Source organism: Schistosoma haematobium, chromosome 2 (assembly GCF_000699445.3).
Source record: "Schistosoma haematobium chromosome 2, whole genome shotgun sequence".
Lineage (NCBI taxonomy): Eukaryota > Metazoa > Platyhelminthes > Trematoda > Strigeidida > Schistosomatidae > Schistosoma > Schistosoma haematobium.
This window is the reverse complement of record NC_067197.1, coordinates 25,633,029-25,750,098: the sequence shown is the minus strand read 5'-3', so window position 1 is coordinate 25,750,098 and position 117,070 is coordinate 25,633,029. Positions and strand designations below refer to the sequence as shown.

The following is a 117,070-nucleotide window of genomic DNA, read 5'->3' as shown; positions in this document are numbered from 1 at the left end:
CAACACTGTTATTCAAACTATTAGTTCAAGTTTCTATATGCACCTTTCAAAGATGCATCATTCACAAGCAGTTTTTTATACTTCACGTCGACTATAACCTGTGGAGGAACGGTGGAGGAACTAGTCCAATGTTGCACGCGCTATATTCATGAATCGGTGGTCAATTCGTCGAATATGGTTAAACTCAGTGCACCGCTCGAAGATTATATTAAAACGGGAAGCTTATTTTCGACGAACTTCAGCAAAGTGAAATTCAAGGATTCCCGTGATCACATAATTGAAATGAACTGTAAAGTTACAAAGTCGGATCACTCAGTCACTTTCTAGGTACTAAAGATCATTAGTTTTAGGGGGCCTAATTAACTGAAGAACTCTGATCAAGAAATGTCAAGTTCTTCCGTAGCTGGATTCTTGAAGTATTAAAAGTGATAGTATGGAACTCCTGAAAAATGAAGTCTGACCAAATCCCTTACAAGGGTTGTAGCCAATGAAATTATGCTAACACAATTCACCTGTAGCGGTAACTAAATTCACTAAATAAATGGTCAAATAAGTCTTCGACAGTGAAGCTGGATACGTTAGTTTGAGTAGGTACACCCAAACTGAAGGCGCTCGGTTACGCATCAGCACACCGTGATGAACATTTCCCGCAACTACTATCCAGACTAGGTTAAACTACTCCCAACATATTGACAACCTTCCACAAACATCTTCAAACTCATTCATTCCTGACTTCTGATTTTACCGGATTGGTATTCTTCAATCATATGGGCGCTACGAACGAGAGCTTCGTGAAAAACTGAAAATCTGTGACGGCTTTACAATCACAGATAGATTATTTTCAGTCTAGTTGTGAACTACACCAAGCAAAACCATTTGAGTTGTTTAGAGCATATATCGTTCGAAATCTGTATCAGAGATTCATACATTTTAATAAAATAACCGGTAATGACTCTAGGAATTGTAAACTGCAAGGTAATGGATAATAACGCTTCCTTCAGATTTGCAGTTTTCTGACAAGAACTTTTGTGTGAGTTTTTCTCAGTATAGGATTCAAGGACGGGAGAACTTATCGCGAAGGGATTCGCATATCGCAATATTTCATTGCATCTAATCTGAGCAAAAGCACACTTTTATCTCGAAGGAAACACCTTATTCTTTGATTTCGACTGTAGCTGTTCCAGGGGTAATGCCAGTTACAAACACAGCTAGAAGAAAAGAATTTGATCATGAAGTCAGAAACCTCATCAAGTAGGGAACGACATTGACAAAAATGCGCCAGATTTAGAATGGAAAAAACCTCGTTTGAAGATATCATGGAACAATATGGACAGACTAGGAGAAAGAAACGAGAATGATGACAAATTTGCAAATTTATGTCCATTCTATAAAATGATTATAGTTAGTGCTATATTCCCCCGCAAGCACACACACAGCTACGTGAGTCTCACAGGATCACATTTCAGACAATCAAATCGATCATGCTTGTATCACTGAAAAATTCAGAAGCTCAATAGAAGACGTGAGAACCATGAAAAGAGCTGTCGTGACTTTGGATCACAACCTGGTGATTGCCAAGATGAAAGTGATGTTAAAAAGGGACTGAACAACTAGAGAAACAGCATTACTAAGCTACAATACAACCTTCTATCTACATACTGACAAACTCGATGAATTCAAGATAGCGTTCAACAACAAGTCCCAAGCCGTACAAAATCTACTGAGAGAAGAGGAAACGTCTATGGAGGACATTCTGAAAGGGATCGGTAGAGATGCACCATCCTCTATTCAAGGCAGTTTGGAAGCTGCAGAAGTGGGACTCAACATACACAAAGGAAAAAGCAAGGTCCTAAAGTACAGAACAGATCACGAACATAATCAAACGTGACGAGCGAGCTCCGGAAGTAGTGAAAAGTTCAATGTACCTAAACAGCATAATAGATAAACAGAGAAGATCTGTGTAGATATGAAGGCCGTGATCGGCAATGCAAGATCAACAGTCCTACGGTTGCAGAACATATAGAAATCAAAACAACTGACAACCAGCACCAAACTCAGAATTTTTAATACGAATGTCAAGACAGTTATATGGAATTGGGCTGAAACTTGTAGAACTACTACAATCATCATCAAAAATGTATTAGTATTTATAAACAATTGTCCACTCAAGATACCCAATGTTCTTTAACTGGATACCATCAGCAACAGTCTATTACGGGGGAGGTCAAACCAACTCCTGAGTATCGTTCACTTACCTTCTCATACACCAATAATACAGACAAGATACGAGTAGAAGATGTTCAAAGACACTTCACACGTCGACTGCAAGAGTGAGACTTGTGGAATTGTGGCCTAGTTCGCTATTAGTACTGCTATAATGGTAGACCCAATCCCATAATTTTAGATTTGTCATGATGTGGATACCTGATCTATAAAATCTTACATGGAAGTTCTATGATTGTCTACACTGGCTCATTCTATTGTGATAAGGGCTTCTGAAGAACACATCTAGGCTGGAGATAGAATAATACATTTAATGTAAGTAAAGTTCAGTTATACAGAATGACCATATCTTCGAGGCTAAGTTATGCAATCCAACTCAATGAGTGAATTATTCCGGCGTTCACCATTGTTGGCCTTGTCTCTGTGTTAAATTTTGAATGTCTATTTTCCAAATTGTCTCATGTTCGGCTTTGAAGATGATGTGGTTAGGCTCAATACTACTACACATCCCAAATGCCATATGCAACCCATTACGACGAAGTTGGACCAAAGGGTACAACTTGTGCGCCAGAAACCGCGAAATCGAAATGGTCATGTATCTCCCTGTCCGAACATGGTTCACTCTGGTCCGGTGGGTCATAGCACTTGAACAATTAAACCACCTCTTGCTCCAATGTTCTCACCTTCACCAAGCCGGGTAGTGGTTACGGATAGTTGGAGGCTGGAACACATGAACCTAATCTTTAAAGGTGTCCGTCTCACTGATCGTTTAACCTACTAGCCAACAACGCTTGTTTATTTCTCTTACAAAGTCATGGAATGTCTAATTTGTGACAGTCTACACAAGTTTAACTCGCCCTGCTGGTACGGTTTCGGTGAGGGTCACTTTTGCATAACGCGTCTATTGACTGCTGTAGATAAACAAGCAATGGTCTTTGACCAGAAGAGCAAAGTAGATACGATGCGAATTGATATCGTAAACGTTCCAAATAGGTTTGACCATACGTGCTCTATCAATAAGTTCAAGCGAGTTGACACAACATCCACTAATAGACTGGTTTCGTTACATTTGAACGATCTGGTTTTTGGAGTTAAAATGTGCTGTATACCTTTACAGGCTACACGGTCCTATCAAGATCTCCTAAGGCTAAATGCTAAAACCACTTTCCTTATTGATTAGTATAAGTGATTTTCAAGAACATTTACTCTATGAAATATTCCTCGTTGAGAAATTCAGGCTTTGTTGAAAGCTTTCCAAATGGACTGACAGACTGGAAGATCCTAGTCGGTTTTACAGTTTAGAAAACAATAGAGCGCAAGCAGTATGTCCGTGATATGTCACAAACCATTCACAACACTTATACGGTTCTCTATAGAAGTGTCTTAGTTTCGAAAAGATCCGAATATCTTGGTAACTAGTGATCCTAATCCCTACTCTTAGCCTGACAAAAGGGCTTTTAGAACGGTTGTAAGATTCAAGTCAATGTTTGGTTATTTCAAGTGCCAAAATTTTCGCTTGCATCTTAAAAGTTTTATTTCGACATAATCAACTCTCATGAATCACATCAAAGCAACAAAAAGTGAGCGCAAAGAAGTCATCATGTTTGTACAATCTGTTGACAAAGATATCGGATATTGAATGTTGCATTTGATCCCACTTACATAACGGAAACAACACTTCCTCTTTCGTACCAAAAAGACAAATGTATCCTGATATACGTACCAAAATTCAAATATAACGTCTAAATACATAATACGAACCAACAAAGTCAAGATTTTTTCAATTAACTCAAACTGCCGAGTGATTTTTTCACAGGACATGAAGTTTCTACGCTCCATCGACAATCAGTGGTTGTATATAAATACTGACTTTGTGTGTGATTCACATGGCATAGCATTATTTTAGCAAATTTTATCGAAAATTACAAAACACCTCGACAATGGCGCTCGCTGTACGGCCGAATTAAAGTACTGTACAACAAAAGGTGATTGCTATTGAGTGTCTGAGAATAGACCGTCTGGGAAGCTGCCTGAAGGACGCAAATCAAGTTAAAATGTAGCACTACTGAATATCTCCTTTCCATGACCTTAAGTCCATGTTTGTGTTTGTGCAATCACAAGATGAAACACAAGGGACGAATCTTAACCACGGTTGATCGTAACAATGGTATATCCGATGAAGATAGAGTGTTAAAAAATATGGACACATGAGCCCCAGATAAAAGCCTGAAAAATACAAAACGGGGAAAAAAATTCGGAAAACAATGATAAAAAAACCCCTAGGAGAATCCTTAGAAATTCGAGACATGACGCCTATTCAATTAGTGATGCACTGGAAGCCCGTTCGTCGTGTAACTATACAAAAGGACCTTTAATCCGAGTACATATAACTGATGCAACATATAATAGGTACCTAAGTTATGTTATCCGCTTTTTATGAAAAACAACATCAAAATGGAAAAAAAGACGATGTGAATGTTTTTGCGATTTTAAACTGTTCATATTTTCTCACGTAGAAGAGTTTTCTCTTTTACTGGACCCGCAACATGTAATGTGAATTCGTAATCTTTTAATACTCTGTTTAACCTTCAAAATCCCGGACTTTTGAAATGCTTATACGTTTTCGTCTGTTGTCATCATGAATTAAGGATAGTTATTATAGAAAGAGGTTGGTTCAACTCGTGAAGGTTGGCTAGTTGACTTATTGTGTATAACCGGGTTTAAATTCACTTATTTTTTACTCTTCACATATCTTTGTTACTAGTGTTTTAGTTGACAATAATTTATATTACATATAATATTTTCCAGTCGTAGGGTATTCAACTGATAAATTTGGTCGAATTTAAAGGTCACTAGTAAGTGTTAGAATTTAGCGTTTAAATAGTGTTAACTGCCCAGGATCTTCAGAAATAATTGCCAAGGGGATAGTGAAATATTTTGTAGATAAACGTACGTACTCTCATAAAAAATATATTATGAGTAAGTGTATCTGTTAAAGTGAATGACTCCCAATAATAAGGTCGGATTTGGAGTTAAATGACGATGCGTTTGGGCTGGAATAATTTGTTAGGATTGCTTGCTTAATTTTCCAAACACCTCACTGAAAATTAGGTAATCAGATTTTATTTTTCTTCACAAAGCTAGCATATATTCACCAAAAGGTCTCATTTTTAAATTTATTTTGTTCGGGGTTTATTAAAGAAAGATTCTTAGGGGTTCATCTGGCGAACTCTAAGTAACTGTTGATAACCAACATTGATTTTCAACAAGGCTTTCTGACAACACCGTGGTCCAATTGCATAAACATAGATCTGAACACCAGCCTTACTTTGATTGCTCTAGTTGATAGAACATATTCAGCGTTTAGTAGTTTTAAGCTCACGTCAAATATAATTTTGCGAAGTAAAGAACGACATTAGAATATTCTACTACTTAAATGAGCATAGATACTAAAGAGATTTTCCATAAATCGCATAGTTTACCGTTCTTTACTTTAAAAACTCAATTTATATCAGATGCAAACATACAGAACAGTTATTTTTGGCCAAGTTAGTACGTCATATCTTTAATTATAGATGAGAATCCTGAGTATAATACATTCTAATTGATGGGACAGCTGAAGATTTATGTTACGTAGTTAAATGGATAACGGGTTTACACATTTCAAGTTGCCTAGAGTTACAGGAATTTTTATTTTGATGGTATGCAGGTGGTGTACATCATTTACATCGTTGTGAATATTTTTAAAAGTGGATGTAAGACACTACTATTTGAATCTGACTGATCATTTGTTTGCCTCCATATTTAAAAATAATATAAGCTAGGCTCCTCAAAGTAAAGTGGGTAAGTCAACTTGCCTTGGGTTCAGTCCTTAACACTACTAAAAGTCACCGTAATAGCGTCCGTTACTGCCCTGGTGTATCGATGAGTGATACCTTCATAATCTGGATTACAATTTTTTGTTTTATTTCATTCATGTGGTTCGTGTTATTTGTAACTTTTGTTAGCTACAACTAGCTTACAATGAAAAACAAAACACACGGAGACTCGTTTTCCGACTAATAAAAACGTATTGTCTTTATATATTCTCACCACAAGATTTTTGTTTGAAATAATATGTAGTAGAGGATTTTTATTTTACTTCCTTAACTATTATTCTTATTCCAAAAACGTTTGGCATTCTAAGTAAATTGCTTTCATGTGTCGGATCGGGTATTCAAATCATTTTTAGTCAATAAATTCATATCCATATTCTTTTAAAAACGTTCAGGCCAAAATGTCAGTCAAAAAACGTCATTTTAATCCCTTAATGGTCAGAATTTTCTTAATTTGTTGTTTCACCATAGTTTCATTCGTTAAGTAGCTTTTGTATAGAGTGCTCAGTTTATGCATTTCCTTATCAAACATGTCACACATTTTCACGAAGCTGGTGTCTAAAGTGGTAGTTAATAAGGTTAGTTTAGTAGTGTGACCACAATTTTCAATTCTTGGAACGTTAAAACAGTTGTTTGACTGTGAAACACCCTTTTTGTATATTTTTTAAACTGGTATCGGATGTTTATATTATTCAGCAGTTTATTTGTCTACAATTTTATTCTCTTACCAAGAAGATCAAGGCTTGTAGACAAAAGCTTCACGTATGACTTTTCTTATCTTTCTTGAGGTAACTACATCTTTCTAAACTTTGTAGCAAGGTCTTCTTAAGTTATGCTAAAAATCGTGCGCAGTATTTCATAGGAAGCTCAAAAACTTGTTGACCAACTTTAGTTCTTCATTAAAGTCAGTCATTTACTTGGTTGGCTGTCAATATAAATTTGTGGCAATGATGAACAAACGAGATTTTATCCAGTCGCAAAGACGATATAGTATTCAAAGTAAAGTTGATCAAGCTAATATTGTATTTTGCGATATCCTTACAAAGTTTCGTTGCAGAAAAATGGCGTTTCAATTTTGCAGAATATCCTTGGAGTTTATTCGTGTAACGTAACCGGTTAGAGCGCCTGAAGTTATCATGCATGTATATTTGACAGCGGAATCTGCTTGAACAAGGTTCTTGGAATAATTTAAAAGGGGAATATCTCTGACTCTCGAATATAAATAATTAGTTCACAAACCTTTAGACCATAGAGCGATCACGTTTAGTTTGTTGTAGTTTTATTGAAGAAACAATAAATAGTTTAAAACTAACAGATTCCTTGAATGATTTGTTTTCAGGTTTAATTTTAAATTCTTATGACACTGGTATTATCGTGGGCTATTTAGGTGTTCATGCCTAATTTTTTAGTTTTCTAATTAAGATTCTTGAGGATAACCAAGATTTTATAAAATTAGAACACATTATTTGTAAATGATTTACTAAAGGTTTAGCAAACTGTTGCTGACATTTATTCTCCGCGCATATTCTAAAGTTATGTTTGATTTAAAAACTACTCTAGTCAGCAACTGATATGATGGAAAGAAAAATCAATTTTCGATTGATTTACTCATTATGAGTTTTGTTTAACATTACATCCGTTTTGATTCAACGTGAGGATCATTCAGTGCAGTATTTGATTTGTTTTTCCAGTATGATATTTTCTTCTGTATAATACACGATATTCTTGCATTCACTTAACATAAACGATGCGCAGTAAGTGACTTGTTATAACTGAGTATGTGATCTTATCCTAATTATTAATCAAGATACAGTGGTCTTGAATGCTGTTAGAGGTACGAGGGCGGTTATCACTTCCCGGTTGCCCACACCGTAGAAGGGTTCTTCTGGAGGTACCTGAAAAAAATTGGATTAGAGGTGGTCTTAGTGACCTGAGAGCGTGACCGCAGTGCCCAAGGGACAAGTGCTTGAGGTCGGTCACACACGACCTTTTTATGGGTGATTTTTGTGTTAGCTCCGTACTTGTTGAGACCTTACCGACGGAGACGGATATCCGTGGGATAAGACGAGGTGTGCATTTTTAGGGCCGACCTTTTCTAACCCCACCCCTCCTTGTGGGAAGGTAGCATCGCTGTCATGCTGGTTGTCTGAAGGAAACACCTTACTGCTGTCACACCTCTGTACAGTCAGCAGTACGACTTCGCCTTCGGACCTTGGGTTTGTTGCTTTTAGTCTTACTGCTCTTCAACCGACCTGTCTGATATGGTAGGACCTTGAGGAACGGTTGTTCTAGCCAGTATAGCTCGGTTGCTTCATCACGATAGGCAAGCTTAACCATCACGTCAAGGTAGCAACAACGGTCGGGAGGTAGCAACGACGGTCGGTGACATGGCTCAAAATCTATCACAATGGTGTCGGTGTATACACTCTCTGTCTTCCCTTAAACTAAGAGATTAAAATCGCTTCATATCTTTCTTTCTGCGAACTTATTCTTTCTTCCTGTACTACATCCTTATTGCAATCTTTATTTTATATATTACCACCTCTGAATTAACTACTTTTATGAATCCGGTGTCCATCTTGTTGTGTTAATGAGGTATGGCAACTTGGACCGATGCATACATGTGCCTGGTCCTACGTTGTAGCTGACTGACTGATTAACCAAAATGGGTGTAAAATCAGTATATAAACCAGTGTATTTTAGATTACATTCGATTCGTCGTCGTCACAGTGTTTGGGCTAATAAATCTTCACTTATACCAGTCTTGTGTTTCTATTTTCTCATCGTGGGAATTGCCGAGGTCCCTCGTTCCGAGTATAAGTGATCAGTTTTGTTTTTCCGGTACAGCAGTAACGTAACGGGTGATATGATATAAATGTCCGCGATATAGTGGGCCAATATTGCACAGTCAAAACTAGGCGTATAAAGAATAATAAAGTAAATTGTAATGTTAAATTTGGTGGTCTCAGGTTTGCTCTGAACCTCCTATCGTATATTTGAAAATATCGTCCATGAAGCTTGAAGAGTCCAATAAAATTTAAATAGGTAATTAACTGGGATGTCCCAGAAAATATACATTCGTCAGCATAACTAAGACCTATGAGCTTCATATATGTATGCATATATTTATTCTAAACCGGAACGTTTCATCTCTTAATTACTAGGTAGAAGTGTGCTACTACCAGTTTTGTAATACTGCTGTCATTTTAATTGACCTTCTGTCCATTCGGCTTTTAAATCTAAGTTAACCTTGTATATATTATTACCGTTGAAGAATTTGGTATTTATCTTGTTGTGCTAATGACGTATGCCAACTTGGACTGATCCTACATTGAAAATGATTGACTGGTATTATCAGGTATCTATTAAATTAGCTACCTTTGTGTTTAGATAATGGACCTATACATGAAGTATGATTGCAATAAGTATCACTTTAATTAATATCAACCATCGGTGAATTCTGGCTTTGGTGTTTCACCTGTTGATTTACACTTGTTATAATATTCTAGAATGTGCTTTGACAGCAGAAATGTATAAACATAGGGAAAAAAGTTAAAACCTTTGGCCCAACCTATCTGATAAAAGTTTGAACTTATTTAAGCCGCTCAAATGAACCTCAGCTGAGATAGCTTTATTAGCTTTCTTCCGGTGTTTAAAAAATGAGCGATAACTTTGTTATAAACTAAGGTATAATGTTGATGAATTAAAAATTGAACTATGCAGAAGAAATAGCTTTTTGGCTGGAAAACCTTGTGAATAATGAACGAAACGTTACCAAAATATTTGCACAAATCAAAATAACGCTTTTGATTAAACGTGAATACTTCGAAACTAGTAGCAAATAACAGTTACAGAATTGTTTTACACTCATCCAAAGAAATACCAGTTATTAGAATGTGTATTTGCTGAAATACTTTATTTTAGCGGAATAACCATGACATAATCAACAACTTGTAGATTGGACTGCTAGAAACTACACATTTTTGTTGTTAGTATGTATGTTCGATAAATATTCCGTGAGTTTGAATGAAGGGCTATGACCTTCGAAGTTTGGAATCGTCGATCATGAGATGGCTGTCATCAGTGTCATTATGTGATGATCACGGCATCTGACGAAGTAATTGACATTGGAAAATTAAATTGCTGGATGACATATCAATCGCCTAAAAGTAATGGGCTCACATTAAGGCCTTGATATCCTATATTAGATAACTGGCCCTTTTTTAGGTGAGCACTGCTGAAAATTTTAATACTATAACAGAAAAGTTGTTCGGTGGTCCTTAGTGCCCAGTGTTTCCCCAGCCTCAAGCTATTTGCGGTGCGAAATTAAAATTGATCAATCCTTACCATCATTAGTACCACTAATAATCAGTGGTCCATTTTCATGATTTATCTTTCACTGTAGGAAATTTAGGAATAAAAGGGACGCGTTAATAAAACTCTTTTGTTCAGAGATGAAACAGTCAATGTCTAAATTGATTGACAGATAAATATACCAGAACCGTGAATTCTTATAAATGGATGATATTTACATTTCATGAGGCATATTTTTAACAAATGTAAGAATAGTTGTTGTGCTGGGTCACTTCTGATTGCTATCGACTGACCTTTTGCTAGTTCTGATTGGCTCTCCATATCAATAGTATAACTGAGACGGAATTCCTGGAAAAAAATCTTGATCTAAAGTGGCTGAAGACCAATATATTACTCTCATTTTCAAAGAGTTATCTTGTCACACTTCCTGTATTATGGAGTTAGTGTTGTGCTTCCACTGAAATATCAATGATATCTTGCGTACATGAGAAGGTTATTAGACCGATATAAAAAACCATATGTTAAAACGAAGAGTATTAATATGCATCAATTATAAGGACTTGATCAAGAAATATAACAGAAAAACGTAAGTTTGTATCTAGCGGTTAACATAAAAGATGGTCCGGGTGAGTATTTAAATGCGTGTGCCCCTGTAGAACAAATTAATAAGACGCATCTGATAGTACTTAGCATCACATTTAAATATTTTGGTTCACAGATTAAAAAATAACTACCGGAGTCAATTAAATAATTGTTTAAGATTTCGTTTACTTCACACAAATAACTAACACTAATTATAGATCAGACAAACCAAGACGGGGTATTTGGGGTTATTTTACCATTTAGTAAGGCGGATGATTCCGAACCCTTAATTTAGAATGCCCTATAACTAAACTATAAGGTGACCATAATGTCTATCATGACTCCTCCTGTCTTAATGTCCTAATGATTCACAGTCCGAAATTAGTCAATATAATCTATTCGTAAGATATTGATTTACTTAGTTTTTGATACGGAATCACTAGACCTAGTGTTCAGATCATTCATTTTAAAACATTGTCATATACGTCGACATTGAATAACTAGTTGCTTGATATTTGTTCGACACCCTACTAAACTATTTATCTATTTATTAACATTTCAGACCGCTCTCTTATTATCGATCATCTACGCAGTTACATCATAAATTGAATAATATACGTCAACTAAACTCGCCCAATAATTATATATATTCTTAAATGTTTCGCTTTCCTCAATTAGTACTGTTATTGCATTGTACATTACAAATCTGTAAACCATACCGAGTATGGGAACAAGAACTTAAAATGCCTTTTGTTAATGTTGAACAACAGGATACATATATGTGCGCGTATTTTCAACCATCTTTGTTAAACGGAACTACTTTCATCAGAGAAATTCTTCCCAGTGCTAATCGCTCTACTGTACATCATATAATTCTCAAAGGTTGTTCACATCCAGTTACTAAAATTGGTAAACCTACACAATGTGGAATGTGTCAAAAAATTATGTATGCATGGGGTTTAGATGCACCGCCTTTACGCTTTCCATTGGGCGTAGGATATCCTACAGGATTAAATGCTCAAATTAAAGGATTTGAACTAGAAGTTCATTATTTAAATCCAGTTAAATCCGATCACTCTGGATTAAGACTAATTGTTACTGATCAGATTCAGCCAAGAATAGCTGGTGTATTTCTGTTATTACGAGGTGATGCGATAATACCACCTGGTGTAAAAAGTTTCCCCATTGATGTGTCATGTCGGTAAGTCATTTTAATATTACTACATTTTTCCGAAGTTTTATGTAATAATATTTTTGCAAACTAACCAATATTAGAATATGCAATACAAAATGTAGAGCAACAAGTAGTTGTTATCTAAACAACAGCATGAGACAATTAAAGTGTTGGAAAAAATAATTCAGGTGGGGAAAAAATCCGTTGTGATATTTTTTTTATTACATAAACTTCACAAAAAGTAGCAAATGAGGTTTCTTGAATAGAATCATGAGGAATCAATCTTGAATTGATTTGTGTATAAAATGACAGATTTATGCTTGTACCTTTTTAAAACACGACAAAAGGTGCACATTTAAATGTTTCAGCTTATCACTGTCTCATTCAAACACAAGAAATGTCTTGATGCCTACAAATATCGCAGACTAATTATCTTTTTCTATTTAATAGATATAATTTTTAATAATCTTAACACATTTTGATAAATACTAAACTACTTAACATGAAACTGAACTCTTTTTAGAATAGTCATTTGCAGTTCGTTTAGTGTTTATAAATGTTTCGTTAAGAATAGACTACATTTAATCTCCATAAAAGTTTTATTACAATACTAAAGTGCCGAATATTACTATTTTCTGCTTGCCATAAAAATGAAATTTTCTAAATAAATAACGACAGAAACCACTGGTATCTAAATCCTCATATTCAGGGTATTTATTAAGAATAACAGTTCGTTTTACCAAGTTATGGAACTTTTTTTAACCGTTCTGGTCCTAATACTAAAACTAGCTCATTTTATTTTATAAGTTTTGACTAGAAAACACTGATATAAAAATTAGTTTGAGTTATAACATTCTGTAAATAAACACATGGAAAAATCTTGGTTTTATACAATAATTAAGCATATCATTGTCAAGTTATGATGTCGATTTGTGATGATAACTACTGTTTTCAGACCGAATTAATCTCTTTAAATCTCGTTACCTGGATTAACTATGTACAGTTATGTCTATTAGATGAACAAGGTTATAATATGCTACCATGTGGATACATAGAAAGACAATAGAACAATGCAACAAATACTACACAAAGTATGTTATAAGGTTGATCTCCGTTTACTGTTAAATAAGTGATGCACTAATAAAAATGTTTTCTGGAGGATGATTCACTAACCAAATATCCCATACAAAAATTGTAATCCACCATTTATGTTTTTGGTGGAGTTTTGTTCTCTGAGCTGGATGGTTTGGTCGTGGAGCTTTCATCGTTCTTCTGGACGACATCATCAGCACAAACTTCAGATAGAAGTCAGATAGAAGTCTGTTACAATCTGCTTTTCATGCACGGCATATTTTAAATACCAAGTGTCCTTTCTGAATTTAGTTATGAAATAATAAGTTTAGTATATAGATTTTTGGACAAATAAAGTATCGAAAGAAAAGCTGCTTTCCAATTTAGATGGGCAGGAGGGCTAATCACATGTTGAAATAATGTCAATAAAAATTGTCGTCGATTTTTACAAGAATATATCAGCAAATGTCCGAATCGAAGAAAACGTCGAACCAACAAACTTTTCACAAATTTTCTAGGTATTTTATTTACTAATGGTCAAGTCTTTATTTACACTAAAAAAAGTCGGATAGAAAAAGCGAAACCAGTCCCAGTCGTTAGAAGTAGTTCTGTTTCAAAAACTGAAGAAAACCTGCCTAGTTGTTTCGGTAAAGAAAAGAAGTTCTAAACAATGGTTTTACGGTGATGATGATGATTCTTAGAACACTGTTTTTGTGCCTAACAGGAATTTATTACTTCAATAATTTTGCTTTAATCTAGTTATTGGGAATTGTAACATCTGCTGATACAAAAACATTGAATTCAAAACGTAGAAACAAAAACATATGTTTAAGTTGCCAAACTTTTGAACAGGACAAAAAGTTTGTATATAAAATTACAGAAAACATAGGTGAGCAGACAATAAATAGGTATTTAGTTATAAAATATTCAGAATTTATAAAAGATTGGTGTGCATGATAAATCCACGCTAACGTGATCCCTTTTGAGCTGTGCTACCTAGGTCATTCAAATCCTGTCAGAATGCCTACATTTACGTCGACCGACCGGTATTACAAAATTTCATTTGGAAATAATATATTCATCCCCAGAAATGCAACAAATTAAGTATATTGTAGAGAATCTTATGACTGAAATATTGCTATCAGAATGCTTTAAGACATCAATTAGTGACAACTTGAGTTCATGAAAAAGTTAAACAAAAATGAATTGTTTGTTAATTTGAAAACAAGTTGACGTCTAGATTGAAACCAGGAATTTTTTCTCAAAGAAGTTTAAACTCAAAAGCAGAAGGGCCTCAGAAATAATCACATCCCTAACTAAAGATATTTATTATTATGTCATAATTGAGTTAAAGAAAGATTGCATATACACATCTTTACCATTCATATTCTAACAGACTTTTTCCTGTTAGTGAGTTTTAGTTTCAGAAGTTCTGAGGGTAATGTTGATAAAATTCTAGAATCCATTATTCATGTGCCAGTACTCGAAAGTTATTCATGAGTGCTTTCACTAAGATATTGGGGGCTATTGTCTGCAAACAGTAGTAGTGTTATCATTACAAACTGGTTTGACAGCGTCAAAAGTTATGATGAGCTGGCAGATGAGGCCTTAATGACTAATGTTCGTGTATGGTATTCTGGTTTCTGTTAATATTTGGTCATGATATGAACGTCCTTCTAGAGGCTGATGTTAACGGTTTCAAACTTTCTGGGGTTTATTTTACTAGACACCTGTGATCTATCTTGGTAAAACAGAAACTATGATATAAAAAGAGGAATTATAGGTAAAGTAGTGACTGCTTTAAGTATAACAGGTGTCTCATGGTTCTAATTAACTGATCTTTAAGGAAATCCTTAAACATCTACATAAAAGCTAATTAATATCTGTTCAGACAGTCAGAATAATTCAGCTAAATAGGTTTGATTCTTGTTTCAAATTATAAATGTTGGGGGCTTGCATAATATTGATCCGATTAATGAAACAAATTAATTATTTGTATTCATGTACCCATGATTTGCAGAGTCTCTGATTAGATTTATTGACGCTATAAGTGTTAAGTAGATTGATATTTTTGTTGTAGACTAGGGATCTTTCTGCGAAATGTCCGGTTACCTCAGATAAGTCTAGTGACAGTCATAGGGATTTTACAAACTATAGCATGAAATTCTAATTTTATTTTGAAACTATACATTTCATTCCTCATCTTCTGTCTTAATGCACAAGTGGAAAACATTCAAAAATTGATATTATCCACAATGTAGCCATGAAAGGAGTTTTTCTGTGAAATATAAACAAGCTAATTATGAATATGTTTAAGAGTGACATGATAATTTTACCGGGTAAACAATACAATTTGTAAATGTATGGATGATTCACTATTTATAGTTTATCCAGATTGACAAATAATTATGAAGAAGTTGCAATTGAGTTTGTGTGTGCTTGTTCAGGTTGATATATATATATATAAAAACTACAGCTACCATAATTGGGTTTAGCGGCTTGCTTAAATATCTAAGCTATCTGTTCCTGACGTCAACATATCTCAATAAGTTACCTGTCTTTTGCTTGTTTTAACACATTATTATGTCTGTTAATTGCATAACCTATTTAAGCGCGTTTATGAGAAGTACGCGATCTTTCGCCGTGCAACTTACAAAAAGTACAATCAGAGACATGGTGGTGGATGTCAATATGCATTGTAAAGAATGATCATTGTTCAGATATCGATCCCTGAACTGCTCTTGATCAGTTATGCAGAGATAAGCAACCGGTTGTTTCCGAAGTCATAACAAATACACATACCTGCAACATACGAACATTTTAACAAGTTACGATAGTAACTCAACTGAACGAGAAAAGCTCTATGTTTGCTTATTAGCCTTGCATTTACTCGACCTTACTACTTTTTTAGTTAGTCTATAATTCATTTATTTAAATGTATACAACTGGCAAGTTTGTTGTATCTTAGTATAATAAGTATTAATTGACTGCGCTTATTCATTCTTACCTTAAGTTTGATGCCCGATATCAAAAATGATTATCTGAAGGTCTGTGAAGATGAAACTAGTGCTTGAATAGAAGTTACGGTCGAGTTTTGATTATGTTAAATCCCACTGGCTGTGATCTACTGCTACAGAGAGGAGATAAATCTTCATTTGTTATGGTTATGAAAATTTCAGTTTATGGGTAATTATCTCGCTGATATTAAAAGTGAGATATCTCAGTGAGAATTTATTCTTAATTTGTAATCTAATCTGCTTGGAAAAGAAAATTACATAACTATTAATCTCGGTACATCAAGTGACTTTACTCGACTTTGCCAAGTCCTAAGAACCTATCGGTTTTGCAATATCATCATAAGTACAAGATATTTCAAGAGTTTTATCTATACAGAATCACGTTTTCCAGACATTGTTAATTATTTTGATGATTATTTAAAATGTAGTCTCGATCCCGTGAAATTATGTATGATGTGAGGTCCACAAACAAAATTGATATCCTTTCTATTATAAGCTACTTTTCAGATGTGAATAGTATTTTTGTATACAATCACTTAGTATAAAAGAGAATAGTGTTTAGAGATAGACATCCACTAAAAATATACGTGTTATATTTCAACATCATTTCATGGCAATCGAAACCAACTATAAATTTTAAAAGCAACAAAGTAATTACTAGTAAATAAAAATTTCATATTCCAGATGCCCGTCATGAGTAAAGATATGATTCATAAACTCTCGGCTGGACTAGATTATAAAATCTAACTTTAATCTTATTCCTTTAAAGAAACAGTACATCAAAGGGTTTCAGGATGTTTCGTATAAAAAATTTTTCATACAATTTGTTGCCACATGAAGCTTACACCTTCAGACTAATCAATGAAATCAGAAGTTGCTGAAAATAATCTGGTACGATCACGATAGACTCAAATTCGTTACTTATAACCGTAATCCGGCTTTGTCTAACTATCGATCTACTGTCCATGATAAAACTGTGATCAACCAACAAGTGTTTTAATTTTACAATGGCACTTGCAGCCTTTAAGATGTAGTATATTGAAATCAGTATCAACGAATTAACTGATAAGCAGCAAAATCATATCTTGTGATATATCTGCTTTTCTAATGGGCTCTAAAATGGTATCATAAATAAAGTCCCGTTTCCTGAATGAACAAACATGAATTCATAAATAAATTATTATGTTTGTAATATCCCAATCAGTAGGAAAAGTAGATTTTCTGACGTTTCGTGACTCAGTGTAAGACACTTTCTCATAAAATCTCATTTTTCCACTCACTGGCCCATTAAAATATATTAATTTACCTAAAACAATCTACCCAATGCTCAATTTATTCGAAATTATCAAGTCAAACCTTGGTAATGATACCTGCAAACATGAATTCATTTTATTTCGTTAAGTTCTCGTTAACTACTTACAACCTCGAATATTTCAAAATCAAATTAGGAAGCCTCTTGAAAGTAATTTAATAAATTAACTTAAATGAAGGTTGTTGTGAATACGTTATCAAAATAGAACAAAGATGTAAATAAAGTTAAGGGACTAAACAAAAATATAGGAAACATATATTGTTCAGCATGGAGTTGTGGGGATTGTTGATTTTTACTGAGAAAATATACCAATCTAAGTTAGACCACCACTGAAACCCCGGAAGCGCTGGACGGCCGTTTCGTCCTAGTGTGTGACTCCTCAGCAGTGCTAGTCCACGGTCCTTCATGCGAGAACCGAACACGTGACCTGCGACCTCGTCAGTGAACGCTTAACCATGTCTGGTTCGAAAAAGTTACTCACTGAAGACGATTGAAAATGGTCACGCACTATCGTCGATGATTGATGTTAAACATCAATACGACAGTATCGCGGCTCAGTGGTCAACATTTTAGGCGTCTGCGCTCTTACCCAAAGGTCTTTGACTTAAACCCCACGTGTGGGATCGTGAATATGTACAGCCGAGGAGTCTCATACTAGGACGAAACGGCTGCCTAGTGCTTTCGGGTTTTCTGTAGTGGTCTAACTTCAGTTAGTTCATGATTTCGTTGAAATATACATACATCAACGAAGGTAGAAGAACTAGATTTGCAGAATAATTCGAATTCATTGTATTTCAAGGTTTCTTATAAGCTCAAAACTGTTTAAATTTAAATTAGTAATGTTATTACAACAGGTTTTTGTATATGATAAACAGTGAGGTTTAGTTTGAAATTAAGTAAGAATCAAGAAGAGGAACCAACATATCTAACCTAATCGTCGAAATCGATTACTATTTATATTTTGAAGATGAAACCATAAAAATTGGGAGTGATTTTATAAGTGATAATAAGGAAATAATAAATGTAAACAAACTGCTAACAAATTAGTGATAATCAAAGCACAGCTGCTATAAATCCAAGTTGATATCATGAATGTATGTCAGTGGATATTTTTTTGTTATAAAGTACAGTAAGACGATAATTTTGGTGACAGGCCGATAATATAACAACATTAACATGATAGTGTGAGATTTACTACATTTCTGTATACAACGGTCAGGTCAAAAGCGTTTGGTGGTATAGCGGAGTGGTGTTGGCTGTTTGTTAATTCTTTTAAACGCTTACATGATGTCCACTATCTACTAAATATTTAATAATTACAATTGTGAATTCTTAATTTACAATTTTGGCATATATATATATATAAGTTACAGAACATTCATAATAGCAAAAAACTAAATGAACTATAAATATATGGGTAAAACTTGAAAGTAGATGATTTTGAATAAGTTGGGATCGTTCACTGCATTATCAGCTATTCAATAGAAAGATAAACTTTTGCTTTCATGTTAAAATAAATACTTCATAGTTTATTACGATCTCTACCAATCTTTCATTAGTAAAAATGTTTTTCCAAAAGAGAACTAACTGATATACATCTGAATAAAAAATCATACGATACGGTTGTTATTCTTCAAAATAATCTTAAATAACTGAAAGTCTTTCAGCTGTACAAAAGTAGTATAGACATTTTTTAACATGACTTTCATAAACAAAGGCGACAGGCAGAAGCATTTTTGGTGTATCTTCATAAAGTAATTGGGAATTTTGGGGATAAACTTAAAGTGATGTGTGAAAAATAGCTACTTAATGACAGAAATCGATAGGTCCCCGACATGTAATGCAAAAGTAATGCGGTGGTTCTTAATTAGAGAAACAATAAAACGTTTGAAATGTGGTGGTTCACCTTCAAAGTTGTCTTATTCTTAATCCGTTTCTGAAAACGGTGTATTTATTTTTCATACTTCTTTTTACGGCTAATACTTTTGCATATAATTCAGATGTTGACTAAGTTATAAAGGGGTTATTAAGTTCAAGGCAATCCAGTTAGACATTCAGTATTTAAGGTCTCTTAATGAGCAATTGATCACAACAATGATCTAAAAGGTTTAGGTTTAGTAATAAATCACTGTAACGATCTTGTTGTTCTTGAGAGTTTCATCAGTTTAGATCCAACATTGGGACTGATACAAAAAGTTGACTTTGCTTTGTAAAATTACACCACATGTTATTTGGGGGAGACTTTGATTATCAAGTATCTTTTAACTAATGATATGGTTAGGATAAGTGCTACTTATATTTGTACATTATCTCTAACGTGGACGCTGGCTAACATAAAAGTTAAGAAAATGTTAGGAGTTACTGATTCATGAATTTACTGATTGTTGGTGATACTGGGAGATACAGAATTCTTGGTTAAAACTTAAGAAACAATCGTGATTTATGGTTCAGCCATTTAAGTGAAATAGTTTAGAATTTATAGTAGTGACACAAATAATTCCATCTTTTATCCTCAGTAAAAATGCAGATTCTAATCGTCCCATGATTCCATTCGTTCCTTTTGATCGATTTCCATTGTCTATACTTCAATTGTGAATGATACTATATCTGCTCTTGTAATTTTCACTATTCACTCTTCTGTGATGTTGATTGAAGCTGACGACTGACGGTTTTATTGTGCAGTCAGGCAGCTTTTTTTGGGAAACATAAGACCACATTTGTGTTTGTTAATATCAGCAGAATTAACATTTGTCATTTCATGGTCTCTTTATCACAAAACAGGTTACTATTACTTTGAAAATAATAGTTGCTTGAAAAATTTTCGATCTTAATGTTAGGTGTGTTGACCTTCTGATAATATCCTTGTATACATCCTACATTTCTAAAATTTCACTCTATTACTACATCAATGAGTGACACTAAAAATAGTTGTTCTTCATTTTCCTGTAGTATTTCATCCACTATCCCAATCACCATAATGGCCATTCGAGGACATGCGCATTCAATGGGGCGATCCATAATTGGTTATCGTTTACCTCATGGACATGGACCGGCACAGCTCTTAGGACGAGTCAACCCTCAATTACCTCAAGCATTTTATCCATTAAAACAGTTACATTCAGAATTTGATGGTGTGGAAGTAGGAGATGATGATATTATAATGGCTCGTTGTGTATACGACAGCACGTCTAAAACGCAAGATGTGGGGATGGGACCAACACACCATGATGAAATGTGTAACCTGTATATCATGTATCATAGTAGGTAAGTATATGTATGAGTATATCACAGAGTGTTACGTAATATATGAATCATAATGCTATTTGTCAGTATAATGTTGTGTTTTATTGTAATGGTTAGGTCAGAACAGATTTCACTAAAACGAACATAAGTTACAAAAATAAAGCGAAGTTTTATTTCCTGAACTACTACCTATAATACTAATAAATATGTTTTACTAACAAAGACGTTACCATTTAATCTAATGATTGTAACGAGGGTGAAGCGAAGGTAAGTGAATGCTAGAAGAACCCAGATTAGCACATGATATTGGTCTACCAAATCAGTGGGTGTTAATTTGACTTTATACTTTCTGGTTTACTTGACTTGTAAATAATAGTCGGGACAAGTTAGTTGATATGATTTTAAACTGTAAACAATGACGACAATCATTTCATATGCATTTCAGTTATTTGACATTTTTAATTATAATGTAGGCAACAGTTCTCCAGTACTCATATCTTTCATGCATATATATATAACCATCTCCTTGTATACGATATTAAGATTGTGTTGACTAAATTCTGTTCACTTCGTGTAATGTCCAACTACATTCGATGTCTGTTTTATTAGTTTAAATAAGGCAAACTACTCATCCGTCTTTAAGCAACAGTTTTTTCTGAGTGCAGTTAGTTAGTTAATTCCATAGTATAAAAATGATGAGCGATGGTAACGATTACTGACCAACTAAAAGGATTTATAACATGTATATATTAATAAGCAGAAATGTCAGAAACTAAGTGAAACACCTCAAAAATGCATTAGAATGAAAGGTCTATTTCATTATTTATGAATCTGTATGATGAAAACCATAGTCAACTTGTTGATTAAACCGTCCATACTATTCCTCTTCTTTTTGTCTTATTTATTCATTTGCCCTTGATCAGAATGTTTTCAGCTCTCTATTTCGATCAGCTTTCTGTAAAATTTGCGAGATATTTTGCAAGAAAATCAAGTTAATAATTTTTATCTATATCGTTTGTTGTTTCTGTCTAGCAAACTAAAGCATAGGAGACAATGGTGTACGGTGGTGCAACTTCGTGGATTGGTTGAAGTTAGACATTAACACCGTTGGATGCCGGCTCAGTGGTCTAATGGTTAAGTGCTAGCGCGCGAAACTAGCAGGTCCTGGGTTCGAATCCCATGGGATGCGGGATCGTGGATGTGCACTGCTGAGGAGTCCCATACTAGGACGAAACGGCCGTCCAGTGCTTCCAGGTTCTCCATGGTGGTCTAGCTTCAATTGACTCATGATCTCAAACTGTAAGATTTCCAAAAAATCTCCACAAAACCCATTCTGATAAAAAGTATGGGTCCGACAAACCTCTGGTCGGGTACTTATGCAAATTGATGTAATTATTTACATGCTTCATGATATTCTACTATTGAAAGACTTCTTTATTTGAAGTCTGTTGAAGAGAAAATTTCCTTTATTGTTGACTACATAACATCACTTTAATTTCTGTACTTTTGTTCATTACAAGTTGAATATGGTGTCATTTACAGGATTTATAACTAATTTATCATATCGATAATAATATCCTGTTTATGGCTGTTTAGGTCTATCTAGTTAATTTGTGAACTCTTCTATTAAATAGAATTTCAAGTTAAAAAAATTCCATGTTAATATTTTGATGCTGATCGATTCTGACGACCTGCTTTGTATCGATTTCCTATAGTATTCATAAGTGTATGTTAGTTTCTAAATTTCTTTCGTATATTCTCGTGTTATACATGAATACAACGATCACGTAGATGCATCGATGACTCGATAAAATTAATACGTACAACAGATAGACATACGTTTATAAATGATGAAGCTTGCTCAAGCTGTCTCAAGGTCACGGGAACAACCAATCAGTAAAATGATATGTTAAAATTTCTTCCCCATTTTGTTCTAATCCTCCCAATATTTTCAAACCCAACATTTACGATTGTAGTAATAATAAATAAAAATATTGTTGTGTAGTTTCTGCCTCAGATGGAGTTATGAGAATAAATTGATTCAAGACTGTAGTGAATTTTTAAAATAGCTAATAATACAGCAAAAGAAACAGTTAAGATTGAGCGTAAAATCGAAATCCATATGGTTAGAAAGATGATAGTTATGTGTTAACCAACCTAACATATCTGACATCAAAATCTCTCCGAGATAAATCACTTTTTCTGTGCTCACATCAGAACATCAGTCACATGCTACATGAGACCAAGATGGAAAATGATTGCAGAAGTTAATGTCATTGTCGTAACTAGGAACCATTTATCCTGAAACATCTTTGAAAATAGGACTACAGTACATTATAGACTAGCTGAACATAATTGTTTGATTATTAAACACTGCATTAACTTCCATAGTAGTAGTTTTGGAGGGTTTTGCTCTCAGTGTTAACATTCATTCATGTCATCATGACTTACACTGTTAATCCCTTTAAACCATTTATCCTAGCAGGAATGTGTCCGGAAATACTTTGAATACCCTTCACTATCTACTTTATTTAAAGACTATGGATTAATTTATTGAGACATAATTTTTTGAAGCTATTTTTAAAAAAATGAATATGTCAGGTTGCTATGTAAATTTCTAAGACACTGAAAATTTTCCAGTGTTTAATCTTGGTAGCTGTGCATTATGTACTGACAATAGTATTTCAAACAGTAATAGATAACCTCACGGATTATATATTGTCAAGTTACCATTGAAAACTACTCTTTAATGGTTACAATTGACCATTCATAAATAAATAGGTTTGGGCAATTACCCTTGATTCACTTGTTAGAAGGGTTCACTTTTCAAAATTTTTTTGTTTATTTATTCATTTTACATTTTAAATTTAATGTGTTTATTTATTGTTTGATTTTCGTGTATAACATGTTTTCTACATATTAAATATGTATTCTATTTTTAAAAAAAAGAAATACACGTTCCTATAATGGTGTAAACTACTCTATGATTGACAATATAAATGTGTAAAGAAAAATTATAATTTATAAAGAAATGTCATAAATCTAAATTCACTACAAATCACTCATTAAACTACTTCATAATGGAATACCATAAAAATAAATTTCCATTGACGTAACTAACTGAGACTAGAACGTGAGTAATAAATCAATAATAAGATTAAAAGCAAATGTAAAATCAACTTATTTCTCTGATAATCCTTCTCATAGTTAAAAGCTTACTTTTTGATATAAACGTGTATATATGATTTTTAGTAAAGATAAAGTTGTTTGTGAAGTACTTGTGAAAATGTCTTTTTTCATTAAATTACTTCCCGATATTGTTTTTTTTTCTACCTTTTTTTGTGTCAGTGATATATAGGTTAGTAATTCATTTCCTATTCTGTTTTCGATGTTAATATCCAGTCAATAAGTCTATTGTTCTCTGTTTGAATAAATGTTGAAGAAACGTTTCAGGGAGTTAGTTGCGTAAAAATAATTTCATCATACTTTTCTCTATAAGCATAATAAAGAAATTCACATACTTACTTACTTACTCTTACTTACGCCTGTTACTCCTCGTGAAGGAGCATAGGCCGCTCACCAGCATTCTCCATCCAACCCTGTCCTGGGCAATCCTTTCTAGCTCCGTCCAGTTGTAATTCATCCTTTTCATATCTGCTTCTATTATCCGACGCAATGTGTACTTTGGCCTTCCTCTTTTTCGCTTCCCTTCAGGATTCCAAGTTAGGGCTTGCCTCGTGATGCAGTTTGACGATTTTTATAATGTATGTCCTATCCATTTCTATCGTCTTTTCCTAATTTCTTCTTCAGCTGGAAGTTGGTTTGTTCTCTCCCACAGAAGGCTATTGCTGATGGTATCCGGCCAATGGATGTTGAGTATCTTGCGTAGACAGTTATTTATAAATACTTGTACCTTCTTGATTGTGGTTGTTGTAGTTCTCCAAGTTTCAGCTCCATGCAGTAGAACTGCCTTGACGTTCGTATTGAAGATTCTTACTTTGATATTGGTTGAAAGTTGTTTTGAGTTCCATATGTACTTCAATTGTAGGAAAGCGACCCTTGCTTTGCCGATCCTCGCCTTTACGTCTGCATCGGATCCTCCTTGTTCATCGATGATGCTTCCCAGGTATGTGAAGGACTCTACATCTTCCAGAGTTTCGCCATCAAGTGTGATTGGATTGCTGTTCTCCGCTTTGAATTTGAGGACCTTAGTTTTCCCTTTGTGTATGCTGAGGCCTACTGATGCAGAGACTGCTGCTACACTGGCTGTCTTCATCTGCATCTGTTCGTGTGTACGTGATAGGAGGGCTAGGTCATCTGCGAAGTCCAAATCGTCTAATTGATTCTGAGCTGTCCATTGTATTCCGTGTTTTCCTTCAGATGTTGAGGTCTTCATAATCCAGTCGACCACCAGAAGAAAGAGGAAGGGAGAGAGTAAACAGCCTTGTCTGACTCCGGTCCTTACTTGGAATGCATCTGTCAGCTGTCCTCCATGCACTACTTTGCACTGTAGTCCGTCGTATGAGTTCCGGATAATATTGACAATCTTCTCAGGAACTCCGTAGTGTCGAAGAAGTTTCCGTAATGTCTTCCTATCTACACTGTCGAATGCATTTTCATAATCAATGAAGTTGATGTATAGTGACGAGTTCCACTCAACTGATTGTTCGACGATGATCCGTAGTATTGCAATTTGGTCTGTGCACGACCGATCCTTACGGAATCCAGCTTGTTGATCTCGAAGTTGGGCGTCTACTGCATCCTTCATCCGGTTCAGCAACACCCTGTTGAAGACTTTCCCTGGTATTGACAGTAGTGTAATGCCTCTATAGTTTTCACATTTGCTCAGATCTCCTTTCTTTGGAATCTTGACGAGGTGTCCTTCTTTCCAGTCCATCGGCACTTGTTTCTCCTCCCAAACCTTTTTGAATAGAAGATAAAGCATGCTTGTGGTTGCTTCGATGTCTGATTTCAGTGCTTCAGCTGGTATGTTGTCGGGTCCCGCTGCTTTCTCGGTCTTGATTTGTCTGACGGCCATTCTAATTTCTTCCGTCGTTGGTGGATTGACATCTATAAGAAGATCTGTGTGTGCTGTTTCGATGTTCGGTGGATTCATTAGAGCTGGCCTATTCAGGAGTTCCTCGAAGTACTCTACCCATCTGTTCGGCTGTTGTTGAATTTCAGTGATTGGCCTGCCTTCTTTATCCTTGACCGGTCTCTCTGGTTTACTGTATTTCTCTGCTAGTTTCTTCGTTGTATCGTAAAGTTGTTTCATATTTCCTTCCCTTGCAGCTTTTTCCGCCGTCGTTGCTAATTCTTTCACGTATTTCTTCTTGTCGACTCTAATGCTTTTCTTCACTTGCTTGTTTGCTTTTATGTATTCAGCTTGTGCTTGGACTTTCTCTGTTCGTGTTCGGCTGTTGTTTATTGTTGCCTTCTTGTTCTTCCTTTCTTTGATCTTGTCCAGTGTTTCCATAGAGATCCATTCCTTATGATGGTATTTCTTTAGACCGAGAACCTCTTGACACGTTGAAGTTAATGCTTCCTTGATGCCTTTCCAGCTGTCCTCCATAGTAGTTTCTTCTTCTTTCAGTAGATTGTGTAAGGCTTGCAACCTGTTGTTGAGAGCTATCTTGAATTCATTGAGTTTGTCAGTATCTCGAAGGAAGGCTGTATTGAACCTTTGTAGTGCTGTTTGTCCACTTGTCCAGTTCTTTTTTAGCTTCAGTTTTAAATTGGCTACAACTAGGTGGTGATCTGAACCTATGTCAGCACCTCTCCTGGTTCTCACACCTTCCATTGTCCTTAGGAATTTTTTATTGATGCAAATATGATCTATCTGGTTCTCTTTGGTGTGGTTCGGTGAGATCCATTTAGCTTTGTGTATACGCTTGTGTGGAAATATTGTGCCGCCTATGACCAATTTGTTGAATGCACATAGATTTGCAAATCTTTCTCCCAGTCCATGTCGTCCCATGATATCTTCATATCCAGAGTTGTCTATTCCGACTTTGGCATTTAGATCTCCCATCAGAATAGTTAGGTCCTTTCTTGGGCATTTCTCTATGATTGACTGCAGCCGCTCGTAGAACTGATCTTTAATTTCGTCGTTGCTATCATTGATGGGTGCATAACATTGGATAATATTCATTGTGATCCCCTCCTTCTTTGTTTTGAATGATGCTTTGATGATTCTGGATCCGTGAGATTCCCATCCCACAAGTGCATTTCGTGCTACTTTGGACAGCATTAGAGCAACTCCCTGAGTGTGTGGAGCATTGTCCTCTTCGTGACCGGAGTATAGCAGCATCTCTCCCGTAGCTAGCCTTTTCTGTCCAGCTTGGGTCCAGTGGGTTTCGCTGATTCCCAGTACTGCCAAGTTGTATCTCCTCATTTCCGTTGCTATTTGGCTGGTCTTCCCGGTTTCCCACATTGTTCTAACGTTCCATGTACCTATAAAAATTTTTGCTCTGGTTGTTAGAAGGGGCATCGGCCTCGTGACTTCCGAAGGAACTCGGCTTTCACCATGAAGCGTCATAATTCTTCTAAATGAAGACCTTCTAACTCCCAGGGCAGAGTTAAAATGGTTTCGATTATTTTTTCTGGTAAGCGTTTTTTTAGCGAGTTAGTTTTCTACGGGATGGGGACGCTAACCCCATGCCCAACCCTCCTTCTTTACCCGGGCTTGGGACCGGCAGCAACCCTATAAGAGCTACAGGCGGAGTTATAATAAAGAAATTCACATAGTTTTAGTTGAATTTATCTCATTTTACATTAAACTCAAATGTGAATGATGCCAAAATATTCTACTGGATTACTGTATACATTCAAATGGTTGACAAAATACTGTTTTTTGTTAATTTTCCAATGAATAGTTGTGTCACTAAAGAATTATGGTAGAACATCTATGTATAGTACGTTGAATAAATAACTATATTCTGTCAAATGATGAATTATGTATCAAAAAAGATATTTAAATCTGTGATACTGCATAATTGAAGAGTTACTTAAGTTATCAAGATACTGTATTTCGATTGTTTAACAGACGTTTCATCTTAATTTTTATGTCATACATAAAATTTGCCGAAAATTGTGGAAGGCATCCATCAGGTTTCTATTCATACAGTTATAGATGACATGTCGTTGTTCGTAACAGTTATATAACTGAGGTATGATCTTAAAAAAGTTTTTCACAACTAGCACAGTACATGAAATACTGTTTTAATATTAAACTATCAGTAATACCACAATACTCGCGATAAAATCAAAGAAAATATTTTAGTTGAAATATTTTAGAGGTTTAATTTATAATTGAACCTGTAACCGATCTATCAATCTCAATGAGTATATTGACACTTTGAAGCAACCAGTTGTCGCGAAGTTGAATTCATTTAAGTAAAAATAATAATAAATATATTTGGGGTTATTTTATTTGCCTACCTAATGAGATCACTTGAAGAACCACTGAAAAAACCCTTGTATATAAGGTTATTAGTTCGCATTTGTATTGGACTTCTTGGGAGTACTAGGTAAAAGTGAATTTATAAATTATTAAACCGGAGATCTTTAGAGTTTTATGGTGAATATCAAAGTTTAACCACTCCATTCGGATCCACTAATCAGTATTTTCAAATTTCGGTCATTTTTGACATTCTTTATTACTCGTTTTAATTTATTATTCATAAATCCACTGAGAAATCTTGGAAATTTGATTTCAAAACTAATTTCTTTCGTAATGCAACACTTTACTCATTGCAGTTACTCATAAACGTTTAGTACTGAATATGATTTCTGTCCGTGGTTTTACTAGTTATTTTTAAGAACTTGGCATACAGAATACGATTCTAAATAAGAAAATATTTCGTCGGAACTTTACGATTAAGCACGTTGAAGCTAATCCAATTTCAGTTGATTGTTTGTTCAGGCGTATTCATTTATTTCTGTAAAGAAAAACGAAAAAAAAGTCATTTGTATTTTCAGTCAGTTTCGAATAACTGAGTATAGTATGTTTCTCTTTTTTCTTTTCCGTGGATAATATAGAAACATCCACTTTCACTCATATTATAGTATTGTTATTACTAACTAAGTTAACTGAATATTTCATAGAAATTCAGGAAAAAATGTAATTTTGACTGTTTGATTTTTGTATCGTACAATCTTTTAATAGTAAAGAACTTAATACTTGCCAAAACCTTATGTATTTCTAACCGTTAGTGTGCGCAGTCCGATTATTTCTTCTGCATATCATCCATATGTCGTGACATTCATTTAGAAAGTTTCACAAGATAATAATAGGGAGATAATTTTTTAATAATTTAAAGTTCAATGCTTAATATGGCCAAACCGAAACTGAATGTGCTTCCTGTGAGTAAAGGGTGTGATCAGTACTTTTCACATATCATAGAAATGTAGCTTGGGAATTATTTTACAGATTATTGTGATAAAAACAAGTATTTTTTCAAAGTAACTTTAGTCCATTTCTTTTTTTCAGTTTTAAGTCAGTCAACATGAGAATTTGTGTTTTAGTTTTATGCTTTACGTACCAATGTTTTTACCTATGTATGTGATGTAAAATATGCATAGATAATAGTATCTTTGAGGGCGAATTTCCATCGAACAGAAACTATTTCAGTTTTCGAGGTAGATTTTGTAATACCTTATACATGAGATGACTATGATAATGTTTGCCTCGCAACATCTATACAGTCACCAAGTGACCTGATACGGTCGAGGTTGGGGGAGTCCGCTCTCCTTCTCGAAGTGCTTTCATATAGCCACGTGTATACACATACTGATAACGAAGTTCTACCCACTACCTTCTCGTGGAGAGGGGTGTTGTTTACGAAAAACAAGTGTGCGATGCTTAAGTCGGGTTGGCGGCATAGAGAATCCATGTTGAGAGCTTGGGAAAGCCTGATCCTAAACAAATGGTTTACAGGGACTCCAGGATCTTGACAGAACAAATGGCGTATGAACCTACGCTTGATCACCAGCCATCATGGGACTGTATTTCCTAACGTTACTCCACTGCGTTATAGACTAAACCTCTAGGTCAAAGGCTTGGAAAGTGGCCTCCTCTTGTTTTGTCTTGGGCATCTGAGCAGTATGTAAGTTCAAACATGAATCCAATGATAACTACTTTATGTGACTCATATATATAATTCAGTGCTTTTTCGTACTAGTGTCTATGTGTTCAAATGAATAAATAAATAAAATAAACGTCTATACATAAAGATAAACATAATTGAGTGTAATTAGTTTCAATTGTTCATACAATTTATTAATTAAAAATTCAAATCGATAACGTGTATTATATCAGTGATAACCATCTCTTCGGTAGATATCTCAATAATTAGAATAAGCTATCCAATTTTACGATCTTAATTGTTTACTTTTTTTCCAATAAAACCTCAATGAAAAACTGCGCAAATGAATTCATACTTTTAAAAACAATCTCTAATTGTTTCCATATATTACACAGTCAATTTTAAAAGCACTAACATTATTGATTTGGTATTAACTATTGATTACTTGCTCATTCTTTCTATAGTCACTAATATAACATTATGATGTTAATATAGTTTCTGTATAATGTTTCATTGATTTCATTTTTCTCTCATCTTTTAATAGACGTGTGAATAAATTATATTAGTGAATATCATGTTTTAGTCACGTTAGTAACCTGTATATTCATGTTAATACTTGTTGAAGCTTGTGAAGTTTCAAGCTAATCTAAATTTTGTCAGTCGAAATTCAGATATTTTATGCGCATTTTAAACAATACATTTATTGTGTGAAGATTCCTTAACAAGTAAATACATTTCTATATTATGTTTGTAAGATTTTTAGTGATATCGTTTGGAAAAAGCTGATAAAATAAAAATCACTTTGAATTAACATACTTTTGAGACGTAAAAATTAATCGAGTAGTCTAAAATGTCAATATAGTTGTAAGAAGAAACCTTTTCATTTAGGAACCTGTAAGCTGTATGTGATATTAGAAATTGACAGTCTTCAGTTGATCTATATTCGTCATAACTATTTCTAATGCCAGGAAGTTTATATTTAGTGTTACATAAATTGTTTCTATTAATAACACAATATTTCAGATGACAACATACAGGTTTATTTTAATCGATATTTAGGAAAGCAGCCTTATTAAGCATAATCATGAAGTGATGTCACTAGTACTTTTAAGATGATTGCCTTCTATGAGAATAATTAAAGTTTATTTGGGTTTAAAAATAAGATTTCATCAATATTCTTATTTCACTTTAACTACATGTAACAGTTTTCAGATGACTTGCTACTCGTGACTTTTCAGTATGCATTTCATTTCAGACATGAAGTCAACACCCATACCTTTAAAAGTTAAGCTATAAAAGCTATAAAATTCAAATACTGTATGACAGGTATTGGTTGTCAAAGGATGTTGATTGTCTCTATCAAACTATTGGATAGTATAAGAAGATATTGGAAGTGTAATAATTTTCACCTGATACTAGTTACAACTGCCAAATCTGTTTCAGTATTTAGTCCTCTGGATTAGAAATATACTATTCGATATTAATCAACAATTTTATCCAGTACTTAACATTTACCGATAAACCAGCATTCTAGGTTGCAGGCTAGTCAGTAACCAGTGGTCAAGCATATTTGTTTCTCGTATGGAATATGTTTTTTGCTTAAAACTAAAACGAATACCCTGTTAGTGATGTAGTTGAATATTTAGGTTTCTAATATAAGTCAGACTCAATATTATTCAATTATTTAAATTCAGTGATTATGAGCAGTTGACATATATCAGTCAGCCCTAAAAAAAATCATATGCGTTTTAATCATCATCCTATCAAGTTTTTCACTCTGTGTATTATATAGATCTTTCATGCACTTGTTCTTCACTTTGAATTTTGTTCGGTAAGTAGTTGTAGAAAAACTAAGTATTCACCTCAGTCATGGTTAAATTTGACTGGAGCCTAACTGTGAATATTTAAGGACAATGAATATGGGTGGGTACTTTAGTCAGAACAACTGTGACGCCTTTGGATTAAATTCTTGTATCTTAGAATAGATGGATTATAGTTAGTAGTGGGTTCAGGATGAAGGTTTCGTCCCATATGGGACTAGTCATATGACTACCTGAATCTCAATGTTGATGTTCGCATTAGCATTCAGTAAGGGCATGCTCCAGACATCTACTAAAAGTGATATCAGATTTTATATCTTTCAGAAACACACAAAAGTTTATTGCAATAATCGACAATAAACTTAGTCATTCCGAGAAATTAGTCTCATATATCAAACATCATTAACATGATACTTCGAATAAGTGGATCATGAATAAAATACAAGCGATACGTGACTGAGTCTTACTAGTAAATAACTCACTATTAAAAAGGTTAGGTGAAAAATTTCTCTCAAGCTTACCGAAATTGTTAGAAAAATAAAACGATATTTAATTAGCCTAATTCTTTGATCACGAACTAAATTTATGCAATTATAATTATAGTGAGAAAACCAACTGTTGGTTTGAAATTTTCTCTAGTTTTTTTGAGTTTGTGAATAAAAACAAGTGGTTTGTCAGAAAATACAATTAATCCTTGAAAGTTAATAAGAAACGGTAATCTAACAAATAGATAAGTTTAAGAAAGAATGATCACTTGGATAATTATCTTGATTTGAAGTAGTTTAGATAGATGAGTCACAAAAATCAGTAGCTGGTTTACGAGTGCCAAATGATTGCTTAGTATCAAACTTATAGGTATTTGTAACTGTGAAAGAATAATAAGGTTTGTGCTATGCTGAAAATGATCTGAAGTTACTTTGAATTATCACCTAGTACTGAATAAAATCCTTTAATTACTTCCTTTATGCATAAAGAATTTGTTTATATTCTGAAACTTAAAAATTTATCTAATCATATGATAACGATCAAATTTTTTCCTCTAATTGTTTATTGTTGCATAATACCATCATCCAAAAAAGTGCGTAAATATCAAGTGGAAATCTTTTTTAAATACTAGACTTCTTCAAAAAACTATCGCCTTTTATCAGACGATAGAAGTCATTTGATGGATAAAGTAATGATTCTAGTTAACACACAGTTAAATGAAAATTTTACTTACACCTGTTCAAGAATACAGGATTGGTCTGGTGTTTCATGACTTGTTAAACTGGCAAAACAAAAGATATTTCGAAAGTAGAAAGCAAATTAATTTATTGAGATCTTGAATCAATCGATGTTAGGGCACCATTGAAAACCTGGAAGTATTGGACAGCCGTTTCGTCCTAGTATGAGACTCCTCAAAAGTGTGCATCCATTAATTTTACAGTATCACTATTTTATATCTTGCCTAAAATATAGAAGTGTTAACAACCGAAAAGTTTACGAAATATCTACTTCATTTTTAAGGAAATCAAAGAGGTAGATTGAGAAAAAAAGTACAAGTTTCTGTCTTGCTAGTATTTGCATTTTGCTGCATATATTATGCACTGCTTTGTAATTTACTTCACAATACCAATCTCATATGTGTCATCATACACGGTTATCTATTATTTAAGTTACAAAAAATATAGATACATTCTTATAAATCAACGGTAGATCTGTTTACTGTCAGTAGGCAGGAATCATGGAAGCATCGCAGTAGAATAGGCTTTTTATCTAACAAAATAACACTCCAATATACAAAATATTAACCAAAAAATATCACAGAAAGTTAGAAGGAACCAGTCTCACAGGTCAATCTCCAACCAGTCAAAAACGTCCTTATCCTTCGAGTCACAAGATTATATGGAATCCTTCTGTGGTATCTTTGATAATAAGATGATACTGTTAGCTTGTCTTATATATTCAACCTGATTGAAAATCATGTTCTTGTTCTTTATGTCAATTTAAGCAAGCGACCTCATAAGGCACACAAGCTCGATGGAATCACTGGAAATAACATTAAATTATGGCGATGATATATCGTAAATCGTTTGATGTTGAAAAATGTTGACCGCAAGATAAAAATTAAGTAGTTTTGTGGAATAAAGCTTACTACGAAATCTGAAGGCGATTGGTTTGGTCACTTATTTATGATTGTAAGGACTTTTGTGGAGTTTAAAACTAGGACAAAATTGAAGATGTCCGTTTGTGGATGAGAAAAGTTTCAAAAGAAACAACTATTCACAAACTACTTAGGTAGAACAGATCATTTACTCAGACAAAAAATATTAAGAGGGTTAAAGCTTCGTCGAAATTGTGTTACATTTAGAACCAAAACATCAAAGTTTCATCACAAACTTAAATGAATAACATATCACAATAAGATCTTGGCAGTGTGTGCATCTTTACAAACATCGATAAATATATTTAGATATGTAATCAACGGAACATTCCGAGAAATACAAATTTTATTCACTGATACTCAACGTATTTGCGTTGGGGAAGAATATGTAATTGAAAAATACGAGCTAGTTCTGAATAATATAAACAATTAGAATATATATTTCAGTAAATTATTTCTCTAAATAATCTTTCTTGACTTTAATTTTTGTTCATACAGTTTTATGTTCCTCAAATCATGATACGTGTAATCTAAATAGATTTTGTAATAAGCTTTACAATCTGACCTTAGTTATACAGTTAGGGAAAACCACGGAACATTGGACAACTATTTGATCCTTGCTGGTTAATCTAAATATGATTATTTTAGGACAAAGATGACACAATTCAGAAATTTCCACTAAAACGGATACCAAAACATTTATTTTGTTTCATGAACATCAAATAAATTATGAACACGCATGTTTTATTAGTTGTGCACCTGAAAGCTGATGTTTATTTTATGAACAGAAAATCCCTTTACTATTGATATGTCTTTCGATTTGTTTTTGGCTTCTGTTATGAGATAATTGTGTTGTCAGCGAATATATGATTGAATTCGAACTGTATTATACTTCGATGTTTACACTGAGTTATGTCTCTACAATTTAAAATAATTTTCTGTACTGTGCAACATATTTCATATTATTTTTTCTGTAGTCCAATGAACTCTTTTGGAGAACAAGAAAATATGTGTGCTTCAGATATCTATGGGTCAAAATGGAAATTAATACATGAGTCTCCCAACGAATCAGTTAGAAAAACTCTTTTAGAAACTAAATCTTTAAATGATAGTTTACAAAGATCCTCATCAAGATTATTACTAGCCGTGGATAATTTCATTGCCTCTGTTCAAACCACATTATCATCAGAGAATGTAATTTTACGCGATATATCTTTACTAGGACAGGTAGGTAGATACTTTATCTAAAATAATGTTCTACCCTATTATTCATTATGATCAGCACAATTACGAATCTGTCCTCTTAAAATTCTAATTTAATTCCTGATGGGGCGTGTAACAGTGCGCATGGCAGTTCAATTTAAACTATCGTATTATTTACAAAATATTTTTTGAACATAAATATTATAAATGTGTCCTTATCTTTCGTAACTTATTACAATGTGAATAATATAAATCAGTTTATCTTAATGATTTGATAAGATATATATATAAAACCGGAATTCTAGGAAAGGAATAAATAATGTCATATATTATGTAATATCTGAAGAAGACTTACTGTTTGAGTAAAGCTTAGAAAAAAGTAAGAAATAAGGAATTTTGACAAAGGTTGAAAATAAATACGTAACCAACTCTTGGAAATGGAGTAACCGAAGCAGAACAAGATTCACAAATAACATTTTGAATGGATAATTTAGTGCAAATAATTTTAGAGCGATGGGTTCAGTACTAATCGTAATAAATTTAAACGTTATGCGCTTATTAATTATATTGAAAGACATCAAAGCATCAGCATCATTTTCGTTGTCCGACATTTGTGCAGAATGCTATATATATATATATATATATATATATATATATATATATATATATATATATATATATATATATATATACAAATGAAGCAAAATATCTTGTACGATGAACAAAATCCGACTACAAAATTAAAAGCATATTTTAGGAATAACGTTTTTACTGTAAAGATCAGTAAGTAATGAGTTAAACACACATTTAGTGACTACATATTATCTGTGATTAAGTTACTTTTCTTGCACTGTTATTAGGTAAGTGGTGTGGAAACAAGAGTAACTGATAATGGTCTACATGAATTAATTGTTTTACACCGCGGGCCAAACACTTGGACTTATAATTCATTCAATGAAAAATTTATTTATCGAAATGGAGCGGAGTATATAAACACCGAAACAGTTCTTCATGTAAATCCAGTCACGGGCAATGTCAGTATGAAATGGGGACGTAATATGTTTATTTTACCACATAGCGTAACATTAAGTTATTTCATGGATAGCAATGCAACCAACGATAACAATTTACCTAAAGAGCAACAACGTAGACGAAATGAAGGAGCACCTACTTCGGTATGGATAACTGATGTGGCACTGCATCAAGTGTTTAAGTTTGATTGGATGAAGTGGGATAAACCCAGTCTAACTTTGGGCGTACCTGGTAAACCAGGTAATAATAGATATCAGTTCTGTCAACCATCAGATGTTGCAATATCCAGTACGGTAAGTAATTTAATAAGTAAAGTTTTACTAGTAACTTTAAAAAATATACAATTTCAGTTTCTAGAGACTTCATTAATAAAGATCATCGATTATCCGTAATCGTTCAATAGTCATATAACGACAGTACATTACACAGTTCGAAATTGGCGAAAAAGTTCTCTTCTACATCATCAGAAGTGATAGTAATATAAACGAGATTTAATACCAGATATTATAAATCTGAGTCTATTGAAATTATGGATATCTTTTTTTAAAATTTAACAGTTATACCTTGACGTTTTTTCGTAAACAAATTCATTAATAATCTTATCCGAGGTGCTTAGAAACCTAATTAATATATGATCATCACAGCTAACAGGATTTATTGCGATTTGCGAATTATGGTAAAGTATATGATGAAACATGATAAAAAGTACATATATGTATGCACAAGTAAAATATCTAAGTGTAATTTTCGTATGTTAATTAAAAAGGTAACTTCTCTTTTATATCAAGTCGTTAAATGACATTGATTAGATCAAAATCAATTCTGATCTGAGTGTGTTCTTGCTCACTGTGGCTATGGAAATTATATAAATTTTAAAATAAAGATACTATAAAGTTTAATTTAAAATCATTGTACTATTCATAAAGGAGGTGGGTAAAGTTTCTAAACTTTACAGTATATGGTCAAGAATTAACATTTTAGCACTTATTAGGACAATTTCCTTTATCTGGTTAGCAAAAATTACAAAAACCAGGTTTTTTAAAAAAAAATTAACGGAACTCTAAAGAACATAGGTATTTAACTATACAGTGAGATTTCTTCAATGTTATGAACTAGTTATTCATGTGAGAACTACTTGGATATATCATCTCCATTACTTTAGAGAAATGATATTATGTACTTTTCAAATTATCATCAACTTGTTCTATACTATTTGTAGGTTTTTATAGGAACTGATATTATTGAAATCAGTTCACTTTTATAATTTAAGAGAATAGAGAGATATTTAACATCAAAAGCTTTTGTTTTTGTTAAAGAATGAGTATTATTTCAAAGCCTTGTTTTATCGAACTATGAATCCCTTGAAAATTATGACACTATACTTTTTATTTGAATATAGGGGGATATATTTATTTCGGATGGTTACTGCAATTCACGGATTGTTAAATTTTCATCAGATGGGACTTATATAACAGAATGGTCCGCTTTAGGTTTATCTAATCGAGAATATCATTATGATACAGTACATATGCCTGTATCATTGTCACAAGAAGATTGGGCAAGCGAACTTCCGTACCCTGATCCAAGTTACTCATCGAGCGTGGATATCAGAAGTTTAGACTTTAAAGTAGTTCACAGTCTAACTATAATTCCAAGTGAGGATGGTACTCTTGAACAAGTGTGTGCGGCAGACAGGGAAAACGCAGCTGTATTATGCTACACATTAAATGGTAAACTGATAAGACGTTATGGGGATTCCTCTCTACAACCTTCAGTCTATGCGATTCATTATGATCCAGTTCACAAGTAAGTTTATATCTATTTTTCTTGATAAAGAAACTAATTGGTTTTGTACTGTTATAATAAAACTATCCGGAATATAGATTAATCTAACTATAATGAAGTTAGACTGTTGTGGCATTTTTGAGGTTATAAGTATAATGGGCAAGGTTATAGTTGGTTAAACTGCGATTGATGTATAAACTCAGTTTTGTCCCCTTTCTATAACATTTGGATATATTGAAGATGGAGTGATTATACATCTTAGTAAGTCAGTTACATCTGTTGATTATAGCAGTTTAATGTTATAATATTATAAATTATGTTCATTTACTAAGTTGATTGTTTAGGTGCTATGAAAGGCTAGTCATGCTAATTAATTCAACCCAGACTATTGAGCAAGGTAAATAAAGCATAAGAAAATCAATATATTGATTTATAATAAATCCTGATCTATCGTCTTCATACTTACTTTTAAATCGTTCAAATCACAATCTCCTGAAGTGAGTACCAGTTTTCCAAGATTCTACCAATTAAAGTCATCAGCAATACGTTCTATGCTGGTATATTCTTATTTTTAATCTGAACGGCATGATATGAGACAAAGGAGTGAATTAAAAACGTCTCATCATTTGTGATAAAATATACACAATTTTTTTTATTTTCGTATTTTTTGAGGCTGCATATATTGTTGGGTGAAAAGAAGGGAGCTGGAATATCATTATTAAGTTACAGGCCTTAGCATCACATTTTCCTTAACTACCATGCTGAATGACATGGATCCAAATCTATAGAATGAAATTACTTCTCGCGAAAACTTTATACTACATGCTTATTAGTGTATCGAAACAAATCCAATTCACTAGCGTTCTGTCAGTCACTCCTGACTATGTGCAAATATAAAATTGTTACGAAATTTCAAGTTACTTTAGCTTATGACCCGACTGCAACTTGATCGACATAGTTCTATCACCTTTATGGACCAGTAAAAAGACACTGGTTACTGATCAGTAGCTTATTATTTCCCGTAGCAGAGTTAAATGTTCAGTTATCTAAACTTTCAGTCTTAATTTTTTGGTACATCCTGTATCATTATTTTAGTTATTTTGTTTCTCTCCTTATTTCCTCGTACCTGTTGTAATACTATGACATATTATTTTTTAAAAAAATTGTCTGATCATGTTTTTTGCTGTAAACAAGGAAATAGAATAACAATCTTGATAATTACATTCACTTTGTATTGTTTACTTGAATCTTCCCATTGATGTTTAAGACTGCGATTGATCAGTCTGTTATTGGCATATGTGCATCTTGTGCGTATTGCCTCGAAATTGCCTTAATTCACAAGCATTATAAGTAAAGACGAAACGCGCGCCTTGCATTACACTGCTAGTCACTATTTCCACTGAGAACAATTATGTCTAACTACAAGTACTCAAATAAATTAATGGAAAAAACAAGCTTTTGTATACAATTACCAATAAAATCCAAGTGCTCTCTCAAAGGAATACTGTGAACATGGGAGTGTTTTGAAATGGAGCTTATTTTTTATGAATAAAAAATAATGATCAAATATTGTTAAATAATAGTCTCAAAATAGATAGAAGTAATGCGGGTGCAATCATTTATATTTCTTCTGTAATTAATAAATAACAGATGTATAGTCGACTGTTTCAAGTTTTCATTCTTATTTGTTTGATTACCTGCTTGAGTAGCATCAACCAAATATATATTACAGTTTTAATGAATAAAACATAACACTTCACACAACCAGTTCCGTAGATAAACTTAAACATAACAAGAATAAAAAAATTTGTGGAACAAAATATATTCATTCTATTTCATAGCTTCATATCATCTGCAAACAGCCTAAAATTATAAGGAATAATATAATTATAAACAAAGGTTTAATATACATTAGTTTGTGAAGTTTAAATGGATATTCGAAACAGGACCGAAAATCATAATAAAATGAACAGGATACAAAAGATGTGATTAAACAAACTTAAGATTGATGCATATTCATATGCTGACACCTTGATGTTCTTGTTTTGTTTAAAACCATCTCTTACCAGAATATTTATTACTAAATATTATTGTGAATTATCAATTAATTACTAATATATTACTTTCACTGATTAGGTGTCAAGAAATGTTAAGACACATTATTTTGACAGAAACTACTTTTACTGTTGGTTAAACATTTTTTATAAACGGATGCATTAACTGTTGTCAGTACTTATAATTTTACTATTGTAGATTAATCGTTGGACTAACTGGTAGCACTTATACATCTGTAGTCGATCCAACATCGAGTAATGATAATGTACTATTACCACCAAATTTGTTCTTTTTAAATCCATATAAACCAAAAAGTTTGAACGAATTGAAAAATAGATCGTACAATCCATATTGGGCAGATATATATCAAGGTTCTGCATTAAATGGATTTTTTTCTGTTCAGAATGTACGATCACCTCATGATTTGACTTTGTCTCCTAAAAATGATATTATTTATGTATCCGAAATCTATCCATATAAAGTTCATCGATTTGAAATCCAAAATGATTCTGGTAAGTGAATGAATTATTTAAATGAAATAATTTTACCTGCGAAATTCATCTACTTTATCAATTTATCATAAAAATTACTGTGTTTCCGTCTAATGATCAGAAGTTAAAGATTGATATTTGAATGCTTTGACATATTTTAAAACTTTTGAATTATCCATACTTAGTTCAGGTAGGATTCATGACTTTTGTTGCTTCTTAAATTTTCACGTTGTCTAGAGTTTCCCAAGGTTTTGAAAAAAATCATTGGCTTAAAATGATCAATAAATCTTCCAACAGCAGTAACTCCTTTAATACTGAATAGCAAGCAGAACCATATACTTAGTTTATTAAGAAACTGGAAATGCTATCTACTTGAATCAAATCACCGAAAGGCTATGATAAATATATGTGTGAATACGAGTAGTCACAATATATAAAAATGATCGTTAACATTATTTTAGCAGTTACTCAACCAAGTATAATAATCATCATAATGAGTGGTACATCTGAATTGCTTACAATCTCAAAGTTTGTACTTTCCTAAAGTAGTTTGGTCACAGATTCTGAAATAAATCTGAACAGATTAATTCGCACATCTTTTTGTCTGATAGCCAGCTTGATTAAGATATTATGATCGTTTGTACATATGAAAAAAAGTCTTTGAAAGTTCAAAGACATTCATATCTTTTTCGAAAATTGAAGCTTACAGTGGTCAATAAAGTATTCATATCCTTCTGCTAAATATTTTCAACTTTGTTTAACTTAACTCCTGAATAAGTTTTATACATAATTAACTTAGATGCACAAGTAATTTAGAAAACAATTAACTTCATCAGTTAATACTATGATGAAGAAAGAAACAATTACCACCTGAAAATGTAAAATTAATGAAAACAAATGTGAATCATAAGACTAACTCTCTATATAACCTACTTTATGGAGATCATTTTGTGAAAGTCGGTCTGTTTTTGAGCAAATTTTATTGTGTTCATTTCTTACGACAATATCATTTGGTAAAGAAAGAAAACTAGAGAATAAATTAACAACAAAAAGTATTTTAAAGGAAACAATTAGATATAAATAATTGATTTTTATTAGGTAATAGAGGGTTAACTATGAATGAACTGGTAGTGTACACTAGTCCTGTTATAGGTTTCACTTAGATGATTGGAGGCAATCAGTAGGAAGAAATGTGGTTATACCATGTCTGTATTTAGAGGCAACATATGCTTTGAGTTTGCTTCAAAACGTAAATCATCTATTCTTACATCTACAGAGATAATTAGTGAGCTATTAGAGCTGCTGCATTGTAAAATATTTATTACTGGTGAGCCCCTTCTATTAGATTCCAGTGTTTTCTATAAGTTTTGATGATGAGTATTAGGTAAAACAAAACTTAGATATTATGTTTAGTAACTATTTAGCAGTTTTATTAGCGGAACTCAACCAATAATAATGATTAGACAACATGATTTTGGTTAGAATTCCGTAATCACATAATGTATGCATTCTAGTTACGTCGGTAAAAGCAAAAGATTCGACCTCTTACATCGGATTCAAAGGGTCTAGGTAAAGTTGTTTAGTTCGCTGTGAAAAAACATTGAATATTAGACTTAGAAATTAAACAATGAATATTTAAATTCTACTTAGACTTCCTAGCAAATTCGCTATAAGTAAAAAAATTTTCAATTATTCAATAGATTACAGAAATTTACTTCTGATATTGATTCGATCATTTACTTAATCATGGTTTTTGTAAACAATTGGCAGATGAATAATTAATTGTTTTACTATGAGAGGTGGAATAAAAATTTAGAGCAAATCATTGGCCAATGAATATAATATATTTAACATAATGAATGAATTCAGGAACAAGTTTGGACCAATTATTTAATGTTAATTATTTCACTCTAATTCAGTAATTTTTTTGTTTAGCATACAGGCTAAATGATTATTAAATGGGTACTGTAAATTAGTAAAGTACTAATAGTATACGAATGAAGGGCGATATATAACTAATCTAGAAAATCATTTAATCAACAAGAATAAACTACGATAATACTTGGTCATGTATCACATATTTACCGTATCGTATAGTTAAATGAGATACGGAGTAAGACGAAAGTAATCAGTTGTCTAATTTGTTGGTGTCAAAATTATGAAATAGTTAAGTATCATTATAAGATATATTAAGCACTGAACATTTTTGTACTTTTTATTCGAGACTTCTCTTACTAAGGTATTTGATATCAGTAATTAGATATAGAAGCAAAACAATCAGATAAGCGTCTTCTGTTACCACCATTGTAAAACCTTGGTATTTTCCACCAGATCTAGGCTAGACTGATAGTCTACACGTAATTGTGTATAGACGTTTAATTGTAAATGATTCAGAGCTTAGAATTAAACAGTGTGGGCTATTCTTTTTTGTATAGAATCCTTGGAAGTTCAGGGATACGTTTTATTGTGTATATTTTAAACGAAATAATACTTGGTTGTAATTCCACAAAACATAAGGTGATTCACCTTTGAAATGAACAATGTTCTTGACGATCTGCTTAATCTTTTAAAATTTTCCTGACTGTTAACTGGTTTGCTATCATAATTATTGATCATTATGTGCTTGACAACAATAGATGCTGGTTATATTAGTCTTTTTGAGAATACAAGAAAACCAGCATATTTTAGTTATGAATTCGTTTTGTAGTATATGATTCGATAAATATCACAATTCTAGAAATTACTTGTTCAATGCATTAAGAAAATGTTTATTATTATTATTATGTAGTAATAGTAGTAGTAATTTTAACTATACTAATAACAATCATTTTGTGTAACAATAATAATAATGATAGTCTTAATAACACTAATAATAGTATAATTAATTTCTGTTGACTTTTTTAAACCAAGAAAACAATTTTCAATCTATATCTTAAGTTAAGCATATTAAAATTGTGTTGACATAGTAGAAACAATATCTTAAATGGAAGCTTTAAAAAAATGTTAAAATTGTTTATAAAAAGTACACTTGATAATGTCTTCAAAGAAATGATCGAATTTTTATTAAATATTTGGTGATTGAAAGTAGATAACATGAAACCTTTGAGCTAGGTTTCATACTAGTTTACACTTTAACAAAACATATTCCCAACTTTAAAGAAAATGATACGTCTTATGGAAATCAATCTAGCGTCACCAGACTTCACAATCTAAGACATTACTACTAAGCTATTCGGATGAAGAATGATCTTCTGTAGAACTGGGATATTGACCGTCGATTAATGATTAAGTAGTGAACAATGTGATGTTTCTCAAGTCCATTGATGCTCCTCGGATTTTATCGAATACGTTTGATCGACTTAATCTAGTAACTGCTCAAATAAATCTGATAGTTCATATCTAACAGAAAATGTGTAAATAAAGCGTACTTATATTTGTTTCTGTCTTCAGAATTAATGCGTTGAAAAAAAGTAGTATCAGTCTGAAAATAGCTAATTATTACCGTTGATATTTCTAAGAATACAGTCTTGTATCTATTATATATATATATATGATCATAGTTATTCCATCATTCCCGATCACTTATACAACTAACTTATAGATATTCAGATATGTGTATGTACATCTAGATGTTTCAACAGTGGCTAGATGTCATCCGTTTTCATCCACATATGTCTCTGGGTAGTGAGCTCCTATCACATCCTATTTTCACTGCGGTATATATTTAATTTGTAGAATCTTATCACCTCTCTTTCTTTAAAAATATAAGATTAAGATGAAAAGATACCAATAAGTCGTCGTACAGACACCTAAATTGTCTTCCTAACCGGTTCTGATAACCCCAACAACTACATATCAGTTGGAACACTAGAGGGAAGGCTCAAATATTAAAACCAAGATTTTGTAATAAGAATTTGTTTGATTCTCAAAATAAATCAAAGTGATTTGAGAATACTTCACATTTTCCATGATTTATTTACAGTTAGATTATCAGTCAGATTTGTCTAAATTTAATTGAATCACATTTAACAATAATAATTCAATAATTTACTGTGTGACTATATATTTATAATATTTTACAATTAAGTACCTATAATCCTTTTTAAGCTGTGAATACATATCACGTACGGCTGAAAAATGAACTTCTCACTATAATCGATTGTTATTATTCACTATATCAGATACCGAGAATTGTGATGGTTCGACTTGGATTTTGCAGTAATCAGTTTTGAGCCTGCTTGTAAACCTCATGAATACATCAAGTAGTTTTTATAATTTATCATTTAAAGCATTTTATTGAATGGTTAAAACAATTGAAAAATATGTGGCTTACAGATGTTGGCATGTTGATTCATTTGCTCATAACTATGATAGGATTATTGTAATAAACTGAAATTTCTTTGATGTTCAATAAAACTATTAATTAACTAAACCGACTTTGAACATCTTGTACTTATGGAAATTCAGAAAGAGACCAAGCTGGGTTCGAGTGCCGGATAAAGATACATCAGGTAGACGTATCCAAAAGTCGGACGAAACGCTCATTCTGGATTTTACTGCTATCCACGATCCACCACTAATGATCATAGTTACTTGATTGAGCGTTTGCACTATATGTTTCCTAAAGTAGTTGAAAAACTTTTGATACAGTGGAGCAAAAGAAATTTAAGCTCTCCCATCCATAAACTTTAATTTGTTAATTGACTATAATAGTGTCCAAAATGACAACTGTCAACAGTAATGTCACAATCAGATATTAAATAATCTGACAAAGTAATGATGATATCATCTCCAAACAAAGATTCTTGATCGCTGTTATATGACAATAATGCAGATAGATTTATTATCAAAAAACAAATCGGAAAATGGTATTTTTAAAAATAACCACAAAGTCATATGATTAGATTATTGTTAACTGTTATATCCGATTCTATGATAACGGCGATAAGTTTTTATGTAAATTGAATCAACTTTAGATATAGGAAATTCGTTAACGAGGTTATTTATCTGCGAAAAATTCAACAAAACGTTAGGGAAATGAACAAGAAATAAGACAAAACTGCAGACTATTTGCTTAGTATTCACAATACTATTGTAGTGAACGAAAACACAAGTGGAGACAATCGAATGTAATTAATTAAACACAAAATATCTTAGTAAAATCTGAAAACCATACAGTAAATACTTCATTTGCAAAATGCCAATCAATCGTCTTAGACTTGATTGTTTTTTTCGTTACGACATAGATCATTCTTAGTTCTCTATTCAGTGAAATAATAGAATTGAGTATTTTTGTTCCCTTTCACTTCTTATAAGTGCCTAATCATATATGATCCGTCAAATAGTTTAATGTAAATATAGTCATCTATTGTATACTGAATAAGTTCTGTTGAGAAATGGATTAACGATACAGTGAGTAGTTACGGACATAATGACACTAAATGACTAGTTGACAAGTATCCATATGCCAATACTTTATTCAAATTATTACAGTAATCAACTTCATGAGAAATAATGTGAAAGTATGTAGAGATGATTACCAAGGTTTGACTCAAAAATTTCAAATAAATTGAGCATTGAATAGACTGATATTCATAAAAATAATAAATATTCTCTAAAGAGTTGGTTTGCAGAGAGCTACAAAACATAGGAAAATTGAATTGTTCTACTGATTGGGGTATTATAAATATATTGATTTTATCAGGAATGTGAAAGTAATTTCAAAAATGACAGAAAACATTTCGAACTTGAACATAATATGGCTTATTCACGAAGTGCGGATCTATAAACTAGACTCTCAGATCTACCATTCATGTAACGGTTGATGATACTGTTGTGAACGAGAATGCAATCAAGGACAACCAAATGTATTTCAACATAAAATATCTTAATAAAATTTGAGAAATATACAGCGAATTCTTTATTTTCGAAATGTCAAACAATTGTCTTAAACTTGACTGTTTCTTCTGCAAAATGTTAATCAATTGTCTCAGACTTCATTGTTTCTTCATTTCCACATGAATCATTCTCTGTTCCCGTTCTCTTTTCTTTGGTCTTCTTCACCTTCTATCTCCAAGTATTTTACTTTCGATTGGTACATACTACTTATATTTGTCAACATCAGTAGCACATACAACAATATGACAACAGCATTGGAAATTTCGATAATGATATTAGAAGACGAAGATTATCAGAACTATGTGATATATTAGCGCAATACATTTCGAACAATCTGGTCACACATATACTTGCTAAGAGCATTTATATATAAAAATAAAAGGTCAACTAGACAGGAAACGGGTAAGAGGAGATAAGGATAATGATAAGAGTAATAATAATGTGAACACAAAGTGAATCCTAATCACTCTGGATAATAAGTCAATATTACCAGGGTAGGTTTAAGGTAAGAACAAACTGTTTTTGAACACATAAAGGGGTTTGAATTTACGCATTGGAAATAATTTCAGAATTCATTTGTGGGGTTCTTTTCATAATTACTTTAGGTAACAGTTTTTGAATATTAAGATAACTATATTGTGTATCGTAACAAAATTTCAGAAGTTTAAATAAAAAGAAGATTTGTGATGTGAATTGATCAAATTATAATTACAATTCATTGAGAGGAAAATAGATATTAAAATGTTATTTAGGCTGTTGATAGTTAACTACAGACTTTTTTTTGAATACAAAGGTTAATTTTAAGCCTTCTGGTTACTATGATTTTTTGAGTTTTAATAACATGGAATTATATTGTTTATAAATAACTTTGAACGAGTTCATTGGATTCACGTCATATACCGTGTTTAGTAGGTAACGTACTATCGACTTATGTGATTAGACTTCTCCTCGAAGGTGTAGGATATTTTGAAATATCTCCATTTAATCGAGTAAAAGCCTATTCGTTGTCCCTCTAATATATGTGGTTTTGTATATACAGGCAAATTGATGAATGCGGTTAGGGGTTATATTTAATAGATATTTGTCTACTTTAGTTTTGATTATTGATCATAGTGTTATGTATAGTGAGATGAACTTCGCAGCTCAGAATGTACTTTATAAAGCTGCTTATAGTGTTTAATTGATTTTATTCATCATTTGATCACCTTTAAATGACAATCGAATAAAAACTTTTATTCTAGTATTCTTTTGTTTTACTTCACTATTCGGGACTATATTTTTCACAATTGGCTTAGGATATCCGTTTACTAAAGATAATTATTTATTACAGTGTATTTCTCTTCGAGCTTTTTGGTGAACGCAACTTTCTGGATATTTGGAAGAGTATTTTCACCAACCCATATTTCATAAAGTAACAAACGATAATTCATATACATGATAATTTGTTTATCTTAATGATAAAGTGACCATACATTGAATTGGAAATCAATAATAAATGAATTATGACTAAACTACCCAATAGTTTAATGATTTTTCTATGAAAACATTAAGTAAACGTTTATTGACGATTAAACAGCTTACTAACTATTTGTGTTCGTACAATTCACTACCTTCAAAATAAAATCTAATATGTAACAGTTTAATAAATATGAAACACCTAGTTAATAATAACTCAAATATTTCAGTGAAGAGCCGTGACAAATGAAATTCATTCACATCGGGTATGAGAGAAATATTAGTAATGACGATGCATAATGTTTTCTAAATATAACGTATTAATTAAAGTTAGAAATGAAAGTTATTGGGTGGCGATCCAGTAATCTTTTATTGGCCCGAGTTCTGACTTTAATTCGACCGTATGAATGATTGTTATTGAAATATATATATCGCCTATTCTCGTATATAATCATCGACTTAAATCGCGTTAGTCAATAACGGAATTAAATAAGTCGAATAACGAGAATGGACTCGTGAATACATATATTTTGTATATAAAGCGAATGGAATGGAGGGAAGAGAAACGATGCAGAGTGGAGGTGGCGGATAAGCCAACTCCCATTTAACCAAGCGTTAATCAGTAGTTCTAGTTACACAAAAGTAAGTTACAGACATGTGATGAGTAATGGGATAAGAAATGTACACACACCTGTGCGCTCATATCAAAACAGTCAAGATTGATAAGTGAATAAATATAACAAGGTCAGAATGTGACTCAAGTAGAATGAATAGATTGGGCTGTCCGAAAGCTAGATAAAGTATATGGGCTTAACATAATAACCGACACTACAATCTGAAGGTTACACTTTGATCTTCAGCTCTGAAGGTTCTTAATTCTACTCTCATTTAGCAGTAATGAATACATAATATTGAAGAGTCCTATACTAAGGTGAAACAAGTGCCCAGTCCTGTCTGGTTTTTTGACTGTTGTATAATTAGGGTTAATCTGTGATGTCTAACTAAAGTTCTCAAACACGTTTATAAAACACCATTGAAATCATTCAAATTTATTTCGTTCATCAAGTTTATTTGATAAAATAAACATGGAACATATGAACTTCATTCATAAGCATATTTATATCAGAAAGAGTTTTATGGATATGTGCTAATTTCTATGGTTGAGATCATGAGTCATTTGAAGCTAGACCACCGTGGGAAATCTAAAAGCACTGGATGGCATATTCAACTGAAGTTATCTCAATTAAAACTATATGCATTATATCTATCCATTCCATAAAATCTTTTGTTTGTTTGATAACATATTACAAAATATATGACTTTTTCCTATCCTTGAACAAATTCATACATAAGTAGTATTGTGTTTTTTTATTTCTTCCTTATATATTTTAACTTTAAGTTTAATCAAGTTATTCTTTCTTTATTCGTTAAAGTAATAAGGCTTGTGTATCATAGATTATTGCTATTCACGAACTTTCTTCATCCATTTCAGTTTAGAGATACCAGTCACATAATTATTAACACACTTTATACATTAGTAATCATTAAAACTAAACATTAACCGATAAATACCTGTATTTCTTTAAGCTTTTAGGAATACTTTCTCACTTACTATTTACTTGTATTTACTATGGTATACTTAATTAGTAATTATTAAAGTCTAGTTAGTCTAAAATATCTTAAGTAGTTATTGAAAACATATGTTCATTGGAACATACATAAAGAGTAGTAAATTAAATTGAAATAAGCCAATATTACACTAAACAATGTTACTTAAAGGTTCTTAGAGAATATCTTTTTTTACTAAAAAAAGCGACGACAACAACAAAATTTGTTAGATAAATTAACTATTTTCATTAACTTTACAATTATAAACCAGTTAAGGTTGTAATCTATTAACTAGTATACTAGAAATACATTATTCTGGGTTAAAAACTAGTAGTAAAACAAATCATTATGGTACATATGTATTTTTATCCCATTTATAATGATTAAAATTCATTGACCTAAGCCTCCAACTGGTAATTTGTCAAAAATAAAAATAATTTTATGTAAATTTCACAAATTCTTATCCTGATCATAATCATCATGTGCTCACTAATGACTCACTTCAAGATGTGTACTTCTAAAACTTCTGTGTAAAATGAATTTTTTTTTAGAATTCTTTTTCTTTGAATTGAAAATATGTTCAGATCATATAAGTGAACGTGATCAGAGTATGAATTATGTCTTGATTTATATTTTGATAATTACAGCAGAAATCATTCAGATATTCATACTGTTATTATAATTTGTCAAGTTTTGTACACGAATTAGGTAAAGAAAAAGTTATTGTATATTTAATAAACAAACTATACAAATCATTAGTAATGTATGCAAACAATGTGAAAAACTGTTTAGTTAAAATTTAAATTAATAAATTAAACTAATAGAAAGTAGTAATGTAAAGATAATATTTATGCTAGATTGATTTGACTAGAACGTAAATGCTGAATTATAGGGTCCAATAGTAAGTAAAGTTTATGTGAAGTAAAGGCATTAAACAAATGGTTTTTTTGTATCTACGGGTTTAGTATAAAGGTTTATCATGTTTATTCTTTTGGTTATATTTAGTTAGTAGAGATATAAACGTCGAGCGTTTCTTCAAGTACAATATAGTATGGTGGTGAACATTGAGCATCTATCGATTTTTGGTTATCGTTTTATGAAGGAATATTAAAAACAACTTCTCTTCTTTCCCATACTTATACAAAAACATAATTATTAATGAGCCAAAATTACAATATAATCACTCGTATAGTTTATAAGTTTGTTAATATAATCGTTATCATCGTCTGATTCGTTAATTTATTTTTACACTAGTTCTCTCAGTTCTAGTATTAATAAAAATACTTATCATGAACTGATTTTAGCTAGATCACCATTAGTAACTAGGATCCACTGACCGATTGTTTCACCTTAGTATGGGCTCCTAAGCAGGAGTTCCATGGTGATGTCGTTAAGATCATTTCGTCATTTATACTTAGAAAACTCTACAATCTATCCCTCTAATGATAGAACTACTTGTAATTAATTAATCACCGAATAGTATACAGTATCATGTTTCTATAGTCCTTTAAATGCTGATACAATTTCATCAACCAAGTTGCAATACGGCCTCTGGTCTAAGTGACTCGAAATTGCGTTAACTATGTTAAGGTGTTTGGTGTCTGGCCGCAGTCTACAGGAAACCATGAACCTAGATATCGTGCTATATAGGACATATCGACGGTGGATGACTATATCATACCCAACTCGGACTGTACTCCGCTGATCGCGGTTTCTCACTAGAACTCGAGGAGTTACATTTTAAAGTTATTCAGTTAGATAACAGTGATTTCAATGAAGTAGATAGCAGAACATGTTCTTGAGTTTAAGAATAAGAACTACAACTTTGTTTTAAAAGCGATTCTTGAATCAGTCATCAAGAATACTTCAGTGGGCACAACAGCTTTTATAATACTGAAATCCCTAAACAGCATCAATCGTTTGAAGCGACTTATTTCGAAATTATTTTTAGACAAAGATGTGATGTAAAACTATAAATGTTTACATAAATTGGCCATGTGTTAAGCTTTTCCAGGTTATTGAAACGCGTTTGTTGATTGGTCTCAATTCCAATAACTGTTTCATTTAAACTTCACTTGAGTGTTTGATAGAGATTCACAGATTTCTTTACTCATCATAAACTGATATTATTTGAAGAAAAGTTGTAAATCACTTAAAACCTCTTATCAGGTTCTCGGTTTGGAACTGCGCAGTACTGAACACCTATGGAAAATACGAAAGTTAACCTTAGTTTTCACCACAAGCATGATACATTTAGGCTACTAAATAGAAAATTACAATCATCTACAACTCTAAATCCGATTAATAAATACAGTGTTTATAGATATCATTTGTCTCACTTTGTTACTCTGAAATAGTTTATTGGTAATTAGTAACAACTATCACCTCGACTGATTCAGTAACTACTGAGTTATAGTCAGTGCCGAGTTTATTAGATGAATTTGTCGTGGTAGTTGTACTTGATAAGATGTTATTAGATGTAAATCTCACCAACTTTGCTCTCTTATGAAATTAAGGATAATGGATATAACTCATTTTTTGAACATTTTGATACTTACAAGCGAACAGCCGCAGATTACTGTATCCCCTTGTGTTCATGCCTATGTTGAATTTGTAATGAGCAGATTTTTTATAAAGTTATGAAAAATCTACTCACATATAGATTACTGTAGTTTATAATTACATATCTTAGGAATTTATTCGCAATTATAATTTCATTGACTTCTGTATCTTTCTTAAATATTTTGTAATCAAGGTTACTTCTAATGATTATTTCAATATATTTGTTTTATTATTTTTTATATTGATCGATATTCAGGTTTCACTGGTTTAGAACAAAGAAATGATCTTGTTGAACTTGTTGGTATAGAGAGTCGTTACATATGGAAACTACATAGACTAACACCATATCAATTATCCGGTCTTTCACTTCTATTATTAATTGTATTTATTCTCTTAATACTGGGTTGTATACGTTTGTGCTGGTGCAGACGTCGACCAAGTGGTAATATGAGGAGAAATAAACGTGAAAGTAATAAAGTTTTTGCAGTCTCACCAAAAATATCTGCTAATGGTATTTATTCACGATGGTCATCCAAACAAAATTCAAAGAAAAATAAACAGGCTGGTTTTCGACCACTTCTAAGAAACAGTGATGGTTCAGACTATTTTGCTGAACAAGAACTTGAAGATTATGCTGATGAAGATGAACTACCAGGTGATAATGAAGGTCATCACAATAGTGATGAAGATGTGCTCATGGATGCTTATGCAGATCGTCAATTATTAAAACAAAATAATGCATTAAATAACAGACAAAAGTTTATTCCAAAAGTTAAAGGTACCAATTCAAAGATTTCACATTCTAATTCTCTGTCATCTAGATTATTTAGACTTAAAACCGGTATTAATACATCGGATTCGGTTGCTTGAATGTGAAGCCATTAAAATAATCTTTTCCCTAATATTGCTGAGAAATCTTCAATCTTTTAAATGTCTTTTGCTGTGGTAAATTTTTAGAAGAACACTGATCGATATCTTCATTTTCGAATAATATCGTTAATTAGTTTCTCCTAAATGGTTGTTGTGTTCGTCAATGTTCCTGTATCATTATGACAAAATCAAAATCAATATCCCACATTATACATAATGAAGATTATTTATAACTTACTTTTTATAGGAATTATATCTACATTTTACTCAAGTAGTTCATTTGTTTCATTGGAGTTATGTCGTGTTGTCATATTTCTCCAGAAGCAAATTCTCTTCTTTTTAGAACCCTAAAACTTTTGTGGATAAGACAGGTGTCGTTTTCACTGTTATAAGCAGTCAATTCATTTCTAAATTCATGTTACTTTTGATTGTGATAACTATCATTTGAGTTTTCGAAGTACGTATTTTTAAAAAAAAATACTTTACGTATTGTCTTCGTGAATTGTACTTCATAGTTTATGTATAACGTGCATATGTTTTTTTATGGGAAATAAGAGCATTCTATGTCTTGTCTTATTGTGGTACTTTGTAACATTTTCAGCAGCATAAGTTATTTATCATAATCGGTTTTTGACTAAAATGCTGAATATCTAGATTAAAACATTGATTATATTGCTCGAGATTGATGACATAAAGACAGTAATAAACTACAGAAGTTTTCCTCATAAGCACTTGGGAGTTTAAGTGAGAAGCTTTAGACACACCATCTGCTCAGATTTATCGACCATTTACTTCGTACTCTTGTTCGTTATGTAGAACGGTATAATTGTCAATATTGAAAATAAGTTTTAGATATAATCCATTTTTTCGGACAATCATTATAAGTTTTCACTCTACTCCACGTTTCAAAGCGTCAAAACCAAACTTTACTACTATTTGTCGCAAAACTAAGACCATTTTCATTCAACTCGTTTCGTAATAAGTGTATTCGTTAGTTATATCTGTTAGTGATTGTTGTATTGATGTGCGGCCACTGAGATTGAACAAACGGATGTTCATCTTATTGATTACTTAATATGTGATTTTTTTCCTATTGTTAATTCCTACTATGGACTCATTGAGTATGGACTACGTGGAATTGTCTTGAACATAAAGATACCCTACCATCATCAGAATGGAAATACGACCTTCAGAGTCAGCTATCAACTCACGAACAGTTGAAGGAAGGATAGGGTAATGCATAGTGAATCTAGCAAAGCCCTCATTATCTGAATTTTAGAGACACTTTCTTTCAGAGGATTTGAAAATGAAGACTTGACGCAACAAAGTCAGATATCATACACTTAGGTCTCTTTATTATCCTGAAGATAACATAAATAAAGGACTGGACAAAATAACATGAACTCGTCTTATTTAGTTACGTTCTCATTAGCTGCTTGCAACCTATAATATTTTGAAGACAAGTCATTTGAAAGTTTACATACTCATCATAGTAAAATTGGACATATAAGGTGTTGTAAATAAATACAATATGTAAGAGATTCTGGATTATCAGACAGTAAAAAGAGATCATAGCAGTAAAATAATTTATCGATGATATAATGAAGACAAAAATTAACATTTTAAAGAGAGCAAGAACAAAGATTGAAGCAGAATAATATGAATTCATTTTATTTCGTTAGCTTCTCATCAGCTGCTTACAACTTAAACTATTTGAAAATCAACGTTATTACAGATATTGACATACTTATACATAAGAGGGTGATTAAAGATGAATAAATGTATCATGGTGTAGCGAAGATTTTGATAGAGTTAATGAGGTCATAAAATTTTGCCTCGAAGAGATAGAGTTTGAGAGGGAAAGTTCCAGAGTATTGAAATAGTGATTAGAACTCATGAAAATAAATTAATGGTAATACAGAAAAATATGAATTGCAATCAGCCAGTTATGTATGATGCAATTTAAACTTTAGAAAGAGTTGGAATAATGACGCAATAAATAAATAAATAAATAAAGAAATAAGTTCTGTGACACAATCAAAGTTGACAGGCATCCCTTTCATGTTACCACCAACTGTGTATACAAATTCACATGTATCTGCCAAAGCAGTTACATTGGTAGAACAGAAAAGAGAGCCTACGTCCGATTCAAAGAACATATTCCGAAAAGTTTAACATCAAATGGATTGAAAACATTCAACAGTGCCATCGCAAAACATCTCCCTGATACAGGACACGAAGTTGACACACTGAAGTCCTTCAAGGTGATTAATAAACAATCAAGCTCCAACCTTCTGAAATTTGCTGAAGCATTAGCAATCAAACGTCTAAAACCAGACTTATGTATACAAAAAGAGACAGTAATAAATCTTTCTTTACCCTAGTAACAATACCCTCCCCCCTTTTTTATTCATTTATTTCTACTTATTTCTTTATTTATTTATTTATTTATTGCGTCATTATTCCAACTCTTTCTAAAGTTTAAATTGCATCATACATAACTGGCTGATTGCAATTCATATTTTTCTGTATTACCATTAATTTATTTTCATGAGTTCTAATCACTATTTCAATACTCTGGAACTTTCCCTCTCAAACTCTATCTCTTCGAGGCAAAATTTTATGACCTCATTAACTCTATCAAAATCTTCGCTACACCATGATACATTTATTCATCTTTAATCACCCTCTTATGTATAAATATGTCAATATTTGTAATAATTTTGAATTTCAAATAATTTGGGTTGTAAGCAGCTGATGAGAACCTAACGAGACAAAATGAATTCATATTATTCTGCACCAACCTTTGTTCTTGTTCTCTTTAAGATAATAAAGGGAACTATGTGTACAAAAATTAATAGTAATCACGAATTAAGCAGGTTGAAGTCAGTCAATTACATACAAAATTATGAACGTGAAAGAAGTGATGCAATCGGAATAAGAGAGAAAATATTGTAAGAATGATGTAATAAATTGACAATAAAGTCAACATAAAAAGCAAAGATTTATAACATTTTTTTAGATGCATAGGCCCAGTTTTAAATGTTTCATGGCTATGACATTGGCAAAATTGGACGGAATGAAATCTAACTGTCGATTGATGATTCTGAAAGATTTCAGTATATCGACTTGATGCTCTGTGTTACAGAGATGTCCAGAAAATACAGTGCTAAAACCCTTTAATCCTATTGATCTGAGACTGTTTGGGATATATTCTTTAGTCCAAAAGTAGGGCCTTTTTTCTGTTCTATCAATGTGATTGCTTAAGCAGGTACATATAAATTTATATACCCAGTTTACGGTAACTTGAAAGAACTAACTATCAATCCTCGGTTGGAGTAAAGAACATGTTTTATACAAGAAAATCAGTTTGGCTCCAGGAGATACTCTGTTCAGTGCGGTTTCCAATCTCGTTTATTGTCACTGCAACACCGTCACTTTTTGATCCAAGGTGAGTGTTTATTGTCTACTGTAGTTTCTTTAGAACTTTTGTCCTAACTTTTCCCAATAAATATCTTTGAATACTCTTTGTTCATAAGGCATTTTTAGCGTTCATTAATTTGACTTCTAGTGTATCAGTGGTACTATTCTTTCTGTTCTGTGAAATAAAGTTTTGATAAGTGTCTTTTTATAACTAACAGAAAGAAGCTAGTGAAATTCAGATAAACACCATTCCATGTATCTTTTCGATAAATTGAACGCTGAATTATAACATCCTCACCGCGTTTTATGGCGATATCATAAAAGCTAATATCGAGTAATTCCAAAAGCATACGAGATTGAAAATACTAATAAAATACTGGTAAAACACCAGCAATTAACAAATATCCTTTGGATAATTAAAATAACTCAATGTGTCAATAAATAAAAACAAAGAGAGTTCAGCGAAGAAAATTTTCTTTTCGACAAAATCACTTACTCAAGTTGTACATTCGTATTTCTACTTGTGTGGTAAATAAATGTCTATAGAAGGATAGAAAAGATTACATCATAAATTGATTCGAGACTCTTATTATCAAATGAGGTTATGCAATAATCAAGGGGTAAGAGAAGAATAGAAGAATAAAAATAACTTACGGGTCAGAATTATGAAAGATAATTGTCCGCTTGAAGAAAAATGAAAAAACATAGTGGTTATAATAATAACTGAATGAGGATCATGAAAAATTGTAAAGGATAATAATAACTGATTACGGTTTTAAATTACAAAACAATAATAAGAATAAAACGAGACTAAAGCATGCTTCGGAAGGGAATTAGTCCCATGAAAGTATAAGAGGTTAGACGTGTCGTCTGTGCACACAGGGTTTGAACTTGAATTAGTGGATCTCCTACGCCTTAACAGTGCATAAGTTTTTGTGACAGCCTCATTTCGACCTAGTTCCTTTAAATAAGTAGATTATTTTGAAGGAACACTACTTTGAAGCGATGTGTCCAGAGTTGACTAGGTGCTCCTGTATTGAACTGATGATTGTTTTGAATTCTTCTTTTAAAAGCCACACCGGGTAATGTTCTTGGATGCGTTTGAAAAGTAACCGCTACATCCTCATATTCTTCTCTAACCCCCTGATTAATACTCAACCTCATTTGATGTTTGAAATCTCGAATCACTCTACGATGCAATCTTTCATATCTTTCTACAGTTATACATATTTAACAAACAACTGTAAATGCGAATGTACAACTTAAGCAAATGATTTCGTCGAAAAAATTCCCTTATTTTAAAGAACCATAAGCTCTACTACTAAAAGTCTACTAAGAATTCATAGAGAATTGTCATCAGAATTGAAAACGTTTCGTGATGTTTATGAGGATTGTACGCTTTCCTCATTTTTATCTAATTTCGTTGTAGACATTCTTTTAGTGATGATCATTTCTTTGTCTAATTACCTTTGGATTAATCTCCTACCAAAATGTTCACTTCTTAACTTAAAACACAGAAATTACGTAGTATTATTTGGTAAAGAAACTGAAGAAATATAGTCTTTTGATCCTTTTTGGTGGCAATGTAAGCATATGTAGATTCATTTCTATCCCTCTAAGTGCAAAATCTTTCTTCTGGACTGGTTTTCACCTACTACTATATTACTGATAGGGGGTGAAGTATTTAATGAAGTTGACCACAAAACCTATGAGGGAAGTTTCATCAATTATTGTAGTTTGTTGTCCGTTGAAATCTCGAAGTGGATTTAGACTCTCTTGGCTTTCATCAACTTGTATCACTCGGGACACGAGTATGCTGCAAAGCATTTCACTTAGTTTTTCTTTACCTTTATGAAACATTGTCTCTAAATACAGAGGATTTTCGAATATTGCCAGTGTTTAATAATAAATACCTTCAAAACATTCCTCGAGAATGTTGAGCCAAGCTTAGGTTAGACTTAAAGTGACGGATAAAGGTGACTGTTCATGTAATGAGGTAGTACATTTTCATCCATTGAGGTTGTTTGGATATGTATCACTTATATACAGCCACCAACTACCTCGACGCGGTATGCTGTCTGGTGTAGAAGTAGGTTAGATGGAAGCTAGATCTAGCCTCAGTCAATAAGGTCATTGATAGTTGAGTTGAGCCATCTTAGTAGATGTGGGTTACTTTTTTGGATATAGGGTAATTCCGATGGAGCTTTGTTCTTTGAGTTCAAAGAACATCCCCTGAGCTACAAATCTTCTTCACCATATTGTAATTTTCCTAATCAATAGTTAGTTACGATTTGATGTTATGGTTCAGAATGTTTCTCAATGGAAGAGATGCATTCACTGTTCGTCTTCTTTAGAGTCTTGGGTTTTAAATTTACTGCATACCTTTTATTCCACAAATTTACTTTTTAACTTTTAGTCATATCGTCTACGTCGAATTTTTTCAACTTTCGCTGATATTATTACTAATTCTAATTATCTGGGAGTTATTTTGTCAATTTCATCACGTTTCAATGATATATCATCGCAACTTGCTCCGAATCGTAAATATCCAGATTCTACATTAATTATCACTGACTAAATGTTTTTGTTTTGAATATCTAGATACTGATCGACAAAGCGAATACGCAAACAATAAGGAATTCATTATTTTCATTAAGATTAATTTGGAATTTGTATAGAATCGTGTTAACGAACTCTTACAATGACCAACTTTTTTTCAAACTTTATTTTTTAAACATAAATGGGTATCATTCCATAGTTCAGTTGACAGAATCCGGCTATATGCGCAGAAAAAGACATTGAAATCCGCAAAATATGGCGATTAGTTAACGCGAACCAGAAATTAATAAATATTCGTGACAAGTAGTCTTTTGCCGATTCACATTCCTGTTGAGATTTCAGTCAACAAAACGTTCTATATTATTAAAGTATTCGCTGATACATCAGTGATTACCTAAGCTCTGTCAAACCTAATCATATTATTGATAGAACATCTCGTGTACGCAGAACTTAATATAATCAAACACTCGTTATTTGTTACAAAAGACTAAATACATCACGTCTTTTTCACTCATTTCACTCTCTTCAAAATTTAATCCTAACTTACTATGTAACTTGTGGTTGTCTGTGGTGATATATGTTTGCAAAAAATAAGATTTGGTTGGCGTATTTTTTTAGCATAATAAGTAACATGGATTTGGCTTAGCATGCAAAGTTAGAAAGATATATGTACATAACCGTGATTGACATGGTCTAAATTTAATGGTTCCATAATAAATTACTTACAATTTTTAAGTAGTATAGTATTTTTAAGAAAATTAAAAACATAAGATGTGTACACCACATGCATAGCCTGCTATCATGAAATTGTTCCAGCTGATTTAAATCATGACCCTGGAGAATTTTCTTCGGTATTTAACATCTAATAAGTTGCTAAGTGCATTCATAAACATCTCTGAGTTACAGTTTCAATATTACATTCATCACATTGCACTTTGAATCCATAGGCCATTCGGCAGTTACATTGAACAATTTCTCGTTTGGTCACATTTCTGTAACCACGACCACAACACATATTCACACAATTTGATGTCCCCGTATCTTTCAATGTACAAATTCTGTTTACAAATGAGAAATAACGTAAAATGTTTTCAGCACGTAATTTGACTTAAAGAGAATACACAATCACTCTGTATAGTCGAAAATTCTGATATTCGCACTTCATTTATTGACCGTATTAAATTTATAACAACTTAAAGATCATGACTTTTAGCTTGGTCATTTATGGCTGTGTATTTTGTCTTCTGTTTAGCCGTTAGCCTTAACCTAGTTAAAGATTGACAGGTTTTAGCTATATCTGTGTGACACGATAGCTCAACTGTCGTTCAAATTATAACTTTACATATGTCTTTGAGGAACTGTAAGAGAGATAATGTGATAATATATTAACATTATAATCCTCTTATTAATATAATGATTGAAATTTACAGAAACAAAATCTGTGAAAATGCTTATCATTTTATTGAGCTGAATTATTTTGACATAATACTCAAACAAATTATTATCTCAAAATCATGAATGTATCTTTGAACCTTTAACTAATTCTAACAATGTGAACTTACATTTACATTTCGCTGTTATTCTGACTAATGAATATTTTCACCATGAATCTATTGTTTAATATAATTAAGTTTCTTTCAATGAACAATTTTACAGGAAACGATACGCATAGAAACTTATTTACTCACACATCACATGGTATTTTTATAACTTACCTATCTCGTGTACCAACAGAACCTCTTTGAGGTTCTACATTACAATAATCTGGTGAATGTTCACTAAATACCAGTTCTTCAGGTTTTACTACTTCATCGATAAATCCATTACCAATAAATGTTTTGGCGATTAATTCACCATTTTTACCTTCCGAAACCTGTTTGGCTGCCTTATTTTCGAGAAAATGAGAATAAAAATATATCAATAATGAAAGTAAGGATAGATAAAAAGAATATCTGTAACAATTATGTACTAGCTTCTAAATGTAATCCCAGGAGTCATAGTGAGAAGCCATAACTAGTACATTAAACTATAACAGGCGTCAGATAGTAACTTACCCTGGGCAATCAAATTTTGTTGTACAATGTTATGAATTCAAAAAAGTTAGACACGTATAACATTGAATTTCATCTCATTCGGTACAGAGGTTAAGCAAACACCGTAAAACCGAAGGTTTTCGGTAAGATCTTGGATACGTACAATTGACGAACCCCATACTAAGATGAAATATATGTCCTGTATTTCATAGTCTTCAATTATTATCTAACTGCTATCAAACAGTGATACAGACTGTCTAGAAAAATATTCATTCATTAGTCATTCTGAAAATTCATGGATAAACAAATAAAAACAAATGTGATAAACACTAAATTTAATACTGTTAAGTATATTTTATATTAATTTGTTGATTAATGAACAATGTGAAATGTACACAAATTTATTTTATTTAAACTTACTAAGTATCTCATTTTTAATGCTTTTTGCATTAATTCTGTATCGATTCGTCGAAGTTGACGAAAACAAACACGTTGAGCACAACTACCACTAACTCCATGACATTTGCATACCAGTTTTTGATTAGCTTCCATTAACTAAAATAAAATGATAAATTTGTTAAACAAAGTTTGTTATCCTTTTCTCTTATTATGTAATCAATAATGAATACCGTTTAGCGATAAAAAGTTTATTTTTGGTGGTTCATTTATTATTCCTGTACAATTGTATGAATAGTTATTTCTGTACATAGTAATTTAAAGTAAAATACAAAGTAGCCGCGTCATTAATAGTATAAATCCTATATTAATATGAAAGGTAGTGATATGGAATAAGGTGAAAATAATGATTGTTCAACTCCGCCTGGAGTCCCTCCGGGGGCTACTGCCGGTCCCAAGCCCGGATAAAGGAGGAGGGTTGGGCATGGGGTTAGCGTCCCCATCCCGTAGAAAACTAATTCGCTAAAAAAACGCTAACCAGAAAAAATTATTTAAACCTTTTAGACTCTGCCCTGGGAGTCAGAAGGTTTTCATTTAGAAGAATTATGACGCCTCATGATGAAAGCCGAATCCCTTCGGAAGTTACGAGGCCGATGCCCCTTCTGACAAACAGAGCGACCATTTATTTAGGTACATGGAATGTTCGTACAATGTGGGACACCGGAAGAGCCTTCCAGATTGCTGCAGAAATGAAAAGATACAACCTAGAGGTACTTGGGATCAGTGAAACACATTGGACACAAGTTGGACAACAACGATTAACTACAGGAGAGCTCCTGTTATACTCCGGCCATGAAGAAGAAAATGCACCACATACACAAGGAGTTGCATTGATGCTGTCCAAACAAGCGCAAAATGCGCTTATAGGATGGGAATCTCATGGACCAAGGATCATCAAAGCCTCGTTTAAAACAAAGAAAGAGGGCATTTCAATGAACATCATCCAATGCTATGCGCCTACCAACGACTACAATGAAGACGCTAAAGATCAATTCTACAATAGGCTGCAGTCAATAGTCGAGAAGTGCCCAACAAAGGACCTGACCATTCTGATGGGAGATTTCAACGCCAAGGTTGGAACGGACAACACTGGATATGAAGACATCATGGGACGACACGGACTGGGAGAAAGAAACGAAAATGGTGAGAGATTTGCAAATCTATGTGCCTTCAATAAGCTGGTCATAGGCGGCACCATATTCCCACATAAACGCATACACAAAACCACATGGACTTCACCGGATCATACTACACAAAACCAAATCGACCATATTTGCATCAACAAAACGTTCAGGAGGACTATAGAGGACGTGAGAACCAAGAGAGGAGCTGATATAGCATCAGATCATCACTTACTGGTCGCTAAGATGAAATTGAAACTCAAGAAGCACTGGACAACGGGGCAGACAGTATCACAAAAGTTCAATACGGCCTTTCTCCAGGATACTAACAAACTCAACAAATTCAAGATAGTCCTCAGCAATAGGTTCCAGGCCTTTCATGATCTACTCAATGGAGAAGGAACTACTGTGGAGAGCAACTGGAAGGGGATCAAAGAGGCAATCACTTCAACATGTCATGAGGTCCTGGGTCACAAGAAGCACCACCACAAGGAATGGATCACTGTTGATACACTGGATAAGATTCAAGAAAGAAGAAACAAGAAGGCAGCGATCAATACCAGCGGAACAAGAGCAGAAAAAGCCAAGGTACAAGCTGAATACACGGAAATAAACAAACAAGTGAAGAGGAGCATCAGAACCGACAAACGTAAATATGTGGAAGATTTAGCAACGACGGCGGAAAAGGCTGCAAGAGAAGGAAACATGAGACAATTGTATGACACGACAAAGAAACTCTCTGGAAATCGCCGCAAACCAGAACGACCAGTGAAAAGCAAGGAAGGCGAGGTAATCACCAACATTGAAGAGCAACAAAACAGGTGGGTAGAACACTTCAAGGAACTCTTGAATCGACCAGCTCCACTGAACCCACCCAACATCGAAGCAGCACCCACGGACCTCCCAATCAATGTTGGCCCACCAGCAATTGAAGAAATCAGCATGGCCATCAGACAAATCAAGAGTGGCAAAGCAGCAAAACCGGACGACATCCCAGCAGAGGCACTAAAAGCAGACGTAGCGGCAACTGCAAGGATACTCCACATTCTCTTCAATAAGATTTAGGATGAGGAACAAGTACCAACAGACTGGAAAGAAGGACTTCTGATCAAAATACCGAAGAAAGGCGATCTGAGCAAGTGTGATAACTACAGGGGCATCACCCTTCTCTCAATACCAGGAAAAGTCTTCAACAGGGTATTGTTAAACAGGATGAAGGACTGCGTAGACGCCCAACTTCGTGACCAACAGGCAGGATTCCGTAAGGATAGATCGTGTACAGACCAAATCGCAACTATACGGATCATTGTGGAACAATCAATTGAATGGAATTCGTCACTCTACATCAACTTCATTGACTAGGAAAAGGCATTTGATAGCGTGGACAGAACAACACTATGGAAACTTCTTCGACACTACGGCGTGCCTCAGAAGATAGTCAATATCATACAGAACTCATATGATGGATTACACTGCAAAATCGTACATGGAGGACAGTTGACAAAGTCGTTCAAAGTGAAGACCGGTGTTAGGCAAGGTTGCTTACTCTCACCGTTTTCCTCTTTCTCCTGGTGATCGACTGGATCATGAAGACGTCAACGTCTGAAGGAAAGCGCGGGATACAATTGACATCTAAGATGCAGTTGGATGATCTAGACTTCGCAGACGATCTGGCCCTTCTATCCCAAACGCAACAACAGATGCAGGAGAAGACGAACAGTGTGGCAGCAGCCTCAGCAGCAGTAGGTTTCAATATACACAAAGGGAAAAGCAGGATTCTCCGATACAACACAGAATGCACCAATCCAATCACAATTGACGGAGAAGATTTGGAAGATGTAAAAACCTTTACGTATTTGGGCAGCATCATTGATGAACAGGGTGGATCTGATGCAGATGTGAAGGCGCGGATCGGCAAAGCAAGAGCAGCATATTTACAACTGAGGAACATCTGGAACTCAAAGCAACTGTCAACCAACACCAAGGTCAGAATTTTCAATACAAATGTCAAGACAGTTCTACTGTATGGGGCAGAAACCTGGAGAACTACGAAAGCCATCATCCAGAAAATACAGGTGTTTATTAACAATTGTCTACGCAAAATACTTCAGATCCATTGGCCGGACACTATTAGCAACAACGTACTGTGGGAGAGAACGAGTTAGATCCCAGCGGAGGAAGAAATCAGGAAGAAGCGCTGGAAGTGGATAGGACACACATTGAGGAAAGCACCCAACTGCGTCACAAGACAAGCCCTCACATGGAATCCTCAAGGCCAAAGGGAAAGAGGAAGACCAAAGAACACATTACGCCGAGAAATGGAGATAGACATGAGAAAAATGAACAAGAATTGGATGGAACTAGAAAAGAAGGCCCAGGACAGAGTGGGTTGGAGAATGCTGGTCAGCGGCCTATGCTCCATTGGGAGTAACAGGCGTAAGTAAGTAAGTAAGTAAGTAATGATTGTTCACTTGATTTATATAAAGGTGAAGAATGAGTTAATCAGTATAAACCACAATAAGTATGACTAGAAAGCATGTTAAGATTATGGGAAAATAAGAGATCCAACATGCCCTTTTTTCCATAAAGATCCAGTTTGAACTGATCAGTTGTTGAAATCTCAGTTATGAATAACATTTACTGCTAAACGATCGCAAGCGAGACCGATAGGCCATAATTTCAAATCTCGCCGGGCGGGATCGTGGATGCGCACTGCTAAGGAATCCCACAATGGGACGAAACGGCCGTCCAGTGCTTCCAGGTTTTCCATGGTGGTCTAGTTTCAATTGACTTATGATCTCAGCTATTAGAATTACTATAATATCCCCAAACCCTTTTTTGATGTTATCTGTGTGTTTTCCAGTTAACTACTTACGTTTACGTTTTGAAATAACTTCTACCATAGAATTAATGGAACATATGTCTTTTGCTGTGCTGTAGCTTTTGTTACATCATGACTTACTTGACACATCCGCAGCACGATGAAGTGCTATTTTTGTCATAGAAAACTTTATATTTTTCATGTAAGCCGGCAAAACTACAGAGAACGAAACGCTCTCCATCACTGATTACGATAGTGTAAATAATAATTTCCACTTTATTTTGATCGGTTACCAAGTGCAAGGTCAAAACTGCAAACGAGAGTGGAGTTTATTCTTACCCAGGGTTAGTGTTATTAGGTTTATAGTTTAGTATTACTATTGATTAGTGGATCCTAATGAAATCAATAAACAGTTCAGGATATATAATTTATTGAACTAATTGTTCCAGTAAATTAGTGATTAAACAAGCTTTTTATTAATCTGAAATATGGTACTAGGTTTTCTGAAACAGGATACATCCTTGTGATTTTACAGAACATTCGTTTTCCAATTTTCAATATGCGTCTGATATCAAGTATTTTTAGATAATTTCAGCTCATTTGATATGTGATTAATGTGCATAAGAGCATAACTTTCAATAAAGATTACAATTCAAGCTGTAATTTCCACTTTATTTGCTCTTCTCATCTAGTAGATTGTGATACGTTATAGTGACGTATTCATAGAAGACATATGTAGATATCTTTGACCAATTGAAATAAAACTCGTAATGAAAATTATCATCTCATATCCAGTACTCACCCGCTAAATGGACGGAAAAATGTTTTGAAAACGTTAGATATTACACTTTTATTTAACACTGACAAATGAACAGATAACCTCATACGATTTCCTTAATAACGTTGTCAGTTATGAGTGGTAGAGTGTAGATTATTACAGATAATGAAATAATACTATGAATTCCATAGTATAACTATTGTTTGGTTTTACATTCTGAATTAAATATGAACAAGCCAAATTCTTTTTGAATTCTTTTTCTTAGTGGTTCACAGTGAAACAACCCATTTTAAGTATGAACAGTATATTTAAGAAAACACTGTCGAAATGAGTATGTTATATGATCGCATTGGTTGAAAAAGATTGATATAAAAGTGAAGAGAAATAATTATATCAAGGAGTAAAGTCAAATGTTTAGTTCCAATGTGACAACTACAGCAATGTTGTGACTGATTCAGTGAGAGGATGAACTGTGAAACAACTCAGAAACATTTTGGTACTAAATGTATTTAACAAAAAGTAATCTGAAGCTTATGTGTTCGATCAACCAAATATTTTGAAAAGATGGGTACTATCCATGGGTAATGAGTCAGAATTACTGATTGATCAGCAATTAGTTGAAACTACACTTATAAACCATAAGCAAGTGACATGATGATCAATAAAACAACACATATCCCTCGACTCTATGGCATACTTGTGATTCGTAAACCTGAGATTCATTTACGTTCAATTCTAGACAAGTCAAATTCACCATACCATTCAATAACAAAATGGTTGGTGAAATTGTTAGAACCATTACACCAATAATTGGTTAAGTACAGCTTTAAAGACATATTAGAATTTGCGGATACAATGAAAAAAGAAGAACATAAATAGCCAAACCATATTATCACTAAACATAACATCTTTTTTGACTAACTTCCTACTGAATGAAACTATTGATTACATATGTGAACAACTGCTAGAAAAGAAAACAGAGATGCCGATCCCAATAAATAAAATGAAGGAGCCTTTGTTGAAATTTACTGTGAATATCTACTCTATGTTTAACACTGAATTTGACAGACAAATAGATGGAGTTGCAATCGGATCACTCTTAGGCCTGATCGTAATTCGAAAGACACACTAAATAAGTTAGGTTATTACCGTCGATACATAGATGACACACTAATCGTGTGTGACGGAAGTATCCACAAACAAGAGCTGTTGAACTGTTTCAGTAACGTCCATCCAATTATTAAATTCACCAGCGAAGAAGAGAACGTCAATATTATAGCTTGCCTTTATATCCTAATTTCTAGGTTCCATAAAAAGAACTATATTTAGAAAGAGTGCATGAACGGGTCAATATACTCATTTCCATGGCTTTACACCTCATCAATACAGAACAAATTTGGTTAAATGTCTCAGCCACAGAATCAAACAATTATGTTCTGAAGATAGAGTAGATATAGAGAAAGACACACTGAAAAACATAACGAAATAACGACTATCCAGATAATTTCGTCTGAAAATTCCTATTAGGAGGTATTAAAAAAACAAGAAACTGTGACTCAATCAGTAAAAAAACCCTGTATCTGAAACTGGACTTCAAAGAGGACGTAGCGGGTTACATTTTAACACGTCGACTCAAAAGATCTGTTGAAAGGACGTTTCGTGACACCAGGTTACACACAATTCCTCCAACAAAACAAGTTCTTACAAAAAACAAATTAAGGATAGGTTGTTGATGATGTGCTCCTCCATATGTGTGAACCAATTCAACTGCTCCTGTGGAGCTCGTTACATAGGCCGTACTCAGAGGGCTTTATCTTTGCGTATTCATGAACATGTCCCGGCATGGTTGGGAAAGGGAGTTACTAAGTCGATTAACTGTACCTTTCTTTCTCACTTGGTATATAGTGAACATCATATTAGAATGGAGGAAGCTTTCTTTGTTTTATACCAAGTTCCAAAAATTCTACTTTAAAAAGAGCTAGATTATAGCTACTCTACATATAACTGAAGCCATCTGGACTAACTCCTAAAAACCGAACTTATATATCCAGAAGGAATATATTCAACCTTTATATTTACCTTAGCTCACGACTGGACCACCTGATACCTAAACTAAATATTATATACTACTTACCCCTTCCCAATTATTTTTGTGTTGATAACTTTCTTAATCTGCACACTTATCTTTTCCAATTCACGTGAATTCTTTTTACAGTAATTACCTTGATAACACCCCCCTTGTTAGATATCACGTTCACACAACGATATTATTATTATTACTACCTCGACTAACATGACGAAATTCTCCTACTATGCATTTTATTCACATGGTTTTTTTTTCATTTTCACCTTGTGATATTACTATTATTCTGATTGTGCCTTGACACTACTCCAAATTATTCTGACCTTTATTAAATGACCTTTTTTGTAATTTACAAATAACACAATTTCGAGGTATATGTGTTGTAACAGATGCAAATATTCATCATTTTTAATATATAACTTTTATATCCTAATGAAGATTAAATTACGGATAACTTCTGTGGGCTATTAATGGACTAATACATATAAATATATATATATATATATATATATATATATATATATATATATTCTTATTGTATAACTATTGAGTAACTAGATTATGTATATCTGTACTCCTCTTATTGCACGCTTTATTTGGATCTATAGACCATTATGATGCGATTTACTATTCTAAAATTATACTTAGTTTATTGATTACAACCTCCCACGTTCACAGCCACTTTTTGGCTTGATCTTCTATAAATATTAATTCCTATCTTATGGTGTGATGAGGTCTGTTTGGCTTGTATATAAACCAAGTATGTTTGAAATAAATGATTCGCATAGCGGAAGCTGTTATTGGCACTCTGGACTTAGCTGGAAGAGTCAGGAGAACAAAGGACCAATAAGGACGCTTGGCTGTCCATACCGGTCGAAAGTCATTGGTTTGGCACAGTAATAAGATTGTATAAGTTGCATTTCGATCGGTGAATAAATCACGTGATAATTAGCTGGGCTTACAAGTCACAGCAACAACACTGTCAAATTCACTAATGCATGCTTTATTTTGGCCTTTAAAATATCACAGTAATTATGGACTTATGACTGTAGAGCCTGATGATGAATTTATTGAAAACAATTTTTCGCTCAAATATTCTTCATTTTTGAAAAGAAAGTCTACTGAATGATCTATTGAATTGACATCAGTTAGTTTACATGTCGCATATTGTGCGACTAATATTAAATGCATTTAGTGACACTTGTGTGACATCTACGATGACTGACAAATGGAGTTTTACAGTTATCTAGCTAAAGTCAGTCTTCAATTTAAAACTTGCTTGCGTAAACAACCTTGAATAAAAAAATGTTAACCAGAAACGAAATCAATTAAAAACCACAAAATGAGTAATCTCTGGAATACCTCAATGCTAAGAAGAAATTAATTCCCTCAATTAGTTAAATAGGAGTGGAGCCCAACCCGTATCGGGTGGAGACAATTATCCATCTCAGATAATTGATAAACGGTTACGCAAGGTCATGAATCGATTGAAATGAGACATTAACACCGTTCGATGCCGAATCAATGTTCGCGTATGTAACAAAAGTTTCTGAGTTCGAGTTTCACATGCAGAATCGCGGATGCACACTGCTTAGGAGTCTTATACTAGGATGAGGTGATTATCCAGTGCTTCCAGGTCTTCAGTGGTGGTCTAGCTTAGGTTGAGTTCAATTGTTAAATGGAATTCTCTATTCTATAACATGATGTTAAATGAGCATCGGATAACTTTTCAGAAGAATAAAATAAATTTATCTGATTTCTGTATAATGTTGTTGAAATTATGAGTCAGTTGAAGCTAGACCATCATGAAAAACCTGGAAGCACTGGATGGCCGTTTCGTTCTATTGTGGGACTCCTCAACAGCACGCATCCACGATCCCGTCTAGCTTCAACTGACTCATGATCTCAACCATTAAAATTACCATAATACCCACAAAAAAGCCTCTTCTGATATTAATGTTGTTATGTTTATTCTGCTGCTAATGTATGATGCTAAAAATCTAGTTTATTAGATAGCATTTACAATTTTCAACCATTTTTATTCACATAATATCATTCTCTTATATTTAGAAATCATTATATTACAAAGTTAATCGTCTGAATCCAGTAATTTCACTATGGTAAATTATTAGTTATTGTTTTATGTACATAACTGCATAGTTAAAGAAATACATTCTAATTTTACCAAAAAAAACAGATAAGCTATTATATACTAGGAATGTGAATTCATAGCTTGTTTTTATATTAAAAACACATTCGTTTCAACTATCAATACATAAATGAGATGGGGTAAAATGAAAATTGAATGATATAGAAGACATTTATCATCGAAGGAAATGGATTCATGCAAATCAAGTTGTTTCAGTTATTATTATTTTTTTTTCTCAATAGAAATCATCATTATTTTCATGGTCATTATCACCACGGTTACCATCACAATAACATCACCAATAGGATTACTATCATTAAAAACTATCATTATTATTACTATTATTATTTATTATTATTATTTTTTATTATATTTATCACCACCAATGGCTGTAAAACAATCATATAAAAAATTATTAATAGGCTAGTCGATGTTATACGTAACTTTGTGAAAAGGTTAAATATCTTCTGGGATTTTTAAAGCTGACTATGCAAATTTTTCCGACTAATTCTATTAAAATAATAATAATAATAAAAATAATAATAAATAATGTATATTTATGTACATATATATATATATATATATATATATATATATATATATACATTCAATATTCAATGATAGGATGAATCATTTAAATGTAACATATTTCATATGTTTCTTTTTTTGCAGCATAACAATCTAGACCATGTCTATGTCCATGTGTATAAATATATATATATGTAGGAATTTTACGCCTTACATTATCTGAGATGATTACTTATGCGGTTTTGATCAATTGAATTGTTGTTAAGTTTATCTAATAAGCTTCTGCTTTTGTTGCATATTGAATATATATATATATATATATATTCAATGATGTGACCTTATCAATATATTAAATAAAGGCTAATTATAAATATTGAATTATGAATGCATTGTTGAATATTGGCATAGAAACAAAAATAACTTCACCTAACAATTTTTAGTCATTTTAATTTGTTTTCATATTTAGTGACAGTGTTTCACATGGTTACATGGGTGGTTTATCACGTTGTTTTTTTTGTATTTTCACACGTAAATGTAAGATACTTTAACCATTCTAGTAGCTTTGATCTTATTAGGCGGTATAGGTTTTAAAAAAAAGTCTTTATATTGTACAAATTAACATAGAAATTACTAATATAAACATAATTACTTTGAACATTTATAATGAGGACTTATTAAAACAAAGAAGACCGGCCACTTTTATTCAAATTTCATAATATTTTGTTAACTGATTTCACAACAGTGTCAATGTCATAACCAGTATTCACTATAATGTAACCACACTGAGATGATGGATCTCAAGTGAGTCGAGTTCCTTGACGTAAGTGTCGCATGTAATTACTAGGAGAACTTTTTCATAGAATTTAAACATTACTATTTTTGTTGGTTATACTTAGACCAAAATTTGCAGTCATTTTATTACATATTTAACAGTTATTAACTAAAATAACGATTACCATGAGTATGTTCTTGATAGTAAATTCCTGGGTGAGATGTAATCATTTGGTAAAAATATCTCTTTTCCTGATTTTACTTTGTTCTGTTCAGTGATCTAAATAATTCTATTGGAATTTTTATATATTATTATTAAGTCAGTCACTTCAAATTATTCGATTAAATTTTCACCGTAGTTTTTAAGTTATTTAAAAATTTAATAGTTGAATTCATGAATCAATCTAAGCTTGACCACCACTGAAGAATCGAAAGCACTGGATGGTCACTTCATCCTAGTATAGGACTCCTAAACAGTGCACAACCGCGATCCTGCATGTGAAACTCGAACTCAGAAAATTTTAAAGAGAGCAAGAACAACCAACCTTTGTTCTTGCTCTCTTTAAAATAATAAAGGGAACTATGTGTCAGAAAATTTTGTCATACACGCGAATGCTTAACCACTAGACCACCGAGCCGGTATCGAACGGTGTTAATGTCTCATTTCAATCGATTCATGACCTGACGCAACCGTTTATCGATTATCTGAGATGGACAATTGTTTCCACTCAACACGGATTAAGCTTCACTGTTCACGCCTTCTCACTAGAACTCCAAAAAATCATCTTGAAGTGAGTCATTAGTGAGCACATGATGATTATGATCAGGATAAGAATTTGTGAAATTTACATAAAATTATTTTTATTTTTGACAAATTACCAGTTGGAGGCTTAGGTCAATGAATTTTAATCATTATAAATGGGATAAAAATACATATGTACCATAATGATTTGTTTTACTACTAGTTTTTAACCCAGAATAATGTATTTCTAGTATACTAGTTAATAGATTACAACCTTAACTGGTTTATAATTGTAAAGTTAATGAAAATAGTTAATTTATCTAACAAATTTTGTTGTTGTCGTCGCTTTTTTTAGTAAAAAAAGATATTCTCTAAGAACCTTTAAGTAACATTGTTTAGTGTAATATTGGCTTATTTCAATTTAATTTACTACTCTTTATGTATGTTCCAATGAACATATGTTTTCAATAACTACTTAAGATATTTTAGACTAACTAGACTTTAATAATTACTAATTAAGTATACCATAGTAAATACAAGTAAATAGTAAGTGAGAAAGTATTCCTAAAAGCTTAAAGAAATACAGGTATTTATCGGTTAATGTTTAGTTTTAATGATTACTAATGTATAAAGTGTGTTAATAATTATGTGACTGGTATCTCTAAACTGAAATGGATGAAGAAAGTTCGTGAATAGCAATAATCTATGATACACAAGCCTTATTACTTTAACGAATAAAGAAAGAATAACTTGATTAAACTTAAAGTTAAAATATATAAGGAAGAAATAAAAAAACACAATACTACTTATGTATGAATTTGTTCAAGGATAGGAAAAAGTCATATATTTTGTAATATGTTATCAAACAAACAAAAGATTTTATGGAATGGATAGATATAATGCATATAGTTTTAATTGAGATAACTTCAGTTGAATATGCCATCCAGTGCTTTTAGATTTCCCACGGTGGTCTAGCTTCAAATGACTCATGATCTCAACTATAGAAATTAGCACATATCCATAAAACTCTTTCTGATATAAATATGCTTATGAATGAAGTTCATATGTTCCATGTTTATTTTATCAAATAAACTTGATGAACGAAATAAATTTGAATGATTTCAATGGTGTTTTATAAACGTGTTTGAGAACTTTAGTTAGACATCACAGATTAACCCTAATTATACAACAGTCAAAAACCAGACAGGACTGGGCACTTGTTTCACCTTAGTATAGGACTCTTCAATATTATGTATTCATTACTGCTAAATGAGAGTAGAATTAAGAACCTTCAGAGCTGAAGATCAAAGTGTAACCTTCAGATTGTAGTGTCGGTTATTATGTTAAGCCCATATACTTTATCTAGCTTTCGGACAGCCCAATCTATTCATTCTACTTGAGTCACATTCTGACCTTGTTATATTTATTCACTTATCAATCTTGACTGTTTTGATATGAGCGCACAGGTGTGTGTACATTTCTTATCCCATTACTCATCACATGTCTGTAACTTACTTTTGTGTAACTAGAACTACTGATTAACGCTTGGTTAAATGGGAGTTGGCTTATCCGCCACCTCCACTCTGCATCGTTTCTCTTCCCTCCATTCCATTCGCTTTATATACAAAATATATGTATTCACGAGTCCATTCTCGTTATTCGACTTATTTAATTCCGTTATTGACTAACGCGATTTAAGTCGATGATTATATACGAGAATAGGCGATATATATATTTCAATAACAATCATTCATACGGTCGAATTAAAGTCAGAACTCGGGCCAATAAAAGATTACTGGATCGCCACCCAATAACTTTCATTTCTAACTTTAATTAATACGTTATATTTAGAAAACATTATGCATCGTCATTACTAATATTTCTCTCATACCCGATGTGAATGAATTTCATTTGTCACGGCTCTTCACTGAAATATTTGAGTTATTATTAACTAGGTGTTTCATATTTATTAAACTGTTACATATTAGATTTTATTTTGAAGGTAGTGAATTGTACGAACACAAATAGTTAGTAAGCTGTTTAATCGTCAATAAACGTTTACTTAATGTTTTCATAGAAAAATCATTAAACTATTGGGTAGTTTAGTCATAATTCATTTATTATTGATTTCCAATTCAATGTATGGTCACTTTATCATTAAGATAAACAAATTATCATGTATATGAATTATCGTTTGTTACTTTATGAAATATGGGTTGGTGAAAATACTCTTCCAAATATCCAGAAAGTTGCGTTCACCAAAAAAGCTCGAAGAGAAATACACTGTAATAAATAATTATCTTTAGTAAACGGATATCCTAAGCCAATTGTGAAAAATATAGTCCCGAATAGTGAAGTAAAACAAAAGAATACTAGAATAAAAGTTTTTATTCGATTGTCATTTAAAGGTGATCAAATGATGAATAAAATCAATTAAACACTATAAGCAGCTTTATAAAGTACATTCTGAGCTGCGAAGTTCATCTCACTATACATAACACTATGATCAATAATCAAAACTAAAGTAGACAAATATCTATTAAATATAACCCCTAACCGCATTCATCAATTTGCCTGTATATACAAAACCACATATATTAGAGGGACAACGAATAGGCTTTTACTCGATTAAATGGAGATATTTCAAAATATCCTACACCTTCGAGGAGAAGTCTAATCACATAAGTCGATAGTACGTTACCTACTAAACACGGTATATGACGTGAATCCAATGAACTCGTTCAAAGTTATTTATAAACAATATAATTCCATGTTATTAAAACTCAAAAAATCATAGTAACCAGAAGGCTTAAAATTAACCTTTGTATTCAAAAAAAGTCTGTAGTTAACTATCAACAGCCTAAATAACATTTTAATATCTATTTTCCTCTCAATGAATTGTAATTATAATTTGATCAATTCACATCACAAATCTTCTTTTTATTTAAACTTCTGAAATTTTGTTACGATACACAATATAGTTATCTTAATATTCAAAAACTGTTACCTAAAGTAATTATGAAAAGAACCCCACAAATGAATTCTGAAATTATTTCCAATGCGTAAATTCAAACCCCTTTATGTGTTCAAAAACAGTTTGTTCTTACCTTAAACCTACCCTGGTAATATTGACTTATTATCCAGAGTGATTAGGATTCACTTTGTGTTCACATTATTATTACTCTTATCATTATCCTTATCTCCTCTTACCCGTTTCCTGTCTAGTTGACCTTTTATTTTTATATATAAATGCTCTTAGCAAGTATATGTGTGACCAGATTGTTCGAAATGTATTGCGCTAATATATCACATAGTTCTGATAATCTTCGTCTTCTAATATCATTATCGAAATTTCCAATGCTGTTGTCATATTGTTGTATGTGCTACTGATGTTGACAAATATAAGTAGTATGTACCAATCGAAAGTAAAATACTTGGAGATAGAAGGTGAAGAAGACCAAAGAAAAGAGAACGGGAACAGAGAATGATTCATGTGGAAATGAAGAAACAATGAAGTCTGAGACAATTGATTAACATTTTGCAGAAGAAACAGTCAAGTTTAAGACAATTGTTTGACATTTCGAAAATAAAGAATTCGCTGTATATTTCTCAAATTTTATTAAGATATTTTATGTTGAAATACATTTGGTTGTCCTTGATTGCATTCTCGTTCACAACAGTATCATCAACCGTTACATGAATGGTAGATCTGAGAGTCTAGTTTATAGATCCGCACTTCGTGAATAAGCCATATTATGTTCAAGTTCGAAATGTTTTCTGTCATTTTTGAAATTACTTTCACATTCCTGATAAAATCAATATATTTATAATACCCCAATCAGTAGAACAATTCAATTTTCCTATGTTTTGTAGCTCTCTGCAAACCAACTCTTTAGAGAATATTTATTATTTTTATGAATATCAGTCTATTCAATGCTCAATTTATTTGAAATTTTTGAGTCAAACCTTGGTAATCATCTCTACATACTTTCACATTATTTCTCATGAAGTTGATTACTGTAATAATTTGAATAAAGTATAAGCGTACGCTCAGTTTAATGAATACTTGTCAACTAGTCATTTAGTGTCATTATGTCCGTAACTATTCACTGTATCGTTAATCCATTTCTCAACAGAACTTATTCAGTATACAATAGATGACTATATTTACATTAAACTATTTGACGGATCATATATGATTAGGCACTTATAAGAAGTGAAAGGGAACAAAAACACTCAATTCTATTATTTCATTGACATTTTCATTCATGGCAAGAAATTCATCTATAATTAATAAGTGATGGTAATTAGTATTTTTACAACTAAATAATAATAAAATGAACAATATAATTAGGGTTTACTTATGACTTTAGTGAATACGTGAAGCTTGAATACTTGAATTAGTTCAAATATCCATGTGTAAAGAATTAATTAGCTGGTATATCTACCAAATTAAGGTATAACAAATTATTAAGTGGTGTTTTCATTTCTCTCTGTGTATCCCAATTATTTTGAGAATAAGTTTACATTATTTATGTGTACATTCAAATAAAAACATTTTGAACAATAATTTCATTTTTCTCTATTTTTAACAAAACGCGTTTCCACATGAGCACTATCAAACTCATTGAATTAAAAATTCATTATAATGGAAAGCTGATATAAATACTTTATTAGTTCTGTAATGGACGCTACTCATAAGAAGGCTTGTATGTAGCGTGTAGCGGAACATGGTGTCAAAGTTGCAGCAATTGTCAGCCGGAGTAAAGAGTTTCAGTGCATCAAAAGCATGGCGTTCCCAAAACACTTGGAGGCCAGTCGAAAAGACAGTTGAAATTACAGAACACACCGAAAGATGCAAATGGACGATTGTAGGCTCCCTAAATATGCCTCACGTACATACTTTGTAACTTCTCACAATTACTTACAAGTTAAACTGAAACAAGCCTATGAAGTAAACAATCATGTACGAACAAAGTATACTTGAATTTTCACTGTTTATTGTACTTTATATAGTGTTAACCTAATTTATTGTTTTATCCATTCAACACTCAAGCATAGTGTTTTATTTTATTCATGGTATATGTTAAAAAGAAGGCTAAAGTATTCTATATTTTGAATAATTTATTGGTACCTTAAATAATTAGACACATGCCGGTGAGTAAATTTCCAATTAGTTTTTTGAAGTTTTAATAAGACACAATGTGTTAGGGAGTTATCTGCCTATAACTTAGGATAATAGATGAATTTCCTCATGAATTTGCTCGACAGGAAACTTTTACTACTAGATTTCAATCCTATAAAAAACGATGATTCGTTTTCAGCACACTACCTGACGATCCAATTTTGGACCTTATATGAACTGTTGAGGTGCTTCAAGCCTGAAGAAAAAATGTCGTACATTGCCATTTGGCTTTCAGTAGTTCTCAAATTAATTTTGATTTTTGATGTATACTATCTTCATATGGTCTATCGTTTATTCCTGCAATCACTGAAAGTAATTTTCACGTAAACTCTTTGACAGATGAAATGCATTTTCACTTTGCTGTTTTATTTGTTTGGTATAAAATATTTGTCGTTGCACATGGAGCATAAGATGCGAATACTTAGGCTAAATTGATTTTCAGTATTCAGCTTTGACAAACTATAAACTTTTGAACAGAATGCTAAAATCAAAGTAGTTTCATTTCAATTACCGATAATAAATTAATTGACCATGTTATCCAGATCGCTATCATTCACAAATACTTTAAACGGTATGCAAAGAAAAGATAATAATGAGATAATTGTAGCAATGTGTATTATTGACTTACTACTACACCTGCTAGATAATTATGACGATTTAAATTACGTAGTGTGGATTTTTTTCTACCTTGTTTTGATCTAGGATGACGTGGTAATCTTTCATCATTATCATCTACTGAATCATACATTTGTTGTGCTGAATTGTATGACGGATATTTGTTGGTTTGTGCTGTAGATTGATATGACCATGTTTTATGTAGATTACGACGTCGTCTATCCGTATATTCATGTTGTGAATAGAATAATTCTGAATCATCTATTTCACTGTCATCCTCTTCTTCATTTTCTTCAGTTTCTTCATCTACATCTTCTCTAATTCTATCGTCCACATTCTCATTAACATTGATTTGATTTTGAAACAGACTAAACATATCAGATAATTGTGTTGTATCATATTTACTTTCTGTAACTTGTGAAGAATACGTTGATCTTTTATAACGATTTTGATTATTCATATCATGTATTGTATCTAAATTAGGATTATCTGTTTCTATTGGTGGAGGTAACATTACATGTACATTTGGAAAACCAAGAAATAATGATGTATATTCTTTAGCTGTACGCAAATTATCAGAACAACCAGCCCAATAAAATTTACTAACTGTTGGTTGACCATCTGTCATTGGTATATTGTTTGATTTAGATGTATCAATGGAATTCATTAAATGACCATCGGAATTATATACTAATGCATTATTATTATCATTATACAAAGTTTGTGAATGATGTTGTCTAAGTAAATTGTTATTTTTATATATATGAGATGAAGGATAATTTGGTGTAGCATAACTGCCATCTTCATCACCACAAGAACAATATCGAATTTTATTCAATGCACAATATCGTCCAATTTCAAATAATAATACAGAACTTGCAAATGCATGTACAATTGCTTGTTCACGTGTGCCTATAATAGTGATTATTTTAATATAAATAGTTATATTGTTAAAAAAGGTAGATAATACAAATGAATTAGCTATATTTTTTGCTCCTAAAATGTCACATTTACTTCAGTCAACTATGTTGCTTTGATTTAGTAGCCTGAGTTCAATTTATCTTAGTTGATGTTCTGATCCATTTGTTCAGTTATGACACTATACTGAAAGCAACACTATGTCTACAGGCTCTACAAAGAGATACAAAACAAAATAACTGATCATAGCTGTAACATTAAAAAATTAAGTAGATCTTCAAAGGGAGAGTTCGCATGTGAATTTACAGGATAATATTTGAATAATAAGGTAATTGACATATGGTCAGAATATAAATAAAAGTATTATACTTGTAATATTCCAATGAGTAGGAAAATGGGATTTTCTGATGTTTCGTGACTCACTGTAAGCCACTTCTTCAGAGAATAAATAACTAAATCAAAATTAATCCAAGTTCAAATGGTACAAAGGAACAAAGCAAAAATATTAGATGTGATCAATCAAAAAATAGGTCTGAACAAGATTTGTCATGAAACGTCAGAAAATCTAATTTTTCTACTCATTGGGATATTGCAAATATATTATTCTTATTATAACAATCTACCCAATACTCAGTTTATTTAAAATTATCAAGTCAAACCTTGCTGTCAGATCAGTATTTTTATGATGCGATGGGATCATTAAACTAGATAGTTTTATTTACTAAGTATAATGTTATGGCTGGGATATTTGACGCTTAATAAATAATTGACGATTGAAATAACCAAAGTAACTGTGACTACACGTAATTCAAAGTGGCAAAATAAGAGTTGTGTGTTATGATTGCAGTGTAAAGATCAATTTCGGGAACATTATAACGAATAGATTCATTTTGTATTGTTTGTTTGAATCTTCCCATCGTTGTCTATGACTGCAATTGATCAGTCTCTTATTGGCATATGTACAACATGTGCGGATTGCCTTGATATTACCTTAAGTCACAAGCATTATAAGCAAAGATGGATGGTAGCTAGTAGTAGAATCCAGTAGTGAACATTAATTCTAGGATGCAGGTTCATCCACCTGACGAGTCCTAAACAGGACAAAACGCGTGTCTTGGATTCCATTGTTAACCACCATCCATCTTTGCTTATAATTATGGTGGATGTTTTACGGTTGGTGATAATAAGTTCATTTATGATTGTTAAAAGGATTAACAAACGGCAATTTGATAAATTATTCGATATGATTCAGTATGGTTAACTAACATCTTTTCAGTGAATGGAATTGTTGTCGTAAGTTCCAAAATGAACCGTTATCGAACGATATTATAACTAAAAAACATAAAGGTATTATTTTCTTAAATTGACTTACTAAAACACAAAATATGAACACAAAAATAAATTTGATTCGATAGTAATCGTAAAATAAATATTTAAAAAATATCGATTTTACATATCACTCTCACACTAATGTAACTAATGTGTCTGTAATATACGAAAATAAAGACATTTTTAGGTAGATAGTTGTTATGCGACTGACAAACAGTTGTGTAAGGACTGTTTGAGGTGAAAACATCGAGCATGGTAAAGAGTGTGCTTCAACAGATTGTGCAGATTACATGTTACTTTATCACTTTAATAACTGTCGACTGGACCTTGTAGACAATATTAAACAAACAAATTGAAGTTAAGATTTCTGTAATTACTTTATATTAGGTATTTTAAATTCTTCAGAGGTATTCTCATAGTAACTAAACGCAAGTTTTTATGAATTGTTTACGGTAAACATTTCCCTCCATAAAATTCGCTTCCTATAAAGTTGAACAGATCCCATGATAACGTTAGGATGAAGAATAAATGAGGTGTAGTTTAGTTTTAACAAGAATGTAGCTCTGATTTTTTCAGATATCCTCTGCATTATCTAATGCGTTTACTAAATGTGAACATTTTATTTGCTTCATCCCTTATTTTAGTAAGACACAAAATAAAATAATTTTCAGCTAAATTCTTATCCCATTATAAATTTTACTGACGTATGATACTTATTCCAAATCAGAGTACTTGTAGTTCACTTTACTTTTCATCATATCCGATGAGAGTTTTGTCGACATATCTCTTACATAAACCTCGTTTTTTAACTATCGATTTTGGCATAAGATTTTTTTACACTTGTTATAAACAAATTAGCTAACAGAGGATTAAACTATAACCTCGTACCAATTCCTTCTCTCTATCGATTTTTTTTTTTACAAAAGCCTAAATGTACATTTCACATTTCATTACAAGTAAGTTCTTTCAAATAAACTATAAGTTTCTCTATATTTATCCAATTCTGTTCGATACATTTGTAAGTACAAGCCATAATGTCCTATAAAAATCAGTGTATAAATAGCAAATTTATATTTAACGGCTAACATTCAATATCATCGATCTACCATTGACTTATTTCCAATTGTATTAATTTTACTTATTACAAAGTCTCAATAGAACTTCAGAAAATTCACCTTGAAGCTAGTACCATGTGAATATGTGAGTTACAGTTGAGTTGTTTATAAAAACGTCCTTTAACTTCTTCCATCGCGAGAACAAGAGTTCCTAATTTTGATTTGGTGGAATGATATATATATATATATATGTCGATTGCTTACAATAAAATGTTTGGAGTTACTATACAATATTAAGTTAAATATGATTCAAAACAACTGGATAAATTAAGCCTCTACATCTTTAAATAATTCATTTTCTATCATTGTAAGCAAAATAAAAACGAAAAATCACTGACTAGCTGTCTTCCCTGGTTGTTTGACCACAGTATGTTCAACTTAGTTTATCGATGTCAAATATTACATTTTATTAGCTAACTCATGAAAAATTAGTTTTTTAAATAAAGCGATTAGTAACGCATTATATTTACCGACAGATTGACTTTTATTTTTTTTATTAAGTCATTTGATATTTCGCAAAGAATAAACACTAAATTAACGAAAATAAATTACCTCTTCTTAACTCTGGTGATACATGCGGTAATTGATGTATAGAAGTACAATTCCATCGTCTATCTGAAAATGTTTTTGGACAATGATATCCGACAGCATGTGCAGCTCTAAGTACAGCAAGCATTGCATAACCAAAACGTGGATGCATACAAAATCGTGCTTGTCTTCTACGAAGACCTAATTTATTAGCAGCTTTTTGACATTCATCTGGAGTAAATCGATCAGCTGTCGAATCCACTGGATGATCTGCACTTTTTGGTAATCTGTATATACCTCTGAAATAGTGAAGAAAAAAATGTTGAGTTAAGATTTTCTAGTGTAAACTATGTATTCAACGAAAGAAAAACTGTTAGTATATCTTTATTTATTATTAACTTCATTCTGAACATTGTCATACAAATAGGACAAAATCATAAAATTAGACAATGAATCTTTTATAAGATAATTGAATATTTCTAACTTTAAAATATATTGCCAAGGTTTAAGTAGATTTATCTGTCTACACGTTATGAACCTGTTATTTTATAAGAGTATTAAATAACTTTAAGGACAAGCTACTTTTTGATTGAACAACGGAGAAATCAGATACCATTTCATGAGTATATATATATATGAGTTCGCGACAGATGCTAGATATTTCAAGCCATATGGTGAGAATTAATGAAGTAACTAATACTGTAAATTTAGATTTTGTTTATAATTGTATATGATTTCAGTTAAACAATCAAGTTATATTATCATATCTTTAGAAATACAATCGACCTGGAAATGAGTCAACTTTCATAGTTTTTTTCTGTTATTTTTATGGAACAAAATAATGTGCCACTTACATATTGAAGGTTAAAAGTGAATTATGATATTGATAAAATAAATATTCTATAATTGTGTCGTATTTTAACAATAGTGTTTCTATTATTGAGGTCTAATTTTATAGTCAGACTTTTTCATCTATTATTACTCACAAAGAACTTAGTTTATGTTACAGATTTTACCAATAAATAAATTGGATTGGTTGAGATTAGACATTAACACCACTGGATGCCGGCTCAGTGGTTTAGTTGGTTAAGCACCTGGCGCGAGACCGGAAGGTCCAGGGTTCGAATCTCACGGGGTGCGGGATCATGGATGCGCACTGCTGAGGAGTCCCAAACTGGGACGAAACGGCCGTATAGTGCTTCCAGGTTTTCCATGGTGGTCTAGCTTCAATTGACTCATGAGTTCACTCAAATGAATTCATGTCAATCAAAAGAAAATGAAAATCTGAAATATCTCAAAACAGTTTGTCTTTCACTTATAGTCTTGAAAATGTTCAGTTTATTGATCAGTCATTAAAAAGCAACTGGTATGATGACACCTAGTTCTTAGTGTTCATCGATTTCTAATCAACATTCTTACATTACTTAATTTGATTTAATTTGGTAGATTACAAAAGTTTCTGGTTTATCTGTTTCTAAATTGTACAAATTTTGTAATAAATGTTCTCATGTATTCAATCTGTTTCAATTTACTTATTACATACGATGAATGCAATTATTCATATGCGTACAATCTAACGTGAAGCTAACTACTACGAAATTTAAGTGGAAGAACAACTCTGTTTAGTATATATATATATTTATCTCATCTTCCATTAATAGAAATGAAAGGGGATTTCAATGTAATCGAATGTAATCAAATATATAATGGTATGAAAAGATGATAAAGATGGAGACAAATCGTTCCAAGACGTTCGTGGCTGAAGTGGGACCGAATCAAATGGTCACTGGAAAACTTTTCATATATATATATATACATTTTTTTTAGACTATTTCCAAGTTGGAGATTAAAATTTTTTAACTTTGTATTTCGTGTTTAGAATTCTTTAACTCTGTCCGAACTATAGTATATCTGAAGGAAAAGAAATAAGACCATTCGAAAGCAATTTAGAAACAAACTCAATAGAACGAAACTCTAGATTCCTGGCTTTCTGTCGACTGTCTCCAAACATCTAATTTCCAAGAAATTTACAGTAAAATTCTATCCTATTACCTCGTTGAAATTTGTATAATCTGGCTGTTAGCACGATACATTTAAAGAGATAGTTGAGATTGAAAAACAATGAATATTTGAACAAATAATTGTTTTCAATAATTTCAACATTAGCCCCTACAATTATAAACTCATAATTATTCTATTTCAATAACCCACATAAGCCATGTGCAAATAAATTGTGAGTAAATTAGGCAAGCTTGTGTGTTAAATTAGTAAACTTTAGCATCGATTACGGATGAAATACGTCCAAAATGTACTGTAAATTTCGAAGGTCATTTAAGAAGAGGGTAGGAAAATTCATTGTAAGGTGTTAAGTTACAAACAGTGAGATAAAATAAGTTGTAAATAAAGTGAATAATCAGAAAAATGATATGTCCCCCAGAAACGAGAAGATACAACCTGGACCTTCTTGAATTGAGTTAAACCCATTTTACATAATCTGAAAAGCAAGAGTGACTTCAAGAGAGTTATCATTGTATGCTGGTCATGAAGAAGAAAACGTCCCACACACAGATAAAATTGAACTGATATTACCAAAAGAAGCATGAGAAACGCTTATTGAATGAAAAACCCACAGGTTGTGGATCATCAAAGTATCTCTCGAAACCAAATAGGCAAAGATTACAATGAGTGACATTCAGTGCTATGGGCCCACTAATTATAGCAACGAAGATGGAAGAGATAAGTTTTATGAGACACTGAAGTTCGCCCTAGAGTAGTGCCCAGAAAAGACATGACCATCTTGATGGGGAACCTAAGTGCCTAGACAGGGATGGATAAGATTGGATATGAATCTAAAATATGTCGACATGGACTAGGAAAGAAAAGTGAGCTTGATGAGAGAGTAACGAATCTATATGATTTCGACAAATTAGTCATAGGTGACAATATTTTCCATCACAAACCCATACAGAGGCTACATGGGTTTCGCTGGACAACACTACAGAGAATTAGATCAGTTACATTAACATGAATAAAGCATTTATAATATCCATTGAAGAAGTAAGAAAAAAGATGGGTGCTGATATAACTTGAGATCAATAACTAAGGTCAGATTGAAGCTAAGAAAGCCTAGAGCAGTTGGACAAGCAGTACTACAAATGTTTGGATACAGGCTACCGTAGTGATACTAACAAACTCAGGGAATTCAATATGGCTTTCAGTAACGAGCTCTAAGCCCCGCAAAATCTACCAAAAGAGGAAATCATTATAGTGAGAGAGTGAAAAGGGATTAAATAAAAAACAACCTCAACATGCCATGAGGTGCTGGACCACAAAAAGAACCAGGATGAACAGTGGATCTCTGCTGATATCGTGGCTAAGATTCAAGAACAGTAGAACAGAAATGTAATACTCAACGACAGCTGAACGAGAGCAACGAATACCAAGAGACAGGGTCGATACATAGAAGCGAACAAGCGAGTAAAGCGGAGCACTCAAGCTGATAAGCGAAAATATGTGGAAGACCTATCAACGACAGCAGAAAAAAGCTGCGAAAGAAAGAAATATGAGAGAACTTTATGATATAACGAAAACAGCAGTAGGAAGTATGGCATGTTAGAGTGACCGGTCGAGGAAAAGTGGGACAAATGTGTAGAAGACTTTGAAGGGTTATTGAATAGACCGGTACTACTGAACTCACCGGACGTCAAAATAACACATTTAGACCCTCTTATAGATATTGCCGCTCCAAAAATCGAGGAAGTCAACAAGGTCATCGGACAGAGCAATAATACAGAAGCGGTTTGACTTGTAATGTCTAGCTCTACGTAGAGTTCATTTGAGTTATTCTAGCTTCCGGACAGACTGACTTATTTCGTCTTCTTGAGTCACATTTTGACATTATCAGTTATTCGCTCACTAACCTTGACTACTTTTTATATGAGTATATGTGTGTTAATCGCTTATTCCACTCATCACATGTCCTTGGCTTATTTTTGTCTGGGTGTAAATATTGAGTCACGCTTGAACCGAACGGAAGATCCAACAGACTCCAAATTTCGAGATCTACAGACAAACTTTCGTAAGGATCGATCATGTGAAGACTAAGTCACGACATTTTAGATGATTGTTGTACAGTCGATTGAATGGAGCTTATCACTATACATCAGCTCCCTTGATTATGGGAAAAAATTAATAGTGTGAATGGAAAAACTTTGTGGGATCGTCTTCGATACCCTAGAGTAAGTGAGAAGGTAGTCATCGTCACACGAAATTCGCTGAGCTGAAACTTGACCGATTGTCACTACTATCAATAAAAGCACGGGTATTTATAAACAATTGTCTACACAAGATATTTCAGATCTATTTGTCATAGACTTAGTAATGACTTACTCTGTCAAAGAACAAACCAGCTGCTAGCTGACGAAATTAGGAAAAGATGTCAACAGTGAATAGGACACTTTACAGAAATCATCAAACTGCATCACAAAACAAGCCGTAACTTGTAATTTTCAAAGTAAAATGTAAAGAGGCAGATCAAAGGACGTGGTCCTGAAAGTTGAACGTAGACATTGAAAGAACAAATAGTACTTGGCAACAAATGGAGAGGAAAGATCCGAACAGAGATGGTTGGAGATTTCTAGTCGATGGCTTATGCCGCAGAAAGGGTAACTGACTCAAGTGCATAATTTACTTGCTGTTGGTATTAAGGGAGAAGTTGAGTTTTATATTTGTCACCATTTATCTGTTATATATAAAAGTCTTCTTAATTTTAAGTGAATATCACTTCTTTATAATTAATAAATGTGGATTGTTGTCATATGACTAAATGTTATACAAACGTCTCAGCATCATATTAGTCTACGTTGTTATCCGTGCTATCCGCTAATAAACTGTGATCGTCACTTCTGAATAACTTCTGATTTCAACCATCGTTTGGATTTATGTATTAATGGTTACAAAAGTGACTGATTAACAAAGCAAAGCCACTACATTATAACACTGAGTTCATACATATGAAGAGATTAGAAGTGAAATAAAGGTATAAAGCTAAAATATTTTGTTTAATACTTGTATTTACACCTAATTATTGTTAATTATTTTGTGTATTAACTTTTTTTTTGACATTATTTCGTAGTAGTAGTAGTAGTAGTAGTAGTATTCGTATCAGTTCACATTTTATTGATTGACACTAATTGAAAAGTACATTTTCTCTCAATTATTAGGATTAGATACTAAAATTTATACAATTTTGTAAAACTTATTTCATATTTCTTTAAAGTTTATTAGTTGTTGTTAGTGTTATTATTATTATTGTTGTTGTTGTTGTTTTAAATCTTTTATTCGACAATTTAGTTCCAAGTGACTAACTACCATAAGTTTTAAAGAGAAAAAAAGATTAAAAAGAAGTTCCGAAACAAAACTCTGTTACATCTAATAAATTTCAAACTATTCTAATCATTTAATGATTCATTTGTTAAATAGTCTATAATATATCTGCTTATATATACAACTAAACAAATGATGAACATATTCAAACAACATATTATTGTACTACTTATATATATATATATATATATAATTTTTCTGTAAACAGTTTTACGGTACTTTGAAAATTTACTTTGATAATTTCTTTATATTTTTCTTCTTCATTTATTCACTTAAAATACAAAGACTGAAAAAAAGTATAAACAATAATGTATTTGTAGTGAATATTAAAGAAAAAAAAGAAAAGAGAAAAGAAATTGTTTTTTTTCATTATTTTTAGTTCAATTAATACTATCGACCAAATAATTTGTTTAAAACAATTCAATATTTTATCCGCTTTATTTAAAAGAAGGAATTACAAATGACTAATAATGATAATCAGAATTATACAATGAATAACTTATTATTAAATATAAGGTTAATTCATAATTGAAGTTTGATTTCGTTTTTTCTATCCAATCTATAATCAGACATAAAGATATAATAATGATATTTCTAATTATATGTAATTCTCTAGACAACAGAATAAAGTATCACCTATCTAATATTGACTATATTCACTTGTTTTGTGAAAATGGTATGAATAATAATGATAAAGATAACTAGGTGATTATATTCAATTGTTAGACATTTTGAAGAGAATAAGATAGTTACCAATATAAAGCGGATGAATGAATTAATTTACAAGTGAAACTATGAATATTACCATAATAAGTCAATTAATGATTAGGCTAACAGACACAAATATATTTGATAGATTGATTTTTAATAAAATATTGAATTTTTTGAAGAATAGTTCATTTTTATCAAAGTTTATATTATCGTTATGAATGAAAATATTGACGACCCAGTTAAAGATCTTTTTAACAGAGTACACCCGCCACAATACACGGAATTGTAGTAGATCATTCTTAGTGAATTTTAGGATTGTTTTTTTCCATTGGCATTAGATATACGTTGTTACGTGTATCAATAAGCACATAGTTGCAATTATGAGCTTTTTTTCATGGTTTTATCAAGTCTGAAATATCTAAAATATTTAATTGGTCATGTTACACGATAAAAACGTGTGATTATCATAGTTTGCAACTTATGCATTATTTATGCAACTAAATCAATTCAACAAGTAAACATTCATTCAGTCAAATAGTTTAATTATAAATTTTCCGGCAGAAAATCTGTTTGAATCACACGAGTCTTTAATAAAATAATAAAGTTGTAAGAATCTATCTGATATCATGATATATAAATTTAACAAAGAATATATCACTCATTGATCTTGATAAGATAACCATTGAAAACCAATAATCATTGAACTATGGAACTCTAAACCATTGCGTGATCAAGAGACCAAAACTGATCAAACTCAGGATATTCAGTTTCACGCGCGAGCTCTTAAATTTTAGACCTCTAAGTCAGCATCTAATGACGGTTTGGTTTTGAAGTGCAAGTTTAAGTCCTGGAGAAAAGCTGTGGCTAATGCAGTTCGGCCATGATGGGTATGAGATGTGAGCAATGGAAGACGATCGCACAATACCATGAACTGATTGAAGTTAGACATGTACACTTCAGGATGCCATCTAGGTCGCTCGTCATGAGAGCAACAGTTATGTGTTCGATCCCTAATGTTCTAGTCGTGGATATGCACTGCTGAGAAGTCCAGTTCTTTGTGGTCTACTGGTACCCAATGGTTGTCTAACTAATAACGTTTAATGATGTTACCTATGAAAACTCAAAAACCTCCACAAACCTCCGACAGTAATTCAAATTTGTGCTTTATTTAAAAGATTATTTAAGGGTCACAAATAGGACGAACACAAGTATCATGGATTCTCCTATAAGTTACCATTCAAGTTTATATAAAGTCTTATTGGAAAGTTTTTACATGTGATTAGAATTGAGCTAATTTAGAATGATTTAATACAACAATAAGAATGAAAAACTCATTATCCAAATGAAGACTTTTTTATTTCGCTTGGTTAAATGGCTACTATATAATTTTTATAACACGGGAATTGAGATAATTATCGTCCTCAAAAAAATAAATTTTAAAATCAGAAGGGGTTTTTTTGGAGATTGTAGTAATTTAAACAGTTGAGATCATGAGTCAATTGAAGCTAAACCACCATGGAAAACCTGAAATCACTAGACGGCCGTCTGGTCCTATTGTGAAACCCCTCAGCAGATATATATCCTGGAGTTCTAGTGAGAAGCAGTGACAAGTGGAGTTCAACTGGGTCAGTGGTGAGGTAGTAACTCACTGATGACAATGGTGGATGTGCCACTCAATTTCGTTGATTAATTGAAGTTAGACATTAACACTGTTGGATGCCAGCTCAGTGGTCTAGTTGGTTAAGCGCCTAGCGCGAGACTGATAGGTCTTGAGTTCGAATCTCGCGAGGCGGGGTCGTGGATGAGCACTGCTGCGGGGTCCCATACTAGGACGAAACGTACTTTCAGTGCTTCCAGGTTTTCCATGGTGGTCTAGCTTCAATTGACTCATGATCTCAACTGTTTAAATTTTAAAATCAAGGTTCTTAATTTCAATCGTTTATTTATCAAAGTGTATTTACATCATCTGGTGTTATTTTATACACATATTCATGAAAAAAAAATACTATTCATTTTTGATCAACATATATTATTCCAATTTAATAATTGTCTATAACTTAACATATGTTGTAAATGTAGTCAAGACAATGAATTTCACTTATTGGAATAGCAACTATTAGACATGTTTCAATGAATCAAACATCATGACGTACACTATATTTTCCAGATAGATTTACAGTGATTTATTTATTTTTATATATTTTTTTTAAGAAATACCATTTTGATGATAACTTGTCTGATTTTTTTTTATCGTAGACTTTTCATTATTATCTTCAGTAGAAACAAAAAAGAAAACTGAACTGAATTGAACTGTTTTCGACAATATGATCAAACACATCGTTTTACCATTTTTGCCATCTGTTCAATATGTTATGTATCATGATAATCGTGTAATGATCAATGATAAAATGTATAATAAGGAATTCATTTTTATATGATATTTTTAATTAATTATTTTCTAAATTAATCATTAAACATAACTGTCTATCTAATTTGTCATGAATTATGTTATTGTTTGTTGTAATTTTTATGATATATCAATTTAATTAATCATAATTACATAACAAATGGTATTGGCGTTTATTTACCCTTCGATTAGTGTTAATTACAACAACAAAAAAGAAGGAAAATGAACAGTACAAAAAAAACATATATATTTTGTCTCCAGGATGAAATTCAATTATTAAAGCGCCAAATGTTTGAAATACTAATTGATCTCTGTCTTTTGTTTCTTCTCTTCTTCTCTTCCCTCTTCTTCTTCTTCTTATTCTTCACATATTTGTTTTGGATGTTTATTTATGCTGGTTTGATTCACTGTTTTTTATTTTCATCCATTCAAAATACACATGTATTCATCCAATAAACTGGACTGTTATTTCAATTGTATAGGTAACTAACTGTAAAGTATATTCTATGAAATTAATCTTGGAATTGTATTTTTTTTAGTATAGTAAGACCTCGTTAATAAATTTGCAATCAATTCATCTCTCTGTTCAGATTGTATACGCTAAGTTTCATATGCTGCATTTAGTCTTCAATTTTATACAGAAAGTATCTCAACTTCAAATGATTTTAAGAAAAATTGTAAACATATAAGGAGTGGCAGTCTTTAATGTACATTGACTAACCTGTTTAAGAATACAATTTTTTTAACTCCAACTCATGGATGTTTACTAATTTATCATGTTTAAGTGAATAAATTACTTAGAAGATCAGTATCACATTTAAAGAGTTGAGTAATGTATTTATCAACCTTTAATTATGAGTTATCGGTTGATAATGTTATTATTTCTAATCACAGTTGTGGTTATTCCCAATAATCTCTAATAATAAGTAGAATGCAACAAATTTTTAGTCTAATTTATCTATCGGAGAAATATATTTCCAACTGATAAACTTCAAGCAATGTATATCGTTTAAAAATTGATGTTTTTATGTAGTTAGATAAGATCAATTCAATAGAACTATTACATAATCTATATACCAATAGTCATAATTCAGCACTTTAAAAAAAAGATTATTCATGAAAATGTTTATCTGCAAAGTGTTGTAAGTCAAACCCATTAACCGTGTAATATGAAGCAAATTAATAAAGAGTAATTTTAATTGATTTATTAACAATGTTAAAGTTACATTCAAGTTAATAAAATAATGAATAATGTCTAGTGTTATCTATTGAGTTGCTTAGGAAAGGTGTTCATAATCCAACATATCGTTTTCTTCATGTTTTGTTATGTGGAATATATTCATTTAAGTAACAGTAAAACATAATACTAAGAAACTAAAATATTTGAATATTACTCACTGAAAAACGGCCATTGATCAATTATATAGAAATGTGATAGACACCTATCAGTATTTTGCCTGCTTAATCTATAATCACATATATCAAATTTATTTGATGGAAGTACGTTTTACAGTATAGAAGGTTGTTCCATATTTTTTCGTGATCTTTCGTTAAACCATAACTAGCTTAGATGAAATTTGACTATGAAGTTAGATTATGTATCTGAGGTCCATTTGACATGTTAGTGAAATGTATTTGAAACAGTTTGATTGAATATTTATAGGAGAAATAAATTAGTTTAACTAGATAAATTTCAACACAAATAAAAACAAAGTAATATTGCTTAAGGACCCCATGATATTAGGTATACAAGTCAAAATTACCAAAGTAAGTTTACTTTAATAACAAGTCATGTTGATTAAGACTTCGACAAATATAAGTTGTTGACGCATGGTTTCTATACAAACACACACTGATTTAAAACTAATTCTATGACGTATTTCATGTACGTTCATGGAGAATGGTTGTTTATTATCTGCCCTTATTAGATCGTGGGAATTAATTTTTTAATAAAACTGTTTAGGAAATTACCTAGACAATTTAATTACTCTGTAACAGCTTAGGTTGATTAGTTAAGAGTTGACCTCAAACAACAATAGAGCTCAATCATTCATTCACTTCCTTATTTCGTATAGGCATTATATTTCCTATTATCTTATATTGAATGTTGAAAAGCTTTGTGTATCTGAACAGGCAACTGCCCGCTGTCCCACGATCAAAATTAATACCTATTCACTACAAGTCTGGTTTCTTCTATCAATAAACGAGGGTTACCTACAGGCACAAAAACTCTCCCCTATTTATAAGTAGTCATATGCATAACACACAATGAGATATAATTGTTTTATATACTGTTAGGTTTATCACTGAAGTATTCAGTCTGTCCTTTAATTGTAATGAATTTGATTGTGTCATTGTGATTCACTAATCAAACTCAGTGCCATATACATTCTAAAATCGCAGTACTTCATCTCTAATACAATCATATTCACCATTTGTTAATTCAACTCTGAATAAATAAAACTTTGGCTAATTTATACGACGAGATGTAAAAGGAAAGATTAAATCCTTTTACTCATCTTCAGTTCTATTCAACATTACTACCGTATATCTAATTCAATGTGATGTTTATTCAGAGTAATATTTTTGTTTTCCACTGTGATATATGATTGGTTATAATATTAATAGTTATTTCAACGTCAACCTGATAGACAATATGTGATTTTGTTTTAACTTTGGGTATTCTTCCATCTGTGTGATTTTATTTTAATGGATAATCAAAATGAGTGTCCAATCAATATATATTGAGTTTATTTGCAGTTAGGGTGGTCGTGTTTTCAGCTTGATAAATCTTCATTTGTACTAGTTTTAGAGTTCGTACTTCGCGTTGTGAGAATTGCAGTGGTTCCTCGTTCTTCCAAGTATAAGAATAAGAGACGTGGACATAATGGTTGGCGACGGGGTTAATTTACAAATTCCGGCTTTCCAATAAACTGTCTCGTCTCGGTTATAACTTAGTTGTGGGCTCAAAATATTCTTCAAACTCTACTTTTTTTTCAGTTACAAATATACTTCTGCCTTTTTATCAAGTTACTGTTACGACAAACATATTAATTTCAGCTGCGGAAGTACAATCAATGCTTTAGTTTAATGAAGATGTGTTCATTAAATCTCATTTAATGCTAATCGGTTCACTAAAGGAACACATGCTTAAACAATCAAATTCGGAATCGCATTCCAAAAATCATAGATATATTTAACGAGATAAGTAATACATTACGTTCTGCAATAAGATAAAGTTTTGTGATCAAAGAAGAGGTCAACAAATTCATTAATAAAATAAACTCTCGGCAATGTTCAAATGTTCTTTTATCAGATTCCACTGTTTCTAATTATCCAGTCACGTTGAGTGAAATTCAAACTCATTGTGAGACAAATGTTTCAAATGAGTCAGTTTCTTGTCAACTTTCTGATGATGTCATATCAGGTGCTGATAATCTTAATTAATCATTAGTTTCTAATGAAGTCCTTAATAAGTTTGCGGAAATTATTTCGAATGAAGAAAATTCTGGTGATCTCATATTAACTGTTGCTTGTTCTCAAAATACATTTGTTTCAAATGAAAATATAGGTCAATATGAAATACAAGTTCTCAATATGTTCACATTGAATTGGAGTTCTGATGGTCCCACATGAAATGTTATTTACCCTCACAATCCATTAGCTCTTAGTCAGTGTGAGAAACATGTTTTAAATGAGTCATATCTTGATTAAATTCCAAATACTATTATAGATGTTGAGTGCTCTCACACCTTAAATATATTAAGTTGAATCCCTACTCAATGTTATAATGAATCAATTGATATAATGAATGTTTGCAAAGCAGTCCGGATACCAGAATGCGTAGGAGCGATTTCGTTCACACATTCGGGAAACCTAAATTTAGTTCTCAAGCCTGACAGTCCAAAATTTGGGGTGAAGCTCGATGACTATGACGGTAGAAATGAAGATTTATTTTAGACGAAAGTGGCTGAACCAGACGCTGGCTCAAAGGTTCATGCTTACCCCACGTGGTTGAAAATACTATTAATAACTATGTCAACTGACAAATCCAAAATCGAGTTTTTCTTATAATTTTTCTGAAACTATTTTAAATTTAGAAAAATCATTTTAGTCACTGTTTGTCTACAAATGCAAAGTTATTTTTATTTGGAGAAGAAATGTATATTCAATATTTTTGTAAAGTATATAACTATGTTTGAAATTAAAAGGCGAGACTATAATTTATGGAAGAATCAATCAGGTATAAGATCACAAGTCTCGAATTTTGGCACGAAATTAATTCATTCATTTGGTTAAATGATGTTTTTGCATTATAGCTGATGTAAGTTCGTAGTGAAAACCCTAAATCTAATTCCTAACCTTAACCATCAACTCCAAGTTATAATTCTAATTCCTTAAACTGATTTGTAACCCTCCTTTGGTCCTGGTTATTAGGTGGACACTCTCAAGGTCAATTCAGTGTCGCTCAAAGGTCGTTCATAAATTATAGTCTCACCAAATCAACTCAAAAACATAGTGGTTTGGAAAACCTAAATTTTGTGCTTTTTGTCACATTTTGTGATATTCAACATTTTTCACATAGTAATAAGTTACCAATCATCTAAAAAACTGTGATTTTATTAAGTCACTAAAAACTACTTATGATAGTTGGAAGATTCTATTCAGTTGGTCTAGACTTTCTATCTTGAACTTCTGAGTTGAAGCTTATTGTATACATAGTCTGTGTTTTAACAGATGAGCCTCTCAAATACATGAACAGAGAAAATAGTCTATTATGTCATCTCTCAAAGTTGATGATTGCCTAAATAAATCCTAATTTTACCTCTCTTATTCCTAATCAAGTACTGTCACTTAGTAATCAATAGTCTTCTTTTGATCTTAACAAACCTTTTTGATTACAGTTTTATACTTTTACAGATAAATATTTTTGCAAGTATGTAATTGTTAAAGTAATCACTTATGAAAGAAAGAAATAAATAGATGTCATGGCTTCCTAAAAATCTGAAATTCAAATTTAACAATAAAGTAACATTAATGGTTGAGATGACTCGATTGAAGCTAGACCACCATTGCAAAGCCTGGAAGCACTGGATGGCCGTTTCGTCCTATCGTGAGACTCCTCAGCGGTGCGCATCCACTATCCCGCCTCGCGAGATTCGAACCCAGAACCTATCAGTCTCACGAGCGAGCGCCTAACCACTAGACTGCCGAGTCAGCATCCAACATTGGTAATGTCTAGATTCAACCAATCCACGAAATTGAGCGACCCATCCACATTCATAAGGTAATATTATTATACCATACAGGTTATTTGTAATGTTTTTCTATACATTTATTTACTTAGTTAACTAAAATAACTTAAAATGCAGTTAAGATTTGCTACTGAGTTAAGTATCAAATTTTTTTCTTAAATTTTCTGGATAATAAAAACATAACATGAACAATAGTTAAAAACAAACAAACAAACACTAGACGCGTACTTATATAATGACGTGTTGGACATTTAACAGAGACAGATCATGGAGTTAAACAAACAAAATTCTCTAATATCAAATACCTAAAACATTTTATTGTTGAAAAATTGTAATAATAATAATAAATGAAAATCACAATTCATTATTATAAACAGTCATTATGAAATCGGATAAATTATTTCGAAGCTAAATAGAATGGCTTACTGCGTAAATAATGTGATATATATTGCTATTATAAAGTTATGGAAAGTATAGTCGAATAATTTGGCCAATTTAGTTTGTTTGTAATACATTTGAATTGAAAAATAGGTTATGATTTCGCACAAAATGTATTAAGATTTCTATAATAAGGAATGACAGGATTACCTGCATAGTTAGTTACCTTTTTAACGATATATATATATATATATATATATGGACAAATAAAAATTCACGTATCATAAATAGATTAGTATTGTAGATAGTTAGATTCTGATACAATGATTCATAGATCATATAGTTCCTATGAAATTTGATTATGCTGACTTTAATTCTCAGTGGGCTTGATAGATCGTACTATTAAACATTTTCAAATGAAATCAATAAAATTAGGTAGTGATCTGTGATTTCCAACGGTGCTATAGTTTGTGTTAGTGTAATATGAAAATTATTCATAAAAATTAACTAAATCTTTACAAGCCAATTGTTAGTTAGAGTTCGAATGAAATGTATTTTAAAGAAAATATAATTCCATTTTTATTATTTATATTTTGTTTACCTTGATATATTGATAAACTTTTAAAATCACTTAAATTAATATCAGTATGATGTACCGTGTATTAGTTAACAGGCTATATCATTGAACAGTAATTTACTAGTTCAAGTAACGTTAATGTTGTATGAATGATTTGAATCATATTCAAATGGCATCAGAATTCTGAAACATAGTAATTCCTCAAAGATGAACAGAATAAGTTAATTATATATAAGTTAGAATTGCCGGAGTTAGATTTGAGACCAGATTACAGATTAGAAAAAATTTCTACAATCAAACAATTACAATCGAAGTATTCAGAGAGAAAATAAAGAAGAAAATTGAACTGATTTTTAGAATTGTAAACATTTTCATGTTATTTGTACTACTAAGAGTAGTCAAAGATTAAAGATAAGTCTGTATCATTAACAGAATGAGTTTATTAGCTACTCATGAACTGGTACTACATTCGACAAAAAATCTCAGAAAAATGTTATATACATATAGGATTGAGACATAAGAAAGTGAATATTAGGTGGAAAAAAGTGAGAGAATCCAAGTTTAACAATTGTAATAACTTTTGGACCTATGCCCTATTAATATATAACGTAATGATACCGCAAATTAGATTACAGTGATTTCTCGTCCGGACCAATGACGCGTAAACCCATACGAGCAGTCTAGAGCCTTTATCGGTCTTTTTTCCTGCCTAGCCCTGCCTATTAAGTCCAGAACATCAATTTCAGCCTCCACGATATGAATCATGTATTTCAAACATACTGGGCTTATATACAAATTAAATAGACCACATCGTACCGTAAAATAGAAAATAACAGCCGGAAGTGACCGTGAATGTGGGAGACTGTAATTAATAGACTTGGCATAACTCAAGAACGGTAAATTGTATAATAATAATTTATAGGTCAAAATAATGCTTGTAATAAGAGAAGCATGAGTATGTGTAGTTTAGCCACTTAATAATTATCTAATAAAAATATATGTATAGTATTAGTCCAGAAATAGATACCAACAATTACCACTCATTATTCTCATTGAGATATAGCAACGATTAAAGGGATTTGTTCAATTTACGTTATTAGATAGGATTTCAGTCGGTTTGTAGTGAACAAGAACAGAAGTGGGGGCAATCGGGTGTATTTGAACACAAAATTACAGAATATCTTACTAAAATCTGAGAACCATACAGTAAATATTTAAGTTGCAAAATACCAATCAATTGTCTCAAACTTGACTATTCTTCTGCAAATATCAGTCCATCGTTTCAGCTTTTATTGTTCGTGCACTTCATACCAATTCCTTACCGTTCCCGTTCTTTCCTTCTCGGTCTTCTACTAAAATACGATCTATTCCTGACCATCGTTATATACTACTTATGTGGATATAAGTAGCTCACATCACAGTTTCAGAATGAATAAGAGTCTTACAAAATAGTACAGAGTTGGGTATGTGGACAAAATATGTTTATTTATTGAATACTGAATGTGTTTTATTTGAGATGTTTTTCTCTCACTTATTATTTTTTTTTGTTGTAGAGGCAAATTTCTCTTATATCTGACTCCAATAAATAGTACCCCGTTAACTGAATATTTAATGCAGGTTAAATCTCCTAGTAGAATTATGAATTTACTCGAGATTATTCAGAAGTCTGAACACCAGCTATTGAGATAGTATATTGTTAAAGATTAATAAAATCCATAAACCTACAGGAAGCAAGCACACAGTGAAGCCAAGAGTGTGTGTGTGGCTGTATAAGTGTTGAAAATCCATGTATATTTGAGTCATAATCAAGTGTAGATAAATTATTGATTGTCTGTGTATTACAACCAATCGGAGAAAGATTAAAGTTGATCTGCAGACATGTGCTCAATCAGACTCACACAGAAATTTACATAGTGGATTAAGTGTCTAAATTACAGTGAGCAGATAAATAATACAGTAGTGGAATGGGCCTACTACAAAATTACAGTCATCTTGTATCTCTATAAACCTTTGTTAAAGCAGTACTGTGAAGTAGGCTTGAGCTAAAAGATGTCTTTTGAGTGATGATATCCAATATCCTTTCATTGATTAAACAAATGAAATTAGTTGTGCATTAACCGAAAAATATCGTTTCAAATAAAAAAATCTTTTTAAAGATCATTCACTAGTCCAGAATATTGTAAACAATCTTGAATTATTTTACTCATAATGCAAAGAAAACATTATCAATATTTAAATACGTTTTAAATAATCAGTCCCAAGTCCTGGACAGCTCCAAGGTATTACATCTATTTTTACTAGAAGAACGGATTCCGCCAATTTTATGAGGTTATTTACTTTGACTAACTGGGACTCATGAACAGAAAACCCTAAACCTAAATTTTCTTGTATTTAGCACTTGTTATCAAGTCGTATGTGCAATGTCCAGGGGATTGATGAGCCGTTATCACTCGGTTATCCGTGTAGCAACCGTCCTCCTGCAGAACTCAGATCTTTTTTGCTAACTGATTACTTGGTAACAACACTAATATGGAGTGTCCAGTCAGGTGGATTTCATTCCTGCTGAGCGGTAGAAAAGTATGACTACTCAGGAACTAGTCATTATAAATTGCTAGTTAAAAGACATGCCGACAGAGTCATTATATTAAACTATTTATTCGGTTGCTAATTCATTTCAAACACTTAACATAATGGATAAAACTTTCATGTGAACGAGAGGTTTGTTCACACAGTAGTTGTTAGTTAAACATGCTCAATTTAGTAATTATCATTTCATGGTATTTATATGCCTTTACAAAAGAATCTCGTTAGGGCAATTTACTTTCAGACAGAGTATTCCTGAATCATAGTTTGCATCCCTGATTGATCTTATCTAGATAAAAATAACTGAAAATCAGTAAGCACTGGACAGTTGTTTAATCCTAGGATGGACATCCCCAGAAGTTCTCGTCCAATGACCAACCACAAGGGATTGAAAAGACAACCTTAGATCTTACAGTAAACGCTTAAACTTTAAACAACTTAGACAGTGTTTTATGACGTATATGTCTAACACCAATCAATTCATGGTATCTTGTATTCGTTTTTAGTTATCTGTGATAGATAACTGTCTTACATTCGACATGGTTTCACTACACCAGTCGTAGCTTATCACAAGAAGTCCTGCATTAAAACTTCAAATGTAGTCACTGGTAAATGTACAATCATTATTAGTAATAAAGATTTTGTGGGGAATGTTGAATTTCACAGTTCACATCACAGGCTGATCTTAGAGTTACTAAATAAATAAATATTAAAGATAATTTACCTTATTCATTTATGTACGAAATTATAATATAAGATTAACTCTTTATAAAAAAAAATTAATTAATACTTGATTCATTTTTGTTTACTATTTTAGAAAATTGTTGTGTATACTTTTCAAGATCAAAAGTATTTACTACTTCAATGCATTGTTTTACATTTCTCCAAGTTGAAAAAAAACAAGACAGACATTCAAGTATTTAGTTTTATGATAGAAGATAGAAAGAACCAAGTACTATTCATTTTAAATCAGAGTATTATATATAAACATCCAATCCTTTTGTTTTCCTTATTCAAATTTATTCACGAAGGGATTAGGAATTTTTTAAACCACATAAAATCTCTCAGGGGCGAGATCGTGAATGCGCATTACTGAGGAGTCCCACAATAGGACGAAACAGTCATCCAGTACCTTCACGTTTTTCATGGTGGTCAAGCTTCAACTGACTTATGATTTTAACCATTGAAAAATAAATAAAATCACTTCTTTTATAAATAATTTTAGTTTGAGAAACCTTGTTTATAGATTTAATATTCATTATTCAACTTTTAAATAAAGTATTTCATAAAAGAACATATATATATATATATATATATATATATATATGAGTCATTCGAAGCTAGACCACCACGGAAAACCTGGAAGCACTGGACGGCCGCTTCGTCCTATTGTGGGACTTATGATCTCAACTGTTGAAATTACTACAATCTCCACAAAACCCCTTCTGATACTAATCACCATATGCTCACTAGTGACTGACTTCAAGAGATATATCCTGGAGTTCTAATGAGAAGCAGTGACCAGTGGAGTTCAACTGGGTCAGTGGTGAGGCAATAACGCACCGAAGGCAATGTTGAATGTGTCGCTCAGATTCGTGAATTAGTTGAAGTTAGACATTAACACCGTTGAATGCCAACTCAATGGTCTAGAGATTAAGCGTTCGCACGAGAGACTGATAGGTCCTGTGTTCGAATCTCGCGAGACGGGATCGTTCATACACATTACTGAGGAGTTCCACAATAGGATGAAACGGTCGTCCAGTGCTTTCATGTTTTCCATGGTAGTCTAGCTTCAACTGACTTATGATCTCAACTGTTGAAATATATATTGTAAAACATATACCTTCATGCCTCTTCCTTTATGTGGTTCTTGCTTTTTGTTTCTTCATATATATATCGTTTGTAGACACATGTAAACGACCTTTATGTTAGATAAACACATTAATAATAATGAATAAATGTGCATACGTCTATATACATAGAAACTTATTTGTATACTTGTATAGGTACATTCAAACATTTATTTTTAAAAAAAGAAAAAAAATTTTTGTTGTTGTTGGTCAGGGAATGAATACAGGTGCAAATACCAGTAATTCATGATTACATTATATACGCTTAGATTTCTATGTGAGGGAGAATAATAATAATAATACTAAAATGATTTATAGATACATTTCTGTTGTGTTATTTTCATGATACTCGAAATGAATCAATTTTTGAGGATGAATTTGACCTCTTATAAATCAAATAATAAATGGTTGAAAAATTAAAAAAAAAAGATTTTTTGATTATTAATTTTTTTTTGATCAATCAATCAGTCGATTAATCGACTTATTTATTCATCCTTATAACGGTGTCGATTCGATTAGTTGTATAGTTTATGAATTTAGATAATATAAAGGTAAAAATTCAATAATCATTCATTAGCTTTATATGTCAGTAATATTAGTAATCATTAGTGGGACAGGTTACTCTGAATTAGCTTATTTGTATAGCCTATATATATATATATATATATATATATATATATATATATATATATGATTATTACCAATGTGGTTAAATAATGATAAACAGACTTGGATAATATGAAATACAAAAATATCTAGTCATGGGAACTAAAATACATTTAGACAAAAGAGAAAATTCAATCAAGATTTATGATTCCGAATAGATGTTTCTTTTTCTTGTTTTAAATGAATATGTTTATGAAATGAATTAAATTCTTGTTTGAATAAATAAAAGGTGGTAGAAATTTAAAAAAAAGAAAAGGTGTGGTATTAGATATGTGGATACTTTAGAAAAAATAATAATTTCGAATTTAGACAGTAGTAGATAGTGTTAAGATGTCATGATTAATCTCAATCATTAATAATATGACAAATGAAATGAAAAATGTCATAATCTTCTTTGATTTTAACGCTTGATTAATATTTTGTCTTGTGACATCATGAAAATGATGTAGAGAAAAGAAATATTATGGAAGTTGAATGTGGCATATCATTGTTGGGGACGTTAGATCCCCAGAACTCACTTGAGAAAGGACCTAATTTTGCAATTTTATTTAGAAAATTTGAATTTCTTTGTTTTCACGCCAAAGGCACTCTGGTTTCTGGTTGTTTTGCAGAATATAATTCCCATTCAAGCTTAGATTTCTCCCTCTAGTTAGCGGGGCTGGGACGCATCAATAGCTAGCTTACTGGTCTTTGGTCACCGAGTCTTGTTCTCGTTTGCAGATTAAGTGAACTCGTGATAGCTTCAAACCTAGCAATCATAGTTACTGATTATTAAGAAATTTTAGTTTACAGCCGAAAGAGTGTTATTTCGTTTGAATGAAAAAAATTATCATCAGATTATCCTAAGATTCTTATCATTCTCAAGTACCCATTTAAAGATGCTAGAAGAATACTATGAATCCACTGTAACTAATTAATGCCTCTATCTATAATAATATATAAGATTTATAAATAAATCGTATGCCATTCATTAATTTTAATCAATATGATGAAATATTTACTGAGAACCAACTAGTCAAATGCTTTTGACAAACCAAAAGGAAGATCATCAGAATAAAATATACCTATGTTCTAAGAGCCATTTTTCGAATAGACAGATTGATATCGACACCATATCAGTAGGTTTTAGCTTTCGATTTATGCACAATTTACTGTAAAATAGACAAGAATATACATCACGAATATCACGTCATTTTAATATGAATACCTCTTAAGGTTAGAATCAAATTTTATTAAAACTAGTTGAGCACAAGCTGAGAGGTCCACTCGATTTAAGCAATACTTAATATTTTTTATTCTTTTATGTTTATAGACTTATCAAATTATCAGTAAATAAACAGCATTTGTCAACTTTTTAAATTGTTAAATATTTCGGTAAATTTCAATAAATTATGAAGTCTATTTATCTTGAGAATAAATAAGGACAAAAACTATTATAATAAGAACAATACAAATTAAGTTACTTCAGTTTAGATTGGTTTCATAAATGAATCAATGTTAGATCACTACTGAAATCCTGGAAACACTGGATGGCCGTTTTGTCCTAGTATGTGTCTGTTGTGAGGTAGTTACTAACTGAAGACAATGGTAGGCAGTCGAGCAGTATCATGGATTGGTTGAAGCTAGACATTAACACCGTTGGATACCGGCTCAGTTAAGCGTTGGCGCGAGACCAAAAGTCCTGGGTTCGAGTCCCACATGCGGGATCGTGGTTGTGCAGGGCTGAGAAGTCCCATACTAGGACGAGACGGCCGTCCAGCGCTTCCAGGTTTTCAATGGTGATCCAACGTTGATCCATTCATGTTATCAATCTAAACTCAACAATCTCCACAACCCTATACTGGTAATTTATTTTAATTAACTTTTTCAGCTGTTTGTAATACAGAAATATATTTATATATTTATAATATCTGTTATGACTTTTTAAAATGGAGTGAAACGCAAATATAATAGCTGAAGTATAGAGTATCAAATCGATTCTAGTCATGTTGTCCAATCAGAATTGTTTTTTTAAACATTTACATGACCAAAAAATGTCGTGAAAATAGAGCATGAAACAAAAATCTATACACTACAGAAACTGTAACTGTACAGAAGTACAGAAGCCTATACCTTGAGCAGAAGAGTAGCGAGGTCAGTATTAATTATTTTAAAACTGTTGTCGTATTGATAAAATAGTTTTCATACATGAATAAGCGGCACTAAAATTAGAAGAAACAGTTGCATGATTGATTTACGGGGATTTATATGATATGGAGACGAAGTCCGAGAAACGGAAAATCGATGACAAATGATACGTAATAATGAAATTGATATTCAGATAATTAGTAGTAAGACTCTCAGTTTTATAAATTTCTTTAACTATCATAACTCTGCTGACACTGTTAGTGCATATGATGTGCATATTTCTTAAGCAGACTATATTTCGAAACCTTTGATTTAACTTATTTAACACACTCGGCTGTCAGTAAACAAACATTAGTTAATTTCATAGTTAACATAATGGAGTAATGGTAATTAATCAACCACTGAATACCATGAAGCAATTGACAGCTACTTCGTCCTAGTATGGGATTCTTCAGCAGTACACACCCACGACCACACCACCATAGACGTTAATTAGATGATAAAATGTAAATTATGCGATAAAATAGATTTTATTAGACATAAATTTGTGATAATGTAAATATATAAGGCAAGAAATGACAAATCGATATGAAGTTCGAACGTTGACATTAATTATGTAATTTAGACCTTTTCAGTAGTTTTACACATAGAACAAAACATAACGATCTTCAGTTTTTCCCATAAGCCAGTTAGATAACAAACATATTAGGAAAAATTTCAAGTACAAGGCTGAATTTTTTATAAAGTCGAATGCAAATCTTAAGAAGATAATTAGTATCATATCTACCAATAATAAATAAATAAGTTTTTTGAAAGTTAATTAGAACAGAATCGTATTGCGTTTGGTGATCTTAGAACTCCCACTTGTAAACAAACATGTTACCTGTCAATTCTCAGTGATCAATTATCGTAAATTTTTCAGTCCTACTGGCGGATAGTTTAGGACCAAACACCCCAATGGTAACATTTCAAACTGAGGAATTAGATCATGTGAGATCGAATTCCGCTGATGGCATTAAATCCATTGAGATTAGTGGTACACTTTATTAACGAACCGGAGCTAGCATGAAATTCATATCTAAAAGTTTCAGTCGACCACCTTTAACCACCTAAAAGCTTAAAATGAATATTGATTTTCAGTACGATCACTGAACTCAGAATGACTAGCTTCAGGTTTATGTTTTTGTTTTTTGTGTATATGAAAAATCTAGCACACAGATTAACTCTTCTATTATCCTATATTCCTCTGTCAAGTGTATTTAAAAAGTGGAAAGGAAAATACGAGAAACTAGGAATTTTCAGTATTGAGAAAAATGAATAAACCGATAAAATAAAGATGTAATTTTCTTAATGGCACGTCTTAGCATTCGTAATCTGTTGAAGTTATCACACTGTAGTATTAGTTAATATGTCTAGAGTTTGGAAGCCTAATTTAAATAACATTTTGAGGTGTATTTCTTTGTTTGATATTGAATTACATGAAAAAAAATAATTGTGTGATTATGTAACAGCTCTTGAGTGATGAGTAATGGAACAAAATTGACTAACACATTGAAAAAAGCTAGAGCTTTTAATGCATTTCTGCGATGTCAGTTAACCGGAGATTCAATGAAAACCAAATTAAATTGGCTTAAAATACACAGACCAGTTATGGCGAAGGTCAAAAGTGTCTAGAGTGGCTAAGCAGAAGTGCCACGAACAATAAATTGGGTGTTTCATAACATTTAAGATCAAATCTTCGTATCGACTCTTGTTTGGGCATTTTAATTTATGTTTACTAAACTCATAGATTGCAATCCAAAAAACAAAAACATACTGATTACAAATTAGTCTTACAGGTTACAGTTGATTAACTGATTCATCAAAATAATTGTCTTTGCTCAAATAAACTATTCTTCGAGTTTGTTTACCTTACTTATAATGAGTTTGATGGTTTCTAGGTAAGTAAATTAAACATCATGATGCAACTGGTCTAGTCTTTTTGGTTTCTGATACAAAATTTTGATGTATGAATTTTAAAATGGTTATACATTAGTATGCTATTACAAATGAAAACACTTTAAACAAAAATATCGATCGAAAACTTTATCAGTGATCTATCATCAAAATGTATTACCTATGAACATTAGTAAACAACCGAAATAGGTTTATTCAATGTATGAAATTTATTTAAAACAGAATCATACCACTCATTATTTTACAGGGACAATAAAGCACTTAAAATAGAAGTAACCAATATATAATCGTTTCTGAAATGTTATGTCAATTTTTTGTCCTGTTCAATCATTAGAGAAACAGACATGCTACAGAACCTGTAAAATTGTATTTCCATGAAAAATAAAGATAATTCGATTAGTGTCAAAAGTAATCATGAGTTTGTTAAGAAAGTGAATTATGCATAATTGAAATTCGATAGTCTAGCTATCATGTACTTGAAAAATCAATATTTAAAACAGTTTACCTGATTAAAAGAGGATTTTATCACTAATAGTAAATTCATAAAATCATCTGAAGACTGAATCATTCATTATATTTATAAGTTATCAAATCTATCTGCATTAATTTGACATAGATAAACTTATGATGACTACTCAAATCTCCTAGTGATTGCAATGAGGTGGTTAATGGTTTCTTATCAACAAACGATAATAATTTGAAAAAACATTTGATAACTATTTTACCCGGGTTAAAAATTTTGCTTGTTGACAAATAAAGGTTAATAATTTTATTAACTCGACGAGTATGATTGAGATTTTAAAGGTGAGGATTGGCAAAGTAAAGACAGCACTCCTACATTTGAAGAACATATGAAACTCAAGCAACAGTCAACCAATGTCAAAGTCAGAATATTTAATATGAAAGTCAAGGCAGTTCTACTGTAAGGAGCTGAAACTTCGGGAACTATATGTATTTATAAACAGTTATCTATGTAAGATACTCAATATCCGTTGGCCGGATACTATCAAGAACAGCCTACTATGGGAGAGAACAAAGCAGGTTCCATTTGAGGAAGAAATTAAGAAAAGACGTTGGAACTGGACAAGACACACATTGAGGCAATCATCAAATTGCATCACAAGGAAAGCGCTAACTTGGAATCATAAATGGAAACGGAAAAGAGGAAGGCCGAAGAACATATTACGTTGGAAAATAGAAGCAGATATGAAAAGGATGAATACCAACTGGAAAAGATTGCCCAAGACAGAGTTGGATAGACAATGCTAATGAGTGGTTTATGCTCCTCCATAAGAGGGTAACACGTCTAAGTAATGATTCAGCTATGTTAACTGATCAGTTAAGATTAAATGAACTTTAAATAATCAGTTTATTTATATCAGATAAATATTTTAAATCAAGCATCTAAAACATGATAAATCATAGATTGTTTTATATAAAGGAATTAAACAACCAATTTGAACTCATATATATATATATATATATATATATATATATATATATATATATATATATATATATATAATCATAGTTATAGTTAGACAGTGATTCCATAAAAACAATACAGATTATAATAAAATCAATAAACTAATGACATTGTATAAGAAAAAGAGAATTGACCGAAGAAAAACAGGATAAAAAAAACAATGACTAGTTCTATACAGAACCATTTTATCAACTATAAACAGATTCCTTCAAATGATTCTTCTTTTAAAACAATAATGACACCTTTAATTTATAATTCAATTCATTAAAATTAAATAAATAAATAACTACAAAACTGGATCACTTACAACCATTTTATTCCTTGAACTGGATCCATTAAACTAATCATTAATTGAAATAATAATAATGATAATATAATTCCGAAAAATTTGGATTTTTGTTTATATAAAAGAAATAGTGGATCTGTTATAATGAAGAAATAGTTCAACTTTGTGATAAATGGCATAATCAATTTTAATTTTTTTCTTTTTTTATTTCTTTCTTTCTCCTTTCTTTCTTTTCTTTCTTTTTTAGTTATTTATTTCATGAAGACTAAATGAAACTTGTGTAGTTGTTTGTTTATTTATTTTTTTATTATTTTGATAAAGATGTAGAATTTTATCTTGTATGTATAAACAAGAAAAATAATGATTGCGTAACTCTTAGTAACAATAGTTATAATGGAATATGTATTTTAAATTGTTTCTTTATTATGAAATTCATATAGGTCAAAAATATGTCAACATTTAAATGATCAAACGTGTATATATATAAGTATGACTGACATTATATCTTTAATAATGTTGTTAGTAGTAGTATTAATAGTAGTAGTATATGTATTTGATAAGCATACTGACTAGTTAGTGTAATTGTTACAAGATGATAGACATTATCATAGTAATATGAAGATTCTTTTGTTTTCTAGATAAATAAATGAATTTTATGCACAAAACATTCACACATTAGAAAAAAACAAACATGTACATACATTACATTTTGTATAAGTGTAGACTAATTCTGTCTACTGTTATTGTACAGCAGTTGGCTATTTATTTTTTTTTCTTTGTTTTCTTTAGTGAGACACTTTTTCTATATACTTATAACTGAAGAATTAGACTTCGATTCCAGGTTAATGGAATGTTAATTTTTATGTATCGTATGTATACATCCCTATCACTTTAGTTAGGAAATATACAATTGAGATTCTTTGTATGGATTTATGTACACATTTAAATGTATATGAATGAGAGAAAAAGATGAAATGAAGTATTGGTAGATAAGCAGTAATAAAATGAATCAAATACTATGAGTTATTTTCTTTCTAATATATTTCTTATACTACTTAAGAATCACTTTCATTTTTGTGCCAAAGAAACACAATTTATATTTTAGAATTTATTTCATAGTATACATAAGAATGCGTTGTTATGTGTGTTGTCTACAACATTCACTTCTACTGCCACTGTAAATTTTATCACCTATATGTGTGTATATATCTATATATATTAGTAGCATAATGATATTCATTCTTGTAAAATGTTATACAATCTATGGGCTTTAATAGATGATAGGGTAATATGTTATTTTTATCGCATTTTTCACCGAATATGAATAATGTTTCCAAATGTTTTAATAAATGTTTAGTTGTCCAGACATCTTGAACTGTAGTTTATGATATGGTGTAAGTATGCATTTATGTGTTTGTGTAGTTCTATATATACCTATAATAGGTAACAGGATCATTAGTTGAACAAAAGGGGTAAGTAAATATATATGCGCATAGATTTCAATTTATTATTTCAATGGTATTTTGCGAATAATACATATACACATATATTATTCTACATTATCTGTCTGCACACTTATGAAATACAATTAGGTGATGTTATGTGTTGGGCACAATAAGTAATAGTGTTCATATTTTTCAACGTTAAATACACTTGACCAAGCGTGTTACTTTACGATTGGTTAAACAATGAACATAAATCTAATTCAGATGATAACATGTTTAGGGGGATAACAAAAACCCAAAAAAAAGCATGTATAGATGGACATTCATGTTACAAAATTATATTCGTTGGATTAAATAATAAATTTATAGTGGTGTATGTGTGTTTTTGTTTTTTAATGTTAAACTTTAAAAGTTCAGTTTAATATCAGTAAAATGCCTTTGTGCTAATACATGAATGGATAATCGCCATTTATCATAATACCATAATCTATAAGAATAAACCAAAACTACATGTATTTTGACATGAAGATCAACATTCCAATAATATGATAAAGCATAAAATAATGAATATTTTAGATATTTAAAAATATATCTTAAAATAATCTTATTTCATATAGTTGAAAATTATATTTTGCATTTCTGAGTACATCTACATATTATATTCTTTGGTCTGTACTAGTAGTAGTAGTAGTAGTAGTAGTAGTAGTAGTAGTCAAGGTGTTTAAAGTACAGTTTGATTATTTACTTATATCAGTGATTCATATAACTATGCTACTAAAAAAGGATATCCAATATTAAAAGCAATCAAAAAGTTTCCAACAATTATTTTTAATTATTGTCATTATCTAAGCTGCTTGATTAGTCTGTTTCAATATGACAGAGTTTTAACACATTTTCCAGTAAGCTAATTTACAAGATACATTTCACTGAATAAAATTATTTATTGAACTGAAGGTACAACTGGAATTCAAGTTGAAAGTTTCTTCTTATTTGCGACTTGCTAGTTAAAATTTGATTATTTATATACCAATCGATTGTAAAGTGTTGTTTAAAAAAAAATTTATTTTCCTACTTATAACTTCAACCCCCCCTTCATGTCTGAACAAATTGTTTTGTGTTAAGTTATTGAAAGTGATGTTCATTTAGCAGGAACAGGATAGATCACAGTATTTAGGAAATGTCAAAATTATTAGTATTTTCATATATTTTCAAAGTATAACATTTGAATTAATTAAGAAATATCAAGCTTTATAATCAGTGTCCTATGAGGTTGAACTAAGTATTTCAGAGTAGAATAGGGTTATTAACTACACAGTATTATTATTTACTTATCTCTGATATCTTTATACTTAAATTTCCTGAAACCATGCATAAACTAGTGATCACATTAGATTCCCTATGAACTACTGTAGATTTGTACTTAAGTTCATATTGTAAACTTTCTCTTAATCTTATGAATAAATAAAATAAATACTAACTGATGATTAGATACCACAATTTTATCTAAACATCTAATCCATAAACTATTCAATAGAGATTGTAATTTAATCTATGAACATCATTTCTCATATCTATGTGACTATATAAGAAAATAAATCACTATTCACGTTATTTCCTTTCAAATGAATGATGTTTTTCTCCTTTTCTTTTCTTCTTTCTTTTTTTTATTACTTTCTATATTTACATTAGTTCATTGTGAAAACCATTCAAACGTGAAGAATCCTTATTAATCATGACTATTACTTTTCACTCCTTTCCTTTATTATTATTATCATTCTTTTTCCATGTAACCTCCATTATGTTCATAGTAATTTTCAATTTCAAAAGGTTAATTACAATATTAAAGATAAACATTTTTTATTTTTATAATCAAAACATTTTCTACAATTAATCAGTTTTTGGAGCCATTTGTTTTGTTGGGGATTATTTTCTATCGGAATGTAAAAATGTCATTTAGTCAAATGATAAACGTTAAGTTTCATTCATTTGAATTATATGATTATGATTATGCAATAAACAAAACAATTTTGACGTTGGATCATTCATGAATTAATCATCTAGTTATGATAATATAATAATTTGTCTATGATTACAATTAGGTTCGTCTCCTTTCAATTATAAATACATAACAAAATAATTTTGTAACTATATTAAGATTACTATCATGTATAACAACTATGGATTAGAATCATTTCCCAATAGTTGACATCATGAATTAATTGAAGTTAGATCACTATGGGAAACATGGAAGTATTGGATAATAATTGAATCTATATTTGATTTATTTCATCTTTGAATTGATTTAAATGTCATCCAATATTATTTATCACTTAATTCATTCATTCTAAGAATTTAGATTTTGATAAAGATCCAAACAAATAAAATGAATGAAATCAGTCATCACTTGAGTCATTTATTATAATAGAATTTATATATTCTGGTTATTATTGTTATGTTTAAGCACCGAACTTTGATATAATGCTATACTGAAACATACACCACATAAATAAAATAAATAAAAGTAAGAAAAGAGTATAAACAACGTAATCTAACACAGAAAGCAATTTAAATAAGAACATAATTAATTATAATTTTATTATCAGAATGGGTTTTGTGGAGAGTTTTAGAAATTTCACATGTTGAAATCATGAGTCAGTTGAAGCTAGACCATCATTGAAAACCTGGAAGCACTGCTGAGGAGTCCCATACCAGGACGAAACGGCCGTCCAGTGCTTCCAGGTTTTCAATGGTGGTCTAGCTTCAACTGACTCATGATTTCAGCATGTGAAATTTATAATTTTATTCTGGTTTAAAGTATGTCCTACTATTTGTACACAGTGTTAAACAACATTAAGCAGCACTATAAGTATCATAAATTTTCAGTCACCTAATATTGTCAGAAGTCACTTAGTTTTCTTTTCATTGTGCCCCTAGCCAATAGGTTGTTATATATACTAAATGTCTGCATCCCATCACAATACAGAACAGGGGATACCAGGCATAGTAACCAGTATGCTAGTCCCCATTGTTATTGATGAATCAAAGTTGATATTTAGAAGCACATAAATAAGGTAAGATTTATATTTCATTGAAGATATTTCAACACTGAAACTTTGAATTACTTGGCAATCTTGATAAGTTAACAATACTCAGTCGTTGTTGCTTTTTGGGCTAAGATTAGTTTTAATTGGCTAATTGTATGGGTATATAATAAACGTTAAGCGTAAAATCCATCCATTTGAATGATGTTTTCATCATTTATTTCCGATTAAGTTCATTGGAATCTATGTGGGTGGTATACTGAATAGAGAACAAATGCATCAGTACAATGGATACTAAGTCAACAAACCCGTAAATTTGTTTTTGTGATTTGTAAAAGTACCACTATGAATTTTCATTCTCGTAAGTAAATAAGTAAAAACACGAAATACTCCATTGCAAAAATTGTTTATTTTCAAAACAATTTCTAATTTTGGCTTCATTTATATATTTCTTATTTATCTTTCAGTTAGACGTTTTCATAAGGTTTCGTATCATGTATTTAAGTCTACTATATCAAGGCAGACTGTAAGAGGAAAACTTAATGAGTTGCTAACTCAAAATCTCAAATAAATGATCTGCAAAACCATTATGTTACCAATAGATTGAGGATTTTCTTAGTAAAACAACCAAATTTATTATAAATGTCATATAAACTCTAGATAGTTGCAGAATAGAAGATTTTGAGTGCTCTTTAAACATTGAGAAAACCAACGCATAACTAACAAGCTTGATTCTTGTCTAGCATATTACAATCACTCAAGAGTATTCCTTCATAGACGTTCATACATATACGTTTACCTTTCAAAATAAGGTCAGAAATTACTTTTATTTCATTTACCATTGACTTTGTTTTTAACAAACATACTAAGTTGAATTTTACCAAATAATATTCATATTGCATTCCTAATTTTAGTGAGATTCAGTAAACAGGCATGTTGTTTAAATATTTGTTTTCAAACTGAGATTCTATGCTGCGAAATTTTTTCGAGAACAGAAAAAATGATATTCTCTTCTTAAAGTAGCTAAGTTTATCTGATCACTTGTATTATCTTTGAGTCTGCTTTTCTTTTTAAACTTATTAAAAGTTAATTATCATATAACACAGTGATTTCATCGATGTTAGACCATAGTCTCTTATATTCATTTATATTGGTTATTTGAATCCTCCCACCAATGTTTAGGACTACAATTAATCCGTCTCTAATTTTTTTTCAGGTACATCTAGCTAACTGGTCACAAATAAAACAAAATGTGCTACCTAGATTCCACTGCAAGCTATTATTCATCACCCATACTTTTTAAACAAAAAGAGAAATATCAGAAAGGGTTTTGTGGATATTATAGTAATTTCACTGGTTGAGATCATGAGTCAATTGAAACTAGATCACCACAGAAAACCTGGAAGCACTGGATAGCCGTTTCGTCCTATTGTGGAACTCCTCAGTAGTGTGCATCCACTATCTCGCCCACCCCACGAGATTCAAACCCAGGACATATCAGTCTCACGCGCGAGCGCTTAACCACTAGACCATTGAGTTGGCATCCAACGGTGTTAATGTCTTGCTTCAACTAATCCACGAAATTGACTGACACATCCACCATTGTTTTCATCAGTGAGTTACTATCTCACAACAGAGAAATATATTGCATTTTATTTCCATGATTTGAAGTGAATGTCAATGATAAAGGCTATGTAAGAGGATCATTTAATACGTCTCACAATTATTAGAATTATATAAGATGTAATAATACGAAAGTTTCCAAACTTTATTACACTTTTCTACATAGAAAATTTAAGCATATATTTCATATTCATAAGAAAAAAAATGATTTCTTTTATTACATTTAAGGTCATTTATGCAGTTGTTATGATGATAAGAGTAGAGACTATCTACTATTATAAGATGACCTTTATGTATCACAAAATGACAGTCTTAATGTATCCACATGTATAACAGAAAAAAAAATTTTTTTTCTCTTATATAGTAAAATGTAATATGAATTTTATGATATTTCATAACATTTTTAATTGCCTATATAAAAAAATCTTGAATATGAAACTGGTTGATGCTTTTTTTTCGAAAGGGAGAAAAAAAGGCCAAAAGAAAAGAGAGATACATAGATAGATAGGTAGATAGATAGATAGATAGATGGATGGATATAAAATTTACTTGGTTAAACCCATTAAAAATATTGTACAATGTACATTTTAGTTAAATATAAAAATACCTCTTATCTTATTTAACATGAATTCATTCATTCTAAACAACTGTTCATTTGAAAAAGACTCCATTAAAATAATTTAAAGAAAAATTTCAATAAACTGAATGTATCTTGACGTAATAGTGATTATAGTGTTTGTTACTAACTGATATAAATACTGAGAAGAATATATACTGTTTTTCATGTAGGTGTATTTTCACTTCTTATAGACTTCATTATTTCATTTAATATTTAAATAAGATTTTGTTAAAACTAAAATGGTTGAAATTTGATTTATATAGAATAAACTTAATCTTGAGTTCACTTAGTATTGTTATGCTTGTATCTTTCCATTGAGGTTTAAGACTGCAATTGATCAATCTCTTATTGGTATATATGCATACTGTGCGTATTAACTCGATATTGCCTTAATTCATAAGCTTTTATAAACAAAGATGGATAGTGGCTAGCAGTGGAATCCAGGACACGCGTTTTGTCCACTATCAATCGTTGCTTAATCTTGAGTGTTGTACAGTTTAGGCTGAGAGATTATTTTTTTTTTCCGCTTGATTAGAATTTTCAGAAGGGATATTTTGTGGAGATTTTAGTAATTTCAATAGTTTAAATCATGAGTCAATTGAAGCTAAACCACCATGGAAAATCTGGAAGCACTAGAAGGCTGTTTCGTCTAGTGGTTAGGCGCTCGCGTGCGAGATTGATAGGTCCTGGGTTCGAATCTCGCAGGGGGCAGGATCGTGGACGCGCACTGCTGAGGAGTTTCATAATAAGACGAAACAGCTAACCAGTACTTCCAGGTCTTTCATGGTGGTCTAGCTTCAAGTGACTCATGATTTCAACTATTTATTAGAATTTGATTACACTTCTTAAAAAAAATTATACCAATAAAGACGAAAATTTTGAAAATAATCTGATGTTCACATGTTACTGAAGTCAAATAATTTCGTTGTTTTCAGTATGGGTTTGAAAGTGATTTTTGAATTTGATTGGAATCATGAACTGATCTAAGTTAGATCATCATTGAAAACCTGGAAGCACTGAATGGCCATCTTGTACTAGTATGGGGCTCCTCAGCAGTGCGCACTCACGATTCCGCGCGCGGAACTCGAACTCGGAACTTTCGGTCTTGAGGGAACGTTTAACCTTTAAACAGTGAGTCGGGATTCAACAGTCTTTATGTCTAATATTAACCAGTTTAGTAATTCATGACTTTTATTTACCAATAATAAATAACTATCAAGAACGAATTTTAGTTTGGACGTAGATTCTGACACAACAGGAATAAATTGGAAACCATTTTGACATAATAGTACATTAACAAACCATCTAAGGAACAGTTGGCAAAAGTACTGATCAGTTGAATCTAATTAGAAGATTTAAAAGAGATATGCTCACCAACAGAACTAAATGTATTCTATTCATTTGCAGAAACAACCAAAAATATTCACTTTTGAAAGGCTTTAAGCTCAAAAAGCTGTGTTTTGAAATGCATTCTTTCAGTCAACTCTTTTGCACATCGAAAAAATTCATCTGCCAATACGTTTTCACGAAACTGAACAACTCGATATTAATTACTTTATATATTGACAAAACTCTGTTTATCGAGTAATTTACATAAAGTACGCAATTGACAGCAATAAAATCATTGTTTTTTTAACGATTGTTTAGAATACAGAAATGAACTATGGCTGCCGTATTTACCGGTCGTTCCATTCAAACAATTAAACGAAATGAAAAACGGTTATATCAAAACTGAACCGATTTCTTTCTTAACCTATTAACAGCATAATAATATACAATCGGAAAACACTGAATGACAACAATGACCAAGTCATATTTATTTAGTCTTTAATGCACCAGACTGTGAAACTAGTTGAAATACGTTTGTATTCCATGGAAAGCTTCAGTCCTGTCAAGAATTTAGGTACATCTAACTAAAGCGTGCCAAATAACATAAAACCGAATTCTAACGTTTTCTCCCAGTTACCTCTACTTACCTTAGATAAAGTTGAGATTTATGTAGGAACAAGCAAGCAAGTTATTTACTTGCATCTTACTTAAGATAAACATAAATAGTACCGTTATCCCGGAACTCCTAAAAGTGAAGAGATAAAGTGTAATTTAATGCTCTCATGGACTGAGTTTTGGTTTCACCATCTTAATTCTATGATATGTGATTGGAAACCTTTCATTGTCATTCTAACCAGTGTCATCGCAATCAACAGGCAAACCAACAGGAAATATCTGGTGCCATAAAAATAACTGGATAAGAAAATCCCAGTAATTAGTTCACTTCATTCTTGATATCATGATAAGGAGGAAAGAATTTATGCTAATTGAAATCCTGACCACCAAGAACTTTTGGGATACGAATGTCCAGGAAGAAAATGTATATGGATTAACTAATAGAAAAACCGTACTATAAAACCTAATTTGCAAAATGTTCAGTAATTGTCTCGGACTTCATTGTTCTTGCAGTTCTATACTAATCGCTTTCTATTCCCGTTCTTCCTTTCTTGATCTTTTCAATCTTCTGCTGACAGACATTACATTCCTGACTCGCGTTATGTACTATTTATGTCAATATAAGTAGCACGCACCAAACTATCACTTAACTAAACATTTTCTATCATAATGTTTAGTGTGTTAATTGAATATGTATTAAGTATACATGAAAATGGCTAACTTTTGGTATAGTGCCTTATTATCAAAAAAGTAATGAC

At 31.8% G+C, this 117,070-nt stretch overlaps 2 protein-coding genes across 2 annotated transcripts; one reads left to right on the top strand and one right to left on the bottom strand.

Annotated features, from left to right (window-relative positions):
- The first annotated feature begins 4,809 nt into the window (after positions 1 to 4,809).
- Positions 4,810 to 54,046, top strand: MS3_00006564 (uncharacterized protein). Its single transcript, XM_012942001.3, has 8 exons — positions 4,810 to 4,891; positions 11,557 to 12,195; positions 20,518 to 20,832; positions 34,838 to 35,087; positions 35,924 to 36,388; positions 37,495 to 37,901; positions 40,134 to 40,447; positions 52,206 to 54,046. The coding sequence occupies exons 2-8, from the start codon at positions 11,651 to 11,653 to the stop codon at positions 52,817 to 52,819; spliced, it is 2,910 nt and encodes a 969-aa protein (XP_012797455.2). The 5' UTR covers positions 4,810 to 4,891; positions 11,557 to 11,650; the 3' UTR covers positions 52,820 to 54,046.
- A 1,798-nt stretch (positions 54,047 to 55,844) lies between these two features.
- WNT11 (Protein Wnt-11) lies at positions 55,845 to 108,658 on the bottom strand. Its single transcript, XM_051214727.1, has 7 exons — positions 107,662 to 108,658; positions 81,998 to 82,272; positions 78,097 to 78,995; positions 61,255 to 61,389; positions 60,517 to 60,686; positions 59,528 to 59,859; positions 55,845 to 56,925 (listed from the first exon to the last, which is right to left on the bottom strand). The coding sequence occupies exons 1-6, from the start codon at positions 107,817 to 107,819 to the stop codon at positions 59,685 to 59,687; spliced, it is 1,812 nt and encodes a 603-aa protein (XP_051067912.1). The 5' UTR covers positions 107,820 to 108,658; the 3' UTR covers positions 55,845 to 56,925; positions 59,528 to 59,684.
- Between the last annotated feature and the right edge of the window lie 8,412 nt (positions 108,659 to 117,070).

Coding starts and splice junctions, on each gene's coding strand:
- MS3_00006564 (XM_012942001.3), top strand. CDS start 11,651: ATGTTTCGCTTTCCTCAATTAGTACTGTTATTGCATTGTACATTACAA. Junction 12,196..20,517: donor CCCATTGATGTGTCATGTCG/GTAAGTCATTTT, acceptor ATTTTCCTGTAG/TATTTCATCCACTATCCCAA. Junction 40,448..52,205: donor TGAAATCCAAAATGATTCTG/GTAAGTGAATGA, acceptor ATCGATATTCAG/GTTTCACTGGTTTAGAACAA.
- WNT11 (XM_051214727.1), bottom strand. CDS start 107,819: ATGCCATTTATCACAAAGTTGAACTATTTCTTCATTATAACAGATCCA. Junction 82,273..107,661: donor GTTCAAGGAATAAAATGGTT/GTAAGTGATCCA, acceptor TCACTATTTCAG/AGGTATATACAGATTACCAA. Junction 59,860..60,516: donor TCTGTTGGTACACGAGATAG/GTAAGTTATAAA, acceptor ATTTGTAAACAG/AATTTGTACATTGAAAGATA.